This window comes from Apis mellifera, linkage group LG1, assembly GCF_003254395.2.
Source record: "Apis mellifera strain DH4 linkage group LG1, Amel_HAv3.1, whole genome shotgun sequence".
NCBI classification, from domain to species: Eukaryota; Metazoa; Arthropoda; class Insecta; order Hymenoptera; family Apidae; genus Apis; species Apis mellifera.
Window position 1 is genome coordinate 22,613,447 of NC_037638.1, and position 113,500 is coordinate 22,726,946.

Sequence of the window (113,500 nt, forward strand, 5' to 3'; positions counted from 1 at the left end):
GATTTGTAATTAAAATTCGAATCATTCCTCGAATTATTCTTATTCAGTTATCTTTTTTCTGAGAGAATGTATAAAACTGAATGAAGAAGAAATCGTAAGCCAATATATTAATATCACATCGAAACATAAGATATCTTTCTCATACGTTTCAAAAGAATAACTTTTTCATCCTTGACGATTTTTTGATTTTTCGATCTCTAGACATAAGCATCGATAATCCGTCTACATTTCTCGGCGAGAAGAAACTGGTACATAAATGAGGGAAGAAATAAAAAGTGTATAAGTGAAAAAGAAAGAAATCCCGATTCCGGTAGCCTCGGAAGCATTCACGGCATAACTCTATTCCGTATATGCGGAGGTTGGCGACGAGGAGGGATCACCCCCGACCCTGATTCGCTCGTCTGAAAACCTTGCTCTTTTACGCAATTTTAGCGTTTATTAAAGTTTGCTCGCAAATGAAACGAAGCCCATATAACCTACCTAATTTAGCGAGTAGCATTTTCGAGTGGGGGCCACTCCAGGAGAGGAGGAGAGGCCGGGTTCTATTGACAGCGGTTATTGCCTAACTGCGTGCCTCCACCTAATATGCCCGCTCGGGGATTCGCATGCAGGGCCGCTCGAACGAAAACTGCGAAACACGCCTGTGAATCTTTAATTCCGCCGGTGGTAATCCAGCATCCCTCTCTTCTCTCGCTGCACTCCCACCCCTTCCAACCCAGTCAGCCGGCCTATTCGAGCTCGATTTTTCCCTGGGCTCGCGAGAGGCGAACTGTGTATCGTATGGGAATTCTTTATCGTCCGTTTGCAAACCAACCCCCGGCATCGTGCTGACTTTTCATTTATACGATCGTCGATACCTGCATCACGCATTCATCTCATCCTTTTCCCTTTATCTTTCTCTTTTTTCCCTTTCTCTTTTCTTTACCTCAAGTATAATACGCAAGTGCACGCGTCTCTTTCTTTCTTTTTTTCTTTTCTCTTCCATTTAATCCATTTGCTCCATTCCTTTTTTTCTTTTCCCCCCCCCTTTTTTGTATACATTTTGATTTTAATGACGACGTTGTTTTGTTTCGAAGTACCCGATTTTTTTTTTTTTCATCTATCCTCCATATTTTTTCCTCTCCTCGTCATCGTATAAATTTTTGATGGAATATCCGGTTGAAGTGCGCGCGCCACGAGAGGTTCATTTAGTTATCAGTTATGAAAAAGTATTATTTTTTTTTTTTTTTTATCATTTTTATTCCCTTCTTTTTTTTTTTCCCTCCCCCCCTCCCCCATTGTTTTTCGAACGCGCACGAAATAACTTGATCCTTTATCCTCGTGATCGAGTGTCATCATCGTATATCATGATACGAGGAGCGTATCGTTCAATCGTCGAAAAAAAAAAAAAAAAAAAGAAAAAAAGAAAAAAGGAAAAAAATAAAGGGGAGGAAAAAATGCGAAAAAAGAGAGTATGTACTTGAAACGATTATTATTACATACACAGGAACACATTTTTTTTTTGTCCCGTTATATATATTTTTTTCCCTCCCTCCCTCTTTTCGAAATACTTTAGAACCGTGTCGATCTACACGTTTTCGACACGCGCGAAATCATCGAATCGAAGGACACTATTTTCCTTCGAAACGAGATTCCTCCGCCACGATCGACATCGGCATATTTTTCTTCTTTTTCTATCCTGGCGTGGCACGATCGCGAGCGGATGCGGGGGCAAATGACGGCCCTGCCTGCATTTGAAACTCTGTTAACTCTCCGAATATTAGCTCGTCGAGCGAGATTAACCCCATTGTACCCCGTTGAAAATGATGACATCACCATTAAACTCCCGTCGGCTTACGGAAATTGATTAAACTATCAAATTAGCTCTACTAATATCAACACATCAACACGGAATACCTCGTGTGTCTGGCTACGGAGGTTTAAACCCGTCGTCGCCGGCGACGATGACGTGAATTTACGTGTCCAAACGATCGGTTCGACGTTCGCATTCATCGAATCTGATTATATTTCCTAAGAGGTCCCCCCCTCCCCTCAATCACTGAGTGAAATCTGTTGCACGCAGGTTGGATTCGGAAGGAGCGAGCTTAATACCAATAACCAAAATCGAGGGGTGTGTAACGATCTAGGGATTCACGGGAGTACGGATCAATGAATGAAACAAAAGGGGAATAATGATTTAAGAGGATCTTTCGTTGAATGATTTACAACTCTTAACGATGATTTTACGAAGGTGAAGTTTAAATTCATTAATTCCCTAATCTACTTGTCCAATTTTTATCGTAGATCCTTCCTTCCATCCCCTTCTTATATATGCTCCTTCCGAGTAATCCCCATTCGAAAAATCATCAAAACGATAATTGTGCATCAAAGACTTGGCTAAGTCCGTCCGGGTTGATTTATTGTCCCGTTTCAACGCACCGTTCCCCCGTCAAGCGTTTCCAGAAACAATTCTACCCAAGGGTTTGTATTAGACAAATGCGGTTTCTAATCCATTTACCTCGTTTTGTAATTCTCTAACCTCGTAAACCGGTTTACAAGCATGACATACGTATACAAGAACGTATTTCCAGGAACGGTTGCGCTTTCATGTTTCCTTCCTATTAAATTTTCAGATTAGAAATCCGATTATAACAAACGCTACACGACCATTCAATATAATATAAAGTGTAATCCTCGAATTTGAACTTATATCTCTATTATTCCCCTTCTTTTGCTCATTATTCTCTGTTGTTTCTTCGACAGTGACAAATTGTGAGTGCCTGTCACTCTCTTTATCGTCCATTAGCAACCGATAATTATCCTTCTTCCCTATTGTTGCACGCGTGTCGATACGTCAATTTCGAATCTTCTTCCTCCTCTTCGTCAGTGAGATCCATTGAAATGAAAATCTCTCGTAAGACGAGAGTCAGTAGGAGGGACAGTAACACGACTCTCGCCTCTTTTTTTTCTCTCTCTCGAATAAACGATTACACGGTTACATACGCGATTTATAACTGGCAACAATTCGATCGTGCAACAGCAGCGGGAGGGGAAGAGCGTCGAGGCAAGGCATCCCTTTGCATCTGGTATCCAGGAACTACGGAGCGTTAGATGTACTGTCAAGGGAAGTGTGAACAATTTCGTGCATTGTCGAGACTATAATATGGATGGCTGGCAGGATAATTATTGGAGGCCGTTTGAATCTAACTGTTTCCTTCATTAGCAGTCTCAGTTCGCCAGGGCTGTCTCCTTCACCCCTTCACCCCTCCTCGCCCCTCCTCCTCCTCCTCCTCCTCCTCCTCCTCCCCTCCCTCGCCCCCCACCCCACCCCTATCTCTATCACTTCTTCTCGCGTTCCCTCCCTCTATCTGAATTTTGTGCCCAGAATTACCCACCATTATCATAATTGCGCTATTACCGATAATATCTGCGACTCAGCTTCGAAACTGTACCTCGATGCTCTTAATCCATTTTCTATTTGGACAGCGGGCTTTCGGTGGACGAGAAGTCGCAAATTCCGTTGCGTAATTTCCGCCCCATTGAGCGTCTCTCTTAGGTATGGAATTATGTGTTTCGCCTATGGACGGTGTAACACCGATTGCCAACGAACCTTTGACGGCGTTTCGTGACAGCGCGTCGATTAAATAAGAGAGAAAAAGAGGGAGAGAGAGATAAAGAAAAATATTATCTCCAGGCTGCGACAATGATTTTCAAACGCGATAAATGATCAATGAGCATTACGTCTCGATAGAAAGGTTGAAAATTGAAAAGATGGTGAGTGAAAGGTTAGGAAAATAACGATCGCGTTAGGATCGTCAGGATTCATCTTCGACGTATCGATCGATTTTTGTATACCTCGTTGGCAATTAGAAGGGACAGCGGGCGGTAAGCTGAACGTGACAGTTTTTAGTAGGGTTGGAAGAACGGAGGGCTACCTCAATACCGCAAATAAATCCCGACTCCATTATTGTTTAGTAACGAGGTCGGTCAGGGAACGCGGAGTGAAACCGGTGCGCCTCACCGTAACATTTGCCTAATGTTCCTTCGTTTGCGCCCGTGTATTCCTGCTAATCGTGTATTACCTCGGATACGATCAGTTTATCAGCTATTGTTCCAATATATTTAAATATCGAGATTGATTATATATAAAACAACAAAATTTAATCTTGAACGTATCATAAAAAAGTAAAAGAAATTTAAAAATTTTTGTAAAGGATAATGGGAGAACTATGCATTTTTTCTTTCCATGGAAAATCTTTTCGAGGAATTTTTCGAATCACGCACAATTTTCTTCCTTCTGCAACGTAAAACTGTAGAGGAAAACTTTTTTCATCCTTCGCTAGTGGACAAGTATCGTATCGTATTATAAAATAAAAATAAGAAAGGATGAAAATCTCTTTTCCAACGGTTAATCGAATCGAAGAAATTTACGTACACCTCCGCGTAATCTTTCTTCCTTTTCTATCCACCTCTCACCTACGAAGAAGGAAAGGTGACGAAGTGAGAGAGGAAGAGGAGGAAGAAAAAGAAATTAATATCTTGCCGATGTCGTGATTGCAACTTATCTCGTTAAATTCCCGTTTCTTGGACGGGACTGGGAAAGTAAGCCGTGGAATACGTAGACGAGGCATCGAGGATAGAAAGCAACGAACGGGCTGAGAGGAGGTCTAGAAGTGGAGCGTAGGTGGGGATGTGGCATAATTACGAATATTAATTGCGTTTCCAACGAGCTGCTGGAACCGGGGGCTGCTGAGTGCAGATGTCAACCTATTATCATCCCTTACGTTACAATGGAATATCTCGCTTTCTGTGTGTTGCTTTATCCATCCCTCCCTTCCCCTCCCCGCCTTCCGGGACCTCCTTCCCTTCCCTCCATTCTCTTTCCACTCCCGTCTTGCTTATCCTTCTCCTATCCTATTCCTCTTCTCCCTCCCCTCCTCCTCTCTTTCCTCTTTCGCCCCTACCGGCTGACGGTATCACCCCAGCTTTATTGCAAAGTTAACAATGTTACTCGTTCTTGAATAGCTGCGGAGTATCATTATCAACGTGTCATCGGCAGCGACGAGGATCGTCCGCTTTTAAGTAAAGTAAGAAGACACGGTATGGAAACAGGAAGCAAGGAAGGAAGGAAGGAAGGAAGAAAGAAAGGAAGAGATCGGTGCAACGTACGACGATCGCGAGAAGGTGTCCCGTTTCGTTTCTTGCGGATTATTCCGAAATCGAAATCGTCCCCCATTAACCGGGGTACAAGCGACAGGGGGAGAAGAAACCTGTTGGATACGACGAATCGGTCGATTCGAGCTCGCTTTCACGAGGGAGAGGGGAAGATAATACGTATAGAGTATTTTTTTCCCGTTCGAGCACCCACTCGGATTCGTCATCGATGTGACAACGAAAAGTTATCCGTTGTTCTTCTTCGTTAACCGTTGAATCGACTTTCCGAGTTCCGAATTCCGATTCTCATCGGGCGAACGGCTCTCCGGCGAACAAGAGAGGGAGGCTGGCTCTGTATAAAGGTATAATGAAATTTCCTGTCACTGATATTCCCGGTGACGATTACTAAAAAGCCTGATTAATCGTCGGAACTAATTATTTAAGCGATTACACCGGTAGACATATCGTTGTTATTCGCATCACGGCAAACGGAGGAGAGCCCCGGGTAATTACATTCTCGGCGATTGGCCACAGAATCGCGGCCTCCTCCTCGACCGGAAGGACAATGGAATAAAATAGTAGCAGAGGGCTTAATTTGCCGTGAGTGCCGGCTATACATCTCCGATCGACGCTGAAGTAAAAAAAGGAAAAAAAGGGAAAAAAAGAAGAAGAAGAAAAAAGAAGAAAGGAAAGGGAAGAAAGGGGTGCCAGTCGAAGAGGGGCGACGGAAGAGGGATGGAACGCGGAGGAGGGAAAAGGGAGAAAGAGAAAGAGAGAGAGAGAGAGAGAGGAGAGAGAGAGAGCCGTTTAATAAAAGTATGAATATCGCCAATAACTCGTCGCTCGTTCCCGAATAATTTCCACTCTATCGGAAAATAATTATACTTTATCGCGGCGGTCCTGTCTCCTCTTCTTTTCTTCTCCGCACCCCCGAACGCTCCTTCGCTCCTCTCCTTCGCCCTCCCTCCACGACGTCTCAAATCGCTCAATTATATTTCCTCTTCGTTCCTTCTGCCTATTGTCTCCTGAATCCTGCCACCGACCAATCCACCGTCGCCGTTACCCACCGCCAGAGAAATCCTTTCGGCGACGATCATTTCCTCGTTCTTCGTTCGCCCGTCGATTTTCAGCCCGCTCCTCGAGCCCGGCTATCCCTCTATCCGGCCGCCTCTTCAACGGCTAATCGGTGTCTCGTCCTCCTCCACTCTATCCGACCGATGCTCCCCGTTAATTCGATCATTCTTCCTCGTTCCGACCAAGTGTACCGAGTAAGTATCAAGTGCTCGTGAACGAGTCGCGTGTATTGGAATATTCGGATGACCTCGACGCGCTCCAATCACACATTTTAAGGCGTTTAAAGCGTTTACTCCCTCGATTCCTTTTTTTTTTCCCCCCTATTTCCGAACGTACACGAATACTATCGTATCCTTGGAACCGACGAGCAAGAAAAAAGAAAGAAAGAATGGGAGAAAAGTAAGAGAAACAGAGAGCGAGAAGAGAGAATCGATGCGACGAACCAATCGTTCTTCTTCGGCCGGCAACTAATCGTTCATTCCCCCCTCCCCATTCGTTTCAACACGTAGGCAACGCGCACACGTCGCAAACAAAGTGTGCCGCTCCTCTTTCAGCTCCTTTCAACGGGCGATTAACGCGCGATAATCGGTAGAGAGCGCGGTGCGCGTCCAAGTTAATTGACTAAGATAATTCCCGATCGGCCCTCGAGGCCGACGTTAAAAGCTACCAAGCCTGAAGATAAAAAAGGGAGGGGGAGCGATGACCCTGGACCGGTCGTATGCTGCGACGATGACGGTCGCGTCGAGGGCTCGATCGTTTGCCGGTGGGGTGCGGAAAGAGATCGGCCGTGAAGGGGACGACGCGGGAGAAGAAGGAAGCGGGCCAATGAAGAAAAGGACGCCGCGAAAGGAAGCGAGGTGGGGGGATGGAAGGGCGAGATGGGGCGAGATATAGAGCCCTTAACGTGCGTAGGGGGATGGATCGTTCGTGGATGGCACGCGTGAATGCGCCTTTATAAAGAGCAGTCGGTGAATTGATATAAGTGAGCGGTTATTTCGCGATCATTTGGAATTCCCCGTGAATACAGGGTGGAGGAGGACTTTGGTGAGGGTGTCTTCTGGGATCGGTGGTGGGACTCGTGGGGAGGAGGGGGGGGAGTATTCAGCCACGTGTAGCCACGGTTACGCTACGTAACGGATCAAAGCCAATGGCCCTGATCGGACTTCCGAATGTTCCGCCGCTGTTCCTCGAATCCCTTCTATCCAATCCCGCTCACCCACGTACCACGACTCGCGTGCACACGGACGCGTGCACACAGGGATGTGCCTTCGCGCGCGCCATCGGTCGCCTCGTTTATACCCAGCTCGTCAATTCTCACCTCTTAATATCATACCTTCGTTACAGGCTTTCGAGCGCGTCTGGCTGCGTTACCGTAATTGCCATCCCTGATACCGAACGCGAAATTTTCTCTAATTTATCCGATCGGCGAGACCCACCCTTTGAGCTCTGATTAAATGTTTGAAAAAAAAAAAGGAAAAAGATAAAAAGAGAGGAGGAGGAGGAGGAATTTTAAGTAATCCGAATTGGAACGTATCGAAGTGAATAATTCAGTTGGTTGAAAGTTGAAGTAATTAGGGAATTAATTGTGATTGTTGGACGTTTGAAAAGAATAAGGACGGAGGAAGAGTAATTTTTGAAAAGTATAATTTTTTTTCACGGAATTAATTAAGATACGGATACTTTTCCGAGCGATGGTTTTTTTTAAAGGAGGGGGAATAGAGAGATATAGAGGACGGGACGATGGAGAGGGTGGGATAGAGGTTAAAGTTTATGGCGCGGCAAGGAGAGATTGAGGGAGTGACGAGGGCACGGGCCAACGAAGAAATAAACCGGGCACAAACACAATAATTACTGTCTCTTTATTTGGCTGTTTGTCGGAGACGAGGTCTCGGCCTTCTCTGTCCCTGTCTGGTTTGGACGGAACGTGGTGCGCGTCGTCGTTGTGCAGAAGTTAATAAAATCCCGACAGCCGCGTCGGGGTGCGCAGTAACCACCCTCTCTGCCTCCACCGATCCTTCCCTCCGCCCCCTCGGGGGTTAGTTTATTTAGCAGAGGCGTAGTCAGCATCTCCTTGCCTCTATCTCTTCCTTTTTGTCGATCTATCCATCTATGCGGTTAGTAAGTACATTTTAATCTCGCCCACTGTCTCGTCAACACTTTTCGTTTCTTTCCAATCGCAGCATCGTTGCATCCTAATTTTTTTCCCGCGCCTCGATTTAACCATCATTCAATTAAACGCGTAATAATTCATTATTATTATCATCAGTTAAATGTGTATTCATAAAGTAATCTCTACTCGTGACATTTCTTTTTCGCGTAATAAGGTTAATTGGGTATGTAAATAAGATATTCGTATACCGTAAAAAAGAAAAAAAAAAGGAAAAAAAGGAAGGAATATGTGCACAGAGAAAACTGTGACACGATAAGGTCGGTAGCTGGGTAATCCACCCTTTACCTCTTTCTTCGCCACTCTTTCATTTGTAGACAGCGTGTACAAATCTACTTCGTTGTGTATACGTACGTAAAGGATCGTTGGTGGTGGTACACGTTCACAGAAACGTAAAGGGGTAGTCTTTACCCCGTTTATCCCATAAAAGTCAGCGGTTCTTCGGTCTCGGTTTATCCGGTGTGCGGCGTGCCACCCGACAAAGCCTGGTGGCGCCTCAGGGGCCAATAACGCGACGCCCCTGATATACAACCACGAAAGAGCGTCCACCCCCGACCACCTACCTCTTCGTGGCTGCTCGACCGCGTTGTTATCGCTTGAAAAGGATCCGAGCGTTAAACAAAAACAAAAAAAAAAAAAAAAAGAAAAGAAAAAATGAGGGGAAAAAAAAATAAAGGAGAGGAAAGGAAGAAGGAAGAGGGCGGGGTAATTTTGGGAAAGGACATACAGGTTCCTTTCCCCTTTTCAGCTTTTTCTTACCCTCGTTCGACTCTTCTTAATGTTTAAAAATGTTTAAAACGAATGATAAAGCAAACACGCCATCTATCTTATTTTAATATCTACTTATTTATCGAAGATGAAACGTTAAAAAACGATTTCTCGTTATCCTATCTCTTATTTATCTGATAGAAATAAAATGTTTGTTTGAAAAAAAAAAAGGATCTTGAGTAATTTACTTTACGTAAAAAAAAAAAAAAAAAAAAAAAAAAATAAAAAAGGAAAGTTTTGTAATCTATAAGCATCGAAGAGAGTTTATCAGCGAACGGATGAAGCGGATAGGAATGGGAAGAGTGGCACGATAATTGTAAGATTAAACGTTCGAAACCGCCGATTATTTCCTGCTCTCTCTCTCTCTCTCTCTCTCTCTCTCTCTCGTCTGGCTTCAATTCGATTCGAGCCACGTCGATTGCTTAAACATGCAGTCTTCGCCTCGTTTGTCTCGTAAAATTCAATGGTTCTCTCCGGTTCATTCGATGGTAACAATACGCGCGTGCCCCCGGGGGATAATAACTACGTCCTTGATACCGTGACTTCCCTTACAGAATCCACGCTAAACTCGTTCTCCCTCCACCCTCCCATCCCCTTCCCCCTTTTTCCTTAAAAAGAAAGGACGCGGGCCAATTTGAGGCTCGTATTATCTCGTTGTTTTTACACGCTCCAATAAGCCGGACTACGGACACGATGCATAGATAAACGATTTTATACCCCTTGGCTACCATCGCTTTCTTCTTTTTTTCTTTTTTTTTTTTTTTTTCCCCCTTTTTTCACGATGAAAGGAAGCAGAGCATTCATTCATTCGTCGTAATTCCCCGATGCCTTTTAACATTGATTTAATATATACTCCCCATCCCTCGTTCGTTACCTTCTTTATCATTAGCATCGATATCATTTCCCTGTTACGCGATATTAACGCGTTTAACTACCGCCTCCACCGTCGTCGTCCACCCGCTATCGTTACGATTCCGGTGCTTAATGAATTACATCGAGATTAATTTAGATTATCGACGAAATAATAATTTCTATCTTTATATTTTACTCGATATTTTTTCCAGGAGGAAACTATTTTCCACTCGACGAGTGTCGAATTTCTCCTCTTCCCCTCTCTCTACGCGTACATCTTGATTCGATCGAGTGATGATTTTCCTTTTCAACTCGTTCGATTATCGTTTCGGTATATATATAAAAGCGATATATATATATATAAAGGCCAGAGAAAGAGAGAGATGTAAAATGCGAAAATAGAAAACAGGAGGAGAAGGAGGAGGAGGAAGAAGAAGAAAAAAAAAAAAGAAACGAAGGTAGGCAGGAAAACAAGGAAATGAACGAACGAATCTCTTTTATATTCGTTCGAATTAAACTAGCAGAACGATTCCCCTCCCCCTCTCCGCTCCGCCATTATTCGTCACAACGCTAATGAAATACAATGCTACCGCAGCGTGAACCTGATAGACAGGGAAGATTCGGCGATAAATTCTTTTTTTTTCCCCCCACCTTGTTTCTTTTTCCTTTTTTTCCTCCCCACCCCCTTTCTTTTTCGCCGAACTCGTTTCGCTCGCGATCGGGTTATCCTCGCATATCCTCGTCGTCGTCCTCGTCGTCGTCCGGCAGATACGCGAGAGGGGGAGGAGGAGGAGGGGAGAGGCGATGCCTCGACCGAACTTTCGACACTCGAAGACGCGCGCCGGTTATATAGGCGCGTCGGTAGTTCTTGGCAAGGGGGTTGCGTTTGATCTTCGAGCCGGTTCGTCGGCTCCATTGTGAATTGTATCTGCTTCCTTTACGCCCGATTCCATCCCTCTCCTCACCCGCCCCCTCCCCACCCCGTCCCTCACGCGTTACCCCGTCGCGCGCGCGGCACAGAATCTCCTCTCTTTTGCAGATTTAATGTTGCCTATTGTAGAATCTCGCCTCGCATGCCTTCCTTTCCTGTCCCTTTCCCTCCTCCTCCTCCTTCTTTATTCACCCAATCCTCCCACCTTTCGATCCGTGATATAACAATTACACCCACGAGTTATCAGCTCCTATCCTCTCCAATCCCCTCCATCTCGATCGTGTCAAAGGAACTCACCTCTCCTCTCCGCTTCGCTTTCTTCTTCTTCTTCTTTTTTTATTCGATCGAGAAACGAAAACTGGCGGAACTGTCCGTTTCGTTTCGTTTTCCTTCATCGATTTTTGTTCGTATATCAGTGGTGTACGAAATCGGTTAAAATAAATTGGTCAGATTCCTGTGATTTTTCGCGGAGAGAAATTTTAATGTTTCTACTTCAAGCTTGGAATATGTCGAAACTTCTTCACTCTTTAACTTATAACGTAATAAAGAAACGATGTAAGTTGGTGATTAATTTTCGCTTGTTAATTCACCTATGTGTATAGGTGAATTATTCGTTAAAGACAAAGATTATCTATGTTAGATAGCAGAAGAGTTTTTTCAAAGATGTTCAAAGACAGATTCAAAAATAAAGTATAGATAATTAGTTTGGTGAAAATTTATTCGATTGTCGATCTCTTGTTAATTAGATGACAGTGTTCACATAACGTCATTTGATCGGGACATTCGGTTATTATGTTACCGATCGTGGATCTGCTTGTTGAAAATTTATTGAAAAATTGTCCGCTCATCACTTTTTCGATATCTCATTCGATATCGTGGCCCTCTCTATTTAATTTTTTACAATTCCATATATATGAGCATCGCAAACAAATAAAAAACAAAAGCGGTGTCGGTCGAAATGAATTCGGAGAAAAATTCTGCTCTGTTTTTACCTATAGTTTTTACCCGGACCCTTTTTTTGTACGATAATTTATTAACTAATAATATCAATAAATTGACAATTCAACATGTCACAACGTGTTTTTAAATTTTATAATTTAACGTCAATATGGGATAATTAAATGATTTGCAGTTTCTAATATTTATTCAGAAAATTTTATTTGTTCCGTTAACGAATTTGTTATTGCGAATAATTTGCAAAATATCTCGTTACTTGTATATTTATTTGCAAATTGTTATTATATAAGTGTAACAATAGCATCGCTTTAATGATATACATTACTAAAAACTAATCTTAATTAACAAAGTTAGCAGGCGTCGATTAAACGAATTAATCATTTGCGAAATAATTAATAATTTATTAAATCGGAAAATGATAATTAGCTAGATAAATCATCCGGATAATCTTCCTAAATGCTAAGATTATCGAATTACGCCCGAAATCGGAATCTCCCATTACCTTCCTAATTTCTTTCTAACACATCTTGGGATCACCAACGATTACGGTAAGAAGAGTTAAACATCTGTATGGAATTAACCGTTCAAGTATCTACTTGCGGAGGATCATCCTTTCACATCGTTTCTTGGATGCGAGCGAGGACACTTTGACACATTGTCGTTCTTCTCATTACATCCTTCCTCCTCCAACTTTGAACAAATACTTCACTCGATTAAAATATATACCCTATATATACCCTCGTTCCTACATTTATTACATCGAGGATAATCATTTCGCATTTAAAATATCGTTTCATAAAAAAAATCATCGTTCTCCGATCGATTTTTAACCCGCGCGATACATTTTACGCGCGCAAGATCAATTTTTTTTTTTTTTTTTTTTTTTTTTTTTTTAATATAGCGTTCATATGCATCGTCCATCCCCCCCCTCCCCTCCCTGCACCGAATAATCTGCTTTCGTATGTATGTAAAACCATGACGTCGTTTCTCGTCGACAAAGCGTTCTGTTTCCAAAATCATCCGTGTAAGAGATATTTTTTTTTTTTTTTCCCCGGCGATACGGTACCGCGATATTCCCAAAAATCTGGTTTGTAGCGTGACGAAACGCGGAGCCAGTGACCCAGGCCCAACCCCCCCTTTTCCTGTCCCCTCTGCCACGGTTTATTTGCATTATAAAGTCCACTATACAAAAGGGGAGGGATGGGACACGACACACTGTACACCCACACCTTTACGTGATTGACGGAAGATACTCCGTTTGGTTAAATAAATCCCGGAAATTTAATATTCGATCGGCGAACAGGCTTGTAACGATCAAATTTTTCCCGATTATACGTATGAAATTTAACCGTTTAATTGCGCGACTTTGTTAAACGTACAAGCCTGTTAAATTCGTTTAAACGGCTGCGTCGTTCACGTTCGCGTATTTTGTAAAATTACACGCAAACGCGGCGGAGACAAACATTAAATTAAGAGGAACGAAACTATTTCGCTCTTGGGCATGAAAGATATCCGAATAATCGATGTTTAAACTCGTTTATTGGCCGATAACGATTTACGACCGCCATCTTTATCGCGTTACCTTCTAACGCGATCTAACGCGTTACGTTTCCGTTCTACAATGTATTGTAAATTATTAAAATCAATCAAACGTGATTTATTATCGAATATTAGAATTATTATTAAAACGGTGAAATCGAGTTCGACTTTTTTTTCGTCTTTTTAAGGATTATTAAAAACTCGTAGATATCTAATTATTTAAAAAAAAAATACACATTGTGAATTGTAAAAATATTATTCGATGTAATTTACTGTTTAATCGGGAAACAATGGGTGGTTCGCAATGTCCGAAACGACACGAAACAGCGATTTTCGAAAGAACGGTTGAAAAATCTTGACAAAGATGCTTTGGATTAACAACAGATCATGAGGGCCAGATTATTTTCGAACGAGAGGAAGGAAGGAAACGTTGCAGAATGACATAGGAACGTTTAAGATTTTGGGGCCATAATTTCGCCTTTGTCCTTAACCGCATCTTAGAGATTAAACTACTGATTTCAAAACCAGGCCTCGCGTTGAGAAAGGCGTTGTCTTAGAATAAGTAAGGATAATCGTAAGCAAATTTTCGAAAAAGTTTTTCAATGGACCGATCCACGTGGACGACCTCGTTTCTCACAAATATGTTCCGTGCCCCAGGATTTCGGTATTTGCCAGCCTTTACCTGAGACTTAAGGCTTTCGTTTAATTAGTCATCAGGCAACCAGGTGTACGTTTTGAAAGATAAGCGAGTTGCCGTGTGATCGTGATTTAAGATAAAAATTTCAATTTCGAGAAATCGAATGACTTAATACAATGAATAATTACAATGGAATTAATTAGTATAATGATATATCCTGCAAATTTTTCTTTCATTTTTTAGAAAGGAGGACGAAAGAGAGAAAGAGAAAGGAAAAAAGAGAAATCTCGAACGGTATGTTTTTGATCAGATAAAATCATGAGAAGAAGAAGAAAAAGAAGAAGAGAAGGAAAAATAAGAAGAGGGAGGAAATTAATCGCGATCCAGAAGAATTGGCGTACATCTGACGCGGTAAATAATCTCACGTTTCGACGAGAGAAGAAGAAGAAGAAGAAGAAGAAGAAGAAGAAGAAACATCGCGTCGATGGATCGAATATGAATTGGTGTGAGCGAGAAGGAGAGGGTAGGAGAGAGAGACAAAGGGACGGAAATACGGGCAGAAGGAACGAAGATGGGGATAGAGAGAAAGAGGATCGGATAGAAGAAGGAAGAACTCTGAGAAGTGGGAGGGGGTAGGAGAGGAGGTGGAAAAAAATCCGGGGATTTACGCGGAAAGGGCAAAATATTCCCCGCCCAGGTCTCATTCAACCCCCGAGTACGGGGTGGCTTTGGGTGAGAAGCGTGCGCCCTCATTGGCGGGGAGGCTAATATGGCGGTGTTAGGGGTTGCGAGGTGGGGCGGCTGTATGCGATATTAAGGGCTGCTTTCATGTCCGACGAGCCAGTTCGTGGTGCGCCGTCGATTGACGCATTTTCTTTTCGAAGTCAGAGGAGTCACGCGTGGAACATCGACGCTCCGTAGTTTCTCCTTCTCTTCTTTCCCTTTCCCCGTCTTTCTCATTATCCTTCGATTCGCGCTTCCGTTCATTCAGTTTTTCCTCACGCGTGTAATCAAATTATTTCGATACATATATATATATATATATTACAACGTGTACGTACGGATACGTTCATTTTCTTTTGCTCGCGCCAAAAGGACGTTCTTCCACGAAGCTCCATCTGTCCGCGGAAGGGACAGCGGGAAATACGATTTTCCCCATTCTCCGGAATATCCCGGACGTGAGAGTACACTCTCTTTTCAGTGAATTATCGTGAATGAAACACCGCTTCCGATTACCTTTCGACGTTGTTGCACACACACAGTGATTTTGCACACGCTGTAACCATGGCGCAAACTTACAATCAAAAGAGGAACGTGTACAGCATCGATCAGATATTGGGACACGGCAAGGATGAAGGTAAGCTCTTTCGTATTTTTTCCCGTTTTTTTCCTGTGTTATTTATTTATTTATTTTTTTTTATTTTTTTTTATTCTTATTTTTTATTTTTTATCTCTTTTTTTATCTTTTTTATTTTTCATTTATTTTTTTTTCAACAATCGGGCGAAAGATCGCGTCGAATATCATCGTCGTTTTCATTAAGTAATTAGAATTCGATTAATCGGATACGAGTAAGCGTCGCTATTTTTCCCGACTCGTTTAACGTAATTTTAATATACTTAAGAGGTAATTACCATTTTTAAAATGTCTGTGACATTCAGAAGCGTTCGTGGCTTGCTAGTTTCTATTTACTCGCCGCAAAATAGCCGCGCGCCGTGCCGCCAATAAACTCGGCGAGCAATATTGCATTATTATCTAATATCTAATATCGTTAAGTAAACTAAGGTCTCATTTACCAACATTTTATTGCTGTCGCATCGATCGGGCCGCGATTGCGATAAAAAATATAATTTTCCTTCTAACTAAAACAAAGTGGGTTATCTATCTTAACCCATCGAGACCACCGCATCTGATAGACCTTCGTAATTGTGTGGCAATTTAGCAAATGGAGTTCTACCGATTTTTTAAAAAAAAAAATCGTTAACGCATCGATCGTCGGCCCGATCGATCAACACAACCCATTCCTTCTTCCCATCCCTTCCCCTTACCCGCGCTCATCCGCTTCATCCGCTTCATTCGCGCGTACGATGATGATGAGGAGACGCGAAAACAACGGCGTGGTAATGGCCATGGTTAAAAATCCCATTTTTCTAACCTCCCGATTCGTTACGCGCGCATTTACGTTAATTATCGTGAGCGTAAAAAAGGCTAATTAGGTCGAGGTTCGAATCTGTACCGACGATCAACGGGTACGATGTAAATTTACGACGTGGCTTACGGCACGCGAGCGAGCTACTCACTCACTCACTCACTCACTCACTCACTGCGCTGCATGTGAAACACTTGTTTGCGAGCTTATTTTCCACGCGAGTCGTACAAACGCACGAACACGCAATTATTTCATTAAAATATATGCAACAATGGATTTCTCAAGAAAACCATGATTACGCGTAATATCGCTAATTCCGCGCCACGTGCCGCTGTTTCGCGATAAATTATGGCGTTTCTATATACCAGATCCCCTTCCCCCTCCCCCTCCTCCCTCTCCCCCCTGTCCCTTCCCCTCCCCCCTTCCACTTACTCACGCTTTTGCAATTGCACGACATCAAAAGACGCTTTAAAATGCGACGTTAACGATTAACACGTTACAAAGAACGGCATTTTCCTTCCTTCAATTACGAGAATACGAATATCTTTCTTTTTTCTTTTTTCTTTTCTTTTCTTTTGTTTTTTTTTTGACCGGTAGCCACGCGAATCGTGACGAAAAAAAATAAGAAAGAGAGAAAGGAGGAAAAAAATAACGGTAGCCGCTGTTTTTCAGAGATATACCTCGATACACAGCTCTTGATAGATACCGCCATAAAAGATTAATCAAGCCGCGTAAAGCTACACTTATTAAATTTCCACCCAAGATACTCGTTGGATACGCCAGTTTTTTGCTCCGTAAAGGATTATCCGGACCAGTTTAGCGGTGAACGTATTACCCGTAAACCCTCTTAAGGATTTTATTAGATTTTCAACGTAAAGCCGGACCTTGTGTAATCCGTTCCAGCGATATATATCTTGTCCAGGAAAGAGAGTATCCCGAACTCGTTGTACCGTGTAGCGAATAGGGAAGGGAAAACAAAGGAAACTTACCATTTATAAATACGATTCTTCGTTTCGTCTCCCATATCACGTATCTCAGCTTGTTAATTAACGCTGCCACTTCGATCGAATTTTCGTACGTAGACGACGAATTTGATTACTTATGCGCGTTCCGTGATACGTGTGGATGCACACACGTACACACATAGTCGGATGATCACTGTATACAGACGGACCGATTATTGGCCCATCCCGATTGTGGCGTGCAGAAATCAGGATGTGTTTGCGGATTTCGATCGTACAATCGTCTAACATAATTAATGCGTCTGACGATAGCCGTGCATCGAGTGTCCATTGATACGGTTTGCCGGGTATCGTTTACAGATAGACACATTCGACTCGTCGTCGATTGATCTAGAGAAATTATCGAATGGAAACCAATCGAGATTTATTTTGTTTCGTTTATCTTCTCTTTTCGCGATCCATTCTCTTCTTTCTTCCCCTTTTCAAGTTAAGCCTGTTAGATCAGTCTTTTCGTCGAGAAGATTTGCGAAGAATTTATATATTCTCTATTTTCGACACTTTTTAATCGTACAAAATATCCAAACGAATTAACGATCTCCTTTTCAAGCACAAGGAAATAAATAATATGGATGATAAATGTTCCAAGACTTTTCACGTAATCATCATCGATAAGATCGATATTCTTACATCGCGCGAAGAGGAAGAGGAAGAATTCCCAAGTGAAGAATGAAAAATCATATCGCATACCGGCTGGAAAGTTGAAAAATAATTTCAATCAAAGGAGAGAAATTAGCGAAGCGTCCCGTGTCGCTCGGGAAGCAATGTTCGAGACATGTGGTCATCGGGCACGGTAAATAAATCTTTAATTTCGCGCCGCGAATTGCCTTTCCGGGCCTTTCCACCCTCCTTCACCGACCCGGCGCAACCCCTATCGGTGGGTCGTAGATTTAATAAAAAGCAGCGGAGAGTTAGGCATCAAGTGGGTGCCCCATTGTGCCCTAGCATGAAAACATAAAAATCTCTCTATTCATCGCGGATTATCCGTACGTACGTTGTTTGCGTAAATGTTAGTGCGATTACGTGCACACGTACACGCACTATATCCCGTCTTTCTCTTGCTCCGTCTCTGAACGCAGCCGGCAGCATGCGTGCCAATTCTAATGATTCGCTTCATTCGCAATTTATCACAACTGCCGGTTAAAGCGGCACCGAAAAGTAGGATTAACGTTATTACGCACGAGTAGTGGATGCGTGTCTAATTAGTTCAAGCAAACGTGTGTAAGAGGATGATGGGGGGAGGGGAATCGTGCGCGGGATACGGGAGAACCGATATTGAAACTTCCGTCGAAGTCGGGATCGTGGCCGATACGGATCCCCGAGATGGCGAGATCAAAAGCGTCCCCCAAAACTAATTAGACGATAATGTGGGATTAATCAAATTATCGATCAACGACACGATGTATATTAATCAAAATATTACTTACACCGCGGAAGATACATTTTAGATTTAAAATTTCATCATTCGATAAACTCTTCCTCCTTTTCTCCCACCTCATCGAAAAGATCTCGCGATCTTGAAGAGTAGCTGAGTAAATGAGATCCACGTGTAAACCAATCGATACGATTCCTTCGATCGCATTCCCTCGCGATCTTATCGCGTAATCCCTCCTTTCTCGACCGAAGCATTATCAACACGTGCCTCTAAACCGTATTTATAAGAATCGTTTCGAAGTTGCAGATTAAAAGAAGGAGAAAGAAAGAAAGAAAAAAAAAAGGAACACCGCACTGTATTTTTCGCACAGTTTAAACTCTAATGAGCTGTTTAAACTCGGCCCGATGCCGATATTCATATAGGAAATACGAGACGAAGCGGATACAAAGAAAAATAGAAAGAGGAGGGAGCGTAAAAAAAAGAGGAAGGGACGGGGGGCAATAAAAGAGGCAATAAAAGTTGGCGGGAGAAGGAAGGAAGGAAGGGTTGGAGAAACGAGCGTGTGCAAGGTTGGCTACATCGTGCAAGGGTAGGTTGCATCGTGACACACACACACGTGCACGCACAAGGGGGAGGGAGAGGCGAAGGCACACCGTGTACGTACATGCACTCGTGATATTTGCTAATCACTGACTGGCAACGGTTTTTAAGTACTATTGACCGTATGTACGTATAATGTATAGACTCGCATCGATGCGTTATATTTCGTATATATATATATATACAGGCGGATGTACAAAAAAATGAAGCGCCGGGTGAGGCTTAAAATTGGCAAATCCGCCGATCGGACATGATCGCCGTATATATCGGGCGTATATATCGGCGCCAGTCGTTGCACGGCTTAAAAATGAAATTGCACCCACACCGGCCCCGCAGCATCTCCAACTCCCTTCCTCCGCCCCCGCCCCGCACGGCCCCTCTCCGCCCCGGCTTTCCTCGCTGCTCCTCGCCGCCCCTCAACCCCCCCTCTATATCAGCGGGACGTCAATTTCGTTTTGGCAGCGCGGACGATTTAGCTTAATCGCCCCGATCCTCTCTTTCGTTCAAGTATCGAAGGTCCACGCGATCGTTTGATACGCGTATTCTATTCGAGCCTCGATACTGCGTCCGCAGCCTTTTAACACCATCCGTTCCGTTCCTGTTTTCAGCCTCACGCCGTTCCACGTTTGTTCGGCGATACATCGATACATCGGTTGGCGGTACATCGTTAACACCGTGTCATTTCGTATCTCGTCTCGATTGACGCTTTTCTAACCTTCGACCGATCGATCGTAATCGATAATAACGCGTAAATCATGGAAGATTAAGGGAAGAGGGAAGAAAGAAAAACACTCGAATCGATTCAGACGAATTTACAACACTTCTTTGTTGTTCTCAGATCACGCGACATCGTCCGACGCGATCGGTGATGGCGGAGACACGGAACTCGGTCACTTGAGCGACCATCAAATGAACGACTCTCTTCACGATCCTTTGAACTTGGGCGAGTCGGACCGTTTGAATCTGGGAGAATCGGATCGGCCACGCAAAGTTCGAAGATCCCGTACCACGTTCACCACGTACCAACTGCACGAACTCGAGAAGGCGTTCGGGAACACCCAGTATCCAGATGTGTTCACCAGGGAAGAGCTCGCGATGCGATTGGATTTGTCCGAGGCTAGAGTGCAGGTGAGTTCGATTGAAACGCATATATCATATTTCTCTTTCTCCTTAGGCTTTATTTTTCTCAGATTATTATTATCGATTATACGAATTTTCTCGCTTGCTCGAGCAAAGGAAAATGTAAAAATATCAAGGAAATGAGACATCGTTACGTTTGATATACGCGTGTTCGATCTAAGGAAATTGGAATGAAATATTCGATAATATGATTGTAAGATTACATTTGTAATCGTTGTAATTAAATACTTATGATGTTTCCTTTCGAATAAATACTGCGATATTTCCGTGGTGAGAATCTAAAACGAGAGACACGCGTGTCGTTACAGCAACTTTTTAACCGTATTAATTAAAATACGACAAAATTGTGGTCGGTCGTGAACACGATTGAAATTGTCTTCGTAAAGGTGAACGCGAGATTTTCGAGCGATGATATTCAAACCGTTAGTAGAAAACGTTCGTTGCCGAACGAGGCGCAACCTCAGCGTGGGCCTCTCGACTAATTACACACTATTGTACTGAAAATCTACCGCTCCTCTCTTCGACGTCTGTAATTTCGCGAAAGACGCGCCAGACCATACTCGTGCTACGGGGATTAATTTCATACGAGCCAGTCGAACGGTAAAGAGCGTACGGGGTCGTAATCTGCTTTGAAATTATTTTCCAGCCGCGCCTTTTAATGGTCGTGAGAGAGCATCAGCTGTATATATGTATATATTTTGACGTCAGTAAAGAGAGAGACAAAAAAAAAAAAGACCAAAAAAGAACGAAAAATCAGGAAGAGACGAAAAAAAAAATAGAAAAGTATATAATTATAATCAGTGACAATTAATAGAAAAGGGAATGGAAAAGGAAAGGGATGTACAATTTGCGAAATTGTAATTTTCGAACCGATAAACCGTTTGATCAGCTCTAAAAGTTCAAAGGAAAACGCACCTCGACACGATATTTTAACGCGTTTCTTTATGGCTCCAACATTTCCCGTTAGGTCGATTAAACTTCGATTTAAAAAACGGTACGGGAAACGAAGTAGTCGATGTCGACGCATATTCGTTCATTTTTTTTTTTTTTTTCATCCCTTACGAATGCACTTTATCTTCCAAAAAGGAAAATTCTCCCGGTGGAAATGTTCCTTTGATTCTATTATCGACCATCGATAAATATCAGCCTCGGCTTCTCCTCCCCCCCATTCGAATTATCGCGTTATTAATCATCCACGAAACGTGGTACGGATTACGTGACGTCGGCACAACGACGACGACGGCGACGGCGACGATGTCGAAGGTGTGAGCCGCGGGGGTATTGGCCGCGCGCTCCCATAAATTATGACTTTTCCATGGATGGAAATCGGTTACTCGATTAGCGTAGGTAACCATCGTGTGACACCCTCGCGTGTGCGCGTGACGAGGAAACGAAGAACGGAACCGGCTGGATAGGGTAAATCGGAGCGAGACGGAAGAAGGGGTTGATCGAGAAAGAGGGAGGAAGAGAGCAAGAAAGAGATGTACATATATATATGTATGTATCTATATGTATCAATATATATGTATATATATATATTATATATACGAACATGTGTGCGAGTGTGTATATAGAGTATAGAGAGAAGGGTCGCATGGATGGAGCCGGCGTCGAAGGGTGGCGTGCAGTTGAAAAGAGACAGAGAGCATTCCGATTGGCCCATTGTGGTACAGCCAAGCGACAATGCCGGCAATTGGCCGTCGCTCGACAAAACCGCTAAATGATCCGCCGCGGCGCAGTGGTGCCACGGCCACTTTATTTCAATCTAGGAAATCCTCCGCTACTCCTCCTCCCACGCCGCCCTCAATTCCAGATGCGAAATTACCCATTTTTCGGTATTAATGGCCGGCCGATGTATCGTGTTCGATCGTCGATCGGACCCGATGGTAATGGAATCGCGAATCGTTTCTGCCCCGTTTCCCATTTCCACCAGTAACAGACTTGTCGCGTCTACCGTGTATCTCGCTTTCGCTTTTTCGTCACGACGTTTGTCACGTCGATTCTTATCCTCGCGTCGAGAAGACGTTTCCGAATTGTTTCGAAAAGTTTCGACCGATCGAAAATAACAATCGAGCGAATTTTTCGAGTGTCTTTTCTTTTTCTTTTTTTTTTTTTTACGCGAAATAACACGTACGTATTATTATATCGGGATGGATGGAAATTCTGCAAGATGGAAAAATGTTATGCGCTCGGTGCTTTCAACAAGTAAGAGAGAGCGTCGACAGGAAATTTGCGGTGGAGACGGTGGTGGAAACGTTACACCGAGATTGCACGGACCGAGACAGGGGGATTCAAACTTTCGGGTTCACGTTGGGTCGGTTAAACGACGCGCTGCAAGGTTTGCGAGCACTTAGGCGTTAGCGGGGTATTCAGGAGCGATTAAATAATTAACAGCAATTAGGCAATTGAATTTCCTGCCCCGGTCTCGCGACGTCCTCCTCTTTCCATTCCTCCTCCGTGCTCCTCCTCCGTTCCAACCGAATGTTCCAACTCACTTTCCCAACTTTTACAATCTCCACGAAGATATTCCTAATTTCTCTTTAAAAATATTCCGTTCCAAATCTCGTCAATTACGATCTCTCTATTCTTTCCCTTCGCTAATAATAATTATTATTACAACATACATACATATATATATATATACTGGTTGAATGTTGCTTGATTATCGTCGATTTATCGTCGATTGCTCGATCATTCCGAAATCAAACGAAATCGGGAGAAATTTTCGAGGAAGGATAGCAGGAAGGTAAGTATCGTGGAACGATCAACGCGTTATCGGATCGATCCGCAAACGGACGTTGCCTATTGGTTGAAAAGGGGGGCTGGATTTTCCGCACAATAGAGGCAGGATGTAAAACGCAATCTCCCTCGTCGTCCTCTCTCGTCTGTTTCTCGCGGGGTCTGGCGGTGGCCACGAAAAATCAGAGCAGCCCAGGCGGAAAGCGAAAGCATTTATACCGGCAACGGGGCCAGCGGTGACGGTGCGCCAGGGGTTTTCGAAGGGGCGGCGAGGTGCGAGGGCAGGGGTTGCTTCCACTCGGGGATACGGAGGAAATCAGGATAATTGTTAACAATTAGCTTAATCAACCTCGAGAGCAAGCTTTTGTTGGCTGGTTCTGATACGGCCGCTCGGGGTTCTCATGCGTCGCTCGCGCGTATTTTCTTCCAAGAAATAATTCGATCGTTTTACGCGACGATTGTCATCCCCCCCCCTCTCCCTTCCCCTCGCTCAGGGATAAAAGGGTGAAAATTGCATCGGGACAATTTTCGAATGAAGATCACCCATTCACAAATCAGCCATCTCAGCTATCTCATTTTATTTCCTTAATCTTTTTAACCGGTTTCATTTTTATTTTCGAAAAATAATCTGAAATCTCGAAGGTTTTTACACGAGTTTTTTTCTTTTTATTCCGGTTTCAGGTCTGGTTTCAAAATCGACGCGCGAAATGGCGCAAGAAGGAGAAAGTGCTCGGAAGGGATACGAATTTCATGCATGTGGAGCAGAGTGGTAAGTTTTACCAATGCTCGTTTTTAGAATCTTCGATTTTCCGATTCAACTGCGAAATCACGTTTGATTAATACGCGAGAAGACGGGACGAACAAGGGAGGAAAGATGAAATCGACGCCAATTACATTTAATTCCAGTGTCGGGTATCGCGAACTTTGATCGTTTAATTTTTCATCGGATATTCGATCGTCGAGTTCCGTGAAACTCCTGTTCCATAATTAAATGAAACAAGAGGTTTCGAATTTCCTTTCTAAAACCACTTTTTTAAATCGTTCTTTAACGAAACAATAAGATCTTACGTACGTTACGAAACCAAAGTTTACGTTTTCCAAGAAAAAAAAAAGAAAAAACACTTTTTTCTCTCAAATCTCTCCAAGTTCCATCCAATCGTTGTAGAACAAGCGACGCGGATCTCGATAAAACCGAGAACGTGTCCATGATAGAACAAACACCACGGATCAGAGCCAGTCTCCTCCTTTGATTCCCAACAGCCAATTGATCCTGGACAAACGATAGAAAAGACAAAGACGCAGTTGGATCGCGAAATGCTAATTCTCCCTTCGAAGCAGCAACCCCGTGGCGGGGTTCGAAAGGAAAAAAAAAAAAAAAAAGAAAGAAAAAAAACTTCGAAACAACGAACTAAAAATCGGCGCAAAAACGGTGTGATTGCAGGTGTCAACGAGCTGTCCCTTCACGCCCGCCTGCTCCAAACCGCCGGCGGTGTGCCAGGTGCGGATCCATCGGGTGGACCAGCGGGTGCCTTTCCCTGGTTCATCCCTCCGGTGTTCCCACCGCCGTGGCCGGCAAGCGCGCCAAAGTTGCCCCCGTTGCACGCCATACTCTCGCAGTACATCGGCCTACCCCTTCCGCAGAACCTGGCCTCGCTGAGCACGGTCCTCCCTGTCGGGCTCAACCCAGCCTCGACCCTCAACCACAACAACGTGAACGGGCACACGCTAGGGACGCACATACCCGGACACCCGTTGAACCTCGGTGTGCAGAATCTGCCGCAGAATTTGAGCTCGAAGCACGACAAGGAGGAAGACTCAGCTTCGTCCGACGACGAGATCAGGCGGCAGAGCGCGGAGGTGCTCAGAGTGAAGGCGGAGGAGGTTTTACGCAAGGTGGATAACTAACTGTGAAATAATCAAGAATCCGAATGTAAATAAATTAATGCGGGATGGTGGATGGTAGATGAACGATTTTTTTTTATCTCTTTTTTTTTTCTCTCTCTTTTTTTCGAAGATGTCGGTGATCCACGGGATTTAGACGCCGATGCCTTGATAGCGAAACAAATGGGGAGTGATGAATCACGGATGATGGATTATAAGTGAGTGGAGAGGGGGGAGGGGATACGAGAAGAGGTTTGAATTCCCAAGAATTTTGTCCGTGCATTATTAGGATTCTTGTAACGCAACAAACTAGCTAGTCTGTTTGAGATTACTCCTACGGATACTTTGAGTTGGTTACGAGAAATGCGTCGTTGGAAACCGCTGGCCGGTTTTTCGACGATTTTTTAGGTTACCTTTTTTCTTTCGTTTTAAAATTACGCAATTTATTCTTACATTTTACTACTACTATTATTATTATTATCATTACTATTACTATTATTATTAATTTTTTTTTTCCTTTCTTGGGTTGAGAATTCATGTACGTCTTTACACGTCTGAATAAAATGCAATATCGCAAGATTTAACGAATAATGTCGCGGACAATTAATGTGGTTTCGAATATTACTAGATTTTTCGTACCTTTCGCCGTTCTCAAAAGTGATAATCTCTAAAGTAATAAAATAACGTGGTAATTTCGATTCAAAAAACACAAGATTGTTCGCGATATTTTCGTGTCGACGAATGTGGTAATTGTAACGAATGTCTCAACACTGGACACTGGAAAATTTTTTTTTTAGAGAATCCAGTTTTATAGAAACCAGCGACAACAAATAAAAACGAACTACTATCGAAGAAGAATTTTTGTAATATACATGTATCATACGCAAATATATATATATATACATATGCATATATATATATATATATTATATATAGATCACGTATAGTTTCTTTCATGTAAATATGTAGGTAATTAATTATCTCGAGAGAAATATATGACGCTACTAAGATTTATCACACTTGTCATTTATCCGATCTTCTCTCGTCATCGTTTCATTCTTCATCGTTTCCAAAAATCGATACGTCACAACCAAATAAATCCAGCTTCGATAACGTGATTTCTCTTCCATTCCGACCGATTAGACGCCTCCCGCCCCTTCCCTTGCCTATATTGCAAAGAGCACGGGAATCGCGCTAATGAACGTATTTTCCCCAGACCCTATTTCTATTAACCCTAATTTTCCTCGTGCTAGAGCGCGATTAACCACGGTTAACGCGGTTAACACGCTTCCGCGTCATTAATCACGAAAAGAATTCGGGCGTAAAACTCGTGGCGGCGGCGATTTCCTGAATTCTAGATCGGCAGCTGGCCCCGTTGCGGTCTCCGCCCTCGTACGCGCAAACGGGGCGCTTCCATTCCCACGGACTCTTTTCCCGTAAACATTGGACGCCGTTTAATCGCGCCTACCGCGATTACTCGCAAGCTCTCCGCTCGCTCGCTCCGGTTCGTTCCTTCCCACGTGCCCGTGGTCATACACCACCTCGTCCCGTCCTGGCGTATGACACGCACAACGGCAATTACAATCCGACCAATTTATACGGCTTATCAGAAATTTATCTTCGGCCTAGGACGAAGCGCGTAGCGACGACACCACCGCGCGACAATTATCGTTATCGTTATTGAACGGAGCTGCGGCGACGCAGAGGGGTGGGGACCCGAGGGAAGTAATTATTGCGCCACCTGCCCCGGGACGATCGTCATCGTTGCGAGTCGATAAGATCGGGGCAGATAATGCCACGAGTTTGCGGGAAATGTTGTGCTTTGTTTCCTGCCCGAGTTTTTCTGTTCTCTGATATTCCTCCTCCCTTCGTCGTTGAGCCGTGGGAGTTTTTTTTTCTCTCTCTCTTTTTTTTTCTCCCTTTCACACTCCGTGTTTCCTTTCGCTTCCCAACTTTCCGACGATTTATTAGGATCGATTATCGAAATCTTCTTCGATCGATATGATGAGTTTTATTTATGTTTAGGAAAGGAAGAATCTTGACGAGATTTTTAGATAGATCTTCTCGTGGAAACGGCAAACGGTGGATTTTGGAAGGAAACGCTTAAGAATAATGGTAGTGAGCACCTACACTCGAGATATTTCGCAGACATTTTATATTCGAAACATTAGAAAGAGAGCGTGCTTTGCGTGCTTTCGAAATTCCTCTCCCCTTGCATTTTAGCTCAATGACCGTGTCGCATAATGCTGTAAAGTTCCGCTAAATGGAACCTCTAGAAGGAGAAAGAAACGCTCTAGGTCCACTCTCGCCCTGCTTTCATTCACCGATGTCGATTAGTAAGCGTTTACACCTATACGTGTTTCCATGCGATCCACTCAAGTATCGATAATCGTCGAGGGTTAACCTCGGCTTAACGAGAGATGGAAATTGCATCGTCGAAAACGATTGCCCGTTTGAAAAATTTTCAAACTACGATATTTTCCTCGGCCGCGCTCGAATCGCGAGATATAAAAATGGATGCGAAACGGGGAAACAAAGGGCGGTCGAAAAACTTCATTTTCGAGTGCAATGCACGATGGTGTATCCGCGATGGTGCTTCGCGATACATCGACGGCGTGAAAAATTGCGAATTGCTCGGTCTCAGCACGGACTTGGAATATTCCGAATGTAATGAATTTTTAATAAAACGGTCCATTACAGGAATTTAATAAACGCGTTTATTATTCGTTGGAATTTAATTACCGCATTACAAGTTCACGCGGCGTTTTTCGAAAACTCCGTTCGCACGGAAAGGATCGGTCCGAAAACGAGTCCGGAAACAATTGTTCATCTTCTCCTTTCCTTCTTTTTTCTTTCTTTCTTTCTTTCTTCTTCTTCTTCCTCTCTTTTCTCCTTTTTTCTTTTTTCTTTTTCTTTTTTTTTTCTTTTACCTCCGCGTATAATCATATGTTTTAAGGGGCTGGACGAGGGATCAGAGTTGAATACCACTGATCGCGATCGCGACGGCTACGAAGGACAATTAGATTAAAAGCAGCGCCTCTCGCGGCGGCTTGAGATCCATTAGTGCCCATTGTACCACCCCATTTGTACCCCTAACGTACCACCCCCGTGTGCCGTTACTTCAGCCCCTTCCACCTTCTCCCCCTGAGCACAGCCACCATCTCGAAGCCAGGTACTTATTCTCAATAGTAATATGCTCACTTCATACTTCCATCCCCTCCATCCCCCCCTCTCTTCCCGCCTTCGACACCCACGAACACGTCTACGTTGTCCTCCTCTTCCTCCCTTTTCCGCACATACGTTTAGTTCCGTTATACCTTCTTTCCCTCCTCTCTCTCTCTCGCTCTCTCACCATTTCTCTCACTTTCACCGTCTCTCCGCTCTTTTTTTCTCGCGTTTTCCATCCCGCTTCCACCGCCCGTTCTTGAGAAGCGGAAAGTGGCACGGTCTGAAAAGATTTCTCCGCTTGTGAAAATCACTAGCTGCGCTGATACCAAGAAGAACATTAATGATACCCTAAATGACATCAATTAGTCCATCTGCCGTGATAAACATCCATCGTCGAGATTACTATCCTCGACTTTCCCCCCCCTTTTTTTTTCTTTCCCGGCAACACACAATCCGGGAAAACGTTAAGTAACTGATTTTCAAATAATCGCGCTGCTGCTGCTTTCTTTCTTTCACGCAAAATCGTGGCGAGTGAGAATCGTTAACGACGACAAACTTTATTCCACGCCGATCGAGTCACTCGTTCCCCATCCTCGCCTATTTTATCCTGTTATTATCTAACGTTTTTCCCAGGGAATACCGCTTGCATTCAATACTCTCGTCCTAAATTCTCGAAACGACTCGAGACGTTTTTCCTACTTTGAAAATATCCATTTCTATACCGTTTATATACTTTTTCTCTCCTTCTTTTATATCCTAGGATTCCATGGAGGCAACAAAGGAAAGGATCTATATATATATATCATCTTGGAACTTCGGTCAAACATTGAAACCAATCTTTTGGACAAAAAGCAAGAACAAGCGAATGTTTCGTTTCGATGATTTATATTTTTAATCGTAATATATTTACCTTTTCCTCAATAAATTATAATTATCACCAGGAAAAATATTTTGTTCTATTTGCTCTCTCCTCGAAAGGGTGCAACGATTTTTCCTCTCTTTTGCGAGTCTTCGTGACGAGTTAAATCGTATCCACATTTGCAAGTCATTAGTCGAGTTTCATGCCACTCGAAAACAGGACTATAATATAATGGTGCGCTCACGAAAACGGTGTGCTTACGATGTGCAACGTGAAACCATCGTGATACGATTGCCCGGCTATTGTTTACCGCTTTATCTAGTGGGAAATCATTTTGAAAGATATTACGCTTCGCCCCCGCGCCATTTTGTTCCAGAAATTTCTCCAACCGATCGAAAACAATATTATCGATACTATCCGCCATTACGTACATATTCACCATTTCTTATTCCTATTAAATATTCCGAATTCCCAGCGATCGAAATTCGTAGCGACAGATGGAGCACAATCACGTACAAAATAACAAAAGCAAACGACAAATAAAAAAAAAAAAAAAACGAAAGGAAAAAAGAAAGGAAGAGAGAGAGAGAAAGCAGCCAATTACAGAGAAGTTTCTGGCCAAAGTATTCCTCAAACTTGAATGGAACGTTGGTGGACACCCGCGGCGTAAAAAATTCCGCGCGAAGACGCAGAAAGACGGGATCCGGCGACGCGGACGGTTTGAGAACCGTCTCTCGTTCACACGTTGTGAAGCTGAGTGTACGATTATGCTTAAAAATTAGTGTCGTTGCGTTCTAACTCCATACACACGGTGCGTACACACTTCATTAAGGCCATTAGAAGGCATCTGGGCACAGCAAGGCGACGACCTGCAACCCCCGACGCAGATCTCTTTCGCCTTTTCAACCCCTCCAAGGGCGACCCCGACAATAATGGCTTTTACGCCGATAGGCTTAAGCCCAGATATCGTCGGCACCCTGAACCCTTGGAAATTGAGATACCTGCACGATTATTTTCTTCTTTCCTTCTCTCTTCCCTAATAAAAAGTTCTCCTTATTATTATTATTATTATTATTATCGCTGTTTCGAAGATAAGATAAATACCTTGATCCTTTCGAGGGATTAGAGAGATCGATTTATATTGTGACGACAATTTGAAATATTCCACGCATTGCTTAATAAAATTGGAGCAACTTTGTAACATAAATTTCCTCTATGGATATGTATGAATTCGAAATCTCTATCTCTCTACGATCGTGCGAGGTAATACTTTCAAGGACGACTCTCGCTGTAACAATCATTCAACTTCGATAATTATTAAATTAAACTAATTAAAATTACTCTTCTCTTCGTTCCACCATTTAGATCAAAAATCTATTCTCACTAATAAACGAATACAAAACATTCCCAAAATTAGAGATATTAATATGAAATGTTTCAAGTAGACATTATATAAAAATCGGAGATCGATTATTAATTTCGACTCGATTAACAGCGCGAAAAGTTATTACGATAAATTAAGACGCGTTAAAAGGTTGTAAACCTTGATCCAGTTTAAAAAAGATCGAGGTTGATTCTATCAAAGACACCTTTCATGGCAAGAAAATAGAAAGAGAGAAAAAAAAGGGAAGAAAAAAAGGGAGAGAGGGGGGTCCGACCGATCGGATGCTCCAGCTCGTTGAAAAGATCAAAGCTCACGGCATTCTAATGGATCGTGGAACGAGGTCTTTCACACTCGATCAATTTTCTCGAATAAGGCGGTTTTCGCGGGATAAAAGGTGCATCAAACCATGCACGTATACAGGACGCGCATCGGGGGTCCTCCATACGGGTCGAGAGGTGTCTAAAAACGCTACGAACTTCAGAGATCCGGGCGACGAATTTTTGTATGTAATTGCCGCGCGTTACGCGATCCTCTCCTCTCGTTTATTAAACTTATTTCTATCTCGTTACTACAATACAAGACCTGTAACCTCTCTCCCTTCGTATACTCTCTCCCCCATCGACATCAAAGTGAGTACACCGTAACGAAGGAGAAATCGTATCCGGAAAAAAATATCGCATCAATTTATAACGAGCACGTTGCACGATGCATAAGACCCTTTATCGTTTCGTCTGTGGCGAAAAGCATCGCGGGTCGAAAAGCAAGGACTTTTCGACGTATTTTACAATCATAAATTAATCGTACTATTAATTTCCCAGCCGGCGGCGTGCAATCTAATAAAGCGTGAGACACGAAAGGCTGCGGGTACACTTTGATAAACCATCCGTTTCCTTCCCTCTCCCCCCCTCTCTCTCTCTCTCTCCGCCTGGTAATATTATATTACATTAAGCTGATTATCTGCGCCGCGCGGTTGTACATACTTTTTTATCAGCTTGCCTTAGATCGCCCCGCAATTCGCTCCGTTTTTTCCAATGCTCGCTACCAACGCGGAAAAATCGGGTTACGCCCGGGCAAAAAAGTCGCCAGTTTCACGGCTTGTTTGCGCCGCGCCCCGCTCGATTTAACGAAGACCCATTCTGCACGTGGAAATGTACCGAAATTATACCGAAATGAAAAATTCCGGTATATTTTGCCACCGTCCCTTACGTGACAATGGGGGATTAAAGCGTTGTTTATTACACGGTATTATAATTGAATACTTAGCTGTCTACTATTAATAATTTTTACTATTTTTAGTTAAAATAATTTGGGAGAAGGAATCCAAAAGCCGAGTATTTACTATCGATTCGTGTATCCCAAATTTTTTTGTAATATCTAATTATCAAAAAATTATCAGAAATCGGAAGGAAGATTTTCGGTTGATTTGACGAGGATCAAACAACCCCATTCTTGACGGAAATGTTCGAGGGAGGGGGAAGGAGAGAATATAGCCTCAACACGGAACCCTCCTTTCTTTCGCCGAATTATCGACCATCTTCTCCTCCTCGATGAAACTTATCTGGCCATTAAAAAATCGAAACACGGTCCTAAGGCGACGTTTACGTCGTCGAAGAAACACAACGGCCATCGATCTCGGGGAGAAGAAATCACCGTTTTTACGTCTCCGCGAAGAAGGATCCTCGGCAAGTCGTGAAGGCGAGTCGTCATTATCAAACTCGGTGTAATCCTAGTCCGAAAGGCGGGGGGGAAAGGGAAGAAGGGAAAGAAGAGAGATATCCGAGCGGAGAACGGAACGCTACGCTGTATCCGTTTAGCCCTAAAGTGCTTTTACGACCGTTTAAGGGGCGGGTTTAATGGCCGTTTAAGGGGATTTCGGTGGATAATTAGCGGTGCCGGGTAAAAAAAGAAGCGTCGGCCGGGTACGTACGCGGCTCTCGGTGTGAAAAGCCGCGACAAAGGGGGTCGGTTACACGATTACGCGGAGACAGGGGAGTACGGGTGGCGAGCGCTCGTAGGCGATTGGTAGATCGGGCGCGAGTTGGTCGCTCCTATTGGCGGTGCAAAGGTGCTGCCGATCGTCCGGACTCGAAAATACAACGGGCTCGTCCGCACGGAAGCGTGGAAGGAGATTTTTCGAGGGCCTTTCTCCTCAATAGGGTCCTATGACCGACCTCCTGCGGCGCCACGGCAGATGTGGACACCCGGTATATATATGGATATACACCGTCTCCACCGAGGATCGTATAATAATCTGGTAGCGGTATGTTTGGCCACAGAAGTATCTTTTATTGTAATTTCAGTCGTCCCGAAAACGAGATCCGAAAAAGGGACCCCTTCGAGAGGTGTAAGCTTACAAGCTTCTCTACTACTATTTAGCTCATGCTAAATATCCTCGAGAGAGAGAGAGAGAGAGAGAGAGAGAGGGAGAGACCAGTTTCGAGGAGCTGTCCTCCGATTGGGTTACCGTGGATGGAAAATAGATACCATTCCTATCTTTAAATCTCGTCTTTACGTTTCGCGTGTTTCAACGTTCGTTCCGATATAGAATGCATCCAGTTTGACGATTTTCGCGATACCGACGTTACACGTAGATCTACGACGGATAAATAAATATTTCTTCCGCTTACACGATAACGCGACGAGGCTTTATTTAACCGGAGCATAAATTTTTTATCGAAGATCTGATTATCTTAATGTAAACAGTTCGATAAAGTTCTTGCAACGTGAATATCATTGGCGTTCGTTAATTTTTTTTTCGTCCTTTTCTCCCTTCTTCTTTTTCTCTTTTTTTTTTTTTACACACAGGTATCATCATCAACCCGCTTTCACGTAAGAATCGACGTCGTTGAAAACCTTACTTAATACACTCGACCGGCCAGCCCTTAAACCCTTTTGTACTCGAGCGTGGCGCTTTGAACTTCCGTCGAATTCATCGAAAGAGAAATCGAAAGTATTCCCGTCGAGCTATCTACCTTCCTACCACCACCATCGCAACCAACGCAACCCTCTCCCCTCCGGCCGCCGTACCCCAACCCCCTGGCTCGCGGATCGGAGATCGTTTCAAGATTCGTGAACAGACAGAATGTAGGACGAGGCAAAATGCGGCAACCGGTCCGTGTTATTGACTTCATCTTAATCAGATCTCAATATCTCAATTACGTTTTGAGCCGGGCTTTCCCATTTGTTTGCCGGAGAGATTTTAAAGCCAGGGCCCATTGTCTGCACGCCACCCCTGAGCCTTCTGCACGGGCTTAACTTTTCATTCTCCTGTAAATTGCAGGTTCTGTATTATGGGTATGGAGCACGGGTGTAAATCGAATGAAACAATGGAGGCTGCCGTCTACTGCGATCCTCGAATCCTGATTATCCGCCTAACGTGTCGTCGAGAGAGGGAATTTAATTTTAGCTCGAATCAGCTGTCTGTCGTCAATTATTACTCCCACCTTCCGGTTTTTTTCGGTAAGGATGGGCTACTTATCTATCCTCATTCCGATCTCCACGATCTCTCTCCCGGAGCTCCCGTGTTTCCGGGATTCTGTTATTTTCATCCGTTCCGCGCGGAGTGGAGTACGGCCGATCGATGGAGATATAACCGGCATCGATAACGCGATTAGAGAATCATCGAACGATCAATGAAGATTAATTTCTTCGTCAAATCTCATTCGTGTATTTATAATTTCTCGAATTGGTCTCATCTTTCACGGTAGATTTCACTAAAAATTTACCTCTCAGACAGGAAGCGGGGAACGAGAATGTATAAGATAATTCGAGAAAATCTCGTATTTAAAGGAAAAAAAAAAGAAAAAAGAAATCTCTCTTAAATGTTTCAAGACAATCGATATGTTGCGCTTGCGGCGAATTATCTATTATTGCACGCGAATAGATTTAAAAGAATAGAATATTACAGCAGTTAGAAATTTTACAAATCGCGCTAAATGTTTCGTTCAACTGTACACACTGTTTATTTAACAAAATTCTATAACTTATACATCCTCGTAACTTATCGATCGATACCGTGCCAGTTATTATACCAACTTTATCGGATCCTTGAACGCTTTGGCTTCGCATAAATCAACTTGGTATCAAAAATCTTCATTTCCTCTTATTCCATGAATATAACATATTCCATACTCGAAAACATAGGGAAACGTGGCGTAAACCGTAACAACCACCGACCACGATGAAACGGAGAACGCCGGAAGCGCGAACCACCGACGAAAGTAGGGAGTAATTAATGATCGCGGGATCGTTCAGGACGGACGGTCGCGTCTGCGGTCTCGACGCGGGATTAACGAGCGGCTATTGTTATTTAATTGATTCCCGAATCTGTCCACCGATCCCAAACTAATATATATCGCATTCCATGGACTAATAATACATTATAGGAACGGTCGGGACAGTCCTTTGGGGAAAGGCGTGCACACGTGCCGCCACGTGCCGCCTGCGTTCCGCTCCGCAACATTCACCATCTCCTCTCCTTTTATTTAATTAGCGCAACTTCATGAAACGCGACGCGTTTCACGTTATCCACCGCTCCATTTCCTGCCAATTTAACGGATCAACGGCCGACCAACTATCTCCCCGTTAACCGTTCCGCTAATAATAACAAAATTGATCGTTCCGAACTCTCGTTAATATCTCTTTCATCCGTCCAAGCATTCGCAACGTCTAAAATTCTTCCTTCGTATCGAGACTCGACTTTGATAATAAAATTAATTCGTGTCTAGCCGAGTGTCTCCTCTATTTACATTATCCATCACGGTATCGTGAATAATTTCAATCAAATTGGACGGATCAAGGTGGTTAAAAAACTTCTCTAAAATCGAAACTGGGAATTACAAATCACGACGCGTTAAACGGGATGGATAAGGAGAAAAACTTTCCACGCCTCCCTCCTACCTCCCCTCCCAGGGGCCGCAATAACATTCCCCAGTAATCGGAGAATTTATACTTCAGTCGATCCGGAACCACTACCACCACCACTACCACCTCTCGCTACGTTGATCTACCAAAACATCATCAGAAACCAATCCTTCGCTTCGAAAATCTCCTCTCGAAATAGCGGGGAAACCTCCCAAAGAACCGTGTTATTAAACTTTCCGTACCACCGATAGAGAGCACGAGGCAGCGATCGCCAAATGTAATAACTCGGTTCCGTGGATCCTCGCGGTGGCAATTCCTCGCGGCTCGTCTTCTCCCTCGGCCGTGAGACCGAGAGGTTTCGACGACGACTCAGCTTTCGCCCGAACGATTGAAAAATCGAAGGTGAAATCGATCGGAGAGGGGGATGCACGACGCAAGGCCGCGTAACCGTTCGAATTTCCTTAAAATGCTGTATCAACGACACGCGGCCAAGTGCCGCTCGGTTGACTTAGTGGGTGCGGCAGTTTCTCGCGGTAGGCAGGCAGGAAGGCAGGAAGGCAGCCACCACCTACCGCCGCGCACAGTTTCATCGACGAAGAACACAGGGGTAGCGCGAAGATAGAGACGGAGAGCCGCACATAGGCGGACGGTGCTGCGACCGCGGCAAGTTCCATTCACGCATACACTCGCTCGCAAACAGATTCCCGGCTTGAGTCGAATATATTGAAATAATCTGGGCAAATACGACAAGTTCGGTTATGAAATTTGCCGAAGGGCTTGTGAGCTCTCTGCTTCTGTCTCTGCCTCCGTCCCGCCTGCCCGTCCGCCTCCCCCTCCTCTCTGTCCCGCTCGCACCCTTACCTCCTGGTCCCTTTACCACCCCCTCCAAGTCCCTTTTCAGCCTCCTCCTCCTCCTTCTCTCTTCCAGCAACCACCAACTACCCCGTCACTACGGAATCGCGAATCTCCCCGACCTGCTTCAAGTGATATTTGCTCAAAATCGGTTCAATAGCAACTTGGGTATTCGCCTGTTCCTCTTATACGTTTCGGGTATCCCCCTCCCTTCCCCCTCACATATAACGTCTACGTATGTAGACTGTGCGTACGTATGTATGTGTCTGTACGTGTGCGTCTGGCGTGTGCTCGTGGTGATGGAGCTCGTCAATGGATGTGGAAGGTGCAGGAGGACGTTTCGTCATCGAAATTCGTTGTCGAATCGAGTACGAATTATAGGTAATCACCGAGTGAAAACTATTACATCGATCCTACGGATCCTCTTTTTTTTAGGGTAAAGAAGATTGACCCTCCCCTCCCCTTTTATACGTGTGTGTGTGTATATACATAAAGATGTGGATATAGATATAAATATAATCAGAAAGAAATCCGAATGCTTGAAATCTGAACGTTACTTGATATTTATCGAGGAAATCTGATGGAATTTTTATCGAAAATGAACTGGAAGGAAATAAGGTCAGATCCGAAATAACGAATTCCGATTATACGATTTCGATCGATCCAATACACACACGTATACATATATATATAGGCGTGTGTGTGCCATTTTTGAGCCGGAAATGGAAGATCACAACAAGACCGATCTTACGTGTAACAATAATTAAGCACGGATCGCGCACAAACGCGCGAAACGGCGAACGTACGTGGATTTATAACGCGCGTAGTCAAGCAGAAATCGAAACCTTTGATACACGGGGTGGGACAATTAAACGCTAAACTACCCCTCGAGGGCACGGGCGCACCCCTAATGCGCTCTTTATGGCGACTTAATGCCCCTAATATTGCATGCGACCCTTGTTTATACCAGTTCAGCGCTTCCCATTTTCGTCCTGTTTTCACTTACGTACGTACATCCACACTCTCCTCACGCCACACACACACACGCGTGTATATACGTGTATCCACGTATATAAATCCGGGTACTTCTTCCATAAATTCCGTGGCGAATGACCGGGCCCGCGGTACACGACGGTATCGTGCGGTTCATTCCGCTCCGTCGAAAAGACTTTGCGTTTAATATCCGCTAATGAGCTTCAATGATAACAGTGTAAGCACGAGTAATTACAAGCAACGTGAAATTTGTATCGGGTAACTGGAGCCACGCTCACGAATCGTGTATCCATCTGCGCGAATTCAGCTTCAAGTAGGTTTAAAACGTTGCTCCAAGGAATATTCATTGAATACATTTGCACTGCGTGGCCCGACATCTTGATATATATTTTGTCTAAATACGAAATTTTCCCATCCTGTATAAGAATGAGAGAGAAGGAACAACCTCCATTGAACGGATTACAATTCAAAATTTGGATTTTAAATTATTCCATTAATCCTTTTTTCTTTTCGAAAAGAAAATAAATATCCCTTTCACGAGGAAGGATTTCGAAGTATTTTCGAGGAGGAGAATCATTCGATCGAGATTGAAAAGAAAGAAAAAAAAATTTCGTCGTTGGGATGGCAATTGTATTTAATAGACGAAAAAACCCGTACAAACCCCGTTCACGGGTAAAATAGAGCGGTCACGAAATTCGATAAACATCCACGGAATCAATGATTTCTCGTATGCGTCACGTTTGTCCAGAGGGAAGATTCTCGCAAACACAGGGTTGACATCGAGAGACATGCGACGGTGGGAAGGGTCCAGAGAAGCAATGAGAATTACCCCCGTGGCCGTCTCTCTGAGAACCCCTGCCGCGTGGAGGGGTGGCATGCATGGGAAAAATTGATGTTGTGTTTGCCGTGGAGATCTACCAGCCGAATAATCTGTAACGTTTCCATCGAGTCGTGGCCTAATATATCTGTCATCGTGGATGTCGCGCGCCATTTCACGTGGCCTGCCCGCTCCTCCTTTAATTATACGATTAAATTTTCTCGTAGCCAAGGCAAATCTGGTGGCAGGATGGGCAACCGATTACAAGGTAAAATGAGGCGGGGAATCCATCTCTTTCCGGTTGATCGATACCCCCCCTCCCCCTCCTCCCCCTTCGGAGGTGCATCCCATTCAACCCAGTGGATTCTAGGTGGATCTTTCCGTGAAAATTAAACAAGCCGCGCCGCTTAATTGGAAAGCGAGCAAGACCTTCCTCGGGCTAAGATGAAGCCGGCTAGAGAAGTATTTAAGGACTTTCTTGGTTAGCGCTGATTAACTCGGACGCGCGTCTATATACGCCGTTGTTTCCTTGCCTCGAGGTCAGAGAGAAGAATGGGCTTTCTTTATTATCTCGAAACGGGGAGGAATTTTCCGGGGGAGATCTTCGTTCGAGATCTTTCGCTGAATCAAATTATATAAGAAAAAAAGAAAAAAAAATTGACTGAATTATTTGAACATGGTAGATTAAGAATCTACCACCGTATTTTTCGAGAGTTTCTTTTGTACTTCTTTTAATCGAGAAGCTTAATTACGTATCGTATTTCATAATTTCGTTCGTAAATGTAGGAAATTAAAAATTTGATGTATGATTATCGTAACGTAGGAAGGGATAATGTCTCGATAATATGTTACGAGGTTTCCTGAAATGAATTCCTGTTATTAAGTAGATTTGTTCTTCGTTAATAATTGAATGAAAGTGAATCCAGACGGAGCGTTATAATTTTACTTCTCTTTAGATTCTCCGAGGTCAAGAAATTGTTCAAAAACAATTTTTTCGTACACGTGTACGTGTAATTTAAAGTCAGGAGGGAATTTAAACTTTCCCTCGTTTTACAAAAAAAAAAAAAAATCATGCAAGAGCGATATGTTGATCGTAACGATACAACATTCGTATAAATAAAGATGCCGTTTATTAATTGTTGTGCGTTGAAGGGAAAAACCGAGGTCCACGTTAAATAGATAGAGATGAAATCGAGATCGTTTCGCGGAGAGGGAGTTTTCGAGGGGAGGGGTGGAAATGTTTGAGGATTTTTTGGTCGACCAGGGCGCGGCATCACTTTTACGTAACTCGCACTCGTTAAAACCGTCATACGAGGAAGCTTACAAAGCCGTCCGACCGGGTGCATTGATTTCCGGCTTAAAACTTAAGCTCCCCGGCTGGCAAAACTAATAACTGCTCGGCAAGGTCCTCTCTCTCTCCTTCTTTTTTCTTTTTTCTTTCTTTTTTTTTTTTTCTCCCCTCTCCGGTGCTAGAAGATTTTTTAGATCGTAATTTTTTTTATCCTAGATCGGATCTCGCGAACGGTGTCGCTTCCCTTCCCTTCCCTTCCGCTTTGTTCCGATCGATCGATCGATGGAAATTGATCGGTATATCGAATTATTCCGTCGGCTATCAATTGCGATCATCGCCTCCAATCTATTATATTTTGATCATTTGAACGAACCACCATTTTATCCTTCTATTCCGTTTCATTTTATCTACTTGTAGTTGGTCCCAAAAATATCCAGGATGATCGATATAATTTATGAAAAATTCCACATCAACGAACAATTTTTATAATTAGTTATATTTATTTATTGTTTCGTTCTAAGGATGGAATCTAATTGTTTAAGAAGAGAATGAATCTTGTGTATTTTTTATGAAGATTGAATCTATTCTAATTCGTTTCTTTTAAAAAAAAACCTGTAATTAAATATTATATTATCGTAATAAATGCGCGATTTAATTAGAAACTAAGTGTGAAACACACGTATGAGAATACTCGTTGAAATCAGTTGTGTATCACATTTTTATGAATCTGAATCTGATCGCAAATTTTAATTTAAAATTTCACCTAGAACTCGGATGGAAATCTTTTCAAAATAAATTAATTAAGAATTCTCGAGAAATATTCGAGAATGACGATATTCGGTAATGTATATGTATAAAAAAAAAAAAAAGAAAAAAAGAAAAAAAAAACGATCGTAAGGCGTTAATGGGTGGATGTTAATTGCTGGCATACAGATGCCGGATGATCGATTTATTCAAATATTTTTGGGACCGACGCGAGATTACAATCATCGGCCGGGTATCGCGTTTTCGATTGCATGCGCGTCATCGAATTTGCATCACAATTAATATTCCATGATTCCATCAACTTTTCGTTGAAACGCGTGGATGATTAATATATCGTTCGTTCACGCACCCGTACACAACGAAGAAGTCTGCTCATCATGCATTTTATGATTCGATACATTATAAATCACACGCGATGTTTTTCCGTTTCACTGACCCCCACGCGCTCGCGCTCGCGCTCTCTCTCTCTCCCTCGCGCGCGTGATAAGGATCGTAATTACTCGTGCACGACGCTTCATCTAAAAAATATATATTTTCCTATATTTATTTTTTTTTCGACGCATTCGAAATTGTTTGATCATCGTTATTACCATTTCCTGCTCGTGATAAGTGACGGGCTTGCATTTTCGATCGCGCGCCTGCTTGCCAATTTGCATTTACCGTTCCGAACAAGGAACGGTGTTAAAACGAGAAAAGAAGGAAAAAAAGATGAATTCTCTTCGAGAGATTCGATGAAAGGAAAAAAAAAAGAAATGTACGAAATGTTAATGAACGCGAAGTAATCCCGTTGAAACGGTCAGGCACGGTCTAAGTAACGATAAATTAATCTCTTTGCCATATGTCATACGTGGCAACCAATTAACAAAGTTCTAATCTCACGGGCAGTTTAATCGCATTACCCGTTAATTTACCGAACTTCGGTATCGCGGCATAACTATAACCGTGTCAACCTGCTAGCAACAACTCGTTTCCCAAATTCGTATCGTCTGATCGATAATCATTCTAATCCATGCCACGATCCACGATTTCCCCTCCTCATTATATCCATCTGTTGTATTTCTTCGATCGCGAAAACGATTTGAAAAAAGAGGATGGATAGATGGAGAGAGGAACACGCGTTAAGGAATTGAAGGAATGTCAAGATCCATCGAATGGCTCCCTTCTCTTTTTTTCTTTCTTTCTTTCTTCCTTTCTTTCGCCGATTCTTGCATTTCTCACGATGGCAAAACCGACAAACGAGCACGTTCGCTCGGCGCAGACACACAAGTGCATCAGAAGGTGCGTGTCAAGTGGTGGCTGGTCCACCCCTGGCTGGCTGGCTGGCTGGCTCCCGAGGCACTCGTCGGTAAACTTCAACGTTCTTTGCCACGATTTATCTCGCGTCTCCGCGCGTCTATCTCCATGCCTCGGTCGATCTTCTCTCCCGCTCTTCACCCCCTCTCCTCTTCCACCCGTCGTCGTTTCACTCGTTCGCTCGCTCGCTCGCTCTCTCTATTTTCGAGAGGGTCTCATTTCTCTTTTAAGCCGCATACAATGCGGCAAATGAACCGAATTTGCGAAACTCGGGGATCCGGATTCGGCGGATAGCCCTCCACAACGGTCTTAGTGGCCTGGCCGGGCCCTGATCTACAGGCGTTAGAACTAACACCATTCAAGGTGTCAAAGGGAAAAAAGAAGGAAAAAGAAAGGAAGAATGAATGAGAGAGGGAAAAAAAAAAGAAAAAAAAAAGGAAAAAAGAGGTTGCGGGTACTTACGAAAAATCCCTCGAGATCCTGAAGAGTTCATTACCGGTACCTGGCTGGGCGCGGGTGTTTCTCCGCGTCGAGGGGATATCCTTCCAGAGATGGATGCCTCTGAATCGGACGCCACCGCGGACCCTTTCTCACGGTAATTCCTCCTTAAACGCGTTTCCAACCATCTCGTTCCCATTATCGTTTCGCGTTGACTTCGATATTCCTTCGAGGACCAGCGTTTTTTTTTCTCTCTTAAAGGAAACGATACGGATACTATCATCACTTTTAATTATTCGATCGAAATCGCGCGAATAGTTTATCCGTCGCGAATTCTTCTGTTATTGTTATTATCAATTGGCGAGAGGAAAAAAAAAAAGAAAGAACGAAATGAAGATCACGCGTAAAATTTCGGGCTTGATAAGTGGAAAGTGTGGGTGTTTTTTTTTTTGCAGGAGGTGGAAGGTGGGTATCGACGATTGATGAGAAATCGGCGGGGAAAGAAAGAGAGGCGCCGCGGTATTTTCGCCATTAGAGAGCGGCCGGGAACCAATTCAATGGTGCGTTTACGCGGCACGAAATTGTTGGGCCAGTATTTGCGAGATTAATGAGTTTCATAACGTGCTAACGACATTCACGGTCAAAACGAAAAGTAGATTACGCGGCTGAATTGGAGGAGGGAAGGATGTGACGCGGGCTGAAAATGGTGCGGGGTGGAGCGGGAGGAGCAAGCGAGGGAGGGGGAGGGAGGGGCGAGGGGGAGTAGAGGCAACGGCGGTGCTGATCCCCCCCCTGCCCTGGCGGCGAGGGAAAGAGGGTTGGGACGCGTTACGTTTAGCCATCTGCGAGTTTTGGTGACGATGATTTTACTTGATGAGGCCGCTGCTACTATTGTCAAACCGTTCCCCTGGGTGGTACTCGAAATTTTCGAATCGTTCCGTCACGATTTAAACCACCGCCCACCGCCAGTTTGCACGCGATCGTTATAACGTGAACGATGGATCGAGCGTAAGCCGATCTTCCAGACCGATCCCAACTCTCTCTCTCTCTCTCTTCCTCTCTAGCGTAGCCTCGACAGACGAAAATCGATCAATTTATTGGGATTAAATTGTTAGAAAAATTTCCAAGACACGCGTTACTTGATACTTGATACTTGACGAAATTTGAAAAAGGAAAAAGGAGGAAAAAGAAAGAGAGATCGTCTCGTATGAAAGAAGAACGAAACGCGAGGGCGACGCGGGATAAAAGGATAATTTCGATAAAAACGGGACGAGGCGAAGGAGGATGGAACGGGGTTTCCTGGGGAAAAAAGATGCCTGGGATTTTTTTCCACGTCGCAGCGAGACGCGTCGAAACAAAAATCGCTCGGCGTGCCCGCCGCCCCTCCATCTCCCTCCTCCCGAAAAAAATCAGAGTGCAGAGAGAATATAGGAGAAAAAGCACGGAACCGGTCGGAAAAACGTGTCGCGTACAGGTCAGAACCGCCTATGAACGGCGACGTCAGCGTTATTCGCGTTCTCCTTCTTCCCCCTGCGCCGGCCCCCGATCCTCCCGGCCCTCTCTGTCATCGGGCGGCGCACAGAGAGAGGACACACAGAGGCGCGCAACACGCGCGCATTTTTTTCTCTAATCTAATCTATCGACAATTTGACGGGCGAAAAACTCGCCGCCATTTTTGCAGCACCCACCGCCTCCCTCTTTTCTCCTCTTCTACTACCCTCCACCCTACTACCAGCTCGCGCCCACGAGCCTGCACCCTCCAGCCACCCCCGTGGCCTCTCCTACCACCCCCACGTGGCGCGGCGTAAAGCTATTAAAATTCATAACCCCGGACATACGCCGAGGGGTTAAAACGCGTAGCGTTCTACGCGAGCGGGGGGAGGGGGCGAAGGAGGAGGAGGAGGAGGAGGAACGGTGACGGCAGAGGAGGTGAAAGGTAAAAGGAGGTGGGGTCGGGCGGTGGGCCAGAAGGGGTGGTGGTCGGGTGGTCAGGGCTCAAAATGAAGTAACCGAATTTGCGGACTCGTGCTCCATGCCTGTAGCAAAACAAGAGACTCCGTTGCCCTGGCAAGCCGCCCGCGGCTGGATTTTGAATATGCATTGCTTCCCAGTGCAGTGTCGCATCCATATACATGGGAACACGTCTTTGTGCCCGTGTTCCTATGGATATGGTGGTGTGGTGGCGGAGAACCGAGCGGGAAGAGAGCGTGCAAGGGAAGGAGATAGAGGCGAGCAGCAACGAAGGGGGTTGGTTGTGTCCGTAGAACGGGCAGACAATGGGGCCCTATTGGATTATACCGACCTCTTTGGCCCGGCCGGCCGGTGCAAATCTCTATTAAAAACTTCGAATTGCAGGTTCTGCCCCGGTTCGTCCTTGTGTCATCGCGCGCGATACTGATTTGCGGCCAACGCGTACGACCCTTACGTACGTTCGATGACTCCGTTTCGTTCGGACAAGGGGGATGATTTCGTCGGGATCGTTTGATAGGAAGAGAGCAAGTTGGTCGACGTGGCATCGCCGGATTATAGTTTATGTATTGGGACGGGGGAGAGAGGGGTATTCGTTTCGTATATTGCCTTGACATTGATCCTCCTCGGTTACGGGAAAGGGTTTAAAGATACGTGACGGATTGATTTTTTTAGATCAAGTTCACTCTATCCTCCAATTACTACGTCTGTTTTTCATCCGTTGGAAGAATGGAGATGCTGATTTTGTTTTTCGATTCGCGTGAACTCGAAATGTTTTCGTTGGGAAATAATTTAAAAAAATTATGCGTTGGAAGAAACATTGAATCGGAGGATTTTTTTTTTTTTTTTTAAGTTTCGTGCATGCAGGAGGTGGAGATTGATTGAATTTATTCGAGATAGAAATATCCGTGAATATGCAAGGTATTCGGAATGTTGGAGGTGTCCAATGGAGAGCCGTCAAATATTTGCCAAACGGAACGTGGATCGCGCAAAGCCGCTTGTATATACATTTTCTAATAATTGGTACAAATCCGACCACCGGTTACGTTCTATGGTTCGATGAGTGGCTAACCGTTGGCTTAATGAAATTCTATACAAATTCGCGAGCCTCTCTCACGTATACGGGACTGGAAATCATGGCGAATTAATGTTACTAATTGTAAACAGCGCGATTATGGTGGATGTAGAGAGGGAGAACGGGAGGCGTTTCATTAGAACCGTTTTAACGAGTGGGATCGGAACTACCCGCGTGTCAATAGGATTAATTTCTATACGGATAATTTCGAATAATTGGAGGCATGGACATTTGATGTAATAACGAATATACGGCGACATGAAATTTTACAAACAATGCGTTTTAATGTCCTTATAACGCACTTACGTATTCGTTCATCGTATTCTTCTTATTTTAATTCAATCGGTTTGATTCTATTTTTTGAGATACGTGTTAAAGTTTTGTGACGAATTCCGGGATAGAAATCACCGAAAACGAAGGAAATTTTGATCAAATTCTGTTTAAAGTTTTAAAGAATATATTTCGATCGTTATCGACGACTTTTTTATCGACGAAACTTTTATCGGTAAAGTATATACTCTATATTATCCGACGCCAATACGAAGTTACCATTGATGGTAAAATTTTGCCGACGTTTTATCGATCCTTCAACGCATGGAACAGTTTGTTCGAGTTCTTGCTGTTACGCGTCACCACTTGGCTCGACGATCTTTTAAAAAGAAGGGGATGAAATTTGAGTCATCCTCTTGATTTATCTCGCGTATCATTTTTTGTCTTTTCTTCCTCTTTTTTATTTTTATTTTCATTTTCATATTTAATTTAAAAAAGTAATTGCTTTCTATGAAATAAAAATGAATTTCAACGATTTGGAAAAAAAAAAATATATATGATTTTTAGGATTTATTTTTTGCGTTAGAAAAACATACACGTTTTTCCGCCCATTTGATGGAACAAAGGTTTCACAGAAATGCAATGCTTTGTTCCCAATAACCAGTTTCATTGCGCATAATTCCAAGTAACCGCTTCTCAATGCTTGGAGGTTTCGATACCGGTGTCTGCCAGTGCACCGTTATAATTACGGAGTAGCAATCAATTAGTACACCAATCATGCGTTGATTAAGGGGTCGATTGGAATGTAATGGGACTGTAGGTGGTCAGTGATAATTAACGTTCGTGGAAACCACCCGACGCGTACTGCGTAAAATCAAATACTGTACGGCCACCCTGCGACGTAGGAAACGAAATATTCGTTCTGCGGGGATTGTGATTTCCAAATCTCTCCCCCCGTCCTGCTCGTCCTTCCTTCCCATCTTCTATCCTTTCGAGTCCTCGCGCGTTAAATTTGATCACCAGTTAATGTAACACCCTTTGCGATACGTAATGATCGATCATTTAAAAATATTTCATCTCCGAACAAAGAATAAAGATAAAAAAAAGATATATTTTCAACGATTAATACATCTGTTCATCATAAATAAAATAAATCTCCTCTCTCTCTCTCTCTCTCTCTCTCTCCATCCATTCCTGATTATTATCCAATATCTTTCAATTTAACTTATAATAGACTTCAATTTCCTCAAAATCCTCCCCCGAAGCGAAATCGAGCGTAACGCCGATCGTTCGAAGGCACCACCTAAAACCACGAATCCTCGAGTCGACGAAACGGGAAGTTGGAGACTCGGGGAAGCGGGGGAGGGGAGGAGAGGAGAGGGTAGGCGGGGGAGGGGGCATCATATTCGCGAATATAATCGCGGCGTTCGACCGAATCGGGCGATAGGTGGGCGGAAAAAGCGCGAATCGACGTTGTTCCATCGACGGCTTTAATCCGGCACGAGTTTTATGCAATTTGTCGTTCGCAAGCGGCCCAGGCCGCGAGTGTGCGTGAATATACGTAGGATCGGGAAGATACACGTATCGGCCACGCACACAACTCCGCACGCCGCCGCCAGTCAACTTTTAACGGGGCGCATTTTATTTTTATGCCGGACTACCTTTGAAATGCAAATCGATTGTTGGCCGAGCCCCTGCAAAAAACCGAGCAATTAGCGGCAGAAACAATCCTGGCGTATTTGCACGGGTACTCATTTCGGAACTTCTCCACCGATCCAACCCCTCCCTCCCCCCACACACCACCCACCCCACCACCACCCTGTACCACCGCCAATCGGAACCCCCCTTGTTCCCGCACCTGGTGCACATCCTCCGTCACCCAACCTCTCATGCGCCCGTGACCAAACCCCTGCCCAATAGCCGTGATCCGTGGCCGGAAGTCGCCCTTCGATACCGATACCCGGTTCCGCGGACTTTTTTCCAATTACCAACGGCCATCCACCTGGCGAAATTGTTTAATTAAAGCGCCGATGCGACGCTACCTCCGCGGAGGACTTTATTATCCTTTTATTATGCTACGTCGCAATTTATGACGTTCGACGAGCGGCGAAATTGAAGAGGCAAACGCTGCTGGCTGTTGCCGCAATAGCGGCTGACCGGTGCGCGTTTGTGTGTGCACGCGCCCCACCATGGGTGTGTGGCGCTACGTGAAAAATTACACCGATGCGAGGCGCTACGACAACCTTTTAACGGATTTATCATTCGGCAGTATTATAATAATAAATTCGTTCGCAAACGTAGATTTCGATCTTCGATTGAACGTTGGCTGGCAAGCAAGATTATATTTGTGCCGATATATATTTCCAAGTTTCCGAATTTGTTGCGAAGAAAGCACCACATTTTCAAAGCTGGACCTGGTCCGAAGATTCCGTTCGCAATCGTGTAAATCGAATGTTCGATATTTATTTATTTCATTCTCGCTTTTCTGATTTCGAAAGTTTCGAACCTATTTTCATCGTCCGGATGGAACAATTGGAACGATGATAATATCAATTAATTAAAAAAACGCGATATCTCCGGGCAGAAGGAACGCGCAAAGCGAACAAGAAGGAAACGATGGATATATAGTGGACGGTAGCCGGGGAATAAATCATCCTCGTTTAAATTGAAACCTGATAAAGGGTTCCCCTCTTCTCTGCCGCGCTGTGGCAAAACTCGTTTTAACTTCTCGCTTGGAGAGTACCGCGTGGAAAATTTGCTGCGAGAACTCGAGCCGCAATACGGTTCCTTCAGACGCAGATTCGCGCGCGGCTACCTTTTTTAATCCGCCATGCGGGGAAAATTTATTTTCAGTCCCCCCCTCCCTCCCGCGATGGAAGGGCACGAGGGAGGAGGACACGACTTGGTCGAGGAACGACGACGGTGGTGCGCGCGGTTCCTGCGTTGTTCCTCCCCGACGCGGTGGTGTTGGACGCGGTGCGGTGGTGGCGAGGCTAGAGTCAAAGGCGAGCGGAGAATGACCAATTAGCGTGGCCAGCAGCGGCAGCAACAACGTCGGGTATTACATTAATCAGGGTGAAAAAACGAAATTTTCCCTGAGCGTATTTTCGCGTTAAAGGGGGTAACCGCGACTTTCATTTAAGTTACCTAGTGGTAGCCAAACTACCCCCGTAACTCGTTCTCCCCACTTTCAGCCACCCCTTCCGACCACCCTTCTTCTCCTTCTGCTGTTGTCTTCGTTCCGCTAAATAACGACGGGGAGAGAAAACGAAGGAAAAGTGGAGGCGCGCGTAGGGAAAGGGAGTGAGAGAGAGAGAGAGAGAGAGGGAAGGGCAGAGAGGAAGGGTGACTGGCTGGGTTCACTTTGTTCATCCCCTCCTTTTGTCGTTTTATTCTTTTCGCTTGTCCCTCTTTTCGTTCATCCATCTATCTCTGTCGCTCCTCCTTTGGTCTGTGCCACGACCTAGGTAGGTAGGTAGGCTGCGCAAGGGTGGAGGAAGGGCGAAAAGGAAAGGCAAGGTTATTTTAATGAGAATCCAACCCGTTTGCGGCGCCATCTCGTGCCCTCTGCCACGTCTAATGAACGCCCGTGCAAATATTATTTCGGCTTATGTACTTGCCAACTTAGAATGACTTTGCCTCTAATTAATAACGCTAAATGGTTGGCATTCCGAAACTGAAGAATTGAAATAATCTCTTCGCCCGTGTTTCTTAATCAATACTCGTTTTATTCTTGATCGAATTAAGCGTATGAGAGGATTGTTTTGTCTCGATGATGATATTGAGAATTCAATCGATATAATTTATTCATTATAATATTTCAATATTTTTGCGTCATCTTTATTAAATATATATATATATATCTCTCTCAGAAAAATATTTAAATATTTTAAACGTTATTTTAATTCTTATTATTCATTTACCTCGATATTATCTTATAATTGTAATTTTCGCTTCGCAGGGGAACAAAATCAAAGAAAAAAAAAAAGAAAAAAAGAATGAAAATCAAAACGAAATACTATTATTATCATCTTGGAGAATCGTTGGCAAATTGACGTATAGCAATCTCAAAATTAGATTTGCAATCTTCGATCTCGAATTGAGCCATCATTCCCGATACGGTATGGTATCCATTTCCATCGTAGCCACCGAATTGTCTTCGGGGATTGTTTGAGCGTTCCGCTCCGTTGGTTTGGTGTTTCATTGATCTGCTTGGCCCTAAACTGGTCTTATTCGGTTCCCTTGTCGGTTCTTTACTTTGTCGAGGCAATAAGGTTAGGTAGGCCAGGCATCGAGCGATATTAGACAGACGAGGATGGCTCGGCCAGAATCTAGGTCCTCCTCGCCAGCCCTCTCTTTCAACCGCTATCTCCTTCCCATCCCCCTCCCCACCCCCATCCCCTTACCTGTCTCTAAACAAATTTAATAAAGCCACGATTTCCGTGCCAATTTCAGCCCTTAAGAGATTGCCGTGGAGACCAGTCGCCTTCAATCTCGATGATGTCGCTTAACGCGATATATATATATATATACGCGTTATTGCTGACCGATGAATTCGGCGTGAAACAATTACCACAACCAAGATCCTCCTCCAAGTCATCGTATAAACAGACGCAGGCAAACTGTAATTAATTAATCCTCTTAGCAAGTAATCGTTCTACGAAATTTAGAATATCTCTAAATTAGAGTAACTGTCTAAATTAAACTCTGATTCTCGCGGTCGTCACCCTATTATCCCGTAGTTGTTGATAGCTAATCGAGAAAAGTTTCCTATTTTTTTTTATACTCTCTTTCTTTTTTCTTTTTTCGACACGATCGTGAGTTCCCCTCCCTCGATCCATCCACGCGCGCATACGGAAACGCATAAACTTCCAAACTAAAATTCCAAGAGCCTGGAAGATCATCGGCCAAACACGAGCGTTTTCACGGTCTTTCGTGCCTTTCGTACAACTATATCACTGTCGGTAGCTCTTCACTTCTCGGCCCCGAGAGTATTATTAGTCTTTGGAGTTAGGGAGTACGCATGGACTCGAATCTCCAGGCTCGCTCGCATGGTTAACTTCTGCAAACAGGAATTACCATTTTATTGGGCGAGTTCTGCCACCCTCTTACCGCCGGCCCCTTCCCAGCCCCTTTCTCTCTCTCTGCCGCACTTCACAGCGACCCCTAACGCGACGATTGGAATACCTAATCGTTTCAGGGACCATTCAGCACCATTGTTCCAGCGAGCCGGCGTTGTTGGTGCTGTTAACGTCGAATCCTTTCACGCCCCGTCACCGCGCCCGCCCCCGCTTTTTTTTCCCGCCACCCTCGAAAAAGATAACCAGCCGAAGCGCGTCTTCTCGCACCCTCCCTCTCTCTCTCTCTCCCTCCCTTGATTTATGCAGTTTTGCAGATTTTCGCTTTCACTTTTTTTCCCTTCTTCCCTATTTTTCCTTTCTCCCCCTCCTCTCTCTCTCTCTCTCTCTCTCTCTCTCCTCGTTTTCAAGGGCTGGCGAGAGACCCTTTGTACGGCATGAATTACGGGGGTGGTAGACGAGTTTTTCGATTATGATTCTACCTCGACGGTGGTTCGAGGCTATTGTCGAGATGGTGGTTTTTTTTGATTTTTAAAAAGGGGGCGACGACGAGTGCCAATTTATCAATCGGAAACGTTAAAAGATTGAAACTTTGTTTTTTGTATAAATAAAAAAAAAAAATGCTTCCCTTTTCAGTCCCGTTTGTTTTTACCTTCGTTTCACGATGCACCATTTTTTAATCGGCAAATTACATTTGCGCACGAGCGATCAAAAGTTTTGAAATTAGTCCAACACTTTGGAACACGTCAAAAAAAAAAAAGAAATAGAAAAATAGAAAAAACATTTAACTGTCAACCTCCATTAAATATAACAACCACGCAAATCGAAACATTCGTCCCGGTGATCTTTAATAATTCTCTCGTTTTTCATCCCCCCCTTCAACCCGCTCCATCCCCTCCCCTCCTCTTCCACCGACTCTTTCGACTGGCAGAATTCATTCTTCGATTTCAATTAAGTCGAAAGTAAGGCGAACAACGAGGCGCGCCTCAACTCCTACGTTCTCCGCGAAATTAATTAAGCCTTAATTGAAATCGTTCTTTGAAATGCTAATTCTTTAACAAATACGCCGCGGCCTCGCGCGGAAACAATTAAAAATCCGTGGGACCTTTGGGTCCTCCTTCCTTCCTTTTCTCCTTTTTCTCCACTCGATTCTCTCTCTCTCTCTTCCCTCCCCTCCTCATCCTTTTTCTCTCTCTCTCTTTTTTTTAATTCGTGCTTTATTAACGCGTCGCCATCAAACGAAACGATCGATCGGAGCAGAGAGAGCGGTCCCTTCGGAGGAAGAAGCGGGAAAAGCGGGAAAAAACGGGGGAACGAAACGATCGATCGGCGTGCTCAAGGTGAAAAAAAAAAGGGAAAAGTGGCGAGATACAGATACGGCGGGGAGGCAGGGAGATATTTCATTAGAGGATCTCGCAAAAAAACAAGTTGCAATTTCATCGCGTTTCGAAAGCTCGAGGTTTCCTCGATTCCTCCGAAACCACCTTTCTTTCTTTCTTTCTTTTTTTTTCTTTTTTTCTTTCTTTTTTTTTTTTTTTTTTCCTTTTTCCATGGAACGATCCTGTTCAAAACGAACGTGTGGTATGATTAAATATGTACATCAAATTTTATTTCATCACGAGCAGGTATATATACAAATAGACATCCGGGGGTGGGTAACTGTCTACGTTCTTTCTTTCACCCTCTACTTAGAGCTCCTTGCCGCCGCTTTCTTCCGGAAACTGACTGCCAGAGGAATCGAACAGTTTGATGGACGAAACTTAACAAGGTACTTAATCCTTTGACTTGTGAATATTCTCGAAACTGAGATCAAGAAATCGTGCAACAGACATAACATTTTGTAGAACATTCGATATGGATAAATTGTCATATCCAAATGCATGGTTAATCATAATTTAAACAGGATTTATAAATATTTGAAGAATTCATGGTATATCGATTAAGACACGTTCTCATCTTTCGATCAAACTCTTGGATTCCAAAATACAGCCAGTCCCTTCCAAGCGGCGGTATCCGCATATCGTGATCGTTTATTACGTAACTTTATGCACAATTCTTTGTCTTAACGTATTAATACTGCAGAATATTGTTTATGTCAAAATGTGTCTCATCATTCTCTCTCTCTCTCTCTTCCACTCTCTCTCTCTCTTTCTCTCTGTCTCTCTCTCTCTCTCTCTCTCTCACTTCGAATCTCTATGCTACAAGAAATATTGATCTAGTCTCTGAGAGTTCATCGCACAGCTCGATCTATTCCGATCGAGCGACTCGCTAAACAAATTCTGGAAGAATTTCGCCTCGTTAAAATTTTTGCTGATTGACGCTCGACGCTCGACGTTCATTCGACGATTAATCGAATGATCGTTCGCTGGTCAATTATTCCTCGTTAATTCCATTTTCATGCCTCGTTCTATGTTCGAAAAGAAAGAAAAGAAAAAAAAAATAAACAGTGACAAGTGTCGGCCGCAAAATAGCAAATATCCCTTGTCCACGCTCGTTCCGTTCGTTCTATCCGAGGTACATGATTATCAAACAATTATGCTAATCGTATTTCGGATACAAGACCGTTAGTTTACACGGTGACGGAAAACGATCGCCTCGGCCGGGCCACTGACCCCTTCGCGGTTTGTACCAATTCATTTCGCCGAGATACAGCCACTTTGCATATTTGAACGATCAACTCTAACCGTCATTCCCTTCATATCCGTGATTCGTCGTCTCGTTCCGATAATTCCACTATTCCGTGGAGAAAATTTTGGAAATTGGAAGCTTTTCTCTTCTTTTCTTTTTTTTTTTCGATATCTCAATGACAGCGTTGGTGTTGATCGCGTTAAGAGCGTTAAGACAGAAATTGAAAGGATTTCAAATATTTCGACTCGTTTCCCCTCGATTTTAACTTTTCATTCGTAATGTGGCGATTGAAAAATTATGACGATCGAGGAGGAGACGTTTCTCGTCCCGTTTCGATTCGAATTCTTCGTTCGTTAAATCTAGAACACGAATTAACGTGATATAGTTAAAAATCGTGTTCCAAATTTGAAGATCGATCCGTTCGATTTCGAAGCACGCCGTGCATTCTTAACGCGACTCTTAACTTGTGGCTCTTAACGAAAAATTCGCACGAATCTATGGCCGAGTCATATTTGAACATATCCGTCGCTCGCTTCTTCTTCTGCCGATACGCGGAAAATAAAAATCTTTGTCCGTGATAACAGTATTCGACGTCGAATTTTTCGCGACGCTTTGAAACCTTGCTTTAAAACTATACGTAATATATTACTTACTGAGCTGTATCGTTCAGGAAGTTATGGAGTTATCCTTCGCAGTTCTAACCGGAAAGAATCGTCTTTGGATCTTACAGCTACTCCTCCGTCCGTACCAACGCACTACGAAAAAATGTCTCTGACCCCTTTTTCTCGTCTCGTTTATTGCACTATTGTTATCCTGAACTAGTTCGGCCGAAAAAAACTGACCACCCAAAACCGAAACTGGGATTTTATTATTCTCGGATTTTTTCCACCGAGGGGGAATGGGGCGAATTTCAAATTTCTCTTCTCTCTTTCTTTTCGTCTCTTCCGTCACGAGAGAACGAGCGCATCACGGTTCCCTTCGTCCCTTTGTCGAGGAAAAACGACACGACAAAATTTGATCCAATTTCGATCAACCAACGATTAAAAACCTCTCCTCCAACTCTCGATTATTATACCGCAGGAATTAATAATTGTAACGATCGTCCCTTTCTTCGTCCACGTACTCTTCGACGTTGTGCTCGATAACCGATGAAAAACGGTTTCCAACGGTGGGATAGAAACGTTCGGTTTCACCAGAAACGACGCCGCGGGAAGAGGGACGAGGGAACGTGTTTGTCGATCCGTCTGCCGGACAGTGTTTTCTCCAGTTTCTCCAAGGATCTAGTTGTTCTAGGGGAGAGTGGTAGTAGTTTTCGCTTCTCGTCACGCCCGCGGTGTTAAAAGCGTGGCCACGGCTTGGCCGTAGTCGGGTTCATACTGCCTTCCTGGGTCGTACGTTAAACTTCAGACCATTTGTAATCCTTTGGTGATGCTCTCGACGTGCTCCTTGGCCCGCATTCTCAGAGCCTGGATGCTCGTTGTGCGCGGATCGTGACCGGGCGGGCTGGGTGGCGCCGCTGGGACGTGCCCTCCGCTCCCTATGCTCGTCATCCCTGCGCTCAGCCCGCCTGAAAAACCCGCCACAATTTTACACGTTCTTATTTGCGTTTAACTGATACTTCGTGCAATTTAAAGAGTTCATCGTTCGTGACAATTTGGGGATAATTCGAAATATCGTTCGAGTTGAGAGAAGCTCACCTGGTACCGCGCTTCCAACAGCGCCAACATTGGGCGGCGACGGCAATCGTCTCGGGGACGTTAGATAACTGGGATATCCCGTGTGAGGTGCAGCGAGAAAGCCGGGAAGAGCGCTCAACAGACCAGGAGGGGTGAGCCAAGGATCACCCGGCAAACCCAGAGCCGGCCCGGCCACGTTTCTGCAAAAATCATATCGTATCGATACAATTATTTAAGGGACAATTTATACGAGTTGCTCGCAGTATTATTATTATTACCTCATGTTGCCGGGATGATGATACTCGCTGAGTCCGAGTCTCGCTGCTTCCATCTTCTCCTGTCTGCGCCATTTTGCTCGCCTATTCTGAAACCACACCTGAAACACAAAAAGGCAGGAGCACGGTTTATATATCGGCGACGCGGATCGAAACGGTTCAATTCAACCCCATGGAAACTTGAAAAACGTCGATCAAAACGAACTGTTCCTGGGTGGCGCAGGAGCGTGGTTATGTTTACTCGTTCGACTCATGCGACTTTCAACCTCGAAAATCATGCATTTCGAATCGTTTAACAAATTTACAATCGGAAACGGATCTATATCTACGGATATATCTCGTTCATGGGAAAGTGTACGGTTGGAAAAATTCTTCTCGTGAGCGAGAATAGAAGCAGAGAGACAAGGGAGAGACAAGGGGCGAGCAAGTAAGAAAATGGAGTTCCTTTGGCGATACTCGCGATACCGTGCAAGCGAGAAAAGTGGCTGCCAAAGCCCTCTTATCCCTTTCCTTTCTCGAATTCCCATTCTCCTCTCCCTTGCAAAACTCCCTCTCCTCCCCTCTTACTTTTAATCTTCTCTCCCTGCCTCGTTCATCCTCTCTCGAACCCATAGCGTTCAGTTCGTTCGAGGTTGGCCGTGTTGCTGCTCCCTCGGCGACGAGAAAGGGGGGTTGCGGAGAGAAATGTCTCTGGGCGGGGCGGTCCACCCCTGGAGGCAGCACGGGCCAAGAAAAGGAGGTAAGAAGGGATCTCGTAGGGTGAGGAGAGTCCGCGCGGGGACCACCCTTCCTCGACATCAAGAGGGTAACGAGGGTAACTGCGGGGCGAAATCGAAAGTGAGCGACGTGACGGCTCTCTCTCTCTTTCTCTCTCTTTTCTCTTCCAAGGTGGACCTAAGGAAGTACAGGAGAGAGAAAGAGAGAGAGAAAGAGGGAGGAGAGAGAACGGGATTCAACGATATCCAAGGAGGGACGAAAAGGACGGTCGGCCATGTTGATTTCTTTATTGTAACATGGCTGCTGTTGGCAGCCCGCTAAAGTCTATCGCGATAAGTATCGGCTGCTGGCTTCTCGCCTTATGAATTATTCAGTGCCGCAGTGACACGCCGATAGGCCCTATTCCGTTTAGCCCGTGATGAGTGTGCGAGCGAGAAAGAGAGGAAATGGGATGGGGGGAGAGTGAGAGGCGAGAAGGAAAGTTGGGTTTCGTCGATCGGTTATGGACATCCTTTTTTGGCCCTGCTCTGTCAAATCAAGTGTACGAGCGTTAAAGGATTGGCAGTCACGGTTTTAATATATATAAATAAAATAATCTTTAAATTTACTCTTTAAATATTAAGACAAATTTGTGTTGAATCGTAAAATTTGCGGAGGATAGATCCAAGTTGGAGAAATCTTCTCGATCGTTTTCCTTTTTCAACGACACCATCGGTTTCCATTGGATGGTTAGGATATACAACCGATAATAAACCAATCCGATTCGCGCGGGGTTGCACAGCTGCTGAAATCGGATTTCCCAACAAGACTTCCGTTGCAACGAATATCCTGCCAGTCTCCGGCGAGCCGTGACGGAACGCGCGTGCGTCACCGAACAAACTCTCTGTATCCCTCGTCCCCTCTCTGTCCTACGCCGCCACCTAGACGACACCGTACCATTTCACTCGACCTCGTTTTATTATTATGTAATCCACTCCATAATTTCCCGTTTAACTCCCTGTTAAATCCCCTCCTCCCCCTTACCATCTTTTTTTCTTCTCACCCCGCTCCACCACCCCCTTCCATCCAGCGTCGTGTCGCGACAACGGATGTCGCGTTCGAACAATAAATAACCGACAAATTGAATGTCTTCGTCGTTCCTCTCGCCCTGGTCGCCCGTAATCGACGATGGAAGAAATACGGCCAAAAATACGGGAAGGAACGAAAACATCCGCGTTGGCTGGATAACCGTCTGGCAAGGCAAGCAATGTTAAGAAGCGGAGGGGAACGGATATCGAGGCATTCCCGAGCTCATCAGAGCGATATTCCGCTCTCGACGACGAGAAGCAATTTTCTTTCCTGGCTCCGTGGATGAGGAAAAGGCCATGGACAAGATGCCACGTCGAAATGATGGGAAAATAAGCGAATTTCCCTTCGTATCTCTTATATATCCACTTCTTCCCGTCTTTCATCCTTCCACCGTCTTTTTGTCTCTTTCTCTCTGTCCCTCTGTATCTCTCTCTCTTTCTCTCTCTCTCTCAGGTCTCCTCCACCCCCTCGACTAACGACGCCTGTCGCGTATACAAGGACCGTATCTTCCTTCTCTCTTCTCTTTCCCCCCTCGGAAGAAAGGTGAGTTGTTCGTTGGTGGCTCGAGTCTCTCTCTCGCTCTCTCTTCCTCTTCCTTTCCTCTCTCGCGGAAATATAAAGAACAGGGCTAACGCTGCTTAACCATTTTAGGTCGTAAATTTATTAGAGTAGGTACTTCCACCTTCTCCATCTCCGACCCATCTTTCCCCGCCCACCTTCTACGTTTCGTTCCTCATCCTTCGGCTTTCTTCTTTCTCGGCCAACCATCCATCCATCTATCCATCCATCCATCCTCCATCCATCCATCCGCCCCCCCGCCTATCTCAATGCGGCACAACGCTCCTCGGCAATGATATTGCGAAGGTAAACTCGCTTAGACGGTTTAAATGCAAGAAAATTGGAATAAAATGGAAGTAATTCCGGGATTAAAATTGCACGTTCCGTTTGCTTGTCCACGGAACGCCACTCTCTTTCGCGCTTGGAATAGATGAAAATTTCAACGTAGAAAAAATGATTTCCTTGAGATTTTCCCGCATTACTTTTCCTCCGTGTTTTCAAATATTCGAAATATCTCTTCTTTTTCTCTTTTAAATGACAGAATCTTATTATTCCTAAGTAAAACGTTGCACTTGGGCGAATTCCTTCGATGAATAATCGATGAAAAATAAAAAAAAAAAGAAAAAAGTAAAAGCACGCGCGTGTATACCCGAAATATCTAATTCGACGACGATGGAGGCAAAGAGGCGACGGATGCACGAATTTTCGTTAATCTTTTTTTCCCTTCCATTTGGCGCGCGGACTACGCTCGAAACGCGTTCGAAATCGCGTTCACGCCAAGCCCCGTTACTTTCGACAGAAAACCACTTTGCGTGGCGGTGCGCTTTGCAGTCGGACCCGGAAAATCTCGGCCCCGGTTTAGGGGAACACCGGCTAACAGAGTGGTCGTTTACAGGGAAATATCGACGTTAACGTCGTTCAGGCGGCCGCGTAACAGCTTTCGTCGATCACCATCGGCCGTGCATTGACGAGGAGCACCGGCGAAATCTCGCGTATCGCGGCAAAAATCACTTTCTTTTTTTTTCTCTTTCTTTCTTTTTTCCTTCCTTCCTCCCCTTCCCTTTTCCCCATAGATTGTTGCCATTTCTTTCTCCCCCCCTCCCTCCCCACATTCCCAATCATCTTCCCTGCTCGAGAGCGCATCGTTCCGGGACGATGATCGCTTTATCCTCGCCGACGACCGGCGAATTCGGATTAGCGCCGGTAAAAAGGTATTCGAGAGCCGCTCACGCCACGTCGAACTCATTGTCGTTCGTGCCGGTATTAACAGATTTCGGCTATTGTTCGACGACCAGGGTGGCCCTCTCGAAAGAGTTGCAGAGAGAAAGAGAGAAAGAGAAGTGTCGCGCGTTCCCGACTCTTCCTGTCTCTCCTCTACTTTCCATCTCACCTTCCAATCCTTTTATCATCTTTCTTCTAATTTAATACGCGATTGGATAGAATCCTCTCTCTTCCTTTTCCTTTCGGTTAAAAAAACGATCTATAATTGTACGAGTTCCTCGAGTGAAATTCGGAGTCAGACGTTCGATCTGATCCCGTACAAAAGCTTTCGATTTAATTTAATAAACTCTTTATCAAATTCCTTAATAGTGCGCACAGCGTCGATTACTTTGGTAACATCTGGCGTATATTTAGTAACCAGAGAAACGAGCTCCAAGAAGATGATCCCATTCTCGACGATCCAATAGATAGATCGTGTATCGCCGTTTCCGGAAGGGGAAAGAAAGAGACGGATAGACAACCGGAGTTATACATACTCTTCCTCGAGTATATTACAAGTTTATCAAAGCTCTGTCGTGGATGTGAGCGTGGATATGGGCAGGGGGGAGGGAGGAGGGCGGGCACCGTTTCGAACGTATAAGGCTAGATTCCGGTCCAGGGAATACCGTGACCGTGGTATGCATAGAGAAGGGAGATGTTTGGAGAGGGTTGGAGTCTATTATTCACCGTGCTTTTTATACACCCTTCCTCCTCTCTCTCTCTCCCTCTCTCTCTCTCAACCACTCTCCTTCCCTAGCCCTATATACTATTTCCCCCTTCCACCTCCAGGGCCCTGTCAAACTGTCGTGCAAATTCAATTCTATGCAGTCGTTCTCATTTCGATTTTCACGAAGGAGAAGCGTGCCGCCCGAAAGGAAAGGAAAGGTTGCCGCCAACCAACAACACAGCCACAGCCACCACCGGCAGCAACAGCAAACCGATCTTATGCATCCGCACTGCGGATACGATTCGAGGATAATTGACGATGCGGCGTGACTCGTGCACCGTGCGAGTTAAATCAATTCCAAACGGAGGGCGGTGGGGGGTGAACCTCGCTCGGCCAACTTTCCTAAACAATTTTGATTTTCGATTCACGTATCGTCCCTCGAACGAGTCTTTTTCTCCTTTCCGAATTTTTTCACACAACATCGTTAATTCGTGTGAAATATTTGACACGCGTGGGATTGTACGGAGATAAATTGTAGACAATGGGAAGAGAGGAATGAAGAAAGAATTGGAAGAATGAGAAAAATGCTGTCAGCATGGCGGATGAGCGCCACTGGCAAACTCCTCCAATAAAGCCACCCCTGTCGTTGCGTGTAATCACCCTTAAACACTCCAACGCCCCGGTCTAACCCCGGTGTACTGCGATACAATACTAATGTGCTACAAATAACATCCCAAACACGAGGCGATTTCACTTTTACAATGAGGCTAAACGGCTCCGTGTACGGCAACGACGGATACGAACATCGGATCGTTCTCTCGTCGAGAGGATCCTTCTACACCCGTGTTGCGCCCAACAATGAGCCTTGTTTGTGCGTTTTTCTTTTCATCGTCAAGAATCGTTTCTCTGTCAAAAAAAGTCAGTCGATGATCAAACAGTGATGATCATGTAATTCTGCTCAACCGAATTCGTGAAAATTCGAAGGTTACGACGATTCAAAGGGAAATAATTGAAAGATGGATGAAAAAATGAAGAAATTTTGTAAAAATCTAATTTGGTTATACGTATTTTTTTTTTTTTAAAGAAGAATCGCGATTGTTTTCATTGCTTGACCGTTTATTTCATCTCGTTTAAGGATAAATATACGATTCGGGGATAAATATACGAAATATTCGACGGCTGTTTGATCGATTGGAAAGGGAGAAACTTAAATATCGAAAACGATATTTCACGAACCGATATTAATCACGGCTAAACATTCGGTTAATCGACGGGCTTAAAATTATCCCACTATGCTTTCCTATCTTATTTGTGATCGTTCCGCGCCATTTGTGCCAACGGCGCAATTTTCTTCTATCCTTTTAATGGCGAGCCAAGTACCGAGAATAAATGTTATTAATACGGCCCGAGAGGACGCGATCTTTTCAGATAACAAAGGATTATTAGATTGCAGTTAATCTAAAGATAGACGGACGGAAAGTGAAGGCAAAGCTGGTAATTCTGAGGAAAGAGGAAACCGTGCCAGTGAGAATAATATACTGGCAATTACGTGCAAGCAGCCTTAATATCTTCTTTTTCCTTCTTTACTTACTTTTTTTTTTTTTTTTTTTACTTTCCTCCTTTCTTTCTCCCCCCTCCACACTTTCTTCTTTCTTTCTTTTTGTTATAGAAGGATTATGGACGATCGACTTTCTCAATGATCGGAGAAACACGGAAGTGTCAAGAACACGATTCGTGCCCTGAAATTCGATCCTTCTTATTAAGACCCTGTCGACGTCGAAGGAAAGAGGGGTTTAAATATCGAACGCAGGATGCAGGGGGCTGGCCGTTACCGAGCAAAAATATAATTCAGCAAACTTATGAAAATCCTGCAGCTTTTCTGCTTAACGATCGATTCTGGCAATCATCACGATCAAGCGTATCTATGTTACGTATCTACGTTATTTAGCAGTGGAATCTGTCGATCTGTAATGTGTATCTAAATGCATTACACATCGATGGTTATAATTAAAGCGATATGATGAGAGTAAATAGTCGATAATGAATAATTTATAGCTCCACTTCGATAAAAGTTAATATTAATTTTATCAAAAATATTTGTGTGTACGTATGTATGTATGCTTTTAATAAATGCAAGAATGAAAAATTTGAAAGCTGTCGTTTTTAAAAATTGGCGATCAATTAAAGATATTTTATAAAAATTTATCGATATCTTAAATATTATATAATCCGTAATATTATTACTAAAATTGATCATTTATGAAAAGCTAAAAGTGTATAATTTTCCGATTTCGAATACAAATTTTATTTAAAAATTTCGATCGATTAATAATTAAATTATTAATCTTAGAGACGAGATTTTCTTTAATAATTTTCTAAATATTAAGATTGAACAATCACGAATATAACTGCGACACAACGTCTCAGCTACCTTTAAACAAAACACGGCAAACATACGAGATAACGAAATATAAATAGTTTCTTAAAATCTTAAATTCAGCCATTCATCCGAACGAATCCCTTTCAGTAGAAACTGTTTTTCCACAGATCTTAAATACGATCGATATTTTAAAAATATCCAAGATTCGGAGGCGCAACAACACTCTTACTATTAAGCTTCCCTTCCTTATTAATTAACCCCATCGAGCCGTGGTGTCCCGCACGTTTCGCATCTCGGTCAAAATCGCGGCAAGAATCAAAGCCGAGCATCCTTTATCCGACGGCTCCGGTTGTCATCGGGCCTCGTGGTCCCGTTTTAAAAAAAAAAGAAAAAAAAGTTGGTCACAATGCGAGGCCGGGCCGTTCCCGCTCTCCCGGCCTAATCACGAGGGCGTATCGCGTGAATGAGCCGAGCAGAAATTCGGCAAATTAGCCTTATGGCCCTCGGTATTTTGACACCGCGCGTTCATTGTCCCTGTCGCGGACTCCCTTTCTCGCTCGCCAGCCGCGGAATCGGATTCGACTCAATGCACCCTTTGTCCGCGGACCTATTTACCAAGCAATATGCTCCCAACCCAGCACGGGAACGACTTCTCCGCTCCCTTTTCGCGTGGATACACGGAAATCTTCGACCATTCTCTCTTTCTTTCTTTCTTTCTTTCTGTTTAATCCGACCGATCCAAGCTACTTTTGACCAATCCAAGTTTAAAGGAAACCCAGTTCGTATCGGGGAATAAATATACGAATCTTTGAAGCAGGGATGGGGATGGTTTATGGAGAGGAGGGAGGGTGGGAGGGATCGTTGACGCGAAAGAAATATCGGTGTTAACGCGAGTACAAAGGAAATTAACGGTTACCAACAGGCGAACCACCCCCGATTACGATAATTGGAAGGACGGAGGACGGTGGGGGAGGGGAAAGGTGGAAAAACCGCGAAAAAACGGGGCGGATAAAGGAACGCGTGCAGCCTCGGTTGCAGCGACGTGGCTGCACGTGAAAATCCGTCGCCGATGTAATAACTCTAATAACTCGTAATAAAGCCCGGCTGGAGTCATATTAGCGTCAGGAGCACGCGTGGGCGCACAAAGGGCGGCCGCCCTCGACAAACACTGTGACTTTTGATGATTATTAACTTCACGGGCCAGCCACGTCGACCAGGAGAGATGGGTAACGGTGAAGGGAAAAGGTGAAGGGGAGAGGTATCCGTAGGCCGTGCACTACAGTAATCTGTTGCCCCGTAGGCTTTCGAGTCCCGCTTTTCCACCCCTCCCCTTCCTTCTCTCTCTTTCTCTGTTCTTCTCTCTGGAAGAGAGAGCCTCGGCCACCCCTCCTATCACCGCCTGGGAACCAAATTAATAGTTAGTTCTGTTGGATATATCTCGAATTCGGTGTATTCCCCGGCGAGTGACCCACCCTTCCTTCCCTTTCCTTCCTTCTTGTCTCTGGCTGCGTTTGACATCGGTTACTCGTTAAAGGGCCGCGCGATATCTCGATCAAACGAACCTCTTGCGGCCCTCCAATGGGGTTAATTGAACGGGATCGCGGAATTGATAATTTACGGTACCCTTTGCACCGGCCAGTTCGTTTTCGGCAGGAGGGGAGGGGTAGGAGAGGAGTTTGAATCGATCACGGTTATGATCGTCAATGAGTATCCTCGTACAAATTTTCATATCTCTTCGACTCGTTCCTTGGACTTAATGTCACGTTTTTTATCTTAAAAAGAGATTAATTTAGCTCGTCCAGATGTTTTTCTTTTTTTTTTAATTTTTCTTTACAAAAATTAATACACCAACTGTGAGATCCGTCGCGTTTCGAGAAAGTTTCTTCGTTTACGAGAAATCGGTAGGATCGTTTATCTCCAGTTTCGTGGATACGAGGACACGGATCACGGGACAGTTTAGTGTTACTAATCCTTGGGGGGAAGGGAGGGAGTGCGATTTTCAGGTTGCGCATTCATCCCGAGGCCGGCACCGAGTTTGTTACCTGGCCGAGAAATCTCGAACTCTTGAAACGGATATATTTTCACGAAGTGACATTCATCCCCGTCGGAGAGAGTGGCTCGGTTCTGCCTTTGTAAAGGATCCCCTCACGGTTGCATTTTGCATCTATGCGCCGGCTCAAGACCGACCCCGGAGAGAGAGAGAGAGAGAGAGAGAGAGAGCGCATGCAGCGGCAAGAAATTCGATCTTAAACCACTCCGGAAAAAAAACGGAGACGAGCCAATGAAGGCGTGGAAAGGAGGGGGCTAGAAACGAAAGGGGGGTTGAGGGGGAAAGGAGAAGGAGGAGGAGGAGGAGGAGGAGCAGCAGCAGAAACCAGTGGAATTGAATACGTTTGTACCTGAGCACCGACAATGGGCTTCGTAATTCGATTACAAGGACCGCCAGCTAATTGTTAATTGCTGGCCTCAGGACCATATGCCGACAAAGGTTTCATAACATTATATGGAATATTAAAACGAGCAGGCACATGCGTGGATTTTCTATGCGTGTGCCCTACATGAAGGCCCTTTGCTGGCCTCGTAACGCGGTTAGACAAACCACCACCGCCACTGGATCCATCCAGGATCCAGTTGCTTCGTGGGAAAAACCCTTCTTTCCTTCCTCCCTCCCTCCCTCCCTCTCTCCTGTTCCTCCTTCGTTAAATACGACTTCTAATTCCGTTCGACTCGACGCTCCTTATCCCCCAATCTTTCTTTCCTTCGGAATAATTTATACACGCGCGTTCCAAGAATTCCACGAATACGAATAGATCTTTTTTTTTTTAGAATTATCCCTTAAATTGGTTAGACGATCGAAGAGTTGGCCTGTTATCGAGGGAGTTATAACTTTTGGGATAACTTTAGAGCGCGATAGTCTTCGAGAAAACAAAAGAACGCAGTGATACGACTAACTTTCCTCTCGTCCGCAATTAGCGAGATTTTATCGTGTTCGCGTGTCACGAGATATATATATATATTTCGTTAGAGGTCTCGAGTTGTACGCATGCAATATCCTTATCGTCTCCTTCGCATCGAACTCCGAACAAGGAGTCCTCTTTCCGAACTCGTTAACCAACTCGAGGACCGAGTTCGCCGCAATTAATTATCCCCGTAATTGCATCTGTAATTTACGGTGAACGGCGCCGAGGTGACGGGAGCGGTCTTTTTCCAGCCGTTCCTCTCCATCTCCACTCGCGGCTCATCCCCGCTTAAACCCGCTCCCGCGCCTCTCCTACCCTTGGTGTTTAACGGCTAATCTGCCAAATGAAGTGTTTTTGTGTTTGAGCACAACACTTCGTCTCAATAGAGGAGCAAAACCGCCCTCGGGAAAAGGGTTGCTCCGACATGATTGATGCTCGAGGGGGCAGAGCAAGGGTCCGCCAACCCTTTTTAGCCAAGCGCTAAACGGAGTGCTTAATTGAGCCACAGACCTCAGAACCTCGGACAGCTAATCTTCCGAGCGTATTTACGGAAAACGATGGACCTTACGTCCCTCTCGTGTCACGTTCGCGTGCCACGTTTCTTTTTCCTTCCATTTCTCGTCTTTCCAACCACTTTTCTTTTTTCTTTTTCCTTTCTTCTTTTTTTTTTTTCATTCTCGCTGCGTTTTAACTTTCTACGAACCAGGCGAGAAGATGCGCGTTTTAAACGGTTCATCAATGTCATCGAGTGACAAACAACTCGACGAAAGCGCGATCTCTGAAGATAAAGCGAGATCTCTTAAAATTAAATTTCTCTTCCCTAACCTAAAAATTCTTCCGGTCACTTATGGAGCGGAAAACGATACCCGGGTCGAGGGTGTTAAACGCGTTATCTTTACGCGTTCCTTAACGTCATAAAGTTTCCTTAGTTTTCCCTCAAATTGACACCGTCCTCCGGGATATAGGATGAAAATGGCGCGCGCGCACATCCCCGATACGCGCGTACATGTGAGTAAGAGCGGGCGCGCGCGCGCGCGTGCACCAACGAAAGGACGAACACTGGCCCGTAATGGAGTTTCCAAATATTCGGGGAGCCCTCGCTCAATTTCGAACAATTTGCATTTAGGGTGAAGTGCAATTAATAGAAGCGGGGTGTTGTCCCGCGCCATTCCACGCCTATTAACACTATATTCCGCGGGAGTTTAGCATATCGAGGGGGCAATATTGAGTTACGCGACAGTAATTATAATACTCGTTAGACGGCGCTGCAAGAGTTTACCCACTTCGCATGCTCTCGCGAGCCGCAGGATCGAAGGATGTGTTTCTGCGCTGACTCCGACAACGTCTTCTGCAACGTCTGTTCGCGATGAAAACCGCTTTCGAGCACTCGATCCGGCAACCCTCCGATCCGATCGTTTAAATAATTGAAGAGAAAAAAAGCATCGACCAATTAGAAAGCGTCGTTGACGAATCGAAGGAATGTAGAGTAAGTGCTGCTTTCGAAGCAGTGGGGGAAATTGTTTTCTCGAATGAAACGTGACATCTCTTATCTTATCATTGTTTCGCAATTGTTCGAAAAACTTTATTATTTCTTCGCAAGTTTAGGGCTAGGGTTTTAACCCGATAACCCGCCTCGTTTCGTGTAGCTTCGATTAAAAAAAAGGCGGGGATCTTTCCGAGAAATCTAGAGAGCTCGTTCACGCAACTACAACTTCTACCTTGCCTTTTCGAAAGGGTGAATTAAAAAAGGTAATCGTATCGCAAGGAGGTGTTGCGAAAAGCATAACCGAGCGGTGATAAGAAATATCCGTTCCTTGGAAACGAATGGACGATAGATCGTCTATGTTCTTGTTTGTTTTCGTGAATACCATAATCAATTCCCGTTGATGAACTCGTTTCCATGATTTTTCTAATTCTCAAAAAATTACGAGGATATTTCGAGACTCAACGCAAGAAAAGGTTAACCGATAATCTTTAACAAACCGCATTCAAAAAGAAACAAATACGATTCAAATCGTATTTTCCATCCGATTCATCGTAAAACGCTTATTATCCCCATAAAATTTCCTCCAATCCTCCAATTACCCCGAGTTCCATATATTGGAACTCGGTCTCTCGGGCGGATTCGTCTGACTTATTACGTCCGTTACCACTTGACACCCAATCGACCTGGCGCGCGTGGACCCTGCCGCCCTCCGCTCCTTTTTCCGCTTCCCTTCGATCCCCCCCCTCCCCCCGATCAGAGGAGAGAAGCAGACGAGGTCTCTCGGGTCTTTCACCGACGCGATCCATCGCGTTTATTTTTTTCCTTTTTTTCTCCTCTTCCTCCTCTTCCTTCGTGACGGCCTCCGTCGCGCGGCAGGTGTCCCGCTCCCACGATCTTCGCTATTTCCCGCCACCCTATTTTCTCTGCTCTCCGGGTGTCGGCGGAGGAGGGGCCCTCTCGCGCCTAGCACGAGGCCATTATCTTATTTTCCGCCTGGAAACACCGCACCCACAAGAAAAACGATCTGGATGGGGAGGAGGGAGGGGGAGTAGAAGGCCGGCTGAGAAAGCCCATTGGCTGTTCACGCGGAAGATCAGAGGTGCTTGCGTGTAATAACATTTGTATCCGAGATCGTCTTCCTTTCTTCCTTGCTGACGAGAAATTCCCTATATTACGATCCGAGTTGGATAGCCTCCACTGTTATTATTAATACACCGCGATTTTAGGATGGTCATCGACAATTGGGATGGAAGAAAAAGCGCACGAGACGAGACAAATAGTGTCGGTTCAGGAAAGAAGAATGTCAATATGTTAAGTTTCTTCTAATTTATGGAATAGGTCTAATATCGTATATAGATACGTGTTTTTTCTTTCAATCGTTGGAAAGATCGTTTGGAATGATCAATACGTAATTTAAGTGATCGTGATGTGTTCCCTCTTCCCTCGAAGGGACACGAATGCACCATGTATATTCCCCGCGTAAGCTTAGAAATAATAGGTAGAAAGGCGCCACTTTATCAAGACATTATTTTGATTTATGTTTGCAAACGACCAACTCGCGCGAATACCATTAGTCGAGCGAGTAACCTGGTGCAAGAATTCTCACTGCCCTTCGCTGAACAGCTTTACGGTGCCACACATGGATATTAATATCACGACCGAAGCGAAGCTTATGGTTCTCGGTCTAGTGACCACGAGGGTACGAACTTGCTCGATTGAAACCGGGGAAAACAATATAACGTATATCCGTTTCGTAATATCGAGTAATAGATATATATAATTTACCACGAGACCCATAAAATAAATAACGATATTTTGTTCTAATTTAACTTGTTGCCAGATCCCACCAAAAATTCTTAATATAAGAGTTTCAAATTGTATTCTAGTATTCTTTAAATTTCATGCGACAATTTAATATAATAAAACTCTCTCGTATTCATTGTAAAAAAAAGAAAGAAAAGAGGCTGAATTAAACAAACGAATAAAAAGAAACGCGTCCTGATTGAAAACCCTTGAAACGCCTCGAAATGATCGTTACGATAAAATAAAAGGGAGGGAGAGAGAGAGAGGGAGGGAGAGAACGTTTCTAATTTCCGAAAAATGGCGCGGCGGTCGCGCATGAGCTCGTTAATTTTCTGCACGCTTTTTCCGCATTGCGTGCGCAATTGCGTCGGGAAACGGAGTCGTCGCGCGGAGAAATTCGCGGCAGTATCCATGGTTACGGGCGTTGATCGCCGGCCCGCTAGGCGGAGGCGGCGTGCGTGACTAATTTGACACCCCGTAGATATAGGTGCGCCTAACCCAGACAGTCACCTGCGATTCGTGCCGGCCTCGTGTCGGCGCTAACGATCACGATTTGGCCCCCCAATAAAACCGAATTAAACAGGCCGGCAAGCGCCGCCATGGAACAACCGGGCGGCAACGAGGATCCCTTTCCCTTCATCCGATCTTGCTAGTGGTACGATCGATTCTACAAGGATCGTTCTAATCATTCAATTCTAATTCAGTGAGTATTTTATGATTTATCCTCGAACGCGAGAAATCGAGCGAACGAACAGTTTCTACGGAGTTAAAGATCAAACGATCCCTTTCTTGACTCGTTTACACCAACGAATTATCGTTTAGGAGGATTAGACTATGGTAGTAAACGTGGCGTACAAGAAAATAGTTGTAGAACGGCGCGTCTCTTGTCTTTGAGGCCGGGTTTCCATGCCTACGTGACGGTAAATAACGTCAAGCACCGTGGAAGCCCCTTTTATTTCGCGCACACGTTCTTCTCGCTCCCTGATAAAGATGATTTTCTTGCTTCTTTGGAACTTAACCCGTTTCCACCTCCTCTCCTGCGTCAACAATTTCGCGTACGTGGATTCCAGCAATTTCGGTTGTTTCGCCGATACGAAGCCCGCGAATTACTTCCGCATGATCGTGGAAAATATTTTTCGAGCGTAGACGCGTGGCGTGGGGTTCCGATTTTCTTTGTAAATGGAACGAAAACAGGGAAGATCGGTTTTAAATTGCGCTCTCAAAAGCTTTCAGAAACGATTGCAGCCTCGATATTAGTTTCACGTCCCTCCGCCCGGCCCCGCTGCGCCTCCACCCCCTCGCTACCCACGCCCACCTATCGCGCTCGACGAATGTATTTCTCGTCGTAGGCGAGACCGGTTTCAAATTCTTCCGCGGCTCGGTGTGTGCGAGCGGACGAAAAAAATTGTAATCGAATTGGAGTATTTTTCCAATTGGCAATCGTCGAACGGCCGAGCGCGTTCCAACGATCGACCATTCGGCCGCGGTGAATTCTTTCTCTCTTTTTTGCCCCCTCTTCCTCTCCCTCCCTTCCTCTCTCTCTCTCCAAATTAGTTGGCCTACCGCGAAAAATCAATCTGCCCGCTTTTTTCCGCTCGTCTCTTCGTGCCTTTTCCACGACGATTGTCGATTCCATTCTCTCTCTCTCTCTCTCTCTGTTTGCTCGCCTCGTGAAAATACGCCGGCCATCGATTCGAGTTCCCCGCGGCGAAATGTCACAGCTCCGCCTCGTCGCGATTTCCGCGCGCAACGTTTTCTTAGGTAATGAATTTCCGTGGATCGATCCTTTTTTATTTCCCCGTAACTTCATCTCGGTGTAATTTTTATTATATTCATCGATTCATCGATAAAAGATTTGATCCAAGAACGTTGTGACGCGGAACGTTTACACTGCGCGAATTGCGCTTTTCAGGTTAAGATATTCGCTTCAATTATTTCCCCATGTGATCGTACAGCGATCAGCAGGTGTTCCGCTGTTACGGGGTTAATTTCGACGAGTGGTTTCAACGGAGCTCGCCCTTATATCGATTTCAGTTTCTCAGCAAATCGTCGCGTTATACCGCGTTTCTCTTTTTTTTCCCCTTTTTAGGCAAACTTACGATCGCGTGACGGCGAACGCGCGTCGACGATGCGCCTAATGGTATAATGGTACGATGGTGAAATTTCGTTATTCCCTGGTTAAGTACGCGAAAGAGGATAAATTATCACGCTGCGTGTTTCGATCGAAGTGCCGTTTCCCTTTCGATATTTGAATTTTTCATCCATTTTTCCATTTGCATATATATTTGAAAATTTTTTCCTACTCCATTCCCTTCGTTCCCTTCTTTCTCTCACAGCCGGAGGATTAGATTCGATTTCCAAACGTTAACGCATTCCATTCTTTTAAATTAACCAAGTTTCGAGAACTCGATACTTGGGGAATCGAGATGTGATCGAAGAACCGGAAACGTAGATATTAAAGAATATAAGTAATTACAATCCACGTAACGTTCCACAAAGCGACGATTCTTTTCCTTTGGCAAATCGATTAACGAACACGGTGCATTGAAAACGATGCGTAAACCTGAATTACAATAACGAGCTTAACAAGCAATTCGACGTTTCGATATCGGCCGAGGCGGTGCTGTATATCCAATAAAATCTCCGCACTCCGAGGACGATAATTATCGCGAGAAAACAGTGTTAATCCCCGCAATCAATCTGCCTGTGCACGTATACTCGCCCGCGTATACGTGTATGATATGCATAGACGCGCGCGCGCGTGTGTGTGTGTGTGTGTGTGCGCGCGTGTATACTCGAGGCAGAGGATGCATGAAAATCTGGAAAACGCGTTTTCCCGGGTCACACAATCGGGCTACGGTGACCACCGACCGGACCCCTACCACCGAAACAACCCGGTTTGTCCAATAAAAGCTCCGTTTCCCTTCGCTATCATCCCCTCCTTCCACCCCTCCGCAAAACCATCTCGTCGAGCGGCCTAATAAATCCGACAGATAGGATTGGCGTGCGCTATCAATTAAAAATGATGAAACCGAACGTGCGTCCGCCTCCTCGTTGCGCCTACCGGCGGCCAACCACCGCCTCCTTCCTCTCCCTTCCTATCCTTCCTTCTCCCATCCTTCGAGACTCGCGGCTCATTCCTTCGTCTTGTCTGCTCGCGTAATAAGCTTAAGCGATTAGGCGTACCTTAGGGGCGAGCTGGCATTTCCCTTCTTCCGTCTCCGCCGCGCTTTCTTTCTCAAGTCCTCCGTTTCCTCCCCTTTCCGCTCGGAGGCAGAGGTAGCGAAAGGGGCGGCGAGCGATGGAAAGAGAGGGAAGAGAAAGAAGGGAGAAGGATGGATGGTCGGCGAAATTCTTTCGGAGAAAATTGAAAAAAGTAAAGCGACCGTGGCGTGCATGGCAACTTTTAAACGCAATTTAAATTTTTAATTGCGATTCTTTCTCTCTTCTAAGCTCCCGTCATCGCGTTATCCTTGTCATATTCTCCATTCCATTTACATCCTTCCTCTTTTCTCTTTTCTTAATTTAAGATCGTTTTCACTTCGATGATCGAAATGAGATGTCGCTGCTTATTCCACTCTCGATGATTGTTTATATACAATTTGATTATAATTCGATAATAATTAATCTTAAAAATATTTCGAAAGGAAGAAATATTGGTGAGGAATGTATAAATATTATCGATGCCAAAAATTTCGAAATCGTCGCGAATCATTCGATCGATCGAAACGATTAAAAGAAGCAGGTGCGCAGCTTATTATCCAACGAACTGCGCGTTCGTGTACGGGGTTTCGTAGGTGGCACGGTCGGAAAGCTTGCCCCCGGGAGCCTAATCGATGCGTCGTCGCATGCGACTGCGTGCTTTTATCGCTGTCACGCACATAATTAATTTAATTTAGTTTAATACGTCGGGGCCAGCGTCAGCCGGCGATTGCTGTTCCGATTGTTTGCACGGAAACGCTGCCATTAAACTCGGCCCGCTCGCTGGCCGCGCGCACGACACTCGTATCCGCCTCGTTCCAATGAAACAGAGAAAGAGCTCCCCGTGGATAATAATAAATCGGCAAATTCTCGATCGTTATAGTTCCCCGATATAAGTCGAGAACCCTAATTTTCTCCGATTAATTATCTTATTTTTGTGTTTTTCCTCCCCTTCTTTCCTCCCGTTTAATCTTGTTTAATTTTTTCGATAAAATCTTTGGTTTTTTTTCCTTTTTTCAAAGTCGCTTTTCGTTCCCAATTTTTTCCCCAGCGACGCATTTTTGTCAAAAGGGTGCGAGAGAAAAACATTGGATCAAACCGTTGTTTTTTCCCCTTCCGTTCTTTTTTTCCTTTCGGCTTTGATTTTCGCTCGAAGAGCGAGGCAACGAGAGAGATGCCGGTTGTTCAATAAACATCGTTCGTACGTTATGGCACGGTCACGACACGTACCTTTCCATTTTTCCACTTTCCCGTTTATTCACCCCCTCCTTCCCTTTCCGCGAGATCGTTAAGGTAACAGGATCGCGCACCGGTGTCGTGAGGGTTAACGAGTTAATACCTCGTTAGTCGCGTGATTCCGTGTGATTATTTAAAAATGTATGAATATTTCTCCTTTTATCTCGCGAGAAAACGATCTTTCTTGGCCGATTAACAACCCGATTTCCAGACAATTATTCTTTCTAATCCATCTTCGATCGCGAAACCGAGTTCCACCTTTTTACTTAAATTCATCATCATCATCATTTATTCCCTCCAATTTATACATCCATTTAACGTAATGATTTCACCTACGCGTAGATATAAAATTAATCGATCGAGAAAAATCTCAACATCTCCCCAAAACCTTTCGTTTGATCTTTGACTCGAAACACTTGGATCTTTTATCTGGATTCGGAACGAGTTTTCAATCAGCGTTTTCCAACTCACCTGGACCCGCACTTCCGGAAGATTGACTTTCATAGCGAGCTCCTCCCTGGAGTACACGTCCGGATAATGAGACTTCTCGAAGGCTCTCTCGAGCTCGTGCAGCTGGTAGGTGGTGAAGGTCGTCCTGTTCCGGCGATGCTTCTTCTTCCCGCTGTTCCCGTTCAAATCGTCCCCGCAGCCTGCCCCGAGTTCCTCGTCGCTGCCACCGCCGGTGGAGTTGCAGCTGTTCTCACCTGGAACCCACGGGAGTGGTCAGGTCTCCTCGGAAACGGTCGTTACGGTTAATAGGTACGGTAATGGTGATCGATTTATCCCGGTCCCGGCTATTACCTCTATTATGCGCGTATAATGCTACCTATTACAAGTGTTGCAACGCTCATCACTCCTCCTGCTATCGATGCATCTCACCGTTCTTCAGTGTTCAACATTTACGCGCACCGTGTAGCAATCTCATTTAAGGCTATCCCCTTATCTTTTTCATCTTACGAGACGGAATAATTTTCATTTCACGCATCCAGACATTTACGTACAATTATTTTTTCGCGTCGATTTAAAAATTTTCAACGACAAATTCGTATGGAAATGTATCGAGGAAAGAATAGGAAGAAGAAATAAGGGGATTCGTCGAGCAGAAGGTAAATTTTGTAAAGAAAACTCTTCCAACAAAACGATTCGCTATAAAAATTATTGTTTATCGTTGAATCGGTTGAACTTGAAGATTGATTTAATCATTTATTCAACGGTATGATCGTTTATGTACTTTTTATCGATTTAATGACACGTCAAGTTTTTACACAAATACACGTGAAACGTGTATATTACCACGCGGAAAGTCGCGTGAGCCCGTGAATCGTTCGAGGGCCCTTTGCCAATTCCCCCTTTTTCCCTCGGTTTATTATTTAATCTCACCAATGCCACGCTCCTCCTACACCCGATTATTGATTAATACGAATTTGTAATTATTAACGGGACGATTACAATATCTGTAACGGATCCAAAGCGAGCGCGCGCCAAATTGCAATTGTTGCATTTCCTCCGAATCTTACTCGACTGATTAATTATCCGTTCCAATATTTACGGGGCCGTAATGAGTTTACTAAACGAGCAATTTCGAATCTGTCCGCCATTCGAAAGTGCCGCTAATCGAATGTTGGAAACGGTGGAAACCGAAACGGCACGGAGCGGCACGATTATTCTTCTTTTCGATATTCGACGGTTTAACGGACGAGACGAGAGATTTTTTTCCATCAACAACCCGTTACATCTTGCACGAAACATTGTTATTTCCGCGTATATATATCGTAAGTACGCGTATGTTTGCCGGATGTCGGAATAAAAACTAGATAGAAATCGCAATCCTCAAGACAGGATGCGTTAAATAACGAAAAGTTTGTATATATATACAAAGGAAGGTATAGTATACTGCAACGTGAAAAGAAAAAAGAGAATGAATTTTTTTTCCTTTTTTGAGTTACGATAACTGAACTTGTATAATTTTATTCGTTAGAAACGTTATTTTTAATATATACGAATATTAACTTGGAGTCGTATATTAAGTTACAATTTTTAACCGATGAATTTTTATAAGAGGATATAATTAATCGATCACGAGGCTCATTATATATCGAGCAACGGAAAACGGTGTTTCGACATAGAGACACGAGGATACACGCGTGTCGATAAATTCCGTGACGCACAATCCGGCAATTTATCGTAGAAATCAACGCTTCGGTGCAATTTGCTCGATGCGATGTTCAACGCAGCGCGGCGGAAATTGAGGGGCCAGCTGTGAAAAGGGAAAAACCAGATTTTCGTTGTTTTGTAAGCTCTTTGACAATTGTCCGCCGTGCTTCCACCGAAAAAAAAAAAAAAAGAAGAAGAAGAAGAATCGAACGCGAGGAAAACAATGTTGCGTTTCTCAACTCTCGAAATGAATAGATCCTATACGATTAAAGTTTCAATCATCCAAAAAAGGTGAACCTCTCTCAATTGCAAAGTATTTGCAATGCCGCTCGAACTGTAACTGGCGACATATCTCTCCACTTTATTACGATACGTTATCGTTATCGAGAAAGAAATTGATTCCCTCGGAAGCGCGCCAACTCGTTCGAACGAGTGTTCCCGCGGCCAACACCGGTTTTCCTCGTCCGATCACACATCTATCACGCCATCTACGCGGCTACCGTGCCAACGTTCGCCACTCTCGTACCACGCCATGCTCGTTTCATATGCATATTTATACCTGTATCGCTTTTGTGCGCGTATACAAAACGCGCGTATACGCCGATTTCATATCAATTTCGGGGCAATCAAAAAGCACCCGGGTGTTTCCCGGCCGCGCCAACGTTTAAACACAACCTCGAATGTTCTAACGCGATTAATTTAAAACGGGAAGGGAATGGAGGACTGTTTTCCGGCGTTCTTCGACCATAACCAAATTCAACAATCGAGCGCGTCCGTGGTACATATGGGCGTCCGTGGTACATATGGGCGTCCAAATGATCCTCTTTTCGCCACGGTCGGGTATATATATTCAGCCTCTCATTAACTGCATAATTAACCCTCTCTCGCATCGCAGCGTAGCGCATTAGATCGAATTGTGGGGGGTAATCGGGTGGGCTAGTGCACACGGACACCTGTGCGCGACCTACACGTACACGCACGCGCGCGTGTCTCTCCACGCGCGATGGCGTGGATGGAAGCGTGCGCGTACGTGTGTGTGCGTGTGTATGTGTACGTGCGCCATCGGGCCGGTGCTAACCAACAGCCTAATAACCTCGCCTTGCCTCGTGATTGACGCGCCTGTACCGGCTAATTATCAACAACAATCAATAATGGCCCCCGAGAGTGCCAACACCATCGTCCTCCTTCGCCCACCCACCCTTTCTTCCTTCTCCGTGCTACCAGACAGAACAGAGCGGCCCCTCTTCCTCGGGGGCTCTAATCGTGCACCGGTCTAAACGGAGGAGAGCAACTTGTGTTTCAGGACGCGAGATCTATCGTGGAGAGCGATGAAAGGGGATAGGATGGGGATTGAATGATGACTTTGCTAAAAGATGCAACGTGAAAACTAAAGTTTCAGAGTTACTTGGATCTGGTCTACGAATCTAGTTTATTTTATTTTTAAAAAATTAATTACTCACTTTCTCTTTTTGCTCGGTCTTATTTCTAACTATACTGGGGTGTATACGAATAATATATAGAAATCCAACGATTCTCTATATGATACAATAATACATGATCTAACGTTTCGAATTCGGTCAATCGAGCGCTAATTAAAATTGCGCATCGACAAACGGGGCTCGAATAATCGCCACGTAATCCGAGATATTTTCGATTCGACGAATTATTGAAAATCGCAAAGTCGATGAACGTTAAACGAATTATCTACTAGTTAGTAACGGAGTGACAGAATCGTGGTGGTCGGACATTTTGGGGGGCGGCAAACACGGGAATCGCATGCGTTCGGAGGGAAATTAATGCGGGTTGCATTATATCCATACAGGGGGGGAGGGAGGAGATACGGAGAGATTTATATAGGTGCGTAGAGAAGTAACTAGGCGGTGTAACCTCGGCGGTGCGTGTTGGTACGTCTGCGCAATAATTGGTTTCGGCCAGACAGAGTACCAACCATCGTGATTAAATTCCGCGAGGTGCAGGTGCAGTGAGTCGGCCGCCTTCGACTGCGGTGTTATCGTTCAGCCGTTACATCGAGAGCACCCGTTATACACACCGTTTCCCAAGCGGTTGGAATTTTAGCGGATTAAGGGCGACATCGCGTCGCGGATCGAAACTTTTCCCTGTCTAATTTCGAAATCAAAATTGATACCGTTATTTCGAGCAAGTTTCACTCTTAGAGATTACAGATCGCTTTCGTTTGGGATCGATTTCGCTCGCTCTCGATTTTTACCACGCGTAATTTCCAACTTTAATTCAAACCTTAATATCGTAGATATGTGTTTCTTTTCCATCCTTAGATTGTTTAAGAAAATTTGTTTGCCTTGGAATCACTGGTGTTAAACTTTGTTTAATTAATTTAATTCGAATTATTCAAGATACTCGAGAGCCGATATTTATGAAGAAAAAGATGTTCACGTTGTCGTGTACATCATGTAACAGTGTGAACAAATACATTAACGTGATTTTATTCGTCTCTCTCTCTTTTGGATCCCGGCAGAGGTGGCCCGTGGCATTTTGAAATTTATCAACGATCAGTGTTGGCCCATTAGAGCCGGTGCTCGATTCAGGAGGAGGTTACGATTCCTCGACCGCCTCGTCCATTATATTATCTTCTCGTGTCAATCTCTTAAGTAGCTGGAATGGGCCAGAACCGTTTTACACCGATCCGATACGATCTTGTTTCTCCCACGAACTTGGAATACCGACGCGAATACACCGCCTTACGTTTTCTTTCCTTCTCCTCCCAAGATCGTCTCAATTATCAATGATATTACAAGACTCAATCGCCGGGAAAGCAAAATTTCATCGATCAAAATTCCAAACGAGACTATTGTCCAAGATCATCAAAGTGTTTCGAATAAATATTATTCGCCATTTATTTGTAAGAATTCGATCATTTAAAATTATCTTTTCTCGAATTTCGACTTGACAGAAAGTAGTTTCGAATTCGCTCAAGAATCGAAGTGAAAAAAGTGTGTTTCGTTCGTGCGAACAAATCCATTTCCCCTCTCCTCTTCCATTTCAATTCTCGCCTCTCGACGGTTAATTAAATATTACTTATCGCCGGTTACCCGTCAACCATCAAATAGAATAAAATTGATCTCACCGCCATGGATTCTAGTCTCCCTCCCTTCGAGGCGAAAAAGACGATACCTCCCTCCTCTCCCCCATTCCTGCCCCTCCCCTCCCGTGAATTCCTGTTTCCTCCTCCGTTCGACGTTGTTCGATGTCTCCTCGTCGTTTATACTTAAGCACGGCTGTCGATTCGAAATCTAATTTCCTTGATCGGCGTGGGAGGACAGGGGTGAGACAAGGAAAAGCAAAACGAGAGGAGGAAATAAGAGAAAGAAGATGGTATGCCGTCACACAGAGGGCTTAGCTCGCCGACCAAAGAGGATTACAGAATTTGTCTTCTCGTGGACCGTCACCGGTGCCCTCTTCTTCTCTTCTCTTCTCTTTCTCTCTCTCTCCTTCTTCCCCTTCTGTTTCGCTCGTTTTCTCTGATCTTTATTTTCTCCCGTCCCCCTCTTCCTCCCCCTTCTGCCGGCCGCCGCTCTTCTCGCTCCACCGTTTTTTATCTCCGGAACGAAACGCAATGGCCACTTTGCGCGGCACAAAGTTTCGACGGAAATTTCTTCCACGTAAAAGCCACTGTCACCTGTCGCGTACTTTAATCTGACGCACGGTATCGATCCACGAAAATCGTTTACGCCCTCATAAAGTTATCTTGTTTTTCCGCCCATGGAAGGTCCGCGAATAGACGGTGTACAACTTTTGACGTTCTCGATAGGATTGGATTATTAAGGGCCATTATTGCCCTTGTACACAATTTTACAAAAAAAAGAAGAAACGAATCGATTGTCGCGATAAAAAAAATCTCCTTTCGAAGGAAATGTTAGAAGGGGATATAAACTGTTGCTGCGATAATCGTGTTAATGGAATATTTCTCTTTGCTTCTGACGAAACAACGAGTTCTAATTGGTGATCGTTAATTTTTGACAGACTACTAACCATCAATCGTTAATAAAGTTATACAACACACGCGAAGATATCCGACTTCGATCGCAGAATGGAAGATCGAAGGGATGGGAAACTTTCGGACTCGATCCCCTGTAATTAAACTAACGAATTACAGTTAGATTCGATAATCAGATTAGATACACCTGTTAAACGTCGAGATTGAAAAAAAATTAATAACACGTTCTCCAACGAATTATTAGAATTACGCTGCTACCTCGGACCGGAGTCATTAATTTCTGCAGTTTCACGGAGAAACCTGGTGACTCCTCCGTTACCCGAGTAAAAGTCAAGTCCTGATCGGATAATCATTTTTTTCTGAACGAGTCTTTTCAAGGGGGGATGAATTTTATCATGAGGGAGGGGGAGAAGGACGAAGAAAGATGAGGGAGCGGGACAGAGAGCGGAAGAGGGATAAGGATAGGAGAGAACGCGATCTCTCGATCCTCTCGCGCGATTGGAGCAAGAGGAGAGTATCGGGTTCGTCGATTATTCGCGTACCGGTATCGAATTATTAAATTGTCAAAGTGGTGGCGAACCGTCGTTGAAGGAAGGAAAGAGGGGAAAGGAGGAGAGGAGAGCGTGCACGGAGCGTGTCTTAAGAACGGTCGGCGAAAGGCTCTTAAGCTGTCATCAAGTTCTTGCAACGGGGATAAAATTTCCATCTAAACGGGTCAACGAACTGGTAATCATCTCGAGGCGCGTTAATTGAAACGATACCGGAGTTAGAAATTGTTTAATTGATTCGGGAGAGAGAGAGAGAGAGAGTGACTTTGTGCGAGCCTAATTGGACGCCATCTTGCGGCGAAACTTGGTTCTCAAATCAATGGAAGGAATTGGATTCACTCGTTTTTACGAACGTCAAATGTTTCAAAACTGGTGGAATTAATTGTTGGAATTTTTTCGTCCAAGTTCTTCTTCTCCTTCCCTTTTGCTCCTTGATTAAATTTTCCGTAACTTAATATTTTTCGATTAAATTCCATCGAGATTAATTTATTTAGTTTCTGAGAAGTCAAATTAATTTTGTTATTGAAATTGAAAATTTTTCAGAAACTGCGGTAAAAATATATTTCGATGTGTTTTTGTTTAAGAATCAATTTTTCATGTATTTCCGTATTTAAAAACGTACATTTTGAAAAATCGTCGATCGTCGGCCAGAAAGGAAGCAAATTTCCCATTGCTCCATTTTGTCTTGTCACGTCCGTGCGTGATTGATATTTTTCCAGCCAAAATCCGTTCATCTTTACAAGATAAACATGGAAGAATTTTGGAAGAATAATGTAAAACTAATGTAAAACTAATGTTAGAAATTTACTCGAAAATAACATCACTTTCGACTCGCTTTAATATTTAATAAGCTTACTTTCTGAGAATAACTGATAAAATATTAAAGCGACATTAAAATGAAATAATTTAACGAGTTTATCAACTAAATAAATCGCAATTATGAAAAATTTATTCCTTTAATATTTCACCGACTACATCGATGTCGAGCCACGAATAAACAATTAATATTAAAAGTTCGCTCGCGTTCCGTGTTACGATAACTCGTTTCTACATCTAAGATTTTTTTAACTGCAATGGAAGGGGAGGGAAAAAAAAGAAAACACGGCGATCAAATCGTAAGATATTTCCCTGCGAGCGAACGCCTTCATTGCAATGGTAATCAACGCGGCCGACCCTTGCTATCGTTACTACTTAATAATTTAATTGTTCGCTGGCGTGCAATTATTATTCGGATATCTCTCGCTGCATCGACTGCGACGTTCAATTGTTACAGTGCTACAGTTCGTGAACTCTTTGCCTCGTGTTTTTCGCAAACACGATTTCGCGATCGAATTAAAAATATCAAAATTTCGAGTTCTTCGTTTCGTTTTTAAATCGAGAGAATCACGAAGCTCAATTTTAAAATTCGAAAGAACGGGAGAAATGAAAGTTTTCTCTCGAAAAATTGTATTTCGAAAAAAAAAATAGCTTTTTAATCGTCCACAGTTATAACGATATCGCTGTGTGGATATAAGCGAATGTCCCGCGATGGTCGCGAGGCTCGAAAGCAGGACGGAACTAGAATGCGGCATGCAATAAAACACCCCGTCGTGCACAATGTACCTACTAATAATTTAATTGTTCCCCGGCATGCGAGCCTTATTACAATCTCTCCATCGACGTCGTTCGCCCACGAATACGAATTCTCGCGCACGTACGCTCGCTCCCGAACGAATCGACCCGGCCACCCCACCTTATATATATATATATATATATTCCGCCTCGAAATGGATAAGAATCTCAAGAATGAGATAATTGCATTGATTACTCGCGTTATAACTTTACAACTAACTTCACATTTTTTTCCATTCCCAAATTGAATTAAATCTTGGAAAATTGCATCGTGGCTTTCAATTATTATCAGCTCGATAAATTTGTATAGATTTGTAACCACCCCCCTTAAGTATATAAATTACTCGCACTTAAATTATTTTCATAAATTTATCTCTCGATCGTAGTCGGTAGAACGTGGTAATCACGTGTTTTCATTGCTACACACACCTACACACACACACGAGTACACGGGATGGTAATCGTTCCTAATCGTTGATCAGCGCACGAATCACAGATATATCCTGCGACGAGCGTCTCTCCGCTTCCTTTGTTTCCGTCACCCCGTCGACTCCATCCCCTCCCTCCATCAACCCCCTCCTCCGTCCGTCTCTGTCTATCTCTGGCTCGACGATGTGTCGTCTCATTGGATTCGTCTAGGTAGTACCCGTCGTCGCTCGTCTGCCTATCGATCACGGAACGTTTCGGTATCCGCGCGATATAGCTTCCCCGACGGCCGGTGTACGATTGATCGACGACACCTGTGCGCCAATTACCACTCGCAAGCTTTGATCCAACGGTAATTCGGTTAAATCAGCGCGTCTCTCGCTCGCTCGTTCCCGCGAGATCACCTTCGACCGGTCTACTACGTCCGCCTCCCGTCGCAACGAGATCGATAAACAAACGGAAAAAGAAGACAATTTCGCGGAAATCGGATATGGACGCGGTTTCGAGTCCATCGGCGACAATAGAGGGATCGTTGCAACTCGAAAATTTAAAGATTTTTAAAGGTGTTTAAACGGCGAAAGATATCGAATTTTCTCGAAAAACTTGTTATATCTTTTTCGAGCTACGCGAAGATTTAAATTTGAAAATTGATCGTTTTAAAAAAAGAAGAAAGTAGAAACTCGAGTGTTTCGAGTTTATTCTTGAATAAATGGACATATTGCAAGGTAAATAGATATCGTTAAATTCATACTGTATTCGAGGGAAAGAATAGAGAAAAAAATTACCGATAAATAATTATTCCGAACGGCGAAACGGTACCTTTTCGAACCGTTTTACGTCCTGCCCGATTTCTATCTAGTTAAAAATCGATATCACAGTGATCATTAGTCACTCGAGCTTGACGCTATTTTGTTCCGCACTCGTTTAACGAGCGGGTTAATATCACGAGCACGCGACACCGTTTTATTCGACAAGGTAGGATCGATTAATCCTGGCCGTTTTCGTTTCGAGTTCCAACGTTCCGATCCAAGACCGATCGCCGATGGTGAGACTCGAGAAGCGGTCGAAAAACGACCTCTCCCGGCCAATAAATGGGTATGAAATTACACGTAATTGCCTCCTTCCATCTCCCCCTCCCCCCTCCCCCTTCCCCCAACGTTATATTGCCGTTGTCACGCGATCGAAATTACTCCCCTCCCTCCCTCCCTCCCCCTCCTAACAAAGCACTTTTACCTGCGGCGTTCCAGAACGGCCGCGACGCCGTTACCTCCTCCTCCATCGTATCAGGGACCTCTTTAATTCCTAACCTTACCTCTCAATGGGAACATTTTCTCCCTATTAATAATCATTCACTCGTTGTTATTTACATTCGCCACTTGGATCGCGCGTACAATCGATCGCTTCCTCTCTCTCGTTAATGGTAAACGAAAGAATCTTCCCCTTTCGCGAAAATGCGAGCGTGAAAAAACGCGTTTATAAAAGTGTCGAACATTTGAGCGAGGATAAACGAATATTTCATAATTAAATTTCATTCGAATTTGTTTGTACGTATCGAGCTAGATCGTTGATACGTTTTTAATCTTCGAGGAAATCGATTACACGTTCGAGGATATCTTGAACACTTTTAGCAATTTGTTCGATTAATAGAATCTTTACGAAATTCTCGAATATTTCCTATCAATCTCGATGGAAACAATTTCAAATTCGTGAAGTTATTTATCGAAAGATCCCATATCTTCGCAAAATCTACTGTCATTGCCGAGTGAATATAATTTTCGAAAACGCGATAATCCTTATTGAAATATTCTCGAGACGCAACTTTACACACGCTCCTCCCCCTCCATAAAAATTTCGATGAAAGAATCGATTATAGATCCAAGATCGGTATAACAAAGTATCTTGCCATCTTGGAACCAGAAAGAGAGAGAGAGAGAGAGAGAGTGAAAGACTCGATCGTTCGGAAACGCTCGTTCTCGGATCTCCCACAAAGACACCCGATTAATTGTTCTGATTCGTAGCAACGACATACTTTAATTACGCGGGGAGATTCGTGGAGGCCGCGCGTGATTAATTGGAAGCGTGCTCTCGAGCAGTTAGCTCGGTGCCGGGCGGAAAATCAGAAAGGATAATTGTGCGAATTACCAAGGAATTGATGCAATTACGGTGCGGAGTCTCGACGGCATTATCGCGGCGTTAAGGAAAGTTATTCGTTCGCCCTGCGGCTCATTATGCAGCGAAGAATTAATGAAATTTGAAAGTGCATTAATCTTCCAGCGCGCGTACAAGGTAAGATTGATTGCGCCACACTTAACGCTCCTCCCGCCTTTTCCTTTTCCTTCATTTTTCCCCCCTCCCTCCCCATCTTTATTCCCTCTTTATTCCTCCTGCTTCATTCCTCCCCCGCTCCTTAATTCATCCATCGAAATCGATTTATCTCAACAACCCGTCACTTCGAATTATATCCCTCGGCGTGGAAAAACTTGTCCAGCACGCCTAACTAACTAGATTGGTATAGTAATATTTCTTGCATTAACATAAGTAGTCGAATTCATTAGCACCACGGTTGAATGGAATAATAATCGATGATCCCGGATAGGAGAAAGAAAGAGGGAGAGGGAGAGAAAAAGGAGGAGAAAAGAGGGCACGGCAAACCGGACGAGATACGAATGATTAATCTCTCGTCTCTAACTGAAAATATTAACGATCGGTCCGCACACGTCCGGAGGATTGATCCAGCGCGAGAGATTCGTTTCATTAAACGCACGAACGAGGGGAAATTAAAACGGGCGACAGGCAAGCAAAATGTCGCGTTATATGAAAATGCGAGCAAAACGGTTTCCCGCTTAACCGTCCTTCCGCTTTGCTTTTTTCCACGAATGATTGTATTATGCGGCACGTTTGTGCGAAAAGATAATCGTTGAAAAATATCACGAGGGAAAAATATGCACGGATTGCGTTATATATCTGCAGTTTTGGCATCAACGTGGGACAGAATGCAATTTGAAAAGATGATTGTCAGGATTGTTAAAGTATTATCGAAGAGACTTCTTCTTTCTTTTTTTTTTTAATATCTATCTTAGAAGAAATCGTCGATTGCCTACGAAACGTCCATTCTAATTAAAACGTGGTGGAAACTCTCTCGGAATCCGCTCGATGATTGGAGAAAGACCACGAGGAATCCACTCGACGAAGATAACAGATCTGTTTTAAAGCTGCGAAAGTAGCCGCATCTGTAATAGTAGCAGTATACGAAGAAGAAGAAGAGGAAGAAGAAGAAGAAGAAGAAAAGGCAAACAAGATGGGAGAAAGAAGACGACGAAAAAGAGGTTGAAGAAGAAAGTAAGATGGGGCAGGCGCGATCCATTAGTAGACACGTCAATTCAGCTCTTAAGAAGCGACTGACTTAAAGCCGCTTCCATCTATCTTTTTTTTTTCTCCCTCTCTCTTTCTCTCCCTCTCTTAGTTATCTCTCTTCTCTATTCTCCTTTCCTACTTATTAGCGAGGACCGATCTCCCCCTTCCATCTTTTCTTCTTTCTCTCACACGGTATCATAATTAATGATAATTCGATTAGTAGAACAAAACTTGAACCTTAGCCTAATCAGCCTCCGTTCTTTCCCTCCCCGATTTTCTTCCTTCTTTTTCTAGTTTTAACATTCCCTATCCGCATCTCCATTCTTTCAATTTTCTCGCCACAAATTGGAAAAAAAAAAGAAAGCTCGATTATCGTTAATCTTCTCGGAAGAAATTACGAATCAATCTTTTTACAATTGAAAATTATCCGCGGAATTTCACTTTTCACTTGGAAGAGATACCACTTTCTTTTTTTTCCCTTCTTTTCAAGAAATAATAGATCGCTCTTCAATCCTATCCGCTTTCATTAACCAACCGCCGTATCCATTACTCAAACTCTTTCACCAATTATACCTGTACAAAATGGTCCTCGATTCGATTCACTTCCGATCTTCAATTCGACGACGTCCCATCTCTTTGTCCGCCTCTCTTCGCGCCGCGGATCCAACTTAATACAATCAAATAAAGATAAATCGAGGGCTACTTATGCGCTCCGGCTACCAAACGCGCCAGCGATTGATGGACGCTCGAATAATCTCTCGCTATCGGGGCACATTAATCGGCCAAGAAGAAGAAGAAGAAGAGGAGGAGGAGGAAGAGGAGTCAAAACCGCGTGGCAAATAAATCACAAAGTCATCCACGATGACTTTCTTTCCTTCCATACCACCCCCCTCATATCGATCTGTCCAGAGAGAGAGATTGCAACGAGCCGATCCTACCAGAGACGGTGACAAACGACAAGTGCATTATGCAAAAGCGTTTCGGTTATCGATTACCGTAATCCAGTCGCGGCCAACGAGATTACACGAAGCTTAGCCAATACAACAAACGGAATATCGACCGGAAGAGGATGGAATCCACGGTTAATTCCTCCCCCCCTCCGTCGAAACGGTTGCGGATTCTCTGCGCGGTTCTACATCGCCCGTGTACGTATCATCGATTCGTGCATATCTCTCCCTCATCCCTCCTTCAAAGCGTAACTCTTTTCGTTAACGGTGGCTTTCGATGACGCAGATCAAAAGGAAAAAAGGAAAAGGAAAAGGAAAGAAAAAAGAAGGGAGAACGATCGCCCATCGCCCGTACAAAATTGTTTTGTCGATTTTGACCCTTCCGGCGAGAGTGTCGCGTCGATAGCTGTGCGAACCGCGTGCAGCCGATACACAGAGGCGAGTGACATTGTAAAGGACAGTCGGTGGCTAGAAACGTTTTCGCAACGACAACGATCAAGTGGACGACGTGGTTCTGTTCTCGAAATTGGAATTATCGGATATACGTTGGGGATATATACGAGGCCGAGCCACTGGCACACCACCGGGTTTCGAAACCCGGACGACTAATTAGCAGCCGCGTGCACGGAGCCCCCCCTGCCACCGGCAACCAGATCGTCGCGATACGTAACGATTTTTCAATTACGCGTTTATTCGCATTCTTCGCGGATAATTCGTCGAGTCGAATTCTGGAAAGATGCTGAGGGGGGAGGAAAGATCTTAATTTCGAGGGTTGTTATCGTCGAGGGGGAGAGGGGAGTGGATTCGTCGAAGTTGAAGAGAGGGAGGAGTGCAAGCGCCTCTCGTTTATGAATGGGCAATCGTATCGTGAATGGGAGGATTAATATTTGAACGAGGGATGAAAGAGTCGGTGAAACGATTATTGAAAATCGCGAAGAATTTACGATGCACGCCGATTTACGTAATGGGATTTTGTTCGTAAAGTAAATTTGTCGAATGTACTTTCGTTCAGATTGGATTAACCGGATATTTTGTCCCCGTGTAGGTGTTCTATTTGATTTACTATTATTCAATGATATTAGCGTCGGAGGGAATCTTCGATTTGGTCGATTTCAAATTGCTGAGATAACTCGGTACACAAAGGTATACGATTAAGCGATAATGAGATGTATAATTGGACGTAATAAATAATCTCAGACGAGATTAATTATTCTTATTCGTCTCTCGATTCGATCGAGGCTAGTTGACTGGCTGGCGGTACATTTTGATAATTAGAGTCGCGGGCAAAGTAAGATGTATCGTATCGATGCTCTCGGGCATAAAATTATCGCGAGCGTCATCTCAATTTGCCTAACTAACGTATCATTAACCGACCCGTTACGAAGAACACTGTCACGCACGCGGTACGCCAATTTATTTGTCCTGTTAATCGTGACAACCACACCAACGTATCGAGCCAACTAACTACACTTTTTATGGACATTGGCTCCGTTAACTTCTCTGCATAATTCTTGCCGAGAACGTAAATCGAAACGTAATCATTAACGTTAAATAACTTGCTTGATAATAGCGTAATTCTCTAACGGTATCTTTTAAAAATTTTATCCCGTGTAAAATTTCAGCCGGGTGAAAACATCCGTGAGAATTTCACTCGATCTTTCTCCACGGATGATGTTTCTCTCGTTGACGATACGATTAAATCAAAATCTCGATTCGAAAGCAGTAATTGGATGAAATGATCGATCGAATCTGCTTTATTAATAAGTCTCCAAGGGTAACTTGAGCCGTTTTGGGATTTGCCGTTCTGGATCCGATACTCTGGGGCGGCTCGCTCCACTCTCATCTCTCTCGTCACTCGTACCAATCCGACGGAACAAACCATGGACGTTTTATATTAATTACGTCTTATCATTACGCTTAATTTCCAGTAATTTTAATAAACGGATCACGTCAAAACGGATTATTAATTAATTATATATATATATTTTCTTTCTAATTCCTGTTTTAAAAAAAATTATTTTTCGTTAATCAAACATGATTGACAATAACTCGTTCTCCCCTCCCCCCTCTATCTATCTGTCTCTCGTAACTTAAAAGTTGAATTAAAACGCTAATCGATTTAAAAACCAATTTAGAAAATTGCATAATCGAATTGCCACTCGGTCGTTACGTTCAAACATCTAAAAATTGAAATTCAAGAATGTATATCTGTTATGCAATCTTCGCTTATTACTTATTCCAATCGAATCAAGGAATGAGAATAAAAGCTAAACGTTTTTATTACCTGCGTTTTCCTGCGCGTCTCGACCGTTATCCTCCATTTCCTGATGACTCCTCTTATTGTTCGCCAGTCCGAGGATCGCGTCGATGCTGTGCCTAGGCGTACTGCTCGCTGGTTTCGGCAGAACGATGTCCTGGCTGTTCTGCGACGCGGTGTCGACTAGCTGTTGGGAATCCATCGTGGGAAAATATCCAAAAGCGTTGTGATCCCAAAAGGTTAAAGTTATCGCTATTTGTTTTGTATCGCCTATCCTTTCCTGCGAAAGGATCTGTCGCGAAAGAAACGTTTGTAAACACACTACTAGCTTAATCGATGCACGAAACGATTGTCCAATACACGTGAATTGCAAAATACATTTTGAAGATCGTTCCACCACGTATCGTATCGTATCTTCTTCTGTTGCAAGACTCTCTTATTATTAACGTACACTTGGGATTATTAAGAATTCCTGTTATATCATCCAACACCACAATTTTCGTACACGTAGCGTTTTGTATCGAGTCTGTTTATTTACTGGATTACAATGTCCACACGATGATACACAAAACTATGAAGATACCATTGGTTCGGTACTACACCTCTCATGGCTCGTCCTTGCCGCACAACGACACATATTTTAGATACAATTTCTTCGCCTCCAATTTCTTCCACACTCCACGATCAACCTCCTTCTCCTCCTCCTTCTCCTCTTCTACTCCGTCCAACGATTCGACGAAAGAATCCTCGATAACATCACGCGAGGTTTTTCCTTCCTTCCTGCTGGATCTGCGCCTCGAACAATTGCACCTCGCCTGTCTATCTACGAGCTCGAAAACCGCTCGAAAAAAACCGTGGCCCGTCCTATTCCCAGCCCAGTTTGGAAACGAACGGATGGAACGAAGAGACGGAAGGAACGGTAGGCGCAGCGTGGATTCGTTAACGGCGTGGAGGAAGCGGCGGCGGGTCAGAAGGTGGAATAAAATTGCGGCCGGTTAAGGTCGAAGTTGTTGAGCGTGCGTCGTGCCAACGAGGACTAGTCGGTTGGCCGAGCAGCGGGGTGGCCTTTGTTGTGTGGCGCACAACTACCAAGTAATACGATGGTTCGATGGGAAGAGGTGGTCCAGGAGTTGGCGTGCGAGGCGTGGCCTGGCTCCACGAATCCCCTGTCGCTGTTCGTGGAATTTCGAGCCAATCGGGGTTTCGATCCGAGAACATGGCGAGGCAGTGGTGCTCAACCGCCACTGGAAACGCGTCACCCTCTCCCCCTTTCGTGCCCCTAGGTGGGGTTAATTCGCAGGGGGGAGGAGGAGGAGGTGGACTCTCGGAGTCGGGCTTCTGTGACACCGTACGTCCACCACGTACGCCGACTACTTCCCCCGTGTGTGTACGTGCGTGTCGTACGTGGCTGGCTCGAGTGTGTATCGGCTCGAGGGATGGATACAACGAGCGATTGAGCGCGCGCACACGCGGAGGGGTTGCTCGCGTAAACGGGCGCCATATACAACACGACACGACGCTCGCACGTACACACGTACGCGAGGCCGGTGCGGCTTGATTCTTGCGGCGGATTCTGGCATCCCCAGTAATTGCCAGAAATGAGGTAAAGCTTACCGCTTACGCCAAACCTCCTACGCTTCGTGCTGGATGCTCGTACCGTTTGGTGGCGACTTGCCGCGCGCGTTACGCGATACGGTAACCCGCGTATTACGCGTGCACCAGACGCCCGCAATTTTTCCAAGACAAGTAAGGAGTTAAGCCGAGTTTAAACTCCCTCCCTCCCTCCCTCCCTCTCTCTCTCTCTCTCCGTCCCTCTATCCTATCCGAAGGAGGAACCGCGTCCGGTAGGGGGATGATGACGTTTCAGCGTCGTAATTGCTTCGTTTCGATCCTACTCTGCCCCCGTTGTTGGATAATCTCGTTTGTTCTTTGACGATGAGAGTTTGCATTCCCTCTTGATACACAATGCCCGCGCGATGCATGATAATTAATTGTGAACAATCTTTCTTTTTTTCCCTCTCCCCCCTTCCTTCGTCTTTTGTTGATCTCGATTACGAGATCTTTCGATTCTAATATTTAATTTCGCTCATCGGCTAATATTTAATCCTTTCAGGTTGGGAAAAAAATTTTCATTTCTCGCGTGTTCTCCGGGATGCGCGCGCGGACGGTGGTGGATATCGGTGGATAAATATTTGTCCAACATTTTCCGAACGTTATACGAATATATATATATATATATGTAGTAAACTTTCATCTTTTCTCGTGGGCGGATGATGGAGAAACGCCGTATAGAGGAACAGATTTTTATCTCGATTTTCTTTCACAGAGTTTCAGAGTTAGCTTTGTAACAAGGAGAACGGACGACGTTCGTTTTCGTCCTCTCTGTAACTACTCTCTCTATATCCACGATTGTTTCTTCTTTTTTTCTTTTTTTTTCTCTCTCTCTCTTTCTCTTTCTCTCTCCGTACCCGAAAAACCAGAGAGCACAAAACAAATCCCCGTTTCCCATTCCGCATTCGATTCCGCGTATCGTTGTTACCATTTGGCGTTTTAGCCCAGGGGGAAGTGTACGCCCACAAAACCGCGGCACAAAAGATATCCGCCTGTAGCGAAACAGTAGCTGCTCAAAATCGATCCGCCGAAAATCCGAGGCAAATTATACGGTTGCGGACCGATTCACGGACCTAACGTTATATAGAAAATCCCGCCCCCTCCTGTCCACGCGTCCCGCATTATAATTGCGCCCCAGAAATAATGCGTCAACGTCGCGCACCGCCTAAACGATCCGTGTTACGAGTAATTGAACTTGGGAAACGAGTCGATCGAGTTTCCATTTATACGATTCCAATTTGGGATTCAAATTTATATGATTTTTATGCGAGTTCTGGAAAAGCTAAAAAGAAATGAGAAGAATGTGAGGGGGATAAACGCGTGGGTTCGTAATAAAAAATTCATAAGCGGATATATTCTAATAATGATAATAACATATGATCGTTAGATCATTGGACATTTGTTCATGATCCGGAGAAACGTTTGTAGCTAAAGAGTGAAAAAATATTCACTCTCAACGAAAAAAAGAAAGCTTCCTTATATCGAAAATAAATTCCTCTAAGTGTAAATAAAAATTTTCTAATTCGATTTAATCGCGTTCCTCGTACATACAATTGTTATATTTTTTGATAAAAAGCAAAATGTCACTGATCGTTGATTTCAGGGATGAAAGGTCCTCCATAATTTACAAAAATTTAACGAGAATCGATGAATTTTTTAATAATTCGTTAAAATAAATATTTTAAATTAATAAATTCCTATTACTTTCCCCGACAAAACGCATCAGGTATCACGGGATCCATGTATCGATCCTCTCGAGAGATCCTTTCGTACGCGTTTCGTTCCCACGTGCCGTTCGCATCACCGTTTACACGCGTTAACAAGCGACGCCGTTTTCCACGCCGGCCAATCTCGGCCACGAATCTGGCTGTCTACCCGGCACGAGTAAGTGGAAAGTGCTTTTAGCCTGTGCAGAAATCAGATCGCAAGTTGCATTTAACCGGATCCCATTTAACGCGATAAATATCTGTCGGAGGGAGCCGGGGTAAAACGTTACTAGATCGACGCGTTTATTTCGTCCCGGTTCCGGAGCACTTAGCTCCAGTTTTACCTAATTTCTCGAACGTTGATCCTTGTTCGAGCCGAGCGCTCAAGGGATTCGGAACGCCGTATCTGGCAGGATTGCACTCAGGTAGACCCGGTTAAACGTTTCAACCTGTGCAGCGGTTATCGTATCGTCGAACCGATTTTTCCAGATAAAGGAAAAATCCTTCTCCCTAATTCCGTGTAATTTTCAGTCGTTGCAACGAAAAATAACTGTATTGAATTGAAATCGAGAGATCGTGATGAATTTTCATCGTAAACGTTCAACTATTCCATTAAAGCAAGAGAGATGCTCGATTCCTTTTCGTCTTGGAATTTTTATTCGAATTATCCAAGCAGATTCGTCGAAGAAAGCAACTCTGTTTGTACGCTCATTACAAAATTGGAAATAAACGTAAAGCCCATTTCTCGGGGACGATCATCCACGATTATATCTGAATATAACCTCCCTGTATAAAGGAATTTTAGTACAATATCCAAAATGCGTTACAAGATATCCCATTCATCCTCCAATAAAAGGGAACGAGATCGAGTCTCCCTGTTGAAATTGCCGAGAAATCCCGCGTGGAGAAAGCTACAGCTCCATCGAAATCCTCATTGTCGTAGCGTCTTAAGGATCGGCGATCGGGAGCGATCGGGCGTGATTCACAATGGCGCGTGTCCGACGCCAAAGGGACGTCGAAAGGAGCAACCGTGGATGGACCTTGGAACGAGCCGTTCGTGCAAATCGGGAGACGCGAGTCCTCGAAAACTAGGCATAATAAAGGAAAAACTGGGCCGGTCTATTCACGTGGATCCTCCTGGCAGCTGCATGGCGGCCCCCGATGACCGAGATAAGTCTAATTTCCTTGTATCCCGGCCATTGAGACCGTTTGCACGCCGACGAAAATCCGCTCCAATTTTTCCCTGAACCGATTCCCTCGGTAATTCGGTCATTGCGGACGAGGATCGCGCGAGGTGCGAAATGGAGAGAGAGAGAGAGAGAGAAAGAGGATGAAAAGAATCCAAAGCGATCCTAGCGGGCGCGGATTGCGGAACCGAATGTTTTCCGCGTTGTGAATCGTGGAAGAAAAGGTTGTTTGGGCTACGGTAGCCACGGGTGGTGTCGCGCGAGAGGCGTCGGTATTGTTGGCAGGATTTCGCGACAGGTTTTGGGAAAACTCTCAGCGGGGGTGGCCGTGGAAGAAGGATCTTCAGATTTCTGACGTTTAATCCGTCACGCCATCCGCTGTGAGGGTAGTCTTGGAGAGGGTGGTATTGGAATTGTGCGAGGGATTTCCGCGCTTCGATTTCTCTCCGGTTCGTGTAAACCGTGTGGTAATCTATTACTTTTCTTTCTCTTTTCCTTTTTTCTAGAGATAAAATTCGTAGACGAGAGAAAAAAAACTCGAAAAGGAGGGACACGTTATTTGCCAGATCGATCGTCAGGGAGGCAAGGAGGATTGTCGCGTTGCGGCGAACGCCACGAATTTAGGTTTCATTTTTGGCTTTTTCGGCGGTTTCGATTCGTTGGACGGCCGGCTCTCAGTGGCGTAGCCCGCGACTAAAACGCCGACTAAAAACCAGAACCGGAATGAAAATCACAGACCGAGCGAAATGGCAATGGTTGCCGAGAATTAAAAGAACAATATACATCGGTGGCGGGGAAACAGGTGGACGGAGGATTAGGTCAGAGAATCGAGTTAGAAAAGATCGAGGGGATGTGTACGCACCGCGCGCAACGCGCGTTTCGAACACATCGCGAAAGCGTATTCGTTGTATCGGGTTTTTAATTCGCGTTCCGCGCCGATAACCGGCCCTCCATCGTCTGCAAGGATTCCACCGCGGTGGGAAACGCAATTTCGCGTTCGCAATTTCTTTCCACATTGCGCGACACAATCGGCGCAATAATCGACGCTGTGGGAAAAAATGCGCCAACGGTTTTTTACCGGCCGATAGAAAAAAAAAAAAAAACAACCGTCGATCGAACCAGTTTCCCGTTTGTTTACGCTCGTAATATCGGCAAGCAAAAGAGAGAGGAGGAAGGGAGGGGAGGGGACTACCGTGACGAGGCATCGTGGCGAAATACCGGTCAATCGGCAAAGGATTTCTCTCTCCCTCTCTCTTCAACGGAGAGAATTCTCCTTCGAGTGAAGGAGCAAACGAAATTTCGAAATCACGAGGCGAGGGAAGAAGGATCGACGAGGCGCGGCCTGGAATCACGCGAGTACGAGCCCGTGATGAGAACCACTGAGACTGCATATCCAGAGAGCAAATTACCTTTGCAGCCCACAGGACAAAATCGTTCGTCCTCGTCTCTCTCGCGTCGGCGGGAGCACGTTTGCCTCGTTTCGCCTCTCCTTCGCTCTCTCGCCCTTTCGCTCGCTCTCCCTTTCTCCCTCTCTCTTCTCCCTCGCTCTCCAGGCACACACCTCTCTGTCTGCCATTCCACCGATCTCTCCCGCCTCCCTACACCCGCGCTTCGCCGTCCTCCGTGGTACTCCGGCTTAATTAACTGTGTATACACTGCAGTCAACTCCTACCGTTGTCTTGCTCCCGCCAATTGGAGCTCGAGCCGAGGTCCTCCTGCTCCACACGCCGGCGACGGCCACGACGAAGACGAGGAGGACGACGACGACGACGACGACGACGACACACGCCACGGGTATCCCTCGGTTTAATTCTCGCGGCATGATTTCATCAAGTCAACCATCTCCGAGTTGCGTCCCGCTCGCACCGGCCGCTGTTTTCCTTTCCCTTCCCCGCCCGCTCTTTCCTTCCCGTCCCGCGAACTTTGTCCATTTCTCCAACTCCCCGTTCGAGACGTCGCCAATTAATTAACCATCTGCCGATATCCTTGCGTTTGCCGAGAGTCGCGAGAAGTAACTCTCACGATTCAAATTCAAAGATCGCCGGCGTAGCAAATTTATCGAGGATTCTCTCGTTCTCTCGCGATATTTTTATCCGCGCGTTTGTCCACGGGTCGAAAAAAAAAAATTCGCCGCGTGAGAGGGGAAAAAGAAAAATTCGTCCCTCCCGTAGAAAAATGACGAGACACGAGGATGCGTAAACGAGCGACACTCTAGGCCCTCGGTCGATCCCTCGAAACGGTGTCGCGGCGGGTGAAATCGCGGCGAGATCTCCCCGACGCCTGCGTTATCGCGCCCCCGTTTCATCGCCGGCGAGCACCGGCACGAGGGCAAGAGACAGAGGAGGACGGTGGTGGGCGCGCGCGAAAGGGAAGCGGAGCGAACGGCGGAGAAGTGGGAGAGACGACGATTTGGCGTGTACAAAAAGCACAAAATTTAATTTCGGCCCCCTCGCGCACGCAATATACGAGGCTTGGTATATTCGGGCCGGGAAGGGACGCCGAGGTCCTCTCCAATAGCGTTTAGCGGTACGTTAACTATCATTCGGTCTCGCCCTGGGGCCAATTCGCTAACCCGTGTTTACCGATGCCCAGGGCGCTGTTAAATAAACTACGGGGACGACGAGAATCCGGGGTCGGACAGTCGTACGCGCGATTAAAAGCGTAACTCGGGGAACCCACTCGCGGAGGAATCGCGATCGAGTTCGCGGATCTTTCCCTTTCCTTCGATGATTTCGAACCAATCGTCGATCGATAATTATCTCAAGGTATACACACGCTTGGAAAGATACGGAAAATTCTTTCTTCTTCGTGACGAAATGTTGAAATTAATCGACGATAAAACGTGTTACGACGAATTCTTTCTTATCTCGGCAATTAAATCGCAATGCCCTTCTTTATTATCTTTTCTTGGGGATCGAACGAGGGGATAAGCACGAGGGTAATAATTTGATCAGAAATGGGTGAATCGAGGAAGAACGAGATCAACCGTACGAGATAAGGGTAAGCGCGTTCTCACACGCGTGCGCGTACGATGTTTGGCCGATGTTATCAAATTTGAAATCGATTACACGGGCTTTGTCGGATCGCTGCAGATGGACCAACCTTGCTTCCTGCTGCGTGCATATGTGCCAAGACACGCGGTGGAAAGGCGCGAGGCGTGCGCTCCAACTTGCCACGTATTTATCCCTGTTGGATACCTTTGTAGCCGGTTTCGAGAGGTACCCTTTCGGGCCATGTGTTCCGTTTACCGAGTCTCTGTGTTTGCTCTCTCTTGCTCTCCGTCGCTCATTTCGATTCCTCTCCCTTTCGCCATTATTACTCGTTACTCAACCCATGATCCCGTGCTCGCAATAATCGCAATGGGATTTTTGTCAACACGTATCATTACCGGATCGTCGAGCAGGATAACTTTGTAACCCGCAGAGTCGTAAGCATCCTTGCTGTTTGCGTTCTCTGATTGCGTCCAATACGTGATGAAATACTTTTTTCTAAAAGCGTTTATATTTCTGAAATTCTTCTCCCTTTATTAATATCTTCAATGATCGAGAAATTGGAATATTAGAGATCGGAATTAGAGAGCAAGAATACGTAAAATTACGTATATACGTATATATAAAACAGTAGCCAGTTTTGAATGGAAGATTGCCGTGAACGAAACCGGAAGCGAAGCGGCGGGCAGAATTCGCGAAAGTGAAGCGAAGACCGAGAAGTAACGAGATCAAGGTAACGGAGTTCATCCGGCTCGTTTATCGGGCGCACGAGCGGCTTTCCAGCTTCCTCTCCAGCCTGGATCAAGATCCACGAATGCGTACGACCGAGACGATTTTCCTTCGCTTCGCCCCTTTCTTCTCGCCTTCTCCTCTCCTTCCTTCTCCTCTCCTTCTCGGACCGCTCTCGATCGAAGCTGTGCGCGCCACGCTACACACAGGTGGCCTCGCTCGTTTATGCGAACGGAATTTACGCGTCTACGGCACATGGTGCACGGGTGACTCGGCTTTATAAATCCGATGTTCGTCGGCGTTGTGTGTCGGGATTCGGCGGTGGCGAGGCGAGGCAAGACGAGGCGAGACGAGCGCCCTCCGCCAGCCATGTTTGCGGGTTTATAAATTGGGTTCGGCGCTGGGGATTTTTCTATTAGGACAAAATTGGTTCTTTCAACCGCCACCAGGGCGGTCGGTCCTTCCCCCTCCTCCCTCCCCCAGGCCTCGTCGTTTCAGAACCGACGGCGTTCCACGCTCACCCGAACTCGTCGATCCTCTCTCCGTGTGTCCTCTCTCTCTCTCTACCTCCCTCTCCTCTCCCCTTTCCCGCCCAAAACCTCTCTCCTTTCAATCCTCCTCCTCTCTCTCTCTCTCTCTCCCTCTCTCTCCATTCCTGTCTACCCCTCTCACTCCCTGTAGCTTCTCATCCGGCTGTCCTCGTCGCGAGCGAGAGAACGAGAGGTCCGCTGTGATGGGGTGATTTGCCAGGGGCTGATGTGCCTCCCCGGTAAGGGGAGGGGATGCTCGTGGCAGCTCTCAAAAGTCGATATTTCCGTCACCGGTGTTATCGGTGTTTCCTACATTCTGTGTCCAGCGTCACCATAAACGAGGTTACCGATCAAAGTACCGCCGCCGCCGCCGCCGCCGTCGTCGTCGTCGTCGTCGTCGTCGTCGCCGTCCTCTCCGACTTCCCGCGGATCCAATCCGCGTCTATGGATTCGCCACCGATCGTTTTCCATCTCTCCAATCGGTTTCTCAAACGATAATGGACATTGTTACCTTTCTCTCTAACTTTATTCTCCGAATCCCATCCCGAGGAAAAATATTTTATCTCGATATCATGCGGTAACGAATCCTATAATTTGATCCGTCGTAACAACGATCGCGAGACAGATTTCGTATTTCGTATTTCCTTTTTTCACCTCAATTTTACGTTTAGCACGATGATTTTCGCAGCGCGGAACTCGTTGCGAAAGCGACGTCGTTCGAAAGTTCACCTCCGTCCTATCATCTCGACCAGGCTAATTAGACGAATTTTCAACGAATTCCGCGCCAGAAACGGCGAAATTGCCACGGCGAAATAAGGTAACTCGGTTAAACGTGCCACTTGAGACCGTGTTTCCAAGCGTGCCGATCGAATACCCGCGAAACACTTTCGCATTCCGGTCCTTAGTTAGTTTCCCCATTCGACGATTTATGCTTCGATACTTAATACAGGAGGATCTAATTGGTTCGACACCGCAGGAAAATTAATTTTATTCGCGTCGCGCGATTAAGGAGCCGATTGTTCCCGATTTATCCGACTTTAAGTGGCGTTTATTTTCCTTTCCTCCTTCCCTTCCTCTCGCCTCTCTTCTTTTTTTTTTTTTTCTTTATTTTTTTTCCCCTCCCCTCGGTTTTCGACGCTCCGCCGTCGGTGATTCCAGCTAATTAGCCGCCGCCATTTTTCCATGGGGCAACCTATTATCGGCCATTGAGGCAAGAACCGGCTAGCCGGAATAGAAGTTTAATGAGGTTTACCGCGGCGATTTCGCGAATACCCCCTCGTAAACGGGGCTGATTTAAAACGCTAAAAACGATCGATTTAAAAATCGACGATCCCGCGTGAATCTCTCTCTTTCTTTTTTCTTTTCTTTCGTACGACAAATTCGTTTCCAAATAATCGAGACTATTAAAAACGACGAATTAAACGTTATATATATATTCGTTCCTTTTTAATCCTTTAATGGGCAATAACAGTAACGTTGTTTAAACCTGCACTTCGTCGTACTGGCTAAACGACATTGTCATAACAGACCATTCCTCGGACGAGAAAACGTTTCTGTAAGGAGGGGGGGACTAGTCGCTGCAAATATAATAAAGCAAGATAATGGAACCGGCTTCCGTAACGAGCAACAATCAAATCGTGCTGTCTCTCGATTCCTTCGCGTCTCTCTTCCCTCCCCTCTCTCTCTCTCTCTCTTTCTTCTCTCCATCCCTCCCCTCTTTGTCACTTTGTAAAACGAACAATAACGCAAGTTATATACGCGATAGGCTGAACCGGGGAGAGACCGTGGTCCCATTCCCGGGGACGAGAATTATTCGATTTGCCCGCCGTGAAACTCGAAAGTTATCGAAAGTCCCTGGAGGGGAGAGGGGAGGGGAGAGGAAGGGAGAAGAGCGGACGAGGGGCGGAAGGTCGAGGCGTAAGAGGGTGAGCCCTTGGTCATTTGGCTTGACTTCATAAGTCATTAGAATCAGAAGGTTGAATCGAGTCGTTTGCCGCGGAAACACCCGGTTCATGCACGCGCGGCCGAAACGGCGGGGACAGCGGTGGCGTCGGCAAACGTGGCGTATAAACGGTACCACCGCGGGGGTTGCGGAGCCCGTCCGCGAGAGCGGAACGAAGAAGGACAACGCGGCGGAGGGGGTTGGGCGCCTAACCAAATTACATCAATCCCATTTCACATCGTTTTGACATGGCAATTGAGTTGAGTTCCGCGCAACTGTTGTGTTTTTGCTCCGTGTTCAGGAGCGAGAGGAATCCGCTCCTCGCCAAAACGGGACGGGAGAAGGGAAGAGGAGGAGGAGGAGGAGGGATGGAGGAGGAAGCGAGCGAAGGAAAGGAAGAAGCAACCCCGTATTCGTCGTCGTCGTCGTTGATCCTCGTGTTCGTGAAACTACCCCTGGCGGGGTAGAGGAACGTTTCAAGTTTTCACCCCTCCGTTTTCGAGCGGGCTGGATGCGATGGTGGCGAGGGGGCAAGTGCCTTAACTTTTCCTTATCGAAAATAAGTCGTTAGCCGGCCTTTCATCTTTAAACGAGTTTTCGCGGTGCGCTGAGTTTTTACCCTCCGAGTTTCTCCCTCCTCCTCTCCTTTTTTCTCTTCCTCCCGTCTCGCTCGTCCCTTCTCTGTCTATCTATCCATCCCTCCCCCTCCTCCCACGGTACAGCCACTTTTGCTCGCATTACCTCGGTTTAAGGGATTTTTCAATTTCATCGTGAGAAGCTAATTTAATTTCTTCGCGGTACCGATGCCGCGCAAAGGACCGATTATCCGCTGACACTCGTCCGCGAGGATTTCACGCGAGTCCCCCGTCGAGATGCCAATGTCCAAATCTTATTATCCGTATCAGTCGATAGCGATAGCGAATCTTATCGTTTCGCTCGTGCGAGATGTTTTGTTTTACCCCTAATTGCCCCCTCTGCCGCTCCATGCAATCCACTACCAGAGACTACGACGCGAGTTCGAGTTGGAATTCGTTACAACCTGTTTCTCGCTTTATTTTTCTAACGAGCTATTAAATATTCAGCAGCCGTAATAGCTTGGAGCTTTAATTAAAGCGACACTGTAGCAGCAACCTGCTTACAAACATCTTTCACGGTGTCCGTGTATATATACTGTTAGAACTCCATCAAACTTTTTTCTCCCCCCTCCTCCCTCACCCCGGGATCATTGTGCAGTAGGGTGATCTTTAATTAACGCCACTGTGCTTCAAGAATATCGAATTGAAGCGTTCCTTAATCTATCGTCAAATGCGCGAAAGTTCGACAAACGGCACACTTATCCTTGATCCGAATTTTAAATTGGCTGTCGTTCATTTTCGAGATTATCTCGATCGTTGTTGTTAACGAAAAGAAAGGAAATTCTATTTCTAATACGAAAAATTATAATTATTTCTGCGAAAAAAAAGGGAAATTATGCTTTAAGGATTTTCAACAAGATAACAAAGATTTCTGGAGTTTCGACGAAGAGAAATAATTACGTGAGATTTGTATTAAAGATTTTAACTTGGAGAAAGAAATTATTATCTACTTAAGAAGTACTTTTATTATTACAAATTTATCGTTAACGTGGACGATCTCTTTTTTACGGATGAAGAGAAAATAATTTCGTATTTCTTTCGGTGGAATGGAAAAATAGAATCAAACAGGGACGAAGAGGAGAAAGTTGGAAACGTGTTGCCTCATTGTCGCTCGACGGGGGGAAGCAACGGTCCCCTTCCTCTTTCAGCCTCGTGGCTTAGAAGAGTACAATAACTGTAAAACCGCCACCAATCCGCTTACCAAGTGACATCTTTACGCAATTACCAATAATTGGTGGTTGGTCGAGGCGCAAAGCCTCGTAAACCTAATTAGGATAAAGAATGCAATCGGAGACGTTGCACTCGAGGGGTGGCTCGACGTTCCACTCGCTCCATAATACGACTCTCTCCTCTCGATGTATTTAAAATGAGATATAATTCTTTCGTTTATTCTTTTTTCTTTCTTTTTTTTTTTTTTTTTTTGCTCAATTTACCAAATCTTCCTTCAACGTTAATCTTTCTTTCAATTTCGATGAAACGATAGCAAAGAAGTCGAAACGTAATGTTACGCGAGCTAATTACCGTATGTACAAATTAAAGATACACAGAGGTTGGTTAGTAGTTGGAACAAGATTTAAAACTAGTGGTGCGTTCAGACGTATTTTCAAAAGCGAGTTAATCTTAATTGGATTCGTTGATTATTTCATCGTAATCGCGTTTAACGTGGTGGTTAAACGAAGGTAATTTATACCGTTGGATATCAATCGCTGTTTCGTTCTTTCTTTCGTTCGGGAAGAAAATTCGAAGCGAAACGAGGAGGGGAGGAATCGAGTCGTGAGGATTAAAAGTAGGGCGAGGGGGGATTGAAATTCGTCTCGAAACAATCCGGTTAATTAGAAAATGCGACGTTTCTAATTAATCCCGAATTAGCCTGCGAAGCGAGCGGCGTCGTTCCTCGTCCGTGGAACGAATGAAAACAGCAATCGTTGCGCGCCACGTACGTTTCCACGTGTTCGCGGCTCATTAACATTATCATTTGCCGGCCACCGTTTCGACCTCGATCTCCCTCTGAAACGAGACGCGGACCCGTAATCGATTCACGTAGACGCGAACGTGATAATCGCATTATCGAAATCGAGTAATAATCGAATGAAAGCATTTCAGCCCCGACCCAGATGAGCGTCTTAACGAAGTTCCACCGAATTATCAGCAATTATCGGTCCTTCGGTGTAATTCCGTTAGCGACGTTGGAAGTTGGAAAAGGCGGCAACTAAAAGCTCGCTCTATCAAAAGGTCAAATCGGATTTCAGCCTCGAGGATTCGACCATGGGAATCCTCTCGATTAAATCACAATTTTCCCGCGCCTTCCTCGCGCCTTCCTCCATTCTCGCGATCACGCGAACAATACGCGGAAGAACGTTTCGATTTCTCAAACGAATTTCACTTCCTCTCGCGAAGTGAAATTTCTATGAATCGATATCAAAAATATATTCGGAAAAGAAGGGAATTCTTCTCGCTTCGCAACGAGCTTCGTGTAATCGATACGTTTGTAAAGGAAAACCGAGATCCGTTCGTTCCACGATAAAATTCCCCTTTATTCCTCCCTGAAACTCCCTGTTCGTGGATACACTCGAGATACACTCTCGTTACGTATACTCGAACCTGTAGTTACGAGTACACACGGGGAAATCAAGGAGAATCGGGAAGAAAGAGGAAGGGAAAAGATGAATCGGGAAAGAATTGGAAAGAAGGAATCGGGGAAAAAGCGTTTTCGTGGAAAACGCGGTAAAGGATGATGGTTGGACGAGGATGGAGTGGCAAAGGGGTGGAATGGGAGGGAAGGTACGTAAACACGCGTTGTTACAGTTGGGGAAAGCACTTCTGTTGGAGTGGGTCCTCTTTCTGAAACGGCTTATATCCGTGGCGGACAAGGCGAAGAAAACGTCTCCCACTTCTCTCGAAACGACGTGTGGCGACAATTCTATTGTGCATTTCATTCGGTCGGTCGCTTTGAGATACAAGCACGCATACTTCTTTGTCCCAGGCGAGGAGGAAGGAAGGTCAGGCTGCGGGGTTACAGTAAGAGGGGAGATGTATAGGTGCACAGGAGGATTACGAAAGGTGGAGAGAGGTATTTTGACACCCCGTATAATGGCTCGACCGCGGGGTGCACCCAATTAGGTAATGTTGGGGCGTGAAGAGCCCAGTTTGCGCCCGAAATAAGATACAAAACTATCTCGTAGAACCGACTCAATGCGCGCAAACATTCGACCCTATTCACCAGATCGTTTAGGATTTTTTCTTAGCGGCAGAATGGAGATGTTTAGAGACATTGTCGTTAGACAATGCGTCTGCTACAATTCAGGGGATAACTTCCTTCAGGAGCGTTCAACGCTCCTTCCACGATAATATTGTGACAATTCTGGAATGGAATTTCACCACGTTTCGTTGCTTTTCAATTTTTCTTAAAGAGGAAAAGAAAAAGAAAAAGAACTCGAATCGAATATTTCTTTACAACTATCGCAGTCTGATCTTCGATCTCTTCGATAGTTCGACGCGCTAACGATAGAATCCTATATCTGAATTATTAAAAAAGAAAAAGGAAAAATTTATCTCATAATCACGCACGGGTTGGATCGAGTCAAAGTTCACGGGGTGACACGATTCTTTCCAATAATCCAACGGCCGTGGAAGGAAATTTGCCCGCGCCGCGGAGTGGAAGCCGAACGAGCGCCTCCTCCCGATGAATCCTCGACGATCGACCAATACGGGCGAGGCGACACCGTTTCCAGCGGGAAAATAATGAAATTTGCAGCATAATCGGTAGGCAATTCATAGTCGCTGAGTGGTTTCTATTAAGGCTAACGACAGCCGGCACCCGAAGGGGCTTACGAAGGCACTCCTCGAAGGAAGACAATCTCCCGTGAGGAGATGGGCCTTTTTTCTCATCCTTTCCCCTTTCGCGCGACTCAGCCTCAGCCTCAGCCTCCTGATCCTCGTCTCGTTCTACCGCCAATCGTGAGGATCTATTTCCTATCGGCAGACCTATCGTCTCCTTTCTTTTTCGCCTCTTTGCCTCGAGAACTGCGACGCGATTTCTCCACCCGATTCTCCTCCTGCCCCGCCCCCTTCTCCACCCTTCCCGCGCTTTCTCCCTCTTTATTTCGCCGTCCTCGAATCTTCGTCGTTCCTCTATTCGGCATCTCCTCGGCTTCGACCTCGCTCGCCTATCCGCTCCACGGCCAAGCAGCTCTTTCCATCTCTCACCTGTGGAGCTCGCTCCGTCGGGAGGGGGAGGGGATAGGTTCAGGTGGGAAGCACAAGCGTAAGCGGAATCGTCGGAGAGTTGATTTTAGGTCGGCTAATGTCGTTTCGCTTTTAATGAACTTCTCCGTTCGTTAAGTACGTTTCTCCATCTCCGTCGCCTGCCAATCCGCGGACCAGTTTTCTTCTCCCTCGAAGGACCCCCTCGATCGGATCCTTCCTTTTCCTCTTTTTTTTCTTTCCTTTTTCTTTTCTTTTTTTCTTTTTCTTTTTCTTTCATCGTTAATCACTACACTAGATTTCGGAGGATATTTTGCAGCAAACGATTTTTTTCCCCCCTCTTCCGTTGACGAAATCTCAAAGTTCGTCAAAGTTTCGCAAGTTCTCGTTTCAAGTCCATCGAGGAAGCGTGCTGACGTATGCCGATTTCGTAGTTTCACTTTTGCATTAATTATAATTGGTCAAGTGAGATGTCGCTACTATGAGAATGAACTCTGTTTCGTTGATCGAGAAGGATCTAACGTATCATTAGATCGCGTACGTATGCGTTCCTTTATCGATTTTCGGGAAATAGCTTGACGATGACGAGATTTCTCGAAAAGGTGAGATTAAAAAGTAGTGTAGGGAGAAACGAAGAAGGAATAAGTTCGATCATCGATAATAACCGCATCGTAATCATCAAATATAATTACGTGTCCGATGCTTGTTTATTACTGTTCTGTCAAATAAAATACGATTGTTGCATCATGTATTTAGTGTTGGAAAAATAAATTGCCTCGCGAAAATTGAAAGAAGAAAAATTCGATAATTGTCCATACGAACGTACGGATTGTCCGTGACGAATACCGCTTATGCAATTTCTGAGTAGTATCAGTTCATCTGACCCCAAGCTCTTCCTTATTTACAATGATAAACTGAAACATTTTTTCTTATTATCATAACTTATTATTTTTATCACTTTTTTATTATTTTTATAAAAGTCTATGTCACGTCTACCACATGTCATCTTATCGCGATTAATTTTTCACCGATGAGAGAATACGCGGATGACCTCTGGAGATCGGCTAATTAATGATTACTTTCGTGTTATTTTATAGTGCGATAATCAAATGAGGTATCGTAGCCTCGTGTCTTATCGCTTCGTTTTTTCTTTTTTTAAATTCTTTATAAATACTTTTCGATGCTTTTTATGTTATATTAGTATTATATTAGTATCATAAAAAAAAATTGTTATTATTATTATTATTACTATTATTATGTATTAAAATGTTATCGCATTTTCTAAAAATATTTCTTCGAAATTGGAAACAAGCGTGTGAGCCGATGAATATATCACTTTTCTTGACACTTGTTATAAATGAATCGTGTCAAATTCAAGATCGATATTCATGAAACTTTTTTACTCCTGCTAATATAATGTTGACGAATGATATAAGACGATAAACGAAGGAATATATTGTTGTGTACATTGTTTTCATTGATAATAAACGCGATTGTTGCCCCATTACCATCTGCTTGATGCTTGTTAACAGTTAGATTTATTAACAAATGGAAGTTATTCAAACGATGACCCACAATAATTAATTTTGTTGTTTGAATTCCTTCGGATCACGATTAATTTATAACGTAGTGTCAGTGATTTCTCTAAAAATTCTGTGTACGGAATTGATGGAGGGAAAAATTGAAATCGAGAATATAATAATAGTTCGTTTCGTTCGTTAATCGTATAAACGATATCGTATAAAAGGCAGTTAAAGAATGTTGATTAAATTTGTGAGAAATAATAAAATCTTTCTTGCCCCAGTTTCCAAATTTGTCTAATCGTTTTTTTCTACAACGTTTGTGATCACGATCACGGACACGAGCTTTTTCACAATGTCACAATACACGAATATATCTTTTTTCCCATGTGTCGCGCAATCAACGTTGAAAGTAAATTTGTGGACGAAAGAGGAGATAAAGATGATGCTATCGAGGATTTTACATAATCAAACTAGTCCGATATAATTGGGTCACGTGTCTGAGAATGTGTGGTTTCTTATTCACACGCCTATACCTCTCCACAAACACGTTATGGATCCATTTCAAAAAATTAAATTTCGTTATAATGAATCGTTACATCAGATCAAATCCATTAAAAATCCATTTAGAAAGATATTCCCGTTATTTTATTTGCATCGTTATTTTTTTCCTTTTTCTTCTTTTTTTTTTATTCAACACCTTCCTCGAGAATATCAGCGTTATCAGTTCAACAAATCATCGAATAAATTTCAACTTTTGTCCAGGAAAAAAATCATCACGCAACAAAAGATTTATCACTCGGTTTACCCTCACTCGGATAAACTTCCCACGTCTTCCTCCCCCTCTCTCTTCGTAACTTTCAATAAAAACATTATTGCACGAGAAAGGAACGCAGCCAAGCAAACGTTCGGTATTTCTTGCATCAGAATAAACACTTACGAAATTCCATGTATATTAGATTAGCGGAGGAAAAAAAATAACTGGCGTGCTCCCGAGATTCTCTGGTGGGAGTTGCTCGCTTCGTCGACCAATGCAAATACACGTTTTTTACACGTGTATACACGCGTGTATGTACAAAATGACCGATATTAAGGGGTGAGGAAAAAGAAGAAGAAGAAGAAGAAGAAAAATAACGAAATCGATCGATCATTTTTCATTTCATAATCATTTCGTCGAATCCACGAATGTCCACGAATCGTCCTTCTTGTTTATTGATCAAGACCATCATTGGTGGTGAATAATGATAGATCGGCTCGTGTCGTCTCGACGTCATCGTTATCGGCCTCGCGCCCGTTTCTCACGAATGTATCTCCGTTTCTTTCTTTTCTCTTTTTCTCGAATTTCTTCTTTCGATTCGATTCGAAGAGAAGGAGAGGAGAGGAGAGAAAGGTTGACGAGCCACGTTCCGCGATAAAGACACACGCGCGCACACCCTCTTTGACTGGAGGGAGGGAGGGAGGGGCGGAGAGATCGAGATGCGAATTTTTCCTACTTTGGAAAGATAAAGATTCTCTCCCCGAAGCTGGAAGAGTAATTTCGTAACGTTACCAATTAATCTCGTCACGTCGTCCCCGCTCTGGACGGATGTAATCGTTAGACATATAGAAAAAAGGGGTTTATATGAAACCCTTCCCCCCTCCTCCCCCCCCCGGTGTTTTGTTCGATTTTACTTACGGCGATATTGGATTTTATCCCGATATTGGAGTTTTAGTAACAAATGGCTAGTTCGATTTGATTAGTCTCTTTTTTTTGTCCTAGAGTAATATAGTTTCAGTCCAATTTTTTTCCCCCTCCCTCCCTCCGCTCTCACGGCTCGATTGCAATCATGGTGTTACGAAGGGAGGGAGGGAGCAAGGATAATTGCACTTTTGGTATTGTTGATCCGCGTATTGGTAATTGCCTTGAGAACATTAACGCTGTCGATCCGGGAACCGGGTCAGTTTTACCGGCCAGTTTTGTTGCCGTCATCCGTTCACGCGTTCGTTGCTACACTTGATCTTTATTACGTCAGATACATATATATGAACATATATATCGCGAATCTTTCATCAGAAATGTGAAAAATTCTCGAGAATATAAATCCGGATTTCCCTGCTCCCCTTAGTCATCGATCATGTAAATAAAAATTAGAATAATTTAACAATATGAACTCATTCTTTTATCCCACGTTTCAATTTCGTTTCGCTCGAAACTACCCTTCTCGTTCGTCCTTGATTCGAAAGAAATTTTCATTCACGATGAAAATTTGCACGATCCCTAAAAAAAATTGATTCTTCCATGCCTGAAAATAGTAATAAATATTATTGTTATTATGTTGTTATGTTATTATGTTGTTATGTTATTGTGTTGTTATTATATTATACAATTAGCCATGAAAAAAAAAATACCATTAATAGTATAATCGACCAATAACGGCAATAATTATGCAATAATATTAGTAATTTGTTCATTCCTCTTTATCGAATTTCCTAGTTTTTTTTTAAAATATTTTCGTTATCCTAAATGATAATTAATTATACTACTCCGATCTTAATAGTGGTGGTGAATAGACAGCTATTAGTATCTAAATACAAGAACGGTGTGTTTCTTTTTGAATATGTTAATGCTTTCTGACGCAACCAAAGCTATCGCTAAATATAAAAGCTGGATAAACTGAAGCGCTTCTATCAGTGTTGTTAATATTACCGTTGCTGTTCCATGAAAAAGAATGTGTTGTTAAACGATTCATCTCTTTTTTTCTCTCTTTTTTTTTTCAAATTCCCGCTCAATCGTATTCTCTGTCCTCTTGCCAGGGGTGTGTTTACGAAATATATCGAGATTTTTCGCGAAAAAAAATCATATTTTTCCCCATAGTTTCCCCTTTGCCGTTTTCTCTCGTGTTCCGTTCCGTTCCGTTCCCGGCCGATTCGATATTCGAACTCGCTTCGCTGAAATTGGAAGGTAAAGAAAGGTGAAAGTCACGTTTGAAAGAAAGAAAGTGAACGTAAAGATGCATAATATCAAGGAAAAATTCGACATCGATTATTCGTCGTTCAGGACCGAAATCTCGAAACGCAGAAGATCGGCCACCACCAGGGAATTGAGTAAGAAGATTTTTTTTTTTTTTCTCAAAGATTCTATTTGCCGATATAAACGAACGAAAGAAAGAAAGAAAAAAAAACAAGAAAGAAATAAAAGAATAGGGAAGATGGATCTCCTCTAACTGAAGAAATAACTCTCTTTCGCGCGTGTTCCAGCTAAAATGGCGTATTCCGCGCCGAAGAACGTGGTCTCGTTGGCCGAGGGTATGCCGAACGAAGAAACCTTCCCTTTCACGGAGATCTCCATCAAACTTAACGATGGATCGTCTTTCACCCTAGACGAACGAGAATTGGGCGCAGCTTTGCAATATATTCCCACTCAGGGTTACCCGCCGCTTCTTCAGGTAACCGAAAATTCGATTTCACCGTGAGTCGTAATTTGTCCCGCGAGTTGTAAATCACACGATTACGCGATATTACAGACGGGGAAAATTTTGATTATCGCGAATGATTCGTCGCGTAAATATTCCTCTCCTCCCCACCCATTATTTCTCGTATAATTATAATTTATACACAAAGGATTTTCGCGGATAAAAGAGAATGCAAGTTCGTTTAAGGAGGTTCGTTGAAATTTAATTGAAACGTAAATGAAAATGTTGGAAAATTTACAATTAGACGTGCAAATTAATTCACTGCACTTTAGATTTATATCTCTTTCTCATTTTAAATGGATATTTTTAAATTGTGACAATTTTTAAGAAATCTCATCTATACAATCCCCCCTCCACTCCTATATTCGTTTTGAGATTCACACTTCGTGAAAAGGGACGTTAAGAGCGTTTAAATCTGTTCTGAAATATATCGTACCATTGTTATTGCGAAATTCGATAAAATCTACGCGAGCAAGATGATACTCGAACGATGCTCGAGTTAAATAATTATCCATAAAAAATCGGCGGATGTTTATTGTAAAATTTAAAAACGTCTGATAAGAAAAAAAAAATCTAGAAAAATATAATACACGGAAAAAAAGGGGGAGAAAAATATTCGAAATATGTCGAATGTCTATTTAATACCTAATTTGAACCGGTTCGTTCTCACCTTTTTTTTCTCCGCTTTGAAATAAATGCAATTGCCTTCAATATGTTTAACAACATTGGATATTAAATTGGTTTCAGACCCTGAGGGAGTTCCAGAGAAGGGCGCACGCACCTCCCTTATGGGAGAGCCGCGACATCATAATCGTCTCCGGTTCTCAAGATGGATTAAGCAAAACTCTCGAGGCCATACTCGAACCTGGCGACTCGCTCTTGGTGCACGATCCTTTCTATCCAGGCGTGGACATTGTGGTTAGTAACAATCAACTCTTTTCTTATATCTCCTCCATCGCGATTATTTCATCCTTTACTCGCCTTTTCTTTTTTGTAAATTTTCAACCATGTTCTGATCCGTCAAATAATTGTCGTAAAAAAGTGAATGTATTTTATTCATTTAATTAGAAACTACAGATCCATTTTAAAAACTCTATAAAAAATCGTCTTATTGTTCATCATCTATTATATTTTGCTTCAATTATTCAACTGTTCTTTTTTTCTTATCTTTTCTTATTTTACGATCGATAAATCAACTTCGTGATGTATAATTCTCGATACTGCAATAAATAATGATTCCATATCATTGACAAACGATAAATAATAAATAATAATTTGAAATATATCCGTCGACAAGTTCGCAATTTTATTTCTTCTAGAGATTGGCAAAGTGGATTCGAGGAAAATCATTTATCGATTTCAGGTCTCGCCGTATAAGATAGAGTTGATCCCGATCCCTCAGGATGAGCACGGTTTGATTCCGGATATTTTGAGGGAAACGTTAAGAAACAGAAAGCTGTCCGGGAAGAAAATGCCGAAAATAATGTACATAAATGCCACCGGAATGAATCCCACCGGTGTCGTTATTCCTTTGGAAAGACGAAAGGAGATCTATAGGATAGCTTGCGAATACAACTTCTTGATCCTGGACGATGATCCTTACCACTTCTTGCACTTCGAGGAGGTGAATCAATATTTTTTTATTCCTCTTGTATCTTTCTTTTTATTTAATATTTCCTTTTTTTACTTCTTCTTCATTTCCTATTTCCATCTCTTCAATCTTTTCATTCGTTTATTTCCTATTTTATTTTTAAAAATATTTTTTGTATTTTTTTTTTCTTTTAATAATAACTCGCTCGTGGAAATAATTATAAGATAGCGAGGAATGACATAATGCATGCGCTCCGTTTGCAATGAGCAGCGTTTAAGATTTTTATCAATATCCATACATATCGATAGAAATTGATTTACAAATGACATCATGAGATGTTTATATTAGAATAATAGAAATAATTGTATTTTATAAATATATATTAATAACACACGTGTACTTCACAGATATATCTTTTATCGATATAATAATTATATTTATTAAAAAATAATTATAATTGCAAATTTTTGATTTAGTATTTACAATTTTTTTCGCAAAGATATTTTTAAAGCGTTTAAAAATATTTTAAATATTTTAAAAGGAGTGATATATACAATTTCGTAGGAAAAAAAAAAAAAAAAAAAAAAGAAAATTATATTACGATGTTCATAAAATCTTCTAATTACCTTGACCGGTATAATTTCATAGAGCATTTCAATTTCACTCGGAATATTTGACGAAATAGTTAAAACCATAGAATCGTCGAATGAATATCAATCATCGTTCCGACCAATTACCCAAAATATCATTTAGTTTCTAAATTAATCATACCAAATGTTATTCCACGTTCGACTGGCTGAAATAACAGCGTGGGCAATTTGCCATTGCGCCACCAATTTTTGATAGAATGTTGAGATCCATTGTCCGGATTGCATAGGTGGAGCCAAAATCGTTCTTATCACTGGACACCGAAGGAAGGGTAATTAGGCTTGACTCCTTCTCTAAAGTGGTCAGTAGCGGTATCAGATTGGGCTTCATCACGGCGGCGGCTCCATTGATAGCCAGTATAGAGCTCCACTTGCAAAGCAGCCATCTCCACGCCCCTACGTTATCCCAGGTTGGTAGAGTTGTTTTATTCCATCCCTTCGAAGCTTCGATATTTTCCACCGTCGGTACAATAGTAATTAAAGTAATTCGAAGCGAGAAATATTCTTTTATAGAAGATAAATTTCATCCTCCCAATTGTAATCTTATCGAAGCACGATAATGTAGATATTATGACATTGATGAAACCCGATGAAATTCGATTTATTAAATAAATTTTCAATTCCCGTCCCGATATTTAAGATCATCGTTATTACCTAAATTTAATTTCATTTTATTACAACGATTATTTATAACTAATAAGGAAGGATTAATCGGTACAATTAATTAATAAATATGACTCCTTATCCAAGTTATTATAAATTTGTGATTGTTAATTCTTATTATTCTTGTACGATCCTTTTCAAAAAAATTTTTGAACTTTCGTTAAATGTTTAATTGCTTGATCGTTTTAAACGATTCTGTGAGTAAATATCTTAAATTTATACATCATTATATTATCATTATATTATCATTATTTAATTATAATTATTTAATAATTAATAATAAAAAAAAAGCGATTGTATAAATCGTATATAGATACTATTTTAATGGACAATAAAATTCATGTCACTGTACGCTTCGTGAAGATATAGATATATGTAGACGTAAATATTATTCATCGAACATGATGAAATCGTGTGAGAAATATCGCGAACATTTTCACACACACACTTCGGCACGAGTAAAGTTATCAGTGATGGCGCGTGTCAGCTTTTACTGCAAATGTAAACATAGATTAACAATTATCGTCGGTTACGAATGTAAAAGAGAGGTTGTTTCTTTACGATTACCCACTGTTTCTAGGCGATACTGTACAGGCTGATGAAATTATGGGGATACGACGGGATGATAAACCATTTCAAATGGATAAGGCATTTCTATAAGAAACGGAGGGATATTATCGCTAGGTTCGCTGAAAAACACTTGAATGGTTCGTATAAACACTTGTTTGTGCAAATAATGAATAATCGCTATCAAGCGGTGTAATGATTTCGTTGAAAAATATTTTCTTAACATTCGACTTGAATTGAATCATAAGAAATCGTAATGATAAATAAATAATAAAAGATTGATAATTAATTTTATACTTCGTACATTTAATTAATAATCTTCTTCTTTTCTTTCTTTTTTTTTCTTCTCCTTTAAAAACAAATAATTATTTAATGTTTATATAAAAAAAATAAAGAAATACACAAGTATATATTTTATAGGTTTAGTAGATTTCACCATTCCAAGTGGAGGTTTTTTCTTATGGATTAAAGTACGAGATATTAAAGACACTTGGAAAATGCTTATGCAGCGAGGAATTACAGAAGGTGTGCTAATGGCACCTGGTGCACCTTTCATGAAAGATTCTTCCAAACCTTGCAACGCCATCAGGGCTAGTTTCAGCAAAGCTTCTTACGAAGAAATGAATCTGGTAAATTTTAACGATTAAATTAAAAATTTTTTGTCGAATTAAATTTATCGAAACATTTGTGATCAATGGAAAGTTACCTTTGTTCGATATATTTAAAAATTTTTTTTAATTTTCAGGCAATGGAGAGGTTGGGAAATTTAATCAGATCCGAGTTAAGAAATAATTCATTTATAAATGGAAATTCGTTGATCAATTAATACTTTTTGTGAAAAATTAATAATAAAAATATCATAACATTATAAAACTTTTATCGGTGGAGGGATATTCAGTAGAATATCTTATGTAGGTATAGTAGAAATTCTTGTACCGAATGATGAAAAGTTACCAACCACTACTAACGTAGAAAAAACTATTGTGATTATTTAAAATTCTTTTAAAATATTTCGCATCTTATCTGCTAGAGGACTATAAGATCAAACTTTTCGTTTAATATTTAATATTTAATACTTTAATATTTATGATTTTGTGTATTAATTATATATTAATTTTTACGCCATTTGAAACGTTTCATTCAATCTATGATATTTTTATCTATTGATAATTAAAACAAACCAATTTTTTAAATAAATTTTGAATAAATTATATAAATATTAAATGTACTTAACTATTATAGAAATACTTAGACGTATAAATTTAATAATTCGTGTATTTATTGTAAATCGGCAAAGTATTGTATAAATTTTAAATATATTGTAACAAATTATAATTTTGTAAATAAAATTCAACTAATTGAAACACATCCTTTTTTTATATCTTTCATAATTTACATTCTTCATAATTTATTTAAGCTCAAAATTATTAAATTTACACATAAATATCTAGAAATTCATCGATTACTTAAAAGTTTGTTTAATACGAGAAATAAGATAAACAAGGAATATAAAAACGTGATGACGAAAATCAAAGAAAGAGAAAGGAAAAAGGCATAAGGATGGACAAAACTCTTTCACTCGACGCTAACTACCAATTAATTGAACAAAATTAATTTAATCTGTTGCAACATAAGCTGAAAAGGATTCATCTTATGACCTGCATGCTTCCTCGATCAATCGAGTCAAATAATGTTCTTTGCTTTTCTAATATATACTGCCAGATATATTTGCAAAATTGATTTTTTTTAAATAAAAACCAAAACTAAACAATTTTAACTAAATTTTCTTTGACAAATGTGATGAATACTAGTCTACTAGTTTTTGTTAATCTATTTAGGAATTGACCAAGAATAACCAAGATATATAATGCGATTGTTTTAAACCGTTTATCAGCATCGATCGATAAATCGATTAATATCGATTTCCTATAAAGAATATTTTCGAATTAAGCAGCCGTAGTATCGTCAAATCGACGACGTGGATCTTATTTTTTAATTTGACGATTTAAACAATTCAATCGAAAGAGTTTGATTGTCCAATCTTATATTTGATCTTTGCGATTCGAATCATTCTTTATAACAAAAAAAAAAAATATTTTTAAAACGAAACGAGGAAGACAAAAAATCTTTTTTTAAGAATCGAAATCGATTACCAATCGAGAAGAACGAAGAGGAAAGGGAACGAAGTTAATACACAAGTAATGACGGATTTAAGACGAGCGACTTGTGTATTTTTTTCCTTTTGGAGAAACGAAGGGAAATCCCCGGG

General features: G+C 43.7%; 3 protein-coding genes across 4 annotated transcripts; 2 read left to right on the top strand and 1 right to left on the bottom strand.

Annotated features, from left to right (window-relative positions):
- Positions 1–14,881: 14,881 nt before the first annotated feature.
- On the top strand, positions 14,882–25,969 carry LOC724146 (paired box protein Pax-6). Of its 2 annotated transcripts, none has more exons than XM_006571337.3 (5): positions 14,882–15,415; positions 20,038–20,327; positions 23,760–23,847; positions 24,520–24,971; positions 25,093–25,969. In XM_006571337.3, the coding sequence occupies exons 1-5, from the start codon at positions 15,343–15,345 to the stop codon at positions 25,114–25,116; spliced, it is 927 nt and encodes a 308-aa protein (XP_006571400.1). In that variant the 5' UTR covers positions 14,882–15,342; the 3' UTR covers positions 25,117–25,969. The 2 variants fall into 2 exon arrangements, with proteins under 2 accessions (XP_006571400.1, XP_006571401.1); XM_006571338.3 differs by having other exon boundaries at positions 24,520–25,008; positions 25,093–25,187.
- A 25,686-nt stretch (positions 25,970–51,655) lies between these two features.
- On the bottom strand, positions 51,656–88,497 carry LOC724196 (retinal homeobox protein Rx1). The gene is made up of 5 exons (XM_001119966.5): positions 87,286–88,497; positions 72,460–72,692; positions 54,656–54,753; positions 54,399–54,577; positions 51,656–54,268 (listed from the first exon to the last, which is right to left on the bottom strand). Exons 1-5 carry the CDS (start codon positions 87,458–87,460, stop codon positions 54,105–54,107), a joined length of 849 nt encoding a protein of 282 aa, XP_001119966.1. The 5' UTR covers positions 87,461–88,497; the 3' UTR covers positions 51,656–54,104.
- An 18,470-nt stretch (positions 88,498–106,967) lies between these two features.
- Positions 106,968–112,371, top strand: LOC724239 (kynurenine/alpha-aminoadipate aminotransferase, mitochondrial). Its single transcript, XM_001120032.5, has 8 exons — positions 106,968–107,395; positions 107,549–107,736; positions 108,511–108,681; positions 109,127–109,387; positions 110,232–110,411; positions 111,245–111,371; positions 111,652–111,860; positions 111,977–112,371. Exons 1-8 carry the CDS (start codon positions 107,302–107,304, stop codon positions 112,055–112,057), a joined length of 1,311 nt encoding a protein of 436 aa, XP_001120032.3. The 5' UTR covers positions 106,968–107,301; the 3' UTR covers positions 112,058–112,371.
- The last annotated feature ends 1,129 nt before the right edge of the window (positions 112,372–113,500 follow it).

What these genes read in the sequence shown, in the direction of transcription:
- LOC724146 (XM_006571337.3), top strand. Translation starts at nt 15,343, where the DNA reads ATGGCGCAAACTTACAATCAAAAGAGGAACGTGTACAGCATCGATCAG. An exon ending in CATGCATGTGGAGCAGAGTG is followed by an intron (nt 23,848 to 24,519) that starts GTAAGTTTTACC and finishes GTGTGATTGCAG; the next exon opens with GTGTCAACGAGCTGTCCCTT. An exon ending in CGGAGGAGGTTTTACGCAAG is followed by an intron (nt 24,972 to 25,092) that starts GTGGATAACTAA and finishes TTTTTTTCGAAG; the next exon opens with ATGTCGGTGATCCACGGGAT.
- LOC724196 (XM_001119966.5), bottom strand. Translation starts at nt 87,460, where the DNA reads ATGGATTCCCAACAGCTAGTCGACACCGCGTCGCAGAACAGCCAGGAC. An exon ending in TTCCGGAAGTGCGGGTCCAG is followed by an intron (nt 54,754 to 72,459) that starts GTGAGTTGGAAA and finishes TTTGTGTTTCAG; the next exon opens with GTGTGGTTTCAGAATAGGCG. An exon ending in TGTTGGAAGCGCGGTACCAG is followed by an intron (nt 54,269 to 54,398) that starts GTGAGCTTCTCT and finishes CGGGTTTTTCAG; the next exon opens with GCGGGCTGAGCGCAGGGATG.
- LOC724239 (XM_001120032.5), top strand. Translation starts at nt 107,302, where the DNA reads ATGCATAATATCAAGGAAAAATTCGACATCGATTATTCGTCGTTCAGG. An exon ending in GTTACCCGCCGCTTCTTCAG is followed by an intron (nt 107,737 to 108,510) that starts GTAACCGAAAAT and finishes AATTGGTTTCAG; the next exon opens with ACCCTGAGGGAGTTCCAGAG. An exon ending in CTTACGAAGAAATGAATCTG is followed by an intron (nt 111,861 to 111,976) that starts GTAAATTTTAAC and finishes TTTAATTTTCAG; the next exon opens with GCAATGGAGAGGTTGGGAAA.